Here is a 144,179-nt window from a genome sequence, read left to right on the forward strand (position 1 = left end):
GACTTTTATATTTACTGAGCAAAGTGCAGTCAAAAGAACCGGATATGGGGTCAGGGGTAGGTAAGTGCGCTGTGTTTTCCAAACATAGTAGCCATAGACTTTTTTAGCAAAGCGTATTTGGGGGATTTAGGATCTGCAAACCATGGTCTAGGAGGTGCTGGGCCAGATATGTGCCTGCACCGTCAGCCTCCCTGCCTGTCTCCTCTGAGCCTGTTTTTTTTTAAAGATTTATTTATTTATTTTTTTGAAAGGCAAAGTTATAGAGAGGCAGAGGCAAAGAGAGAAAGAGATCTTCCATCCACTGTTTCACTCCCCAGGTGGCTGCAATGGCCGGAGCTAGGCCGATCTGAAGTCAGGAGCCAGGAGCTTCTTCCAGGTCTTCCACGTGGGTGCAAGGGCCCAAGCACTTGGGCCATCTTCCACTGCTTTCCCAGGCCATAGCAGAGAGCTGGATTGGAAGTGGAGCAGCTGGGACTCGAACCGACGCCCATATGGGATGCCAACACTGCAGGCAGTGGCTTTACCTGCTACGCCCCGGTGCTGGCCCCTGAGCCTATTCTTCCCAATGCCATTGGTGGTGCTCCCTGTTGATGAATAAGGGGACCTCAAGGATAAGCTCTGCCTCTCCCACTGTAGCTCTGACTCGGCAAACTTCCGTGCCTTCACCCACCAGGGCAAGCTCATGCCTCATAAAAATAAATAACCATTCTGTGCTGGCTAATGTCCAATACTCCTGAGGGTTGATGAGCTGCTCTGGTTTGTTCTTCCCAAAGCCCCACGTCACCCTCCATTCTCTAGCTGTGCAGTCTCTCCTGCATAGAGGCAGGCCACCATTTGGACATCCCATTAGGATGGTGTTGGTGGCAAAATTCCCTCATGGCATTAGCTAGGAGCTGAGTGCTCAGTGGTGTGGGGACCAGATGCTTACATGGTCATTATTCACAAGGAATGACTGACGAGTCACCCAGAGCCTGCAGAGGGAGAAAAATCAAAGACGGGGCTCACTTGGCTGTTACGAATGCTAGAATAGCAGCAAGGGATGCGGGCACCAGCACCTGATCCTCGGGCGAGGAACTAATGGCACATTTCAAAGTAAATTTAAAATTGTTTTGAAATTCATCAACTCATGATTGGGTACAAAGTCATTTGACAAAATGAAAAAAAAAAAAGGAGAGAGTGGATCAGCTTTTCAGTCTCAGAAAAGACACAGAGGTAAAACTCCCTGCTGTGTGCCATTTTTTTTTCATATCCTACCTAGAGACATTTAGGTTGGGAAAAGGGACCGCGTATATGATAGGGAAACAACAGACTGTGCCATCCAGTCTGCACACGCAGTAAACAGGGCTTTCCAGGTTCTATGATGTTCTCACGGCAGCCCAATTTCCTAACTCTTTCCTCAGAAGGTGCCCCCATCCTTAAAGCAACCCATGGCTGAGATTCACCTGCTAACTCATTCTTTCAACAGAATATATGGAGGATCAGCTCTGTGTTGAGCACTATGCTAGCCACAAGGAACACATTGATCAGCAAAGCATTGGAATGTTTGCCTTTACAGAGCCTGTAGATGAGTGAGGAAGCAGAGTGTGCCTAACCAGGTAACAAGGCCGGGCAAATGCTAGTGACGAGAAGAAGGCAAGATGGACGGAGCCAGGACAAATGAGTGACCTCGTGAGAGCAACCAGAGAATGCTTCCTTGGGGAAGTGATGTTTGGGCTGAGAAAAACAATGAGTAGAAAGCATCTCATGCGACTCTTAGGCTGTGCGTTATCATATCACACAGCAGAAGGGTTTCAACTGTCATTAGCAGCAAACTCAACTCAAAAGTACTTGAACAAAAAACCTGATCTCAGGGCTGGCCTTGTGGTGTAGCAGGTTAAGCTGCCACCTGCAGCACCAACATCCCATATGTGCACCAGGTTCGAGACCCGGCTGCTCCACTTCCAATCCATCTCCCTGCTAATGCCCCCTGGGAAAGCAATGGAAAATGGCCCAAGTGCTTGGACCCCTGCACCCATATGGGAGACCTGGAAAAAGCTCCTGGCTCTGGCTGCAGCCTGACCCAGCACTGGCCATTGTGGCCATTTGGGGAGTGAAGCAGCAAGTGGAAGATCTGTGTGTGTGTGTATGTGTTAGCGCCTTCCCTCTCTATGTAACTCAGTCTTTCAAATAAATAAAAATTTTTTATAAAGAAAACTGATCTTGCAACAATAAGACTAGAGGAGGCACACTAACAGGGTTAGCAATGTCATCCAGAACTAGGTCTGCCCTTCTTCCTGTGCTGCCCCCCTCCTGCGTGAGGAGGGCCTGTTCTTTGGGCTACACCACGCAGCCTCTTGTGATGGCTACCACGAATCTGGGCATCGCCTGCAGGGACAGCATTCTGGGGCAGGAGCTTGTGTGTTTCCTTCCCTGAGGTGCCTTGGGACTTGGCTCCTCTTGCACCTGGGCGTCAGTGGAGCCAGCGCACTCTCTGGCCCCTTTTCCAGAAGTGGCCACAGGGGGCGACTCTGCCACCTTCCTGCCCTTGACAGACGATGTGCAAACCTTTTCACCCTTTGAGAAAAGCCTATGTTCTTGCAAATGATAGAACAGGCAAAGGGTAGGATGAATGAGAACAGGAACACTGAATATGACTTTTCTAAATTCAGGGATAGTCTTGGGGGAGCCCCTGGGCTCCACTCCAGGATCGTTTTCTTTCCCACCCCTGCCCTGAAATCCTAGGAGTGTGTAGGTCAAAGACAAGAGGCCCCACTTGTCCAAACAGGCTCCCCTCCAAACACTTCCCAATCCAGTGCCTCGGTTCATTCTGCTCTGTCGAGGTGAAATGCCTGCTTACCCCACACTGACATCTCCAGGAAGAGACAACTTTTTTTTTTAATTTGACAGTTAGACAATGAGAGAGAGAGAGAGACAGAGAGAAAGGTCTTCCTTCCGAACAGGCCATCAAGGAGGGAAGTGCCTTTCTCCGAAGGGAGGAAGGAACCTCCACTGTGATATGGCCTTGACTAAACAAGTTCAGAGCTGGTGAACTCAAGGGGCTTCCATAGCCTAGACAGCTCATGGCAAGAGCCTCGGGTGATTGCTGACGCCATAAATAAGAGTGCCAATTGTTAAATCAACAACGGGAGTCACTGGGTACATACTCCCCACGTAGGATCTCTGTCCTTAATGTGGTTTGCTATGAAACTTAAAAACAACACCACTAGTCAAACCATACCCTATACCTCGTGCGGTTGTGTGAGTGCAGCCTGTTGAAATCCTTGCTTAGTGTATACTAAGTTGATCTTCTGTATATGAAGGTAATTGAAAATGAAACTCGATGAAGTGCGGGATGGGAGAGGGAGTGGGAGAGGGGAGGGCTGTGGGAGGGAGGGAGGTTGGGGGGGGAAGCCACAACAATACAAAAGTTGCACTTTGTAAATTCACATTTATTAAATTAAAAAAAAAAAACTCAGCTAAAACAAAACAAAACAAAACAAAAAGAAAGGTCTTCCTTCCGTTGGTTTACTCCCCAAATGGCCGCAATGGCTGGAACTATGCTAATCCGAAGCCAGGAGCCAGGTGCTTCTTCCTGGTCTCCCATGCAGGTGCAGGGCCCAAGCACTTGGGCCATCCTCCACTGCCTTCCCAGGCCACAGCAGAGAGCTAGACTGGAAGAGGAGCAACCAGGACTAGAACAGGCAGGCAAATGGGATGCTGGCACCGCAGGCGGAGGATTAACCAAGTGAGCCATGGCGCTGGCCCCGAAACAAATTCTAAGGCTGCTTGTTCAAGTCCCCTCATTAAGCTAGTGGGCCATTTGCACAACACCCTAGCACTCATGCCACTGTATTTATATTTATCTGCTATTCCATCTGCCTTCCCTCCAGCCCAAGGATTCTTTGAGATAGCAATTATGTCTATTTCAAGTCTGTATTGTCAGTGACTAGTGTAATTGCTGATTAATAGCAATTTCTCAAATCAAGTTATGATTGACATATATATGATTTATGAGCAGAATAATGAATAAAAGAATGAGGGCTAAGTGAATGAGTGAATAGGAGTGAGTGAAGTAATTAGCAAATAGCAAACTAATAAGGGGTTTCTGGTTCCGGTCAAGACAAGATGCACCCTCCACTCTGTCATACTCCTCCTCAAAGAACAAAACACCCTGGAAAGAAGTCACAGGGTGGCTATGTGAGTCTCTGGAAAGCAAATGGCCGCAGGCAAACTTGCCAAGGAATCAACTCTGAGTCACAGCAAAGTGATGGTGAGCTCTTATTGTTCCTCCCATGCATCCCAGCCTAGACTCAGAGGAGGCCTGAAATCAAAGACCAGGCCCTGCGTGAAAGTAGAAGATGCTGTAAGGGAAGTCTCCTAATTCTGGCCCAGGGGGTGGCTTCCCACTTTGGGAGGTGAGTTTGATTCCTCTCTTCCCTAGTGTGAAAGGACTTAATAATTCCCTTATGAGTAACAGAATGGGAAAGAGAATAAAACAGTGACATGACAGTGGAGAAATATGGCAAGCAATACTGTAAGCAAGTGATCAAGGTCAGTGTGGGCTGTGATAAATCAGCATGCTACCTCGTACCTGTGAAGTGATCTGATGAGAAGGACACGCCACCTGTGCAGCCCCAGTCTATCACCGGAAAGCATCACACAGGCCCCAATTGTGGAAGATTTTTACAAAACATCTGACCAGTACGCATCAAAATTATCAAGGTCAGAAAAAACAAGGAAAGCCTGAGAAAGTATCACAAATCAGAGACACGATGACAGATGTGATGTGAAATTGTGAATTGGATCCCAGAATAGGAAGGGAACAAAACATTACTGGAGAATCTGGTGATTCTAAATCAAGTGCATAATTTTGTTAACAGTATTGTGCTGGTGTTCATTTCTTAGTTTCCACAAAGGTACCATCATAATGTAAGATGTTAACATCAGGGGACTCTGGGTGGGAGTATTTGGGAGTCCTCTATCTAAAATTATTCCAAAGTTAAAAGCATATTTTTAAAACATAGTGAATTTTAAAATACCATACAAATACTGATCAGGAGAGAATTAGAGGAGCTAAATTAATATAAAATTAGACATCAGGATAAGAAAAATTACCAGAGATAAAGAAAGAGAAGTAGTTAATGATAAACAAAAGGCAAATTAAGACCAGAATAAAATATTCACAACTCACATGTCCAACAAAAGACTCATATTCAGAACATATAAAGTCGTCTCAAATCTCAATAGTAAGAAACAAGCATCCAATTTAAAGAAATGGGTAAAAGATTTGATTAGACTCTTCACCAAAGTCATTCATGTGGCAAATGTGCACACGAGAAGATGTTCAACATTATCAGCCTTTGGGAAAATGCAAATTGAAACCACAAGGAAAGCATGGGCATTTGGCACAGAGATTAAGGTGTCCCTTGGGACACCCACATCGCATATCAGAGTGCCTGTCAATTTCCACTGTTTCAAATTCTAGCTCCTCTGCTTATTTATTTATTTATTTACAGACCGGGAACAGAGTCCACATATTTCTTTTTTTTTAATTTTTATTTACTAAATATAATTTTCCAAAGTACAGTTTATGGATTACAATGGCTTTTCCCCCCCATAACTTCCCTCCCACCCGCATCCCTCCCATCTCCCTCTCTCTCTCTCATTCCATTCACATCAAGATTCATTTGCAATTATCTTTATATACAGAAGATCAATTTAGTATATATTAAGTAAAGATTTCATCAGTTTGCACCCACACAGAACATGAAGTATAAAATACTGTTTCAGTACTAGTTATAGCATTACTTCATATTGGACAACACATTAAGGACAGAGATCCCACATAAGGAGTAAGTACACACAGTGACTCCTGTTGTTGACTTAACAATTTGACACTCTTGTTTATGGTGTCAGAAATCTCCCTAGGCTCTAGTCATGAGTTTCCAAGGCTATGGAAGCCTCTTGAGTTCGCTGACTTCGATCTTATTTAGATAAGGACATAGTCAAAGTGGAAGTTCTCTCCTCCCTTCAGAGAAAGGTACCTCCTTCTTTGATGGCCCGTTCTTTCTACTGGGATCTCACTCACAGAGATCTTTCATTTAGGTCTTTTTTTTTTTTTTTTTTTTTGTTCAGAGTGTCTTGGCTTTCCATGCCTACAATACTCTCTTGGGCTCTTCAGCCGTATCTGAATGCCTTAAGGGCTGATTCTGAGGCCAGAGTGCTGTTTAGGACATCTGCCATTCTACGAGTCTGCTGTGTATACCACTTCCCATGTTGGATCATTCTCTCCCTTTTTTATTCTATCAGTTAATATTCACAGACACTAGTCTTGTTTGTGTGATCCCTTTGACTCTTAGACCTATCAGTGTGATCAATTGTAAACTGAAATTGATCACTTGAACTAGTGAGATGGCATTGGTACATGCCATCTTGATGGGATTGAATTGGAATCCCCTGGCACATTTCTAACTCCACCATTTGGGTCAAGTCTGATTGAGCATGTCCCAAATTGTACATCTCCTCCCTCTCTTATTCCTACTCTTATATTTAACAGGGTTCACTTTTCAGTTAAATTTCAACACCTAAGAATAAATGTGTGTTAATTACAGAGTTCAACCAATGGTATTAAGTAGAACAAAAAAAAAAAATACTAAAAGGGATAAAGTATTAAATTGTACATCAACAGTCAGGACAAGGGCTGATCAAGTCACTGTTTCTCATAGTGTCCCTTTCACTTCAACAGGTTTCCTTTTTGGTGGTTGGTTAGTTGTCCCTGATCAGGGAGAACATATGATATTTGTCCCTTTGGGACTGGCTTAATTCACTCAGCATGATGTTTTCCAGATTCCTCCATTTTGTTGCAAATGACCGGGTTTCACTGTTTTTGACTGTTGTATAGTATTCCATAGAGTACATGTCCCATAATTTCTTTATCCAGTCTACTGTTGATGGGCATTGGGTTGATTCCAGGCCTTAGCCTTCTCTCTCTGTGTAACTCTGACTTTCAAGTAAATGAATAAATAATTCTTAAAAAAAAGAGAACATAATGATACTTTCCTCCCTCCCACCTCCTCCTTTTTTATTTTTCTTTTAATTTGTGTGATGACATGCTTTCTATTTACTTTATAATCACAGCTTAATCCTCCACTAAATAAAGGATTCAAAAAATAGAAAGTAGAAACACTACTGTTCCTCAGGAGTACAGACAAGGGCTATAAATAATAATCAAATCTCAAGATGTTAATTTCACTCATATACATTATAATTTTTTGTACTCTATTAGTTACCACAAATCACAGAAAATCTATGATATTTGTCTTTTGGGGAACTGACTTAATTCACTAAGCATAATGGTCTCCAATTGCACACATTTTGTTGTGAGGGACAGAATTTCATTCTTTTTATGGCTGAGTAGTCTTCTATCATCTATATGGAATATATGTTTGTATAAGTATATATATATATATATATATATATATATATATATATATATCTCACATTTCCTTTATCCAGTCTTCAGCTGGTGAACATGTAAGTTGATTCCACATCTTAACTATTGTGAGTTGAGCTGCTATAAACATGGGAGTACAGATAACTTCTTCCATGAGCTGATTTCATTTCCTTTGAGTAAATTCCCAGGAGTGGGGTGGCTGGATCATATGGTAAATCAATTTTTGGATTTCTGAAGAATCTCCGTAGTGGCTGTACTAGTTCCCACCGGCAGTGTATAAGGGTACCTTTTTCTCCACATTCTTGCCAGCATTTGCTATTTTTTAATTTTTGGATGAGAGCCATTCTAGCTGGGGTGAGGTGAAAACTCACTGTGGTTTTTATTTGCATTTCCCTGACGGCTAGTGATCCTGCGCATGTTTCATGTGTCTACTGGCTATTTGTATTTCATCCTTCAAAAAATGCTTGCTCATACCTTAGCCCATTTCTTAACTGGATTGCTCATTTTGTTGTTGTTGAGTTTCTTGAACTCCTCTGCTTCTGACTGAGCTTCCTGTTAATGCGCACCTAGGAGGCAGTAGTTTGATCCCTGCCACCCACCCGGGAACCCTGGATTGAGTTGAGCTCCTGGCTTTGGCCTGTCCCAGCCCTTGCTGTTGCAGGGATCTGGGGAGTGAACCAACAGAAGGAAGATCGCTCTCCGCCTGTCTCTCTGTCTCTCTTCCTCTCTCTCTACCTTTCAAATAAAATAAAATTTATTTTAAACTTTGAAAACACAATGAAACACCACTATACCCCCTCATAGAACAGCAAAAAAGAAACACAACGAAAAGGATAGCACCGAGTGTTCACAAGGATATGAAGGAACTAGAACTTGAAGTTATTGTAGCAGAAACGCAAAACCACACCACTAATCTGCAAAACAGTCTGCCAGTTCACTTAAAGTTAAACCTACACTCAGCATACGAGCCAGCAGCCCCGTGTCTAGGTTCTTAATGTGGAGAAATAGAAACTTATTGTCACATAAAAACCAGTACATAAATGGTGTAGCTGCTCTTTTCATAATGACCCAACACTGGCAACACCACGGAGCTCTTAAACAAACTGTGGCATATCCCTACCACGGGATACTGCTCAGCAATGAAGAGCAACCAACAACACAGATGAATCTCAACGGCTTTATGCCGAGTGAAAGACGACAGTGTCAAAAGGCTGCTGACAGTAGGGTTCCATTTATGTGACACTTGGAAAAGGCCGAACTACAGTGAGGGAGAGCAGTCAGTGGTTGCCAGGGGTTAAAGGTAGGCAGAGGCATACAGAGGGCATAGGGAGCTTGGGGGTGAGAGGGCTGCTTTGTGTTCTAATTGTGGTGGTGAGTACATAAGTCCATATGTGCACATGCAGAGAAGGAAAGCACCTGTATGTAAACATATTATAACTGCAATTACTAACAGCAATAATAGCAATAGTGAGTGAACAGCTTCCTGCTTGTGATCTTTGCTCACACCGTCCCACACTGAAAGGATCTCTTCACTCCCTCAGCCCATCTGAATCTACAGCAATCTCGGTAATTATTGGAGTTCCTCCCCCAAGATTCCTCTCCTTTGTGTCTCCCGAGTCTAACCGAGGCTTGCTGCAAAGACTGGTGAAGAGCTGGTGCCGTGTGTCACTCTGCAGTCTGCTCCCCTAACCCACCCTTTTGACTTTCTTTTTTGGGCTGTACACGTACAGACTTACGCACCTCCCCTCCCCCCCCCCCCCATCACCATACAGAACAGTCCACACAGCCCAACGCTTTCTAGCTGCCCTCGGCGTTCTCCCAGTTCTCCCAGGGCTTCTGGGTGGCCATGGGGTAGCTGCCCTGCATTCCGCTTCCATCCAGACTTGATTAAACAGAAGAGAACCCCACTTGAGCTAGCTTACGTACAAGACATTTACTCTAGGGCTGCACAGAGGTCTCACAGAACCTCTGCTAAAAAATTCTGGAGATCCAGTCCCCATGGCAACTGAGAAGCAACCTCTGCCTCCAAGGGCTGCCAGTCCTCTTCTCTCCATGGGGCTGCTCCGTTCGCCGGCTCACCCCCACCTGCGGCCTTCCACTTGCACATCAGCGTGTAGAAAACCCCTGGAGTTCTCAGCTCTTGGTGCACACCACCCTCCTGCTTCAGGGCCAACCACACACTAGCAGCAGCTCTTTAAGTCTCCATTTCCCAGTCTGGGAGAGAGAAATCAGTTGGCCCAGCCTAGTGTTTCATGTGTGCTACACAATCTGGAGCTTGGATTAGGTGTCCTCCTCTGGCCCAATCAGAAATCGGGTGAAGGCCAGGGTCAGACAAGGCCTGTGAGCTGCTTGTTCCAGGGGCAATAGCAGGGCAGGCACTGCAAAGAGAGCCTTCCAAGCTCATTCACAGCTATGTCAGGCTCTCCATACGCAATCCCCTTTGTCACAAAGCCACGTTGACACAGGCAGCTGCAGGGGCAGCAACAGTTTACAGGCAGCCACTAAAGCCTCAGCAGGAAACACATCTCCAACTGGGGGTGGTGGGGGTGGTGGCAGGAGGCCTGCAGGTGCCAGAGGCCTGGAGGAGATGCTGACCCAAGCTCAAGGTTCACCTTCAGCCAGAGGCGGCCACAGCCTCACAGAACAGCTTTGCAGGCAGATGAGGGGGCGGGTTGGGGCGGAGGTGGGTGGCATATTTGAAGGGCACTCCAGGAGCAGAGCAAAGGAAGCTGGCATCCGAGGGCCACACCTCCTTGCTCGCAGAGTGCCAGCCTCTTCCTCCTCCTCCCCACTCCCCATGGACCCTCCCTCCTCAGCCCAATCTGGCTTGAGAGGCTGCCACCACCTCACTGTTCCTGGCTCTTCTGGCACAACAGTTGGTGCTGGCTGCTCCCAGACACAACAATTCTGCAGACCCAGTGTGTTCAGTTGAGCGTCTCTTTCTTCCAAGCCCAGGAGATGCACTGCCACACACCTGTCCTACCTCCAAATGTTTACGTATGCCCCAGCCCTTCTCCTGGCCTGGCCTTGTGCTGCTCAGGCCACATCTCACCAGCGACTGCACTGACTGCATTGGTGTCATTCCCTCCCCAGCTCCCTTGCCACACCACGAGCTCCTTCAACCTCGTGTCTTTTCCACCTGTTTCCCCGCCTACCCGGCACCCTTCTGGGGATGGACTGCATTCAGGTACCTCCGGAGCCACTCTGAAATATGGGTTCAAGGGAAAGTAGTTCAGGGGTGAGGATCAGGAGACAGCTGTAGGGGACAGGAGCACACAGGAGGGAAGCGAAGAGGGGCAGCCAGGAGAGGGTGCATTAGAAAACCAGCTCCCACGGTGGGCAATCAGTGCTCCCTCCTCCTGGAGAAACCCTGGGAGTGCAGGCTACGTGCTGCAGAGGGCCCCACTGGAGGGCTGGGAGCCTCACAGAATTAGATACCAACAGCTCTCAGTCATGGGGCAGGAGCTGCTCCTGGGGGCTATAATGTCCTGAGATGACTGCCCCTCCCCAGACAGGCAAAGAAGGCAGAGCAAGGCCTCAGCAAAGATGTGTAGGCACCAGCTGGAGGAACCTGGAACTGACAGTGAAGTAGAGAGGAGGCCGTGAGAGGGGTGGGGCAGCAGTTTAGCACACACCTACTGAATTATGCTCCACCATCCCAACTTGGGAATCTGCAGGAATCGGCTGTTACCGCTTGTGTCTATAAAGTGATATGCAAAAGATGAAAATAAAATAAAATGGAAGACAGGCCGTGGTCTTTAGTTCTTCCTGAGTTTTCTGGGGGAGCGTGGGCTGGTTTCCTAAGTGTGCTGTTCCCTCCAAAGTGCTCTTCCTTTAGAAAAACAAAAAGCCACAAAAATATCCCCTACTGCACTGTCACCCACTGCACAGTTGATTCAGAAGCTGTCGTGGAGTAAGTGACTGGATGCTTCCTTCTGCCTCCTCTTCAAGTCACCAGCATCACTCCCAAAGCTTTGAGTGTCCCCAGAGAGATGGCCCTCCACACACACAGCGCAGACTGCAGAGTCAGCCCCGAGCCGGCTCTTCCTCCACTCACTGCGGACTGTGGGCACGGTAAGTCAGCTTTCTGTGCTTTGCTTTCATCATCTGTAAAATGGATATGTCCACCTCGCTCAGTTTTGTGCAGATAAAATTACGTAAGGCACAGAAAGCATGCAGCGCTGTGCTCAATACTTCTAATTCCTCCATTGGCTTTCCTTCTCTGAGTGCAGCGACCACTGTGAGAGAGGGGCAAATGGGAGAGAACACACAAAGCCTGGCATCTCCATCACACAAGTGAAAGGACCAAAGCACAGACATGTTGAGAAAATCGTGCAGGCCACACAGCAGGCTCAGCCGGGAACAGAATCCATATTATCTAGGTTCAGAGTCTACGCTCACAATCACGGTGTATGGCTGGCTCCTCTGAGAGGGGGGTGTGGAGTTGAATACTGGAAGCTGGAAGATGAAGGGACAGGTAAGAGTCCAAAGCAGAGCAGGTGTGGGTGAGAGGGGGATGGCAACAAAGGGGTGTGAGGACTGGAGGAGGGTGCCATAAAAATAAAGGGATTTGTATTTTGCAAGCCTGGTGCTGTTTTGTTCAGCATGTGTAAGTTAGGTCCAGAAAGCCAGGTTTAGGGGAAGATGGTGACACAAAGGATCTTAAAATATCCATTGAGCCAGCAAATACTTACAAAGCTCCTGCACGACACACACCCCACTCCCACCCATCAGATCTTCAATATAATTCAGAAGCACCGGGGAAGCTTTTCGTTACAATCCCAATGCTCAGACCGCATTGCAGACACACAAGTTGCTGTCTCTGGGAGTGAGCCATGGGCAGTGGGGTTTGTAGAAATCACTCCAGGCAACTCTAGCATGTATCCAGGGCTGAGGTCTCGGGACTCGTCTCATCTAATCCTCACAGCCTCCCTATGAGGCTCTGCCCTCACTGTCTCAGGCAGGCTGAAGGAGCAGAGTCAGGTTGCAACTAGTTTATGTACCTGCACAGTCCATACTTGCACCCACGATGCATGCTTAGAGCTTAAAGGGGTCTTAACGACAGCCATGGCTGGTCCCCTCTCGCTGTGCAGGGTAGAAATGGAGGCCCTGGGATACACCGTGATTTGTCGTAGTTTACTGCTACCGATAATGTCAGAGTGCAGACTTTAACCTGCATCTTTTGGACCCCAGCCCAGAATTCATTGCTGGTAGCCAGGCTGCATTAGACTAGAATATTGATCCAGAGAGTCAGACGGTGCTCCCTCACTCCAAGGCTACAAAGACAGCACGCTACAGGGTGGTGGTGAGGAAAGGAGCCCAAGCCGCTCACCCTCACCCCACCGCCTCCTCATGTCAGCCCAACAGCCCCGGCTCGGTGACAGCCAGCCCCCTTATTAAGCAGCCTGTGCCATCTCGCCTCCTGCCCTTGCTGAACTTACACAGCTCATGTTGTAGGGATTAGGGGAAAAAATCCCTCCACCCCGAGGCAGAACAATAACAACATGGAAGCCGACAGTGAAGGCAGTTCATCGTGCTGGCTTGAAAAATAACGAAGGTGACATTTCAGGAGCTGCTTTGGCCTTCCTGTCACTGAGCCTCATCATTAATTTAACTGTCTCTGTTACAGACAAACTTTCTAGGCAGTCTTGGAGGAATGAGGGAGGGCCTTCCTGTCCTCTGTGGCCCATTAAAGATGTAGGGGGCTTCTTCCCTCTGTCCCCCAAGTCACCTGAAATCTAGTCTCTGTCCAATTCCTGGAGCTCAGATGACATTTCTGCAGGAGAGTATAATTGGCTCTGCTGAGTTGGTGCAGGGGAGGCCAGAAGGGTCCATGAAGCATCAGTGCTCTGCCTGGCTGATGGATGCCATTTATTGAATGCCCATGATGGGCTACACTCATTCATACATTTATTCGTTCAAAACTTAATTACACGTGTCTCCTTTGCATCTGGCCCTGGGCTAAGTGCTGAGAACACCATGGTGATCCAAACAGGAATGTTCCCTGCCTTTCCAGAGCTTGCAGTCTGGAGTTGCACCTAGCTGGTGACTCCTAGTTCATGTGGCTTCTTGAAATTAAATGCATTTTTAATAGATTTATTTTATTTATTTGAAAGACAGAGTTACAGAGAGAAGTAGAGACAGAGAGAGAGAGGTCTTCCATCCTCTGGTTCACTCCCCAGATGGCTGCAACGGCGCAGCTACGCCCATCCAAAGCCAGGAGCCAGGAGCCTCCTCCGGGTCTCCCACGCGGGTACAGGGGCCCAAGGACCTGGGCCATCTTCCACTGCTTTCCCAGGCCATAGCAGAGCCGGATCAGAAGAGGAGCAGCCAGGACTAGAACCGGCACCAGAAATACTTCCACTCAGAAACGTTTCCAGAATCACATTGTCTTTGTTTCTGACCTGAATGTCTGCCTTGAAGTCCTCTCTACTTTCCTTTACTTGGCATCAGGTTGAATAGTAGATAAGGGGAAGGAAGGAATGAATGGTCACTGAACACTTACAAGGCCATTTTAGTTACATCTCAAAATATACTATCAGGTATCAGAGACAGACCATTACACATGGGTGGTATACTGTCTGTGGTGCTGAATCTCATTGCTATTCTGCTGAACTCCAAATTAAAGTTGACCTACCCAGACAATATGCAATAATTCCTGGGAATTGTGGGAGAAAATGTATTGGACCTTCTGTTAATATACTGAATTTAAATAATATTAAGGTTTATTAAGATGGTGTAATAGTCAGCTTTTCATTGCTACATTGGGATACCTGAGTTTATGAACTTTATTCACGGAAAAGGTTTATTTAGTTCACAGTTTTAGAAATTCAAGCATAAGATTGGGTGGTCCCATTGTTTGGCTTCTGATGAGGGCAAAAGGTAGCAATGGCACAGTGCCTACAAAGGAAAGATCACATGGTAAGCCAGGACACCAGGACACAGAGAGAGAGGCTGGGCCTATCTCAGGTTTTTATGACCAATGCTCTCATAAAGATTACTTTCTTTTTTTTTTTTTAAGGGGATGAATAGTGGCTATTTTTTTAAAGATTTATTTTATTTATTTGAAAGACAGAGTTATAGAGAGAGGTAGAGACACAGAGAGTTCCATCTTCTGGTTCATTCCCCAGATGGCCTCAATGGCCAGAGCTGTGCCAATCTGAAGCCAGGAGCCAGGAGCTTCCTCTGGGTCTCCCACACAGGAGCAGGGGCCCAAGGACTTGGGGCACAGCAGAGAGCTTTGTTGGAAGAGGAGCAGCCAGGACTAGAACCGGCACCCATATGAGATGCTGGTACTTCAGGCCAGGGCTTTAACCCACTGCACCACAGCGCCAGCCAAGATTACTTTCTAAGGGCACACTGCCCAATGACCTAAGGACCTCCCACTAATCCTATTCTCTAAACTTTAGATTACTTTCCACCTCACAGTATCATTAATTCATGATGTCATGATGTTGGGGTCTCAACATCTGCATGAGTGTGGGAGCCACATGCTATTGAAAGCATTGCAGATGTGATACACAGATGGCCATGAATGTCTTTCTCCAGGATTTATCCTCTACTCTGTGAGAGATCTTAGGGAGAATGTAAAGTTCCCCCACACTACTCAAGAGCTGCCCATGGAAACCTCACTAAACTTCTGGCTGTCAATACTTTGTGGTTTCTTGTAATTGGTGTGTGCACATTGAAGTGGAGTTTCAATTGTACTACCTGAAATGCTAGAAGCGAGAAGAGGTGGCGCACATCACCTGCACCAGAGAGAAGTTCACTGGCTGTTCCAGGGCTGGGTGCTTTGAAGAGTCACCCAAAATAGGGATGCAATAGGTAACTGTCTTTCAAACACATAAAGACTCACAATTTCCTGACCCTTTCTGTGATGAAACTAGCTGCTGGCATTTCTGTATAGCTAAGACAATAATTAAACTCAATGTGGCATAAATTGAACTTTGGACTAGACTTGTGAATAATTGTTTCAGAAAGTGTTAATCCAAGGTTTTCAAAAACATAATTTTTGGTATGATCAAGCATTTTTGACTCATTAGTAAATTATTTTTAAATTAAAACTACTGCTCATTTTAATCTCATGGTTTTCAAAATATCCATCTTAAAGTTTTCTATTTGTGAATTTTTAAAAAATGAGTACAAAAGTAACCGTGTGATTTGTTAATAAAGAAATGTGCATACATGGGTATTGCATGGTCACATTTTTCACTGCCTATAGAGGCACAAAATTTAAAAAAAAAAAAAAAGATCAAAACCACTGCTTAGGAGCCCAGTGTTTCCTCAAGCAATGGATGAGTCTTGTGCTCATTCTTTTAAAACAATAACAGTAAGCAGAAGAGAGCAGGGTCTCCCTCAATAGAGGGAAGCTTTGGAGAGCTAAAGCGACTCCAAGATTGCCAAGGAGAAAGCCAGAAAGGTCTCCGTTTGGTAGCTGTTGTCACATAATCACAGCAACCAAGGACAAAACCATAACCAACCTGGCCAAATGACTAAATGGCTTTAAGACAGACAGGTGTACATCAGGAGCTGCGGCAGCAGGAAGTGTCACCATGAACATGGGAGTCCTGCGGGCACTCCCAGAGTGCCACTGGAGGGATTGGACACCCTCTGTGACTGAGTTATTCCAGAAGTCTCCTGGTTTCCCCTGTGTTTTTATTTTCTGTCTCTGTGAAAAATGTGCTGATTTTTACCCTGTCTCAGGACAAATAGAACTTTGACATATAGTTCACAATTTACGTAACTGATTTCATATTCTTCTGCCGGCTGTATCATGCTCCTGACAATTACAGATATTCCTGTGCTCGCTGTGAGGAGCTGTGCAGCATCCACAATCGGGCTGCTCTCTCTAATTCTACAGTTACCGGCGCTACTGCTTTGTCTGAACGCAGGTAAACACCCCGAGGCTGCCGGGGCAATGTTAACTTCCCCACGCACACATCAGGGGCAAACAGCAGAGCCACAGGTGACTTCCTAATTTTCCAGCCTAGATCCCCTCAATCCCCGGTCACCTCAATCAGCAGCAATTGTTTGGATCTTCTGGGTACTCCTAAGTTGTTCTCAAAACTTGAAACCAAGTGTCACTAAAATGGCACAATACAGGTTATTTCTTAATGAATGCACTACGTGTACCCCAAGGATGTAGTCAACGATGTTTGCACATCACATAGGTGGTCATCAGTGGGCAGAAAATGGAGAGCCATTGCTTTAGGTTTACCCACCCTGTAACCTCAAATAGCATAGTTAGCCTGACTTCTCACTAAGTGTGGTACCACCTCAGGTTTAACTTGCCCTCATGGATTTTAGTTTCCTCATCTGTAAGATAAAAATGCAGGCAAATGTACTTCTTGGTGTTATTCTAAGGATTTTGAAAACTGAAACATGCAGGGACTGGTATTGTGGTGCTGCAGATTAAACCACTGCTTGCAACTCCGACATGCTATATCAGAGTGCTGGTTCTGGTCCCAGCTGCCATGCTTCCAACCCGGTCCCATGCTAACGTACCTGAAGACAGCAGATGACGGCTCAAGCACTGGGGCTGTTGCCACTCTTGTGGGAGATCCAGATGGAGCTCCTGGCTTCAGCCTGGCCCAACCCTGGCTGTTGTGGCCATTTGGGGGGAGTAAACCAGCACATGAAAGATTCATCTCTCTCTCTCTCTCTCTCTCTCTCTCTCTCTCTCCCTATTTCAAACAAATAAAGAAAGAAATCATTTTTAAAAATTGAAACATGTAAGTTACTTAAAATAGTGCCTGGTCCATAGTAGGAAGTCAGCAATAGTTGTTCTTGGCCTCAGCTTCCTTACCTGTAAGACAGGGCGAGCCCGTGTACTATCTACACAGGTCTCTGTGAGGAGCACATGAGATGGTACCACAGAGCTTCATATGCTATAACATGTTCTCGGGATGAGAATGTATGCTTAGCTTCACTCTTTTTTTTTTTTTTTTTGACAGGCAGAGTGGACAGTGAGAGAGAGAGACAGAGAGAAAGATCTTTCTTTGCTGTTGGTTCACCCTCCAATGGCCGCTGGCGGCTGGCCCGCTGTGGCCAGCGCACTGCGCTGATCCAATGGCAGGAGCCAGGTGCTTCTCCTGGTCTCCCATGGGGTGCAGGGCCCAAGCACTTGGACCATCCTCCACTGCCCTCCCCCTGGCCACAGCAGAGAGCTGGCCTGGAAGAGGGGCAACCGGGACAGAATCTGGCACCCCGACCGGGACTAGAACCCGGGGTGCCAGCGCCACAAGGCAGAGGATTAGCCTATTGAGCCGCGGTGCCAGCTTAGCTTCAGTCTTATGACTCACATATGAAACAAGTGTGAGAACAGCATATTCCAGCTGAGAAATTAAAAGCTTTGTTCCTTTGGAGTCACAGTGTGTCCCTGTACAGATCAGTGTTGCTAAAGCGAACAGAGAGAGATTTAATTACCTCGAGCCTTAGTGCCTTCTCCCACTGAGAGCAGAGAGTTCCTGGTGAGAGCAGTGGCTGAGTGTGGAGATGCCAGGCCATCACAGGGGCACCTGGGGACTCACAGATCACAAGCTCCAGCCACTTCCTAGGGCCAGACAACTTGACAAAGGAAGAGCTGGCCCCAAGGAAAAGGTGTGAACCTGTGTGTTTGAAAGGCCATGAGCAGCGATGGAATCTGTGCAAGTGTGGCGCCCTGGAGGGAAGGAGGCTACGGCTGCCTTCCTGGCTTCTGCCTGGCTGTGTGTGAGTTGGCATGTCTGGGGCAGATGGTGCTGTGACTATATGCTAACATCTACTTTCTAGAGGGTATGTGTACCTAACATACAAAGTCACACATACATAAGGTCACATACACGTTTGACAGTGTACACGTGTGCACCTGTAGGCTGGGCACATTTTGCACACAAAACATGAACAGGAATGTACATGAAGGCTGTGTCTGCCCCCACAGGCACAGGTGCATGTCATGTCTTGCCCTTGGCCCAGGGCACATGGATCTGCATGGTCAGGAGGACCTGCCTGTGCAAGCCTATGGCTTCTCAGATATGGGGGAAGTCTGTCCATGCACTTGCCCTGTGTTTCAGCCATGCCCAGAGATCTGAAGCAAGGCATGCTTAAGGGCTGCCCACTGGAACCATCTGTGGAGCAGGGTCTCAGAGACAGCGGGTGAATGCCCCAAAGCTAGGAAGGGATAGACAGGCTTGAAAAGGAGAAGCTGAGCTCAGAGCCCCAATCCAGTGAATCCTGCATCCAGCCAGAGAGGTAAAGGGAGTTCAGATGCTATGTGATGGGAAATGCAGAGCCTGGGCTCTGGAGGAAGGAAATTGGAGAGCCCAGAAGAGCCTCTGCAGAAATTAGGTGGCAGAGTCTTCTGGCCAACAAATCCACAATGGCCCTGCAGGCACAGGTGGCCTAGCTTCTTTGGTTTGTTTTGTTTTAGCGTGTCACACCGGCTGCATGGTGTACACGCAGGAAGTACCTTTGTGAGTGCTGTCATGCATACACAGTGGTCTGTCTTGGTACAGGGCTTCCCCAGAGTTTGCAGAGGATGCGCTTGCATCGCAAGGCTGTTGGCTTTTACTCAGACAGCACTTAGACAGCACCTTCGGTGTGCATGAGGTATTTGGGAGGGAATGAAATGACGGGAATCATGGCTCTTGTCCCTGATGTTCTTATATTTTAAGTGGGGACAGAAAACTGGGAAACATGCAATGCAAAGAAACATTATAAGCCACACGAGTAGGTGGGTAGGAACTGTAGTGGCTGGGTTTGTGTTCAAGCCTGGACTCTACCTACCTTTCATTAGGTTTGTGGCCTTGGCAAGTTAGTTCATCTCCCTGAGTTTCTTTTCCCTTGTTTATAAGACAGTAATACCAATATCACTAGGCTGTTGTGAGGAGGAAAGCAAAGCACGTATGTGATGTCACCAAATAAACATGGTAGACGTGGATTTGGTTAGGCAGGCTCTGTGGGGGAAGAAGCAAGAGCCGATCAGGGTGCGGGGTAAAGTTAACTCTCACCCAGGATGGGAGGATCCTGAACTCCACATGGGCAGCCCTTGTCCTCATACCTTAGCAGTGTCTGAACACTCAGCTCCTTCAAATCTTTGGATGTCAGGGCAGGAGAAGCCCTTAGAGACGTGTGAATCCAACTCCTTTATGTTACTAAAACAGAAACTGACTCAGAAGGGCTCGTCTAATGCCTTTCCAGACATCTGTGAAAGCTCTTAGGCTCATCCGAAGCCCACTTACTCACAGAGATGCTGTTAGCCAGCCACAGCACCCTTTCTCAGCTGACAGAAGTACCCTCCTCTGGCCGGGTGCAGCCCACAGAGCCCTGCCTGGCGAGCTGTCAGCAATACTGTGTGGGTGCCAAGTGGAACTCTAGTTGACCCAGCCCCCTGAGCATACAGCTCAGTGTCCAGCCCTGGCAGATGCCCTGAGTATCACTGGTAGAGTGGCCCCGTGACTGAGCTTGGCCAAGGCAAGGGCTGACCATCATGCTGGACCCTGAAGATGCAGCAGTCAACAGGACAGGGGCTCACCTCACAGGAACTCTGGGCTTATTGAGAGGAGTGACAACAACAAAACAGGTACCCAGTCACTGTGAAAAGAGTAAAGTGAAAGCTATAGGATCAGAGGAGGACCCCAGACCAAGCCTTGGGGTCAGGAGAAGCTGCACAAAGAGTTGGGAAAACAATCAGGAATGCTGTGTGGTTGAAGTCAGCTTGGTCCACAGCAGAGCAGGGCTGCAGGGCTTTTGTGTCTTGCTGCAGCCCAGCCAAACTCACGTGCAGAAATGGCCCCTAGATCAAACACTGAGCACTCCCTGTGTGCTCTAATCACTCCTGCAACACCATGTGAGACAGCAAGTGTCAGGACGAGACTGGGGAGTCAGATGAGTTCTCGAAGCACGTGGCTGGTACGTGCTGTGCTTCTCACCATTATCCTACACCCACCTGCTGTGGTCAGGTGCGCTTCTCTAGCCAGATCCGGGAATAGGTGTTGGTGCCAAAGCCCAGATGTTGGGGATGAACAAATCCAGGGGAGTGTAGTGGCTTTGAGGATATTTGGGGAGTGTCACCAACCAACGGCCTCGCTGCTCTCTGAAATCCAGCACCAACTTTGTTCCACGCTTGCCACTGGTCACTCTTAGCCAAGGTGAAAGCTGGGCAAGAGACTTGGAAAGGGCCATTGCTAGGGACGCACAACTCCACTTATGTACAACTTTGGCTCAGGGACACCTAGGCAGCCTTGCCATTTTCATTAAGATAGTCTAGAACATTCCTTCCTCCCGCTCATCTTCACCGGGGGTGGGACCTGTATCTTGGACAAAGGACCTTCCAGCTTCCCGGGCCTCCTCCTCATTTTCTCTTACAGGCATTGACCTTAACTGACTTCTTGCATGTTGAATCTCACGTTGGCTGCCAGTTTCTCAGACAGCATGAATTAATGCAGATGGGGTGGGTGGTTCTGACAGGAAGTCATATGGGTACCAGAAGAAGCCCCCAAAGCTTGGGATTCTGATCCTGAAAGGAGAGCAAAGGGAGTGGTGGCGTCCAGGGGAGATGCACAAGAGGCTGTCACTGGAAGCCCCGTCACTTTATTCTCTCATCTTCAGGCCTTGGAGAGGCCACTCTTTCTTGAAGGGACATCCTCCCTCCCCTGTCACACAGCCTCCTCTCTTTCCTTCACCTGCTCTTACTCAGGTCTCACCTGCAGGTCATTTCTCACACAGGGTGAGGCGCCACATCTTTGTGCTGCCACAGCTCCTGGGCTTTCACCTGTCACAGATCTTGTCAGGCTGCACTGGCAACCCTGCTTCTACAGCTGCACCTCCTGCCAGCTGGGGTGCTCCCTCAGGGTGGATCTCTGCCTGTGCTACTTATCACTATATTCCAGGTCCTGGTGAGGTAATGTGTGGGATGCAGGAGACATGGAAGAAATGAGTGCATGAATAAATGTGGAGCAGCCTCACAACAGACCAGCACTTTCCATGTGTAAAACCAACACAATACCTCGATGCAGTGCCTCCCAGTGCACAGTGAGGAGCAGAGGCTTCAGTGAGCCTGGTGTGTTTATTGGCAACTGTTCTGCCTTGGATAATGGGGTGGATGTCCCCCAAAGGCCTATGTATTAGAGACTTATGCTAATGGTTAATGGATTCATTTTAATGGATTGAGAGTGGATACTTAATCTAATTATGACATCTGGGAAGGGTCCCAATGGGAGGTCTTTAGGTCCCTGGGGCTTGCCCTGGGCAGGTAGTTCTCATGTGAGGGTTGGTTATTTAAGCCCAGCTCAGCCCGGTGTCTCTCTGTCTCCCTCTCTCACTCTCTGCTCTCTGGTTCACCACATACTTGTCCCTCTCCATGCATTCTACCATCTACTACCCTCATCAGATGCCAGACTAGCAGGCTGCCCAGTCTTGGACTGTGAACCTCCAAAAAGCGTAAGCCAAAATAAACGTTCTTCCCCTCAGATCTGTCAGTTATGGTAGTGAAAATCTGACCAACACAGCAGGTGGGTAGTTCTGGCTCATCTCAAGTCTGCTGAGCCTTGGTTGCCTTATCTGTAAGACTGAAAATGTCCAATTTTCCAAGTCATTGCAAAAATACAAAACAGCACAGGCAGCATATAAGAAAATGGCTGGAGGGCTCCGGGTTCTAGTCTTGGTTGCTTCTCTTCCAGTCCAGCTCTCTGCTGTAGCCTGGGAAGGCAGTGGAGGATGGCCCAAATGCTTGGGTCCTGTACCTGCATGGGGGACCAGGAGGAAGCACCTGGCTCCTGGCTTCGGATCGGCACAGCACACTGGCCGTAGCAGCCATTTGTGGGAGTGAACTAACAGAAGGAAGATCTTTCTGTCTCTCTCTCACTATCTAACTCTGCCTATCCCCCCCCCAAAAAAAAAAGAAAGAAAGAAAATGGCTGGCACATTATAGGAGCTCAGGTTTGTCAGATCCTCTGAGGTCACTCACTGCAGATCTTTTGCCACACAGAGCAGCTCAAACAAAGACAGAACTCAAGCCTGTCTGGCTATGCTGAACAAATAGCTACTTATGCCCTGCCATCTGATCTACCAGCCATCTCTCTTCCCACCGCCCTGTTTGCTCATCTTTGGATTATTATAAAACATAATAAACACATATTGGTCCTCTGCTACCATCCTAGTCACTGGGGATTCAGAAATAAGGAGATGAGAATCACTGTGTCTCTCCATTATGTCCTCTAAGAAGCAGACCCCTATATGGGATTAGATGTGCAAGAGATTTACTGGAGAGACTCCCATGAATGATAAAGTAAGGGAGCAGGAATAGGCAGAGTGAGCCTTCAGAGCATGATGGAGGTCTGCCACCTATGAAAGGAGAGTGAGAAGGAAAGAGGGTGCAGTGAGAACATCTGTTAAAAACATATTTTTATTTATTTGTTTGAAAGGCAGAGTTATAGAGAGTGAGGGGGAGACAGAGACAGAGAAATCTATCTACTGGTTCACTCCCCAAATGGCTGCAACAGCCAGGGCTGGGCGAGGCCGATGCCAGGAGCCTGGAACTCCATCTGGGTCTCCCACATGAGTGGCAGTCTGCTTTCCCAGACATATTGGCAGGGAGCTGGTTGGAAGTAGAGCAGCTGGGACTTGAACTGGGAAGACCTGCTGAGTGTAGAACTCTAAGAATGTCGCAGTCAGGCCCACAAAGTCCCCAAGCAAATGTCCCTTAGATGTGTTCCATGTGCAACAGGAACGGCCAGCTCCTTGCCAAATTCAGGTGCTGGGTAGGAGCAGTGCAGGTGGACTGTCACTGTGAGCGGAAGACAGCTGGAACATCTATGAACCACACTCCCCATGTTCTCCTGAAGAGTGATCTGATGGTGTTTCCCCCCACAGCTGCCCACTGCCTGTGGGCACAGAGGAAGCAGAAACTTACTCTGCCTGGGGAATTTCCACCCATGTATGCATCTTCTATCTGATATTTAAAAAAGAGAAAACTGAGATGCTGGGGAAGATGATCCCAGGACAGTGCCCTTCAAGCTGGGTTCTAAAGGACACTCTCAGGCATCACTGCTGGGACCAGCGATCACAGCAAGTCATTTCCATTTTTTTCTTGGTGTCTATGCGTGCTGAGCTCTGCTGCCGGGGATGCACAACCAAAGCTCAAAAGACTCCATTGTAAGGCTCGAAGTCACACTGACCCGCACTTCGTTCTCATCTCAGTCACGTGGCCATTGCATAGCTTGCACAAGTCGTGTCCCTGCTGTAGCACTCTCTTTTCTCATCTGCAAAAGGACAGTAACTAGACCCATCTCTTAAGTTACTCCAGGGATTAAGAGATCATGTAAGCACAGCATTGGACACACACCAAAGGTGCTTGAAAGCACACTAGTTCCTTCCACATCCCAGTATGCCCTTGTTAGGGGTAAAGAAATCTATTCTTGGATGCAGTAATTTTTCTCAAACTGAGAAATGGTTAAAAACATAGTAAGCCTTAGTTCTGCAAACTCCAGCTATCTGTTGCAATCTGGGTAAACCAGCATGATCTCTACCAAACCTTCTTATTCACACTCATCACTCTTTCTAAAGCAGCATTTGTGATTAATCTCACTCTAGGGCTAAATCGGTCCCAAGCGCTTCCAGGGCACTTGATAAAGAAGCTCTCTGATTTATAGCAAACAGCATTATTGAGCGGTGGCAGGGAGAGGCCATTGGGGGATTTGTCTTGCTGGAAACTCAGTCTATTGGAGCCATTTCTTCTATTTTCCTAGATAAGAGCTCAGTTTATTTCAAAATAGATGGATGGGGTCCCTTTATGCTCCCTCAGTGGGGCAGGAGGGAGAGAAGACTTGGGTAATTTTATAAATAAAGGATAAAATGTAATAGTTCAAATTGGTTGTGCCTTTGTCTACTTACACAGACATCGTGACTCAGCAGAAGACTGGGGAGAGAGCAGGTCTTCAACAATTGTGGAAGTAGACGATCATCACATTCAATCTTCACAGTGGCTCTAGGAAGACCACAGGGCCCTTCTTCCCACTTGGCAAAGGTGGTAGCTGAGGTTCATTGATAAGCAATGGAACATTCACAACAGCACAGCCCTCAGGGGTCCAGGACAGAGCCATGGGCCCTACCGCTAAGCACAGGTGCCTGGAACACCATCTTAGCATCAAGCTGGAAGCCTCGTTAGCCAAGGTTGTCACCTATTCTTTGGGCCCCATCAGGCCCACTCCAGAACACATTTATAGACATCTGCCTCTCACTTGCAGTCCATCTTCCTCGCTTCTGCTACTTAGAGCCTGACTCTCCTCTAATGACTCTAGTGGATGGCTGCCCCATCTTTGCTTGCCAGCATTCCCAGCGATGGAGAACCACCACACTCAGCAAAGCCACCCAGGGTCAGAAGCTCTTCTGTGACTGGACCATCCTGCTATCCCTGGAACGTCATTTCCCTGCATCTTGGGCTTGGCCCCAGGAAGAGTAGCAAATATGAGGTTCAGGCAGATCTGGTCTGAAGGCTTCCTGCTCACTAGCCCTGTGACAGAGGGAAAGTGATTTAATTTGCCTAAGCCCTGGTTTCTCATTTATAAAATGATACTGATAATATTTTACCAGTGGAAACACTTTTCAGTGCAAGTGAGAGAATAACCAATTAATAGTGGCATAAATAATACAGACATTCAATATTTCACTTCATAGCAAGTTTCAAGGGAGGCAGTGCCAGGGTTAGCTCAGCAACTCAGAAAAGTTAGGGCTTGAGATTGGCCTCTGCAGGGTTCTCTAGGCTATCACAGCTCGAGACAACACTTGCAAAGCAGGGTTGGAAGACACCAGAAAAACCAATAGGCAGCAACGCCTTTTCCATGGCCCATCCATTATCAGGAAGGGAATCATTCGCCAGGCCTGGAAATAATTTGCCTTTTATTTCTCTTTGGTCAAATCTGGTCTCATGCCAATCCCCAGAGCAGCCACTTGCTTAGGTAAACACCACTGCCATGATTGACTTCGTTTTCGTTTTCGTTTTTTTTTTTTTTTTTTTTTTTATGGTCCGTGTGATTTTCTCTTGGGCAGGGTACTTTGCTATCCATGCAAAATGGAATTTTTCTGGAAAGGCAGAGAAAGGATGGCTGTTGGCTGGTCAATAACAGTATTGTGGTGGATGTGCACCTGGATGACAGGTAAAGCGTTCAGTTGAGTCCCTGTCACACTTTGAGTCACATATGTTAACAATCACTACTGTCTATCATTATAACATAAACACTAATAAAAAGTAAGCCAGGGTCCTCTGGCCATCTCCTTTACCACCTAGAACTTCTGTTCACCCTTAGTGATGTTCTGTCTTCATGACTGTGCTCCTGGACAGAAAAGATAAAGCACCATGGGTAGGGCTCCATGGGGTTTCCTTCACACAACAGTCTGGGTGGATGGTACCCCTGGAAGGTGTCCAGTGTACAACTTGTGTGGCCAGTGGCCTCTGTCCTGAGTAGAAGCAAAACAGTTCTGGCTATGACGTCAATATTATCCCCTCAAACTCAGCAGTTTAGTCCCCAGAGTCTCATGTTGTTGATACTGAGGGTGGAAACTTATTCCAATTATGGTGTTCAGAGGTGATGTCTTTGGGAGTGAATAGATTGGGTTAAGTAACGGGGGTAGGGACCTCTCAGGCTAAATACTCATTTATTATTTGTTAACTGGGGTAAGGAGCACTTACTGAGCAGTGCTTTGCATTGTGGTTAAGAAAGATAATGATGATGATGACAGAGCTCCTGCTCTCCCAGAGTTCCCAGTCAGTAGCCAATGGCAGGCTTTCAGTTCAACATGGTGGGTGTGGGAAGCCAGCTCTCCCCTCTCCACTACATGCTCCACTTCTTGCTCAACCACACAGCAGGTAAGGGAGGCAGGATTTGAACCCAGACTTTCGGATCTTGAATCCAAGGGTGGTTTCTTTAATCTTTTTTTTTTTTTTTTTGACAGGTAGAGTGGACAGTGAGAGAGGCAGGGAGAAAGGTCTTCCTTTACTGTTGGTTCACCCTCCAATGGCCACCGCGGCTGGCGCACTGCACTGATCCGAAGCCAGGAGCCAGGTGCTTCTTCCTGGTCTCCCATGTGGGTGCAGGGCCCAAGCACTTGGGCCATCCTCCACTACCTTTCTGGGCTACAGCAGAGAGCTGGACTGGAAGAGGGGCAACTGGGACAGAATCCGGTGCCCCGACCAGGACTAGAACCCCGTGTGCCAGTGCCGCAGGCAGAGGATTAGCCTAGTGAGCTGCAGCGCCGGCCCCAAGGGTGGTTTCTAAACTAGTTTCCGTGAGAGGATGAATTAGTTCACTGTGCTTAGCTCCAGTTAAAGCTGGTGAGCTGAAGGACCTTGGGTAGCCATTAGGGTCAAATATGTCTCTGATTTCAGAGGGAGATAAGGACTATGAGATAAAACAGAGCCCATAGTAGGGTAGCAAGTGCATGCAGGGTGCAGGACTGGCAGGTTCTTTCTATCCCCTGCCTGGAGACAGGAGAGCTGAGGGGATGGGGAGCCGGTGATGCAGAAATATCCCTGGGTGCAAGGGGGAAGCACGCCCTTCACTGTGTTAGAAAACAAAGTTTGGGTAAAGCCACCACCTGTGACACATGCATCACATGTGGGTGCCACCTTGGGTCCCAGCTGTTCCACTTCCAATCCACCTCCCTGCTAATGCACCTGAGAAAGTAGCAGAAAATGGCCCGACTTCTTGGGCCCCTGCATCCATGTGGGAGACCTGGAAGAAGCTCTTGGCTCCTGGCTTCAGCCTGGCCCAGCCCCAGCTTTTGCAGCCATCTAGGGAGTGAACCAGCAGATGGAAGACCTCTCTCTCTCTCGCTCTCTCTTTCTGTAACTCTGCCTTTCAAATAAATAAAATAAGTTTTTAAAAAAGAAAAATAAAACAAAGTTCATGGTGCCAGCATGGTGGCATAATGGGTAAGGCTGCTGTCTGCAATGCTAGCATCCCATATGGATGCTAGTTCATGTCCCAGCTGCTCTGCTTCCAATTCAGCTCCCCACTAATGGCCTGGAAAAAGCAGTGGAAGATGGCCCAAGTGTTTGGGCCTCTGCTACCCATGTGGAAGACCTGGATGAAGCTCCTGGCTCCTGGCTCCTGGTTCTTGGCTTTGGCCTGGCTCAGCCTTGGCTTTTGGTCATCTGCAGGTGAATCAGCAGATGGAAAATCTCTCTGTGCCTCCATTTCTCTCTGAAACTCTATCAAATAAATAAATCTTAAGAAAATAATGTTCACCCTAAAACTATCTCCAATGTTCATAGAACTCATACTGTAGGCCTGCTGGTGTACACTTAGTCATTCATAATCCATTCATTTATCTGGGATCCTGGCTTTGTCCTTGTGCATACAGCTTTTCCCTTGCTCTGGAGTCCCTGAAACTTTCCTTTATCTCATCCTTCAGCACCAATTCCCTTTGCAATGAAACAATCGGCTAACTAAAAGGTATTTGTGAAAATGGTCAGCAGCTCTTGAAAATGCATACTGGGCTATAGTAAGTGCTCAATGAATTCAAATCAAAATATTGAAAGAATGAATGAATGGTTGCTTTAAGGAAGTCAAACTATCAGATATAAGTGGGCTCTGCAATTGGCAGCATTGTGGACATATTGTCTACGGCCCCTCGAGACTGGCACCTCTCCTGTTGATGACAGCACAGGTGACCAACCCTCTGTGTTGCCCTTAGTGGTCATTAACAGCTCATGCACAGTAGCTACACTCCTGGTTCAAGCCACACACTATGTCTGCAGAGCAGCCTTGCTGTTGTAACCCATTACACGTGATTCATAGGCTCTGGCCCTGGACTGACCCTAATAGCTACCAAGAAGTGGAAGTTTTGACTTGGCAATCATAGTCCAGGCATAAAGTAAAATTTACATGCACATGACAGCTCATCCAGGAGTAGGCGATGTTTATTTAACAGCTGGAACAGATTGCAGAGTAACACTCAATGGCCTCTACCAGAACAGAATCTGTTGGGGGTTGAAATAGAATGGAGGGGCCAGCACTATGGCGTAGCAGGTAAAGCTGCCACCTGCAGTGCCAGCATCCCATACAGGTGCTGGTTCAAGTCCCGGCTGTTCCACTTCTGATCCAGCTCTCTGCCTGTGGCCTGGGAAAGCAGTATAAAATGCCCCAAGTCCTTGGGCCCCTGCACCCACGTGGGAGACCCGGAAGAAGCTTCTGGCTCCTGGCTTCAGATAGGCACAGTTCCAGGCATTACAGCCATTTGGGGAATGAACCAGTGGATGGAAGACCTTTCTCTCTCTTTCTCTCTCTCTCTTTGTCTCTCTCTCTCTCTTTGCCTCTGCTCTCTGTATCTCTGCCTTTCAAACAAACCTTAAAAACAACAACAACAAAAACAACAACAAAAAAACAGAATGGAACAAAGGTTGGGAAGACAAACCTGGGCTGGGGAAGCCTGCACAGTAGCATTCAGAATCCCTCTGCAGATGGGCCCAGGGTCGGATTGTTCTGGACATGAGGTCACTGGGACTCAGCAAGATCAGCTCACTAACCAGAGCAGGAACAGGAGTAATAATGGTGGCCGCCATGCTTTACTGACACCTCTAACAAACCCAGTCCTGAAAGCACCTGGCCTGCAGCTGCTGTAGCTGTTCTCCAAGGTGGATAGGATTGGCTCCATTATTTAAAATTTTTTTAAATGTTTACTTTCAACTGCTTGAAAAAGCAGAGTAATGAAGATGTACAGAGACAGAGAGGGGTCTTCCATCTGCTGGTTCACTCCCCACATGTCTGCAACAACCAGGGTTGATCCAGGCTGAAGCCAGGAACTAGGAACCCCATCTGGTCTTCCCCCTGTGGGTGGCAGGCCCCAAACACTTTGGGCTATCATCGCAGCCTCCCAGGACGTGGTAGCAGGAAGCCAGATCAGAAGAAGGAGAGCAGCCAGGACTTGAGCAGGAACTCTGATATGGGATGTGAGTGTTGCAAGCAGCATCTTAACCTGCCGTGCCGCAACACCTGCCCCTCACTTTGCTCTTGAGTGAGAATGTCAAAGCCCAGAGCGCCTGAGTGAATCGACCCAGATCTCACAGTCAAGACCACCTCAGCCTTCCAAGCTCCTGGGCCCCGGATGTAACGCCATTGAGAGACACTGCCTATGATAGGCCAGCTGTTTGGCTGGCAGTGCACGAAAATAGGGTGTGATGTGGGAAAAGGTCTTTTGCATCAGATAGACCTTAGAAAATGCTTTGCTTCCCCCGGCACTCCCTCCTCTCCTGACAAATGTTGGGTAACACCTATCCCACAGAGCACCTGTGAGAAGGTAGTGGGTTTATGTGTGTAAGTGCCCGGCACGTGGAAAGTGATCCCTACTTGCTGCTCCTCTGCTCCTCTCGCCTTGCAGGTTTATACTTGACCCAACTCCAAAGGTGATTTACAAAGAAGAGTTTGAGGCTGAAGCCTGAGAGCCGTCTCCCTTCTCGCCAGGTCTGAGTTTATTTAAGAGTCTGCTGTAAGGCAGAGAACTTCAAGGATAAACAGAAGTTTTTCAACACAGTCTTTGTTTTCTAGTCAAGATATCACAAGTAATCATCCAATGCTGCCCACGCTGCTTTTTCTGTCCTCTGCCAGTGTGTGCGCGTCTGCGCTATTTCAAACACCCAGGCAGAGCTGGGGCTCCTCACCCCCAGCCACACTGACACAGGGACACACAGATAGCCCAGATGGTGCTCCTGTGGTCAGAGTCAATGGCCACAACTGGCCACTGACTCTTGAAGAGAACAGCCTCTCCTTTTTAACCCAAGATGTTTAAAAGATACAGACTCAGATGAGCTTGTGAGACTCAGCAAAAGTACTAATGACAAAAAAAAACAAAAAACAAAAAACAAAAAAACAAAACCCAAATTCATGTCAGAGCCAAATATTCCAAGGACAAAATGTGACTGGGTCCCTGACAAGATGACAAGATGATGTGGGAAAGCCAGATGGCACAGAGAATTCTATCAGGCAGCTTTTTCTTAGTGTAATGAAATACCTGAATAGGCTACTTTTACAAAGGAGAGAGGCTGGGTCTGGGCTGTGGCTTAGTGGGTAAAGCTACCACCTGCAGCACTGGCATCCCAGATGGGCACAGGTGCAAGTCCATGCTGTCTCACTTCCAATCCAGCTCCCTGCTAATAAACCTAGGAAATCACTGGAAGATGACCCAAGTATTTGGGTCTCTGCACCCATGTAGGAGATGCAGAGAAAGCTCCTGGCTCCTGGCTTTGGATCAGCTCAGCTCTAGCCATTGCAGCCATTTGGGAAATGAACCAGCAGATGGAGTATCTCTCTCTCTCTCTCTCTCTTCTCTCTCTCTGTATCTCCCTCTGTCTCTGTAACTCTGCCTTTCAAATAAAATAAATAAATATTTTTAAAAAATAAATAAAGGGAATGGTTTATTTCGGTTCATGGTTCTGGAGGCACAGGCTCCTGCAAGGGTGCGCCGGTTGCATCACATCATAACAGGAGTGAGTGTGTCTGTGAATATCCCCCCATGTGTCTCTCTCCCTTTCCTTACGAAGTCACCAGGATTCCATCATGCCCTGCCAATTGCTGTCATTTCTGGGTGTGAGAGGAAGCATTTAGAAGACAGTTAAAGTATTTGGGTCTCACAGACCTAGGTGAATTCCTGGACTGTCTGTGTGACCTCAGCCAAGTTACACAGTCCTGGGCTGCCATTGTAGTACCATGGTTAAACCACTGCCAGTGAGGCCAGAATCCCATATGAGCACTGGTTCGAGTCCCAGCTGCTCCGCTTGTTATCCAGCTCCCTACTAATGCACTTGGAAAGTCAGCAGAAAACGGCCTGTGTATTTGTACCCCTGCCACCCACATAGGCAGACCTGGATGTATTTCCAGGCTCCCAGCTTCGGCCTGGCCCATTCTTGCCTGTTGTGGCCATTTAGGGAGTGAACAGTGGACAGAAGATCTCTCTCCTTCTCTCTCTCTGTAACTCTGCCTTCCAAATAAACAAATGAATAGATATTTAATTTTAAAAAGTTAACAATTCTGTGACCTCTCACTTTCCTATCTTTCAATTGGGAGAATAACCACAGCTTGCAGAGCTACTGTGAGGAGTCAAAGGAAAAAGGTTGTGCAATTTTCCCTCAGCAGGGCCTGACATACATAGTTCCCATCCTTCCTGCCCGTCTTCTGGAGAACAGATCAGTGCTTCCAGGAAAAGGCTGGCCATATTTCTCTAGATATAAGCGTCAGAATGTGGAAATGGATGGAAATCAGGAACACTCTCCAGACCACAGCCATAACAGGATTACTGAACAATCAGGCTAATTAAACACCCACACCAGGATGCATGCAGTCATAAACCAGACCAAAACAAAACCTGTTTCAAGTAGAAGTTTCCCTTTTTTCCCACCCTTGAGTGAGGGCAGGTCATCAGCAGATTAGTCAAATGGCTAACCCTACAGAAATGACTTCTCTTAACTCATAATCTTAGAGCCCAGACTAAGGCAATTCTGGAAGAACCAGAATGGGTACAGCATTTCAGATGTTGTACAAAGCACTCACACTTTACTACGTCTAAAATCTGTAATAGTCCTGGAGATAGACAAGGCAAAAATTAGGACCAGTCATGGTGCCCTTGATTCTCTCAAGCCTACAATAATAGCAAAGGGAGATAATTGTGAAAAAAACTCAACTTGTTTGTTTCTGAGCAAAAACAACAACCCTTTTAACAAATAGATCCTTAACTATGGAACAACAGGATCGTGAAGCAGACCAGGCATCAACTCTAACCTCTAAACTACGGTGATTCTTTGACCTATTGGTCAAAATTAATCCATGCTAATTTTACTTATTTTTCCATTCTGAAGGGGAAAGGCAGCACATGTGATGTTAGACCGATGCCACCCAGGATGAGGCCCCAGATCCCTTGTGGAACTGTGAAGATGGCAGTGGGACTCTGCCAGCTATGCTTAATATTTACAAAGCCTAACTAAAAATGTTATATTTCCTCTTACATAACTGGGCCACACAAATGAATTAAAACCACACATTTTCTTTCTTTTGGCTAGAATGTTGGTAAGACCAGAGATCACATGATGAGCAGAGGCCTGGTTGGTTTTCAACAGTATCACAGACATCCTAAGACTGGAAACAGGACCACCCTGTGACTCCTGCACCCAGCCAGCCAGTGCAGGAGTGACCCTGGGCGTGAGAAACCCCAACCCTTCGAGACCCAGAACTTGGTGGTGTGAAACTCCTCACACACAGTCAGGCCGTATAGATGGGGTCCTTGGTGATTCTAAGGATGGGAGCCGCTGGCCTCACTCTTCTGGTAGAAGGCAGGGGGCCCAGAGTGGACAGGTAGAACACTGAGTGGGTTTTCTCCCCAGGGATGAAGTCAGAGATGATTTTCCCCACAGCTGGGAAGATCTCTGTAGGCACTAATAATAATGAGAGGATGAGCTGGAATTTTGTTTTTCACGTCAAAGACTGCTTGCAGTGCGTGTTCGGTGGTCACAGAGGGTTAAAACAGTGCTTTTCAGTAAGGCAGAAAAGGCGTCGGCCCTGCTGCCCACACCTGAGGGGTGAGGGGAACCACGCTTCTGTTACGAAGCAGCAGCAAGTGGATGAAGAGCACAAACTCTGAGGTCAGAGGTGAGAGTCTGAATCTCATTTCTGCCACTAAGAGCTGAGCGGAATTGGACCCAGATGCTTAACATCTCTTTGCTTCAGTCCCTGGATAAAAAATAGAGGTAGCACCCACTCCCCAAAGAATGTGGTATTGCAGAGAGTGCACGGGATTACCCATCAGTGAGTTCTTAGTCCTCACCCCAGTTCAGCCATTTACTTCAAGTGCATACCTGGATAACCTGCCTAATTCCTACAAGCTTCAGTTTCCTCCCCTAGGAATAAACAATACCATTCGTCCTTCCAATCTCATAGGCTGATTTTGAGGCTATAAAATAATACAGGTAAAAAAACCAAAACACAACAAAATGAAAAACTTGGTAAATGGCTAAGCAGATATGCTAATGCAACCTCAATATCATAACACTATAAAACTTAGGTTACATTATTTCGCAGAGATTAAACATTATCTCAGACCAAATATGCAAGAAATCATTTTGGTTTTTTTAAGTTTTTTTTTTTTTTTTTGAAAGACAGAGTTAGAGAGAGAGAGGGAGAGACAGACAGAGAGAGGGATCTTCAGCCACTGACTTACTCCCCAAATGGTCTCAAAGGTTGGAGCTGGGCTGATCCTAAGTCAGGAGCCAGGAGCTTCCTCCGGGTCTCCTACGTGGGTACAGGGGCCCAAGTACTTATGCCATTTTCCACTGCTTTCCCAGGTGCATTAGTGGACAGCTGGATCAGGAGCAGCCAAGATTCGAATTGGCTCCCATATGTGATGGCAGCGCCACAGATGGTGGCTTTACCAGCTACACCACAGAACCGCCCCCCATTTTGCTTCTTTGCCTGCTCAAAGGAAATAAAGGAAATAAATGTAACTGGATTTGATTCTGGTTCAGTCACTTACTTACTAGACCCATGGCTGTACCTATCCACATGCAGTAGCCATTCTGTTTGGGAGGCGCTCACTGTACCTATGCTCCACTCCAATTGCTTCAAGGGTGCAGTTAGCGTTGAAGGCTGTGTTTCAGTAGTTGCAAAATAAGCCATTCTTAGATGTGAATGACACACAGGAGCCGCTTTCAGCCATCTTGGTATCATCATAGAGGAGTGAATTCAGAGCAGAGAAAAATCACAAAGAAACAGAGCCATTCCTCTGATGGCATCATGATCCTCTGGATTCAGCTATACCTGAAGCTACCATACGTCTGGGATTTTCTCTTGGATGAGTCCATAGAGTTTTCTTGATTGAGTCTATGTTGGCTTTTCTGTTCTTGCAATTAAAACAATCTTAAGAAATACAGGGGCCAGTCTTGTGGCACAGCAGGTTAAGCCATGGCCTGCAGTGCCAGTATCCCATATGGGCACCAGTTCAAGTTCCAGCTTCTCTACTTCCCATTCAGCTTCCTGCTAATGTGCCTGGGAAAGCAGGGGGAAATGACCCAAGTCCTTGGGCCCCTGCACCCACATGGGAGACTCAGAATGAGCTCCTGGCTCCTGGCTTCAGCCTGGTCCAGCCCCGGTTGTTGTGGCGATTTTAGGGAGTGAACTAGCAGATGGAAACCTCTCTCTTGTCTCTCCCTCTCTTTTTCTCCGTAACTCTGTCTTCCAAATAAATAAATCTTTAAAAAGAAAGGAAGAAACACAGTAGGTAATCTTGAGCAAATGTCATTACCCCTCTAAACTTGTTTCCTAATCTCCAAAGGGGGACAGCATTAATACCTAGCACACAGATGGTTGCCTGAAAAATGCTTATCACAGAACTTGATACAAAGTAAACATTCAATAAAGAGTGATTTTTTTTTATCACATTTGGAGATTTAGATTTGGTACTAAATGCTCTAAGCACATCATTTCACTGAATCATCATGTCAACAAATGAGGCTTTATTGTCCCTGTTGCATAAATGAAGAAATATGGACTAGAGTCTAAGTGACTCGTCCAAGGTCCCAGGTATAAGGAGATTTCACAAAGGTTATTGTTTCTCCTTTTTTAAAAAATCCTTTGATTAGATGGTTGCTGTTTGTTGTACAATATTGATAAAATGCCAGCTGAATGTCTATAAGGCACCCAGAACTATTCAAGCAGGAAATATATATACTCTTAGTTTTAGAGGATAGTCTCAAAACTATCTTCATTCTAAGATTAGATGGAGTTTGTGCCTTGGATTTATTGGCTTACAAAACTGAACTAACCAACTAACATCTAAATTCTATAGGCATAAGAGAAGCACAAGACGGTAACAAAAAATAGGTTCTTCAACTAAATGCAGAAACATAGAGAAATCATTTCCACAGAAAACTTTATAATAGGCATCTTGCCCTCCAACTACCATTTAATTTCTCCTTAAACTGTGAGCTGAAACATAATCATTCTTTTATATTTGATTCAATGGGTTAAAAAATCTTTTCCATCTGCACTGTAAAGATATTATCTCAATGGCTCTGACATCACGTTAACTTGTCCGCGTTTTCTTGGAAGTCTGAACAACACAATTAGACATGAGAATGGGCTGGGGAAAAGGACAAGGGTCTCTACCACACCATTTTCTTGAGAAATCTGTAGGGAAATCAAATGGTGTGTTTTACTGTTTACCTCCGGGTGACAGAGTCCAAACGTCTTTACATGCTATGGAGCAGCTCTTAACACCACTGCGGTCCCAGGAGAGCAAAGAACAGCTACTACATGGAGAACAGTTAATGGTTCTCTCCCTTGCAAGTGTTCCTTGTGTACAGATCAATACCTCACAAGCAATCTATGTGAGTCCTGAAAAACAGAAATGGTTTCTGCACTTGCCTTCTCAACAAATAGGCAAATACCTTGTCGAAGAAAACTGAATGGCATCTGGACACATCCCAAGTGAGATTCACAGGCTCCCACAGGCACCAGGGGAGGTCCCCCACTCCTACTCTGGCTCCGCTGTGGCTTTTCATGTCATTGTGAGAGAAGGGTGTGAGAGGAGGATCTAGACAATCACACTGCTGACAACATAAGTGGTCTCTGATTTTCTAATTATGTGATTTCTAGCTGTATAGAAGCCCTACATGAAGAAGCTAACGACTGAGAATACTTTGCTCCTTGTATTTTCATAGCTCAGTCTTGGATACTCAAGAATTGTGCAAAATGGACAGATTTGTAGTTAGATCTAGCTTTCCTCTTCACGGGTGAGAGACACTGGGCATGTTATTTAACCTCTCCGTGCCTGTCTCACATGGCTAAACAAGAATAAAATCTACTTCATAGGGTTGTGGGATGAATGAGATAAATACAGTGCTCAGTTCATAGAGGATACTCAGTAAAAAGTAGTTCTCCTCCCCTTCAAGAACAGTGCTGTGCATAGTTAGGAGTGTCAAATGTTAAATCAACAAGAGGAGTCATTGTGCACTTGCTCCCCATGTAGAACCTCTGTCCTTAATGTGTTGTACTATGCGAATTAACGGTAAAACTAGTACTCAGTACTTTATACTTTGTGTGTTTATGTGGGTACAAACTGTTGAAATCTTTACTTAGTATAGAATTGATCTTCTGTATATAAAGATAATTAAAAATGAATCTTAACGAAGAATGGGATGGGAGAGGGAGTAGGAGGTGGGGTGGTTTGCGGGTGGGAGGGGGTATGGGGAAAAGAACCACAATAGTCCAAAAATTATACTTATGAAATTTATATTTATCAAATAAAAGCTTTCTATATAAAAAAAAATAGTGCTGTGGCATAGTAGGCAAAGCTGCTCCTGTGACTCCAGCATCCCATATGGGCACTGGTTCATGTCCTGGCTGTTCCATTTCTGATCCAGCTCCCTGCTAACGGCCTGAGAAAGGCAACAGAAGATACCCGAGTGTTTGAACCCCTGTCACCACATGGGAGACCTGGAAGAAACTCCTGGCTTTGGCCTGCCCCAGCCCTGGCCGTTGCAGCCAACTGGGGAGTGAACCAGCAGATAAAAGATCTCTCTTTTCTTTCTGTAACTCTTTAAATTAAATAAATAAATTTATTTAAAAAAAAGCATTTTTTGTGTGTTTCAAAACTAATGTCTTGGGGCCAGCGCTGTGGTGTAGCAGGTGCGGCCTCCGCCTGCAGTGCTGGCATCCCATATGAGTGCCAGTTTATGTCCTGACTGCTCCACTTTCGATCCAGCTCTCTGCTATGGCCTCAGAAGGCAGTAGAAGATGGCCCAAGTCCTTGGGCACCTGCACTCACATGGGAGACTTGGAAGAAGCTCCTGGCTCCTGGCTTTGGATTGGCTCATCTCCGGTTATTGCAGCCAATTGGGGAGTGAACCAGCGGCTGAAAGACCTCTTTCTCTCTGCCTCTCCTCTCTCTGTGTAACTCTGACTTTCAAATAAATAAATAAATCTTAAGAAAAAAAAAAAGACTAATATCTCTCCTATAAATGGTACCTAGGCATCATTAGCCTTCACTAGCTTTGGAGTAAAAATAATATTATGTAAATAACTCATATTTAAAACACTTATTTCAGTGGCCAGTGTTGTGGCACAGTGGGTTAAGCTGCTGCCTCTGATGCTGACATCCCATATGGATGCTGTTTCAAGTTCCGGCTGTTCCACTTCCAATTCAGCTCCCTGCTAATGAGCCTGGGAAAGCAGTGGATGGCCCAAGTGCTTGGATCCCTGAATCCCATGTGGGAGGCCTGGATGGCCTTCACTCCCTGCTTTGGCCTGGCCCAGCTCTGACTGTTGTGGCCATTTGGGAAATGAACCAGTGGATGGAAGATCCCTCTGTCTCTCTCTCTCTCTCTGTCTTTTCCTATCTCTGTAACTCCATCTTTCAAACAAATAAATATTCTTGTGTTTTTTTAAAAAAACACTTATTTCCATGTTACTGTATTTACATAATACAGTAACTTCCAATTATTCCTGGAGATATGTCTTGGGTTTCTCTTGACTTCTTCCTGTGGTTCCCTTGGTGACTCCTGCTCAGGAAGACCAACTTGGAGGAAGCACCTTGTCCCTGCCTCTCCAGATGGCACCCAAGGAGAACAGAGTGGTGTCTTCTCTGAGAAGCCCAGAGATTCCCAAGTTATAATACCACCAAGGACCCAAAATGACCTGAAGATCAATGCATCAGACACACACAGAATGTCTGCAGGGAAATGACCCAGCCCTGCTGCCGTTTTCTGTTTCGTCATGCACAGTACTTCTTAGGCCTCGGTATGGAGACTTCTGCCTGCAGTCTTTCCCCTCTGCAGCTACCCACAGGTGAGCAGCAGGAGATTCTTGATCCCAAGGATGTCTTTCCACCGGGGCAAGCCATTTCCTGTCACCATGCCATCCAGACTCTGAAATCCACTCTGATTTCTAATTTCTCAGCCACTAGCAGTTTGTCTTCCAAATCAAAAGCAGGACTGAGAGTAAAATGTACAATATAAATTTATTCTGACATTTTCCTCATTGAGGGTATTTTAAAATAGATGAGAATATACAAATATTTCATGAAAAATAAACACCTAGAAGAATTTAGATGATATCTACAATATACATGATGATTTCACCCTGAATATTCATTTGTTTTCCATTTCAAACATCATTTTTAAAAGGTAACATAAAATCGGTAAGGATTGCTGCCTTCTTCATATTTCCCTTGTCTCATAAATTTTAATTCAACTACTAGTTCTCTTCTCAACTATGCAGGTTAATGGTATTTGCTCCTGTTTTTGAATGGGAAGAGGGTCCGTTTTCTGTTTCTTGGCAGTGGTATTTCTGTCTTCTTTCTCTGATTCTTCAAGAAAATGCTTCATGCTGAGTTTGAATAGTAACCGAGGGTCTGGTCCAGAAAGTGGTGGGCAATTACACTTTTCTCTAACTTTGAGAGCCTATAAAGAAAGAATGCAATATAATTCCTAACGTGTTTGATGGAAAACAATCAAATATGAGAACATATTCTGAATATCTGGATAACAAGTATCTTCATTATGACACACAAAAGAGAACCAGATTTAAATTCACGGCAAATAGTTACTTTTGATGATTTGGTCAAATGGCATTTTTAAAACAACAGCAACAATTTTATCTGTAACACCTGTTCAGATGGACAGTCTCAGAGACATTCTGCTATCTCAGTCAAGCAGGCCCTGAGAACGTGCATTCAGATGAAAAAGTACCTGGAGAATCTATGAGAAATTTTTTTTTTTATTTTTTTTTTTTTATTTTTGACAGGCAGAGTGGACAGTGAGAGACAGAGACAGAGAGAAAGGTCTTCCTTTTTGCCGTTGGTTCACCCTCCAATGGCCGCCGCGGTAGCGCGCTGCGGCCGGCGCACCGCGCTGATCCGATGGCAGGAGCCAGGTGTTTATCCTGGTCTCCCATGGGGTGCAGGGCCCAAGGGCTTGGGCCATCCTCCACTGCACTCCGTGGCCACAGCAGAGAGCTGGCCTGGAAGAGGGGCAACCGGGACAGGATCGGTGCCCTGACCGGGACTAGAACCCGGTGTGCCGGCGCCGCTAGGCGGAGGATTAGCCTATTGAGCCGCGGCGCCGGCCAGAAATTTTTTAGAAGAAAAGGAAAACACTGAATTAAAGACAGCCAAACACAAGGGAAAAAGATACCCCTAACTGGGACAGTCAGGACTGTAACTGATGCTAACAATCTAAAAACTTAAATAAAAATCATAACATTTTTCAACTCCAGAGGAAAAGCAAAACAAAACAAAATGCTAAAGAGAAGGAAAAATAAAATCAGCACATTACATGGCTCAGCTGCACTAGTGTTTGCAGTTTAAAATACCAAAGCTTGACATAACCAAAATCTCAGTTTAATCATATTGAGAGGGAGATAGCAGGATATGTATGTGCTTGTACAGGGTGTGCTCTTAAGTAGCACGCTCTATAGTGGAAAGTAAACAAGGGGAGACCTATGAGAAATCTCAAGAGTCATGCCATGGAGTTGGAAATAGTCACCAGCAAAATTTAGGGCAGGGGGGACTGCTGCTTTAAGTAACTAAACTTAGAGAACTATTTAACTATTTAAAGAGGGTACATGGATAACTTATGGATATAAAAACTTTTTTGAAGGAAAAAGAGGTCTCAATATTTAGAGTTTTTAAAAGAGACTTGTAGGGGAAGCTCGTTTAGTTTTGTAGGACATGGATGGATGGTGATGTTTCTCAAGGACAGTAAGGGTTTGCAGGAGTGAGACTGTTTTAGAAAGAGTAGTCAGGCAGGGTGTCGCTGAGAAGGTGAAGACATTGAGGGTTAAAAACAGATACTGGGGCTCAAAAAGACCTGAAGGAAAGAGACCACATGGCAACCTAGGGGAAGGGCACTCGACAAGGGAGCAGCAAGTGCAGCCTGGGGTGCTGTGGATGGTGAGACGCTGGTGCCGCGGAGCACAGGGGAGTAGCAGGGGAAGACTGCGTGGATCCACAGGTCATGGAAAGGATCCCAGGCTTTACTCTGAATGGGCCTGTCCCCACGACTCCTGGGGCCTGTGGCAAGAAGGCCAGTGGAGGTGCCTCTAAACACCTAGAAGCTATAAATCAAGCTACCATAAAAAACACATTCTAGTCTCCTACTTTGAGGAACATACACTGAAAATTGTTAAGCCCATGCACAAAAGTGGAATTCCTGGATTTCAGAACACGTAAAGTTGGGAATAGCCTACTAGCCAGCTCCTGCTCTTCCCACCCCTGGCTAGTCCAGCACTGTGGGGGGCCATGTATGCATGTGTCCACGTGAAGAGGTCCTGGGAATGGGCTCAAACATGCGTGGGCAAGGAGTTCCATTATCGCAGACACCCCGAGTGGCTCTTGGGAACCTTCCTTTTTCTCACAGGAACAGGGCACACAGAGAGAGCTGAGTCAGACAGGATTCAGTCCCATAAGTGGATGGGCCAGGCCTGGGGCAGGAGCTTGGGTCCAGGAACACTTTCTATTTTTTCTTCAAGAATTTCAATTACAAAGTGTTAACAGAAACATGAAATTTGTACATATTTAGGGGCTACTTTGTGAGGTTTCGGCACATGTATACACTGCGTAATGTCCAGTGAGGATAACTGTATTTACTTCTTCAAACATTTCACAATTCTTTATAGTGAGAACATCCAAAATCCTCACCTAGTTTGTCTTTTGCATAGTGAAACAGTCAGTCACCCTACTGTGCAACAGAACTTCCAAAACTTCTTACTCTTTAAAAAATAATTTTTATTTTTAATTTTTTTTAAATTTTTAACAGATTCAACACAGTTCACAGATACAATTCTAAGAATATAATGACTTTCCCTTTCTCGTTCCTTCTCCCTCTCTCCTCTCCCTCCCTCTCCTTTTTTCCTTCCTTCTTCCCTTCCCTTCTTTCCTTTTTTAGTTTTTCATAGAGTCAAGGGCTTAATTCTCCATCAAATAAAGAGTCCAACAGGTAAAAAGCAAGAAGATCCTAGTTTAGTAGGAATACAGGTAAGAACTGTAAACAACAGTGAAGTGGAAAGATGATCATTTCACCCATATAAATTTTAAAGTAATCACAGATCATTAAAACTATAATAATCTAACATATGTAATATTGGTTTGACAAGATATAAAGCAAAGCTTTTATCAATACAGATATACATAGGCATTGTTTGGATTTGTTTTGTGATTTTCCTTTCTTTTATAATTTTAGCTCCCACATATAAAGGAGAACATGTGGTATGTGTCCTTCTGTGTCCAGCTTTTTTTCACCCAACATGATATTCTCCAGTTGAATTCATTTTGATATAAATGGTAGAATTTTATTTTTATAGCTAAATAATATTCCATTGTGTGTATTTTCTTTGTATATTCATCTGTTGTTGGACACCCTCGTTGATTCCACATTCTAGTTATCCTGAACAGTGCTGCTATAAACATGGCGGTACAGGTATCTCTTTGATATAATGTATTATTGGCTTTTGGCATATACCCAGTATTGGGACTGCTAGATCCTATGGCAAGTCTACTTCTAGTTTTTTTTTTTTTTAAAGATTTATTTATTTATTTGAAAATCAGAGTTACACAGAGAGGCAGAGAGAGAAAGAGAGAGGTCTTCCATCCTCTGGTTCACTCCCCAGATGGCCACAAAGGCCAGAGCTGTGCTGATCTGAAGCCAGGAACCAGGAGCTTCCTCTGGGTCTCCCATATGGGTGCAGAGGCCCAAATACTTGGGCCATCTTCTACTGCTTTCCCAGGCCACAGCAGAGAGCTGGATCGGAAGTGGAGGAGCCAGGACTTGAACCGGTGCCCATATGGGATGCCGGCACTGCAGGCGGCGGCTTTACCCGCTATGCCACAGCGCCAGCCTCTAATTTATTATTTTTTTTCCAACAAATGCCCATACTATTTTCCACAGTGGCTGCACTAATTTACATTACAGGGTTTAATTGTTCCCATTTCCAGAAACACTTTTGATTCTGACAAGGCTATTAGTTAACAAACTCAACTAAAGAGAAAAGAGAATTACCTAAGGCGAAGCTCTGTAGAAGCTGGGGACTTGTGTAATTGTTCTTTGTATCTCACGGTACTGTAGATTTCAGATGTTCCTTACCTTTACTGAACATTAAATGCATGTAAACATCAACTGAGTTGAGCTGGCAAGAAGAAGTTTCCCAACAACAGCACTGAAGTACACAGAAAGCCAGACATGCTAGATGGGGCTCTACCGGCCCCACTGGGATGCCGCTGAGTAAAGGAGAGGCCACTGTGATTTACTGAGACAGCAGGCAGAGCCAAGACAGCCTTGGCAACCTGAGACATAGTCACTCTTGCTTTACTCCCTTCCAACCATGTTGATTTCCTTTTCCAAAAGAGATGACTTCTGTTGTGGCTGCTCCATTACATGTCTAAGCCCTCACTGGTATCAGGGAAAGGGGCAAGCATGGAGTCTAACAGGTCACAGCTGCCCTAGCTGGGGTCAGCAATGAGACCAAGAGCAGCAAACCAAGAATGAGATGCCACGCCCTAGCAACTTCATATCCAGGACAAGCTCTTCCCTTCCCCTTCAATTTCCTTTACATGCAACAAATATTTAGAACACCACACTGAGTAGAGTACTAGAGACACATTGGACAGAATGAAGAATCCTGGGCCCTGCCCTCATGTAATTTACTCTGTATTTCTCTTTCACTGGGCATCTGAATTGTCCTCATAGTTCTGTTATTTAGTTTTTATAAATTGCACTGCTATAAACACCCTTTGTTTTAAAAAAAAATTCTTGTAAACCTCCATTTGGGTTTATTTGAACTATAACACCCAAAATAGAATGACAGAATAGAAAAAGTAAGAACATAGTCTAATTTTCGTTATGTAAGATGGCTTTCTACCTGAAAGGTTTTATCAATTCTAAAGGTCATCAGCAATACTGAGCTACTCACGATCAGAATAACATGTGATTTCATGGTTTTTATCTAGGTAACTATATAATTTCATCCTTAGAATCCTTAGGAATCATCAGCTAAGTTTTGTAAGTGAGGAAATTGAGGCCTTCAAGAAATTAAATACTGACAAAGAACAAAAAGCTGTCTTATAACAGCTTTACTGTTAAAACGTGGAAGTAACTAATATGTCCTTTAGCAGGTGAGTGAATAAATATACTAGCAAATCCAGACAATAGAGTATTATTCAGATCTAAAAAGAAATACACTATTAAGTAATGAAAAAACATGGAGAAACCTTAAATGCATATCATTAAGTAAAAAAAAGCCAATCTGAAAAGGCACCAGGATTCCACTATATGGCATCCCAGACAAAGCAAAATCACTGAGACAGGAAAAGGATCAGTGGTTGCCAGGGATTGGAGGAAGGGAGGGATGAGAAGGCACAAAGTATTTTTATTTATTTATTTGAAAGGCATAGAAACAAAGAGAGAGACGGACAGTGAGAGGGCAAGTCAGGTGGAGTGGCGGATGGAGAGGGAGGGAGAAGAGGAGGAGAGGGATTGTCTAACACCATGTGTGATTCCTAAACTATTGGAGAAAAAGAGAGAGGGAAAGGGAGAAGGGAAGGGAGAAGAGGAGGAAGAAAGTCTGTCTGCTTGTTCACCCCTCCCTCTCTCCCCGCCAAAGGCCTGAAATGGCCAGGACTGGCTCATGGTTGGTGCCAAGAGCAAAGACTAAGCAATCCAGGCCTCCCATGTGAATGGCAGGAATCCAGTAACCTGCGCAATCACCACTGCCTCCCTAGGTCTACACTGGTGGGAAGCCAGAGCTGGGAATCAAACCCAGGTACTCTGATGTGGGACATGGTTCTTTATCTTAACTGCTAGACTAAATGCCTTCTCCCAGAATATTGTTTTAGGGCAGTGAAACTAATCTGTATGATACTATAACAGTACATACATGTCACTGTACATTTGTCAAAACTCGTAAACTGTGTAACACCATGAATGAGCCCTAAACTATGGATCTGGAGGATAATGATGGGTCAATGCAAGTTCATCACCTGTAATAAATGTATTACAGTGGCAAACAATATTGATAATGGGGGGCTATGCATGCCGGGAGAGGGGCAGCAGACAGTATATGGGAAATCTCTGCACCTTCCTTTCAATTTTGTTATGAACTTAAAGCTGCTCTAAAAATAGTCTATTATTGGGACCCGTGCTGTGGCACAGTGGGTTAATGCCCTGGTCTGAAGTGCCGGCATCCCATATGGGCACTGGTTCGAGACCTGGCTGCTCCACTTCTGATAGAAGATGGCTCAAGTCCTTGAGCCTCTGCACCTGTGTAGGAGACCCGGAAGAAGCTCCTGGCTTCAGTTTGGTGCAACTCGGTCTGTTGCAGCCAATTGGGAAATGAACCACTGGAGGGAAGACCTCTCTCTCTCTCTCTCTCTCTCTCTCTCTCTCTCTGCCTCTCCTCTCTCTGTGTAACTCTGACATTCAAATAAATAAATAAATCTTAAAAAATAAATAAATAAAAAGTGTTGACCTTAAAAAATAGTCTATTTTTCAGGCCGGCGCCGTGGCTTAACAGGCTAATCCTCTGCCTTGTGGCGCCGGCACACCGGGTTCTAGTCCCAGTTAGGGCACTGGATTCTATCCCGGTTGCCCCTCTTCCAGGCCAGCTCTCTGCTATGGCCCGGGAAGGCAGTGGAGGATGGCCCAGGTCCATGGGCCCTGCACCCGCATGGGAGACCAGGAGAAGCACCTGGCTCCTGGCTTCGGATCGGCGAGATGCGCCAGCTGCAGAGGCCATTGGAGGGTGAACCAACAGCAAAAAGGAAGACCTTTCTCTCCGTCTCTCTCTCTCACTATCCACTCTGCCTGTCAAAAAATAAATAAATAAATAAAAATAAAAAGTGTTGACCTTAAAAAATAGTCTATTTTTTTTTAAAAAAGTTGGTTTAGAAGTAAAAAGCCTGGGATTAGAAACTATTTTGTTTTTAACACTTTTGCCTACATGCTTTTTTTTTTAAAGGCAGAGTTAGACAGTGAGAGAGAGAGACAGAGAGAAAGGTCTTCCTTCTGTTGGTTAACCCCCCAAATGGCCGCTATGGCCGGCGTGCTGCACCGATCCAAAGCCAGGAGCTAGGTGCTTCCTCCTGGTCTCCCATGCAGGTGCAGGGCCCAAGCACTTGGGCCATCCTCCACTGCCTTCCCAGGCCACAGCAGAGAGCTGGACTGGAAGAGGAGCAACCAGGACAGAATCCGGCATCCCAACCAGGACTAGAACCCGGGGTGCCAGCGCCACAGGCGGAGGATTAGCCAAGTGAGCCGCAGCGCCAGTCACCTACATGCTTTTAAACATTATTTATTTTCATTTCATTTGAAAGAGAAACAGAAAGAGAAATAGAGACCTTCCATCTACTTGTTCACTCCCCAAATGCCCACAGCAGTCAGGGCAAAAGTGGGGAGCCTGGGGCTCAATCCAGGTCTTCCTTGTGGGTGGCAAGGATCCTAGTACTTGAGCCATTTCCTGCTGCCTCTCAGAGTACAGGCGGCAGAGGAGCTGGAACATGAACAAGACATTCTGACATGGGTGCAGGCCTCCCAAGCAGATCCTAACCACATGCACCATCCCCCTACATGCTTGTTTGACTACATGTTTCTTGAGTAAAATTTTTTACTGGATTTATGTAACTTGGAAGATATATGAGTTACTTTTCTTTAACTGCTATAAAATATATCTACAAGGGATCTTCAGAAAGTTCATAGAAAACGTGTATAATAAAAAAACTATGTGGATCTCAAAAACTTTTTACATCAAAATAAACTTGTAATTTCATTTTCTATGAACTTTTTGAAGTATCTTTTATTCTTTATAGTAACTTAAGGTTATGATTAGGCAATTCTTTATGTGTAAACTGTTTTTTTCCTTCAACTATCTATCAAACAGAATTATATCATACACATACATATTTCTATCTAATCTGCATTGATCTTGCACAGTAAGATTTTCCCAAACAACCTGGAAAAATATTTCAGGTTTTTTTTGTTTGCTTTTCTTTCCATACGTATTATATTACATTCCAGGGTGCCAACATCTTTTTATTTTTAAAGATTCAAATCTATCATATTATATACACCCTTATCTCTTCAAAAGGAGAACCACTGTCTCAATCAATGTACAGCTAGAATCTGCCTTTCCCTTCATTTTCTGTCTGACTCCACATTCTGCACATAACATGCACTTAATATATGCTGAATTTTAAACAAACTGTTGCAGAACACTAGCTATGAATCAATCATCATGTTAAATGTCATAGGGAAAACTGTTAAGGAGATACAGTCAAATAGCAAAAATGTACGATTCTGAGAATCCTCAGGAAGACGTGAGGCTAAATATGGAAGTAGCCATCCTAAAAAAATCCAAGTAGAAGTAAACCAACTAATACAAACTGTTCACTTTCTATGTGCCTTGCACTGTGTCACCTACTTTACATGTTTTCTACTGCTATCCCAGGCCGTAGCAGAGAGCTGGAGTGGAAGAGGAGCAGCCAGGACTAGAACCAGTGCCCACATGGGATGCTGGCGCTTCAGGCCACGACTTTAACCCTCTGCACTGCAGCACCGGCCATATGTTTTCTAAATTGATGTCATGGTGTTAACCACTTTTGAAGCCTAGGTCTGATGTAGAATACTTAATCATCAAAGCATCTTAGAGAGAGGCAGGGGGAATGAAGGCAGCAGGACCTTGTCCAAACAAATGCACAAATACATATAGCAAACACCTAGGAGATACTGGTGTCTCAATCTTACACACAAAGAAAACTGAACGTGAGATTAGGTGACTTTTGCAAAGTGGCTAGATCAGAAGTAAATGCCAAGAGTCGTAAGACCACTGCTGTTTTTGCAATATCCTATGAGTGTCTTTTTCCCAGTATCACCTATTAATTTCCTACATGCTAATTTTCTTTCTTTCTTTCTTCTCTCTCTCTCTCTCTCTCTCTCTCTCTCTCTCTTTCTTTCTTTCTTTCTTTCTTTCTTTCTTTCTTTTGACAGGCAGAGTGGACAGTGAGAGAGAGACAGAGAGAAAGGCCTTCCTTTTGCCGTTGGATCACCCTCCACTGGCCGCCGCGGTAGGCGCGCTGTGGCCGGCGCACCGCGCTGATCCAATGGCAGGAACCAGGTACTTATCCTGGTCTCCCATGGGGTGCAGGACCCAAGGACTTGGGCCATCCTCCACTGCACTCCCTGGCCACAGCAGAGAGCTGGCCTGGAAGAGGGGCAACCGGGACAGGATCGGTGCCCCGACCGGGACTAGAACCCGGGGTGCCGGCGCCGCAAGGCGGAGGATTAGCCTAGTGAGCCGCGGCGCCAGCTCTACATGCTAATTTTCTATAAGGGAGTAGAAGTGCTATTCAATTTTATTGCCCTTTTTTTCTATTTTTAATCCACTATTACTTATCTTTCCGAACATTACACATCATGCAATCATTTAACAAATATTCACCGTGTATCTCAGAGACTATTACAGGCACTAGGGATATGGCCTTAACATTCCAGGGTGTAAGAAACTGAATAGTGAACTATGTTAGAGAATGACTGCTTGGAAGACAGGCTATTTAAAAACTGGGGAGAAAATGTATGAAGATCAGCCAGTAGAGTTGTAAGACGTCAAATGGCTGGAGCCCAGGACTTCCTGAGGACAGAGGTGATAAAGTAGAGAGGTAGGTATTGGCCAAATTATGTGATTTCAAAGCTAAGAAATCTAGATTTTTACTCTAAATCAGATGAGAAGTTATTGGATGATTTTAAGCAAGGAAATTATATTAAAAGGATTATTCATATTGTAAATAGGTTCTTAAGGATTTAAGTGAAAAACAGAAAAGGGAGATTAAAATAGGAGATAACTGCAGTTATGAGGGGAGAGAAAATGGCCACCTCTGCTAGGGCAGAAGCGGTGAGGAAGACAAGAGCAAGAGCAGATTCGTAACGCACCAGGGAGCAAGTGCACAAGACTTGCTCATGGACAGGATGAGGGGTGCCGTTTGTATCACGTTGTCAAAACAAAATCAGTTAACCTCATCAAACGGAATCAGACACCTAATAACTTCCTTTTCTATATTTTGAAGCTAGAATTAGTTGTTGGATAATTGTTCTTTGAACTTCTGAAGAACTTCTCCAAAGTAAATCTCTAACAGGGTGATGCTCTTTTACTTGCTAATTTGTTACAATTCGGTGGGTTTCTTTTTGGCTTTAAAATTTATTTATATTTTAACTCTTTCCAAAATTAATTTGAATATGTTCATTCTACTTCTAATTTCTCCTTCTAGCTGAACGCACCTGGCGATTCACACATGTGCATGTATGTATTCTTGTATGTATGCAGGCTCACATACAGTTTAATTATCTGATTTTGACCTGAATTATTACCATCATCTAAAAACATTCTCCACAATAGTTTTATTTTCTTGTATCTTACTTTACCTCTATTCCTGATTCTATTAGCCCTTTATCCTTTGTCTAACTGATAAGTGATTATCACATCAACTAAATTTCCTAAAGAATCAATTATTGCATATTTCTGATTAATTTTATTAACTTTATTTTTCTTGTTTGAGATATTCATTCTATTTCTGTATTTCCTTTCTCTGTTCTTCCTACCAGACATATTTAAATTGATAAAATTTTCTTTAAATAAACATTTGTCAGCAACCCATGAAAATATAACTACATCATTATAAAATGTACTGATTTTAAGACATTCTCTTATTCTTTATGGATCTCTCTTGCCTTACATGCATAGCATTTTAATTTTTATGTGGCCATCCATCTTTTAATTTTATTATATTAATTTGATGGTACTATGTTCTGACTATTTGAAGCATAACATTTTTATATTACATGCACATGTTTCTGTTCATATGACCAACATTTTAATGAAAGATACATGATGTGCATTTAAAAAGAAAGTACACTCTGTTTTCTTAGCATTTAGTTGATGTCAATTAAATCTTATATTTTGTACTATTCAACTGAATTCTTTATTTCTAATGTGATACAGCTTTCTAAGAATGGTGCTGTAGGCTGCATTACAAACAAGTATAAACAAGCTAACTACATATTTCATCCACTTCCAGATAGTCAGTAGGTTCTAGAAAGAGCACTGCTACTACTGAGTTCACTGATCTATTGTTCCATGTGTTTCATTTTCTATCTTAAAAGAAGAGTTGCTTTTGTGAGATCCTATAACAGTGTGTTATTTCTACTATTTTCTATTTTGCTTCTTTCTCTCTAAACTCTTAACTGCTTCAAAGTTTGAAAGCAAGGTCCATAATCATTCTTGAGTTTGTGTGCCTTTAAATTTTCTCTTTTTTTTCTTTAATCTAGGCAACTTATAAAAGTCAATCTTTGTGATGAAGATTAAACTATTTATAAATGTAAATATCTAAGCATGGCCTTTCAGGCCTTCCAGTAATCTTCCGACTCCAATATTCTTCTAAATACCCATCTTGAGAAATGTTATCTATGCCAAGAAAAAAAAAAAAAAGGTGACATAGAAAAACCAGTCAAAGACGAAGGCCACCAGTGAACAGATGAAGGTACTGGTTTTCCCTTGATGATCGCAGCTTGATTTCTCATCATCGTGTCAGCAATCTTTCATTTTTAGATGCTTTCTGGCTCTGGGTGTTCTATTCGGTGCTATGCTCCCCACCTTCCGCATCAGCGAGTCTTTCCTCTGGGGCATCATTTCTGCTCTTCACAGCCTCCACCGAAAGTGTCGCAGCTTCTCTGCTGCATTCACAAGTTCAGATATTCTCTGATATGGATGCATCTTACATATGGGAGGTCATTCTTCTTCTGTCACTTGCAATGCAGTTCCATCAGGCTTACCCTGCCAGCTTCAGCTGGCACTACTTCTGCAAGATTTGCTGCCATTCTCTCTGGCTCTTCTCTCTCTCTCTCTCTCTCTCTCTCTCTCTCTCTCTAACTCTGCCTTTTAAATAAATAAAATAAAATAAATCTTAAAAAAAATGTTCCTGCCACCTAGACTGTCCTTTTCAATGGAATGAAATTTTTAAATTAAACCTGAAAGTTGATATTTGGGTTTTTTTGTTTTTTGTTTTTTTTTTACTCTTTAAAGCTTATATTGCCAGGAAACCAACAGCACTCCAGAGGCTTTTTGTTGCTGTTATTATTAGTGGATTTAGTTTAATGAGGATACTTGTGGTGTTATTAGTTAAGAACACTCAATTATTCAATAAACCTTTTTAATAAAGTTACCTTCATTTTTCCTTCCTTTTCAACTTTTTCCAACTTTTTTACACTTATCACCACTCTGATTTTTTTAAAAGTTTCTCTTACCTACCCTTAACCTACCCTTGAATAGAAGATAAAGGTGGCTGGGGCTGGTGCTGTGGTGTAGCAGGTAAAGACAACTGCCTGCAGTGCAGACATCCCATATGGGCACCAGTTCTAGTCCGGCTGCTCCACTTCTGATCCAGCTCTTCTGTTATGGCCTGGGAAAGCAGTAGAGGATGGCCCAAGTCCTTGGGCCCTTGCACCCCCATGGGAGACCAGGAAGAAGCTCCTGGTTCCTGGCTTCAAATCGGCACAGCTCTGGCTGTTGCGGCCAACTGGAGAGTGAACCAATGGATGGAAGACCTCTCTCTCTGCCTCTCCTTCTCTCTCTGTGTAACTCTGACTTTCAAATAAGTAAATAAATCTTTAAAAAAAGAAGAAGGATAAAAAGTTGGCTGTAACCTCTTTAATTCCATTGGGGTTGATGTGGTTGTTCTGAGTCCCTTCTTGGTTGCTCTATGCAGTATCCTCCTGAAGACACACTCTTGGGTTAGCCTTCCAAAACACAGGAGGAAGGCAGTTCCTCAATCCAAAAAAAAATTTCTTTGGTTGTGTGAGCACTTGATATTTGCAGGATGCTAAGTTATCACCCCACAATCACTTGTTGGTCATAAGGAAGTGAGTCCTCTTTATAAAAGAGGAATAAGCTGTCACCAACCAAACCCACTAATGGACTTCGGCATCACCAAATGTAGGGCAGCCAGATATTAAGAGATTCCTGATGTGAAGCAACATGGAGGCAGGCCATGGAGTAGCAGTGGAGTAGCAGGCAAAGCCAGTGCTTGTGATGCTGGCATCCAATATGGGCACCAGTTTGTGTCCCTGTTGCTCCCTGCCAATGGCCTAGGAAAAGTAGTGGAAGACGGCCCAAATGTTTGGGCCCTAGTCACCCATGTGGGAGATCCAGATGAAGCTCCTGGCTTTCGCCTGGTCTGCACTGGCCGTTGTGGATAAATGGGAAGTCCTTCTGCAGATGGAAGATTTCTCTCTGTCTCTCTCTCTCTCTCTCTCTCTCTCGCCCTCCCTCCCTCCCTCCCTCTGTCTGTAACCCTTACAAGATAAATAAATAAATCTTAGAAAAAAAAAGGCAATATGGAGTCAAGCTACATAACCTATAAGATGTTCTTGCCAAAACTTGACTTCTATTTACAGGTATACAGAGAAATAGGTTAAGACAATATCATGAAGCAGCAAGAGGATAAATCTAGAGTCTAAAACCTGAGACTAGATTTACTCAACAAGTCAATAACATGTTTAGAAACAAAAGGGAAGGGACACTGTTCTAAAGTCAGGGAGGCTTAAAGGACATAAGGATCAAATGCCATGTGTGGACTACAGTAGATCTTAATTTGAACAAACTAACTGTAAAACTATATTTTGAGGCAGAGAAATGTAAATATAGGCAGGATATTTAATTTTAAGGAATCATGAAGAATTCCCTCAGGCATGACAATGGTTTGATTATTGAAGAAAATGATACCACATTCTGAAATGCATATGGAAGTTAATACTGAAGGAGTTCAGGAAGTCCTGTTCCAAAATATGACACTGTGTTATGTTGATGACTTGGAAGTGGGGACACCAGGAGAATAACTGATAGAGGCAGAGGCTTTCTGTGAGTGCCTCTTATCTACCTGTAGACCAAATTATTCTCTATTTTTACATGTTACTTTTAAAATTTTATAATAAGAAAACTAAATTAAAAAAAAATATATGCCTGGGCCCAGTGCTATGGCACAGCAGGTAGAGTCACCACCTGCAGTGCCGGCATCCCATATGGGTGCCAATTTGAGACCCAGCTGTTCCACTTCTGATCCAGTTCTCTGCTATGGCCTGGGAAAGCAGTAGAAGATAGCCCAAGTCCTTGAGTCCCTGCACCCACGTGGGAGACCTGGAAGAAGCTCCTGGCTCCTGGTGTCGGATTGGTGCAGCTCCAGCCATTGTGGCCATCTGGGGAGTGAACCAGCCAATGGAAGACTTCTCTCTCTCTCTCTGACTCTGCATATCTGTAACTGCCTTTCAAATAATAAATAAATATATTTTTTTAAAAATGCCTTTTCCTTCTCTGTCCTTGCTGCTTTTCTGTCACTTTTGCCCTTCTGCAACTTCATCCTTGATTTTACATCTGTGTTTTAGTTGTAACTGGCTTATGAGAGATTTAATTGTCCTCCTAGAAAATGAAACCAGTCTGTTTACCACCACCTCTATTTCCAACTCTGACCCTAAATTTCTTATCTTTTTTTTTTTTAATTTATTTGACAGATAGAGTTAGACAGTGAGAGAGAGAGACAGAGAGAAAGCTCTTCCTTCCGTTGGTTCACCCTCCAAATGACCGCTATGGCCGAAGCTACACTGATCTGAAGCCAGGAGCCAGGTGTTTCCTCCTGGTCTCCCATGAGGGTGCTGGGGCCCAAGCACTTGGGCCACCCTCCACTGCTTTCCTGGGCCACAGCAGAGAGCTGGACTGGAAGAGGAGCAACCAGGACTAGAATCTGATGCCCATATGGGATGCCGGCACCACAGGCAGAGGATTAACCAAGTGAGCCAGGGCGCCGGCTCCGACCCTAAATTTCTGAAAAAACACATGCTTCTCAAAAAGTCTAAGGAATTTAGCACTAATCACTTCAATACAAAGATTCAGCCATAGATTTAACAGAAATGAATGAGAATAATGTATTCATACTCTAAGAGAAAGATGCAGGGGCCGCATACCTACTTAATGACAACAAGAATTTCTGTTTATATACTGTAGGGCTAAGGGACCCCTAGGTAGGGATATATAGGGGGACCCAGTGGCGAACTTCCCCTTTTTTCTTCCTCATTTTAGGGACATAGCCTTTTCACGTGTCAATTAGATTCTCTTCCAAGTTCCTGGACATGGACACCTGAGCTTCTCTAACCCCAAGCCCCTTCACTTCTTGTGCTCCTGTGCAGTCCCTTAGACCAGTCCTCGCAAGCTCATACCCCAGGCTCATACTACCACCCCAAAATGAAGGACCAAAAGGGAAAGTTAAAACCCCATTTAAGATCAGGGGGCCTTCTTCCTCAAATGGACACCCAGCTCTGGGCCCCTACTGGTGTCTAGTGAGTCAGAGAGCTTTTGCCCAACCAAGTACTTAGGCTTTGCAATTCAGACTCTATTTCTATGCTCCAAGAAGTCAAGAACTAGGTAATGCTCTTAGGATACAATATTTAACACAACAATATCAGTCTGATAGGATGCATTCATTGGTTATCTTTTGCTTAAGAGGCAAACAGATGACAATAGAAAATAAAAACAGAGCTGTGAAAACTGAAATAGGCACAAAAGATCATTAGGTGACCTACCTTTCTCAGGGTCTTCACGCTATTTTATCATTCTGTATACTGTAGAAAATTAGTAATACCGAAACTTATGGCTGTCTATGGAAATGGAAATAAACTAGGTCTGATTACTGACCTGTGAATGCAGGGGTTTTACATTAATTTGTGGTCTTATTTGCCTACATTTATCTATTTTTCAATTCACCTTTGAGTCAGTGGCAACAGATTATGTTTCCCTCACTCATTAATGAGTTAAATAAAATCTCAGATCTGTTCATTTTATATTTATATGAGTCACGATTTCAACTTTTCAAAAATTTATCATCTAACTCATTTCATTTCCTTTCACAAACCGCAACAGAAATTGGAGTCTGGATAGTTTTTGAAGTAGTCTAAAATTAACATGCATAGATACCTGAAAATTTAAAGTAAAGAAATATTTAAAAATTCAAAATTAAGCTCACCTTGCCATAGATCAGTTGTCTTCTGAAAGGATAAGAAGGCTTTCAAACAAAAACATTGTATGATTAACCACTTCTAACATATGAGAATAATGAACTTCTGTCATGGGCAACAATATGGATGAATCTAAAGAACATTATGCCAGATGAAATAAGCCAGGCACGGAAAGGAAAACTGTATGACTTTGCTTGCATGTGGAATCTAAAGAAGTTCAACTCACAGAATTTGAGAATTGTGGAACGGCGGTTATCAGGGGCTGCAGGGGGCAGTGGTGATGGGGAGACACTGGTCAGGGGACACAAAGGTTCAGTTAGCAGGAATAAGTTCTGGAGGTCTACTTATGGTATGGTGACTAGTGCTAAAAATATTGCACTACTTGACAAATGTTAACTGAAGACTATAAATGTTCTCACAACAAAAAAATGTGTGTGAGGTGATGCCTATGTTAGTTTGATTTGACAATTCTACAGTGTATTCAAGTATCAAAACACCAGTTCCATCTTATAAATAGAAACAATGACAAGTTAAAATAAATATATTTAAGAATAAATACATGGAACCAGCATAGTGACATAACGGATTAAACCATCACCTGCATGCCAACAACCCAGTATCAAAGCTGGTTCAAATCCTGGCAGCTCCATTTCTGATCTAGCTTCCTGCTAATGCACTTGGGAAAGTAATGGAAGATGGTCTAAGTACTTGGACCCCTGCCACCAACATGGGAGATCCAGACGAAGCTCCTGTCCCTAGCTTCAACCTGGCCTAGTCTTGGCCTTTGCGGCCATTTGAGGAGTGAACCAGTGGGACCGCTTTCTTAGTCTCTCTGTAACTCTGACTTTCAAATAAATAAATCTTTAAAGAAACAAAAAAAGAGCATACATGTATTTAAGAAAAGACGACGACGACGAACTGGCTGCATTTATTTCCAGCAGTGACTCAAATGTTTATGAAACAACTGCTGGTACACGTCAGGTTTTTCTAGATATTACACATTAAGTAAAACAGCAATTATTTATTCATTAAAATAAATGGTAATAATTAAGTTTTTTAAAAAAGTAATACCAGAGAGGCTTCATGATTGGACTAAAAGCTTCTTTAGAAAACAGAAAGCAAGAAATTTTCAGGGGGAAAAAAATCATCTCTTTTTTCTAAACGTGTTTTTCTAAAAATATCATTACTCTTCTCCCCTTTTCCCCAGAAGTAATTTTTTCTAATAGCCCATTCATTTTAGCTTCAAGTAGATACACATCACATGCACCATAATGTTTTTCTTAAGGTTTTAGACAATGTTGCTGTCAGGCTGCCTGGCTTTATATGATTCAGAGGCCAATTCAATTACAGCAGCTGCTATGATATTTGCCTTTTCCTCAACACTCTCCATGTCAGACAAAATGAAATTCTGTAAGGTGAACAGTGTGTGTCTATGTACACTGGCCAACACAACATTTCACTTCAGTGGTAAACACTCCCAGATTTCTACTCAAGAGATGTGTAACACTAATGATTTATTCATTTACTTCATCCCAATTATAAACGCATAAGAACAATTTACATCTAAGTTCAAACCCCAAGCTTCTTGAAAGTTTAAAGGATTCAAAATAAAATGAGATTAAAATGAATGCATTTACAGCCTGTCTGCCACTGAGTGAGTCTAATACCTAGATATTGAATGTAGTAAATCTGAACACCACGATTGAAAATGGCTTACAAATAAAACTGGCATTGAAAGCTCTAAAAACATTAAGAAATAAATCCTATTCAAATTAGGAGTATAAAAACAAAATCCTAAACAACTAATACTCCAAATGTCTTTCCTGTTTGTTCTATCATTCTCCATCCCCTTTACCTCCCAAAAAGGGGATGGCAGAGAGGAAGAAGGGGGAGGGGGAGGGGATGGGGAAAGAGGAGGGCTAGATGGGAGATGGGGACAGGAAGATAAGGGGAGAGGGGGAGAGGTGTTGAGGGAAGAGAATAAAAACTTCTGTTTAAATGCTTTTGGTTTAAAAAATAAATCTTTCAGGCTAATCTCCCTTACTCACATCTATTCATACCTTATAAAAATCCTTACAGAAAAAAAAGTTTTAACAACTATCTCTTTCAAGGACAAATTATGGTACGCATAAACTTAAAGCCTGAACAGTGTAACTATAATTTTAAAACTGTCACAGTATTATACATCAACAGTTGATACAACATCTGCTCTTCAATTTTTCACCCAAGTTGTTATGGAAACCAAAATACGTGGGATCTGTTTCCTAAATTTAACTGATTATTTCAAGTAAATAAAATTATAACACATCAGCTTATTAACTATAAATAATATAATTACTACAAACCTATATTTATCCTTTTTAAATGCTAGTGGATCACAGGATTATATTTCATGAGGCATCTACAGACATTTTATCTCAGAATTCACATTAAAATAAAAGAGCAAAGGTATTCTTATTTCTAGTTTGGGTGCATTATCTTGATTTAGAAACAAAACAAGAAGGGAACTAGTGCTGAAATATTCCAAAATTATACCACTGTCCTCCTCTGGAGAGCTGTGGAGCTCATCAGACCCCGTCACCTCTCCAGTCCTCAAAGCCCTCCAGCAACGCCCTATCTCTAAGCCAAAGCCAAAGTCCTTAAGGGGCCACAAAGACAGGGCGCCCCCTCCCCTTGCTTGCCCCACCCCAGGCTGTCTGGTCTCCTTGCCATTCCTCCTATCTCAGGGCCTTGCCCCCCTCTTCCATCCACAGGGAAGGCTCCCACCCACAGGCTAACTCCTTCATTTACTTTAAGTCTGTGTTCAATTACCAGCTTTTCAGGGAAAGCATCTCTCACCAATCCTATTTTAAATCACTATATCAGCGACTCTCCCATCTCTGCTCACACATCACTCATCTGCTAAGGACCGAACTTTTTCCCCCTAAAATTCATGTCTGGAAAACCAACTCCCAATGTGTATTTGGAGGGTGGGCCTATATGGAGATGATAATTAAGGTTAAATGAGGTCACAGAGTAGGACCCTGAATTCTGAATGGGATTTGTATCTTTATAAAATAAAGACACCAGAGAGCCCACCTCCCCCAGTCCCAACTTATTGTCTGTCTCCCCTTATCGCCGTGTGCTTCATGAAGGAGGAGATTTTGTTTAGTTCATATCACTTACAAATGTGAATAGTAAACACTTGTTGAATGCATAAATTTAAAACATCTTAGATGCTAATATACTATGATAAGAAATCATATATTTTTGTAATGATCCTCCATGAATACAATAAATTTTAAAAATCAAAATTATAAAAATTTGCATTGTCATCATACAGCCACAGAATCTTGCTTTCTTGGTTCTCTTCCTGTGAATCTGGTCTACAATAGGCTCTGTCTTCCTCCCACCAATTAAATATGGGAAATACCTAATATTGTAAATCTGCGCTGGATCTTCTCTACTCACTTTGCAGGTGAATGCTTCCACTTTTATTGGTTCAATTACCAGCCCTTTGGGGGTGACTCTGAAATCATCACCTTTTGTCCAGGCCTGTCTGTGCTGTACTCCCAACCACCGTTGAGATGCATATCACTTAAACCACATGGTATGAAAAATCAAAGGACAGGAGCCTCAGGTAGAATATAATAACACACTTGTGCAGAAAAGAATCCTAAATAAAACATATAATTTTAAAATGTAATCTATGTAGTATACAGACTCACATAACTCTACACACTGCCTGAGGATTTGCTTTCTTTCATTATAGAAATTAGACCTATGAAAGTACGGAATTCCAATCTCTGAATTATGACTGTGTATTCTAATTAACAATATACCCTTGCACTATCAGTTTCACTTCAACCACTGAATTAGTCCCAATATTGTAGTAGAGTTTTATTACTTTCAAATTGAATTTAATCACTTGGGGTGGGAAATATAAGAAATTTATATGAGGCTTTTAAATTAAGTTTCTGAAATAGGATAGTTTATTTTTGGAAGAAAAACATTTCTCATCTTTTTCTTCATCATTGGTTCCCAAATAACATTTGTTTCTCCAGCCATTTTTCATATTCACCAATCAATTCATTATCATTACTGACTTCTCCAAAGCATATTTTTGATTCTCTGAAGATCCTTAGTGATTTGAAAAAAATGACAACTCAGAATTTAGGAAAGGCTTCAGATGAAAGTTGGACGGAATTCATTCAGTTTAAATAAACATTATTTTTAGAATTGTACTGGGCTAAAAGAAAAAGAGCAAAAATTCCGAGAGAGAGTCATAAAGTTATGATGGCTGCAGAGACAGGTGAAGGCCTAGTTAAGTATGCTATGAGGTCTCTGGGCCTGCGGCAACATGCAGGAGGCTCTCAGAGTCAGAGGACCTTAGCAGAAACCAGTTACTGATGAACCACATTTGTCCCAGGCTCATATTGCTCCATCAAGGGGAATGATTAGTATATATTATATTACGTAAAGTTCACTGCTGTTCCTTTATATTGTTTCTTCAAGTTAAAAGTATAAATGAAATCTAGCTAGGATAGGTACTGCCTTAAACTTTACATCTGTATCTTCCTCAAAATTCATATGCTGAAATCCTAACCCTCAGGGTGATGGAGCTAGAGGGCAGGGCCTTCGGAAGTGATTAGATCATCAGAGTAGAGCCTCATTACTGGACCTGGTGCCCTTATAAAAGAGGCTCCAGAGAACCGCCCTGCTCCTTCCACTATGTGAGGTTACAAGAAGAGAGCTGCCTACGCACTGGGAAGATCCAATCTTCCAGCACTTTGATCTAAGACTTCCCAGCCTGCAGAACTGTTAGAAATAAAGCTCTGTTGAGTCTAGGCCACCCGGACTACATGGTATTCTACTGCAGGAGCCCAAAGATATGTGTTAGGAAGCCTTGCCTGGCTATCCCCAGTGCTCATAAACGGCAAACACAGTATGCCTAGATTATCAAATCTTGTCATCACTCTTTTCAAACATATCCAGAATCTCATCTTTTTCTCCCCTTTCTTCTGCTACCAGATATCTTGGTATAAGCCACCAACATCTCTTACCAAGATTACCATAAGAGCTTCCTAAAGCAGTAACTTATTCCATCCTTGCCCCACTATAGTCTACTCCACAAAGCAACCCAGTGATCACTACAAGACATGAATCAGACCAACATACCCATGCTCAAAATCCTCCATTGGCAACTCATGTCACTTGAAGTAAAGTCCTTACAACGGCTTAGAAGATCTTTCATGGTCTTCGACCTATATCCTTCTCTGCCCTCTATCTACTCCATTCCTGGTGTCTTCTTTGCTATTCCTTGAACACACCAAACATACTTTTTCTTCTGGTCCTCTGCATCACTACTTTCTTAGCTGGAAAAGTTCTGCTCAGTAGCCACAGGACGTGCTCCCTGCATCCCCTGGATTCTGTTCAAGGAAGCCTTCCTTGACTTGATTTTTCCCCAATATGCTTCTCAGTGATCAGCATACTATATGTTTTTTGGTTTGTTATTTGTATTACCTAACTAGAATGGTAGGTCTAGCAAAACAGAGAGTGTTTTGTTGTTGTTGTTGTTGTTGTTGTTGTTCACTTCCCAGCAACAGAACACAGAATTGTAGATTATCAATAAATACTGATCAAATGAATGAATGAATCTTGTATTTGTTTATTACTCCAAATTAGATGTGGATTCTTTTTCCTTTATATATTTCTACTTTTTCATGATAAATCATATTCTCTGTACTCATCATCATGAAAATCATGCAAATACCAACAACCATGGCTTATTCCCTACATCTAGCATTTCATTCTTTCAATACTCATAGATAAGCAATATTTGCTGAGCTGCATTTGATATCATACAGAAAGATGCTTCCATTCTAGCACTGGATCTATTGTGTTTTTTAGCAAACAGTACAATACCAGATATTAAATTCCTAAAGAGTGTGCTGCTTTCGAAAACAACCAGCAAATATAATGCAAGTAAGACAGAAGTGAGCCTATAACCTGGCTTAGAGATCCTTGACATCTACTTTGTGCCGGCATGAAAGCCACAGAAACATTATGAGTGATATTAACAAATCAAGATTTTCAGAGGATAGTAAAAGCTACCTAAGAGAAAGCTGCCTCTTTTATTAAAAAACAAAAACAAAAACAGAACCCAGACTATATATGCCTCACTCTATGAAGAAATAACTAGGAAGCAAACTAACGTGAACAGATCTTTTTCTAAGAAAACAACTGGAATTAATATCTAGTTAACCCAGAAGTTTTGCACAATTCATTACCTGGTAGTTTTTACAAAATGTTTCAATCACCAAGGAAAGATTAAATTATGGTCAATATGTTGAAAAGGAAAATCATATGCTTTATGTTTTAAACTTCCATCAAGTCAGTTAAAATTAATACCAAAGATATTATATCTTCACCATTGAGATAAGTCAACTGTACATAGTAATTTACTTCTCAAGACTTGTGGAAAAACAGGATTTTACTTTTTAATCAAATCCTTTGAGAACTGATAATGCATAATTATAGTAAGCAAAACAGTTCACAGGCTAAAACTCTAAGCAAAAGAAGAAATAGCATTACAAATAAATAATATAGCTTAAGGAAAAGAAGTAATAGCATTAAAAAGAAACTATATAGCTTTTTTAAATGTCCTTCCTTACACATTGCCAGCTCACCTGAGGGATAAGCCTATCCAGATGCTCAGCTCTGTTTCCATGGGACGGGTGTGTAGATAACCATTCTGGCAACTTGGGATGGCCATGGAGGCTATCTGCAAATTCCATCTGCTGCCAAAATACCGAACTGGCTCTGACGTCCACACAAGCCTAAAACCAACATTAGTAACAGCACACTTAGTTAATGAGAACATTTTCTAAAATTTACCTGTATGTTACTGCATGTTTTAAAACACTGTTTCTATCAATATTTTGAAGAACTATTTTGCAAAAAGTAAAAATACACTCATTGCTTAAAAAAAACTCAAATGATGTGGTATTATAGAAATAAAATAACTTGGGGCTGGTGCTGTGGCATAGCAGGCATAGCATGTCACTGCCTGCAGTGCCAGCATCCCATTTGGGTGCTAGTTTGTGTCCCGGCTGCTCCACTTCTGATCCAGCTCTCTGCTGTGGCCTGGGAAAGCAGAAGATGGTCCACGTCCTTGGACCCCTGCACCCACGTGGGAGACCTGGAAGAGGCTCCTGGTTTCAGATCTGCCCAGCTCCAGTCATTGCAGCCATTTGGGGAATGAACCAGCAGATGGAAGACCCTCTCTCTCTGCCTCTACCTCTATAATTCTGCCTTTCAAATAAATAAATAAATCTTTAAAAAAATCAGGAAAGAAAGAAAAATTCCATCCCCCCCAAACATGCGCAATAATCCCATTCTCACAAAATAACTCGCTATTTTCAGTATGATGAATATTAAGAACGTGTCAAGAGTAAAATCTTCCTCACAAATTAAAAATTTCTGTTCTCATAAAAATAAGGTTGTAAAATACAATGATATTAAATTGTACCAAAGAAATTTTACTTCTAATCTCTATCACTAGAATAATTAGAGACAGCACATAAGCATACAGAAAAGAAAGACAGCTGCATTTTTAATATATAAATATATTTTTCCTCAATGTCACAGAATATATTTAATCCCTTTAAAGTATCTTATGAAAATATTACGTTTTTTTAAAAAAAAAAAACACCAAAACAGGGTATGTATGTATATAGTGTATCTGTGTGCACCATTCCATACACAGCCATATACATATACTTTCACATGCACAGAACGTTCCTAAAAGGCTATTTAGGAAACTGAACAGTAGCTTTCCTGAGAGCACAACTTTAGTAGTTGATGGTAAAGAGGGAGCAGGACTTTTACTTTTGAAGTTTAATACAGTAACACTTTAAACTGTCAATGAGGTGACTTAATGAATAGTTTTATAAGTCTATTCTACTCATTCATTCTTCTTGCCTTACGCTTTCTATAAGAAGTAACTGGAAAACAAGTGATTATATTTCTTAAAAGATTTTATTTGTGATTAAAGCCAAAAATTACATTGTATTTTGTGCTATCAAAAAGCCTTAAAATAGCAACTGTGATACCTAAAAACACAAATATAGAATGTCATAGGGTGATGTAGCTAGTCAACATCCATGCCAAATAATTTCTTTTTTTTTTTTCTTGTAAAGATTTATTTATTAGTTTGAAAGTTAGTTACAGACAGAGAGGGACAGACTGACAGAGATCTTTCACCCACTGGTTGATTCCCCAGATGGCCATACTGACTGAGGCCAGGCCAGGCCTAAGCCAGGAGTTTCTTCCAGGTCTCCCACATAGGTGCAGGGGCCCAAACACTTGGGCCATCCTCCACTGCTTTCCCAGGCCATCAGCAGGGAGCTGGACAGGAAGTAGAGCAGCCGGGACTTGAATGGGATGCTAGCATTGCAGGCAGCAGCTTTACCCACTACACCACAATGCTAGCATTGCTAAATCATTTCTTAACAAACAACATTAAAACATTTCTTTAATGTGGGAAAAATGCAGAGAAAAATAATTTGAAATTCAAGTAAATTTTATTTAATATTTCAAGCAATGTAATTCTTTAAGACCTTTGAGTACTCCAAGTTGAAAAGAACCAAATGGGGAGACGGTATTGTAGTGCAGTGGGTAAAGTCGTCACCTGCAATGCCAACATCCCATATGGACAACGGTTCGAGTCCTAGCTGCTCCACTTCTGATCCAGCTCCCTGCTAACGGCCTGGGAAAAGCGGCAGAAAATGGCCCAAGTGTTTGGGTCCCCACCACCCATTTGGGAAACCTACAGGAGGTTCCTGTTTTCTGGCTTTGGTCCAGCCCAGTCTCAGCCATTGTGGCCACTGGGTAGTGAACCAGTAGATGGAAGATCTCTCTCTCTCTATCTCTACCTCTCTCTCTGTGACTTTGACTTTCAAATAAACAAATAAATATTTAAAGAAAAGAAAACAACTAAGAACCCAAGGCACTTTACTTTAATACACAAAGATATATATATATATATATACACACACACACATACACACAAATGCTTATAAACAGGAATACATAACATAAATATATACAACATACATATAAATATGATCTATATTTATATTTATATATACACATTTATATACTATAAGATACATTTGTGCTTATGTGTAAAATATGTGTAACATCTATATCCATGCAGAAATTGTGAATAAATTCTAAACACCCACAGGAATGTGTTCCCCAATGAAAAGTTCATAGCCGATGTACTCGACAGGGAAAAATTCAAAGCCACTCCTCTAATATCTGAAACAAGGTAAGGATGTCCAATCTCAACTTCTATTCTGCGTAGTTTTGGAAATCCATGCCAGAGCAATCAGGCAGGAAAAATAAATAAAAGGCATTCCAATAGGAAAGGGAGAAATGAAATTATCACTACTTGCTGATGATGTAAAAACCCTGTAGACTCTAACAAAAAAAAGTTTTAGAACAAATGAATTTAATAAAGTAGCAGTATAAAAAATCAATACCTAAGAATCAGTAGTGTTTCTGCACATTATCAGTCAACTATCCAAAAAAAAAAAAAAAAAAGGCGGGGGGGGACAATCTCATTTACAAGAGCTAAAAAAAAACACACACACACAAAATGCTTAGAAGTAAATTTAACCAAGGTAATAAAAGACCTAGACACTGAAAACTATAACAGATAGATGAAGACAAAAATAAGTGGAAAGATATTCCAGGTTTTAAAATGTCCACATTAACTGTTACGATTTAAATATGCTTTATCCCTCTGAACTTAGACAGGAGTTTAATCCTCATGAAAGGATAGTCTCTTCAACAAATGATGCTGGGAAATCTGGACATGCAAATACAAAAGAAACTGGATCTTTACTTACACCATATGCAAAAATCAACTCAAAATGGCTTAAAGACTTAAAGATAAAAATCTAAAACCATGAAATTCCTAGAAGAAAATAAGGAAAAATTTCATGACATTGGTTTTGGCATTTCTTTCTTAGATATGATACCACAAACACAGGCAGCAAAGCAACAGAGGGACCATGGCAAGCTACAAAGTTTCTATACAGCAAAGGAAATAACAGTATTAAAATGCAACCTATGAAATAGAAGAAAATGTCTGCATACACTAGACCTGATAAGAGGTCAATACCCAAAACATACAAAGAACATCTACAACTCAATAGCAAAAAATTAATAATAGCATAAATTAAAATGGCCAAAGGACTTGAACAGACATTTCTCAAAAAGAGGCATATAAATGGACAAAAGGTATAGGAAAAAAAATATTCGGCATCACAAATCATCAGGGAAATAAAAGCGAATGCAATCAAAAACCACAGTGAGAGCTCACTCCCACCTGTTAGGATGGCTATTATTAACAAAATAAAAAGTGTCAGAAGGATAAAAAGAAGCTGGAGCCCTGGGACACTGTCTGTAGGAATATAAAATGGTACAGTCACTACAGGAAACAGTGTGGAGGTCATTCAACAAATTAAAAATGGAATTCCCATATGATTCGGCAATCCCACTCTGGATATTTACCCAAAAGAGAGTCGAAATCAGGAACTCAAAGAGACATATGCACTCCCTCTCTCACTGTAGCATTATTCACAATATCCAAGAGGCAGAAACAACCTAAATGCTTACAGACAGATGAATGGATTGAGAAAATATGGTACAAAGTGAATATAAAACAAAAATTTTTGAAAGACTTATTTATTTATATGAAAGTCAAAGTTACAGAGAGGGACAGAGATAGAGAGAGAGAGAGAAATCTACTACCTGCTGATTCACTCCCCAAGTGGCCCGAATGCCCAGGGCTAAAACAGGATGAAGCCAGGAGCTTCATACAGGTCTCCTACATGGGTGACAAGGGCCCAAGTACTTTGGCCATCTTCCACTGCTTTCCCAGGCCATTAGTAGAAAGCTGGATATGAAGTAGAGCAGCTGAGACATGAACCAGTGCCCGTATGGGATGCTGGCTGTGGTTTTACCAGCTTTACCACAACACTTACCTAAAACAAAATATTTTTAAGACCTTGAAAGTAAGGAAACCCTGCCATTAATGACAACATGAACTTACCTTGAGGACATTAAGCTAAGTGAAATAAACTAGCCATATAAAGACAAATACCGTATGATTTCACTTACATGAGGTGTCTAAAAAAGTTAAACTCATAGATCCGGACATAGAATAATGGTTGCTAGGGGCTGGAGTAGGAAGAAATGGGAGCTCCTACTGAACAGATACAAAGACTCAGTCACACAAAATGAATAAGTTTCAGAGGTCTGCTACACAGCATTGTGTGGTTTTTAACAATACCATACTGAACACTTAAAATTTCACAGGGTAGATCTCATGATAAATGTTCTTTTTTTATTTATTTTTATTTATTTGACAGGTAGAGTTATAGACAGTGAGAGAGAGAGAGAGACAGAGAGAAAGCTCTTCCTTCCATTGGTTCACCCCCCAAATGGCCGCTGCGGCCAGCGCTGCGCTGATCCGAAGCCAGGAGCCAGGTGCTTCCTCCTGGTCTCCCATGCGGGTACAGGAGCCCAAGCACTTGGGCCATCCTCCACTGCCTTCCTGGGCCACAGCAGAGAGCTGGACTGGAAGAGGAGTAACCAGGACTAGAACTGGCACCTATATGGAATGCTGGCACCATAGGCAGAGGATTAGCCAAGTGAGCCAGGGCGCTGGCCCCTCATGCTAAATGTTCTTACCATAAAAAGAAAGAAAAAAAAAAAAAAACTGACAGAGACCAAGAGGAAATATTTGTAAAATAAATACTCAGCTCATCAAAAGCCTAACTCATTTACCTCAATAAAAATGGCAAAGTAAGGAAGTTGTGTGTTCAAGCCTCTGAAAGCGCATAAAGAACTAGTCTCTTTCAAAGCAACCTTCCCTTCTTAAAACAGAACTAATAATGGCAACAGCTGGCCAGAAAAACCTAAGAAAATGTGTGTCAGTAAAGTGCACAGGTCCTGGAACACTTTTTAAGGCAGTAAACCGGGATGACAGACTGTAGGTGGTAGAACCAGAAATATCTAGGTTCAAAATACCAGTTATTTGTTACACTTACTGAACAATCACATATATGCCAGGTACTCTTCTAGGTGTATTACAAACAGCAACTAACTAAATTAACTCACTTGATTCTCATAACAATTTCATGAGGTTACATTTTATTACCCTCATTTTGCAGATCACATGAGGAACCAAAGCCCACAGTGGTTATGTAATTTGCCAAAGGTCACAAGGCTAGTGGGAATGATAGAGCCAAGATAATTTGGACCCAAGTAGTCTGATGCCAGAGTTCACACCCGTGGGCCAATAATTCAATCTTCATGAATCTCAGATTCACTTGTAAAAGTGAAATTATAGCAGTGGATCATCAGGATATCATGTGATAACTCTTGCAAAGTAGGCTGTCCAGAACTCAGAACACAACAGACACTATTCCTTCCCCCCCTGGTCTGCAAGTGGTTGCCTGGGGTCATTGCAAGGGGCTATGTTGGGTCATAAGTGACAAAGCCATGAATTTGCAAGTAAAGAAGCCAGCTTAATCCAGACCACAATACCAATATTATTATCATGCATGAAAGGACATATTAATTGACAAAGAATTTGCTACTACTTAATTAGAAACTCAGTGGGATATGATATTCATGAAAAGGATGGTAGTTTAAGAACTATTGATATAATTTAGGCATTTCTCAATGTCAAAGTAATACCAGAGAAAAATATATGAATAGAACTAGACCATGTTGAAAGCTATGGTAGCCAAAAATTTTCATTAGAAATACAAAGACATGGGCCTGGTGCTATGGCTCAGCAGGTTAACGCCCTGGCCTCCCAAATGGGCACCGGTTCCAGACCTGGCTGCTCCACTTTCGATCCAGCTCTCTGCTGATGGCCTGGGAAAGCAGTAAGAAGATGGCCCAAGTCCTTGGGCCCCAGCACCCATGTGGGAGACCCAGAGGAAGCTCCTGGCTCCTGGCTTGGGATTGGCGCAGCTCTGGCCATTGTGGCCAGTTGGGGAGGGAATCAGCAGATGGAAGACCTCCCCACACCCGTGCCTCTCCTCTCTCTGCCTCTCCTCTCTCTGTGTAACTCTGACTTTAAAATAAATAAATAAATCTTTAAAAAAAAAAAAGAAATACAAAGACAAAAAGTATCTTTATATTTTGCTATTTCTATTCAGTACATAGACTCCAAACAAAATTGCTGCCAGTCATCTACCACATCCAGGAGGTACATCCTGACATTAGCAGGTCTGGATCTTTTTAGAATGCCAGTAACACCCTATACTTGCCCCAAGTGGTGGGTAAAATGATCACCTGAAATACTACAAGGGTGTGGGAGAAGGGCAGTAGGACTCCTACAGCTAGAAAAACATGCTGAGGCTCTTACAAGATGAGGGTTAGAGAAGCCAAAATAGATATCAAAATGGGCATTATTTTAGGGGCAACACTGCAGAAAACAAAATTGTTTCTAATGGGTTAAAACCAGATAGAAGGTTTCATTTCCAATATGAATATAGCTCTATCTTGTAGAAGAAAAACCTTACTATCTGTGAGATCTTTGACAAGTTACTTAACCTCTCTAACCCTTGGCTTTATCTGTAAGATGAGGATAAGCACCTATATCTCAGGGGGTTGTTAGGAAGATTTAACAATTATAAGAATTAACACTAGAGGCTGGCACTGTGGTATAACAGGTAAAGCTGCCTGCAGTGCCAGCATCACATATGGGCATGGGTTTGAGTCCCGGCTGCTCTACTTCTGATCCAGCTCTCTGTTATGGCCTTAGAAAGCAGTAGAAGATGGCCCAAGTTCTTGGGTTCCTGCATCCATGTGGGAGACCCAGAAGAAGCTCCTGGCTCCTGGCTTTAGATTGGCCTAGCTCTGGCCACTGCAGCCACTGGGGAGTGAAGTAGTGGACAGAATACTTCTCTCTCTCTCCCTCTCTGTAACTCTGTCTTTCAAATGAATCAATAAATCTTAAAGGGGCTGGCGCTGTGCCTGAAGTGCCAGCATCCCATATGGGTGCTGGTTCCATATCCAGCTGCTCCACTTCCCATTCAGCTCTCTGCTATGGCCTGGGATAGCAGTGGAAGATGGTCCAAGTCCTTGGGCCCCTGCACCCATGTGGGAGACCTAGAAGAAGCTCCTAGCTCCTGGCTTCGGATCGGCGCAGTTCCAGACGTTGTGGCCAATTGGGGTGTGAACCATTGGATGGAAGACCTCTCTCTCTCTCTCTCTGCCTTTCCTCTGCTTGTGTAACTCTGACTTTCAAGTAAAATAAATAAATCTTTATTGGATGGAAGACCTTTCTCCCTCTCTCCCTCTCTCCGCCTCTCCTCTCTTTGTGTAACTCTGACTTTCAAGTAAAATAAATAAATCTTTATTGGATGGAAGACCTCTCTCCCTCTCTCCCTCTCTCCGCCTCTCCTCTCTTTGTGTAATTCTGACTTTCAAGTAAAATAAATAAATCTTTAAAAAAAAATCTTAAAAAAAAATTAACACTGACACCCAGAACAGTGTCCTCACATATGAAAAAACATTATTGTTATGACCATTGTCAATGTCACCATCAGTGTTATCAGCACCAACATCATTATCAGCCCCTACTAGGACACTAGTTGATTTCAGTCTCAATCACATTCACAGGTTCATAACCTTCTAGTACTGCTGACAGGATCACTTGTTAAAGCTCACTTTACTTTGCAACCCACTTCTCTAAACAACATTTTCCAGTCAATAATTTAAAACTGCTTTTTTCCAACTGAATGTGACAGTCTTAAGATAGCTTCAGCTAAACCACTCAGTGGTTTGCCAATCCCTCTCACTAAAAAGGAAAACAATTTACCAAAAATACGTTATGTACTCCAAAAGAGAAGAAAAATGAGACTCATATTATTACATGGTTCATGTAAAATCTTTTGCATCTTTTGATTGTCAGCATGTCAGTTAATCAATATAATACATTCTGTTTCAAATAAGCCTTCTTGTGTGTGTGTGTGTGTGTGTGTTTATCTTAGGTAAAGTTTTATCATTAGATTCAACACTCAGAACGTAAATTACAGTAACTAAAATTTAAATGTATATACAAAATCCCATCTCATTCCTCTGGGTAAAAAAAATAAGATGCTCATCATATTGTACACATTATGAAAGTTACTTTACCACACACCCATTAAATGAGATGCCCCCCAGATTTACTGTTTTTTCCTTCTTAAATAAGTTACAAAGCAAAGAACCTAAAACAGTAACCCAAATAAAACCTGAAGATAGTCAATTTGCTATGTACACTCAAACTACTAACCTGGAAAATAAGAGCCAGGGATCCTGCTACTATAACTAGATATATGTTATTAAAGAAAGCACTTCACCTCTCTGGCCTCTGGTTTTCTTATCTGTGAAAGGAGAAGGTGGATTAAATTAGCTCCAATTTTCCATCCTGCTCTAAAAGTCTATGATAATACAATATACTACTTTATATTAAGTTTAGAATTTTAAATTTTCTTTTATTTCTTCAAGGAAAGGAGATACATTACCTAATTCCCTCACTAGATGGAGCTATTGACATAGTTATTTCAGGTTACTTGGAGAACCCAGCAGGTAGTTTCCCAAAAGGGACACTTACAGCATTTAGAACAAATTCTTCCCTGCAAGGGCTTTCCAAAACAGTATAGGATATTTATCACCCTTGACCCTTACCCATCGAGCACCAGTAGTCTCCCTACACCTTACCAATCACTGTGACAATCAAAAACCATATTGGGAGCAGGCATGTAGCTTAGCAGCTTAGGAGTTAGACACCTGCATTGCACATGGGAGGATTCAATTCCGGATTCCAGCTCAGGAATCCTGCTTCCTGCTAATGCAGACCCTGGAAGGTGGGTGGCAGCTCAGGTAGCTGGGTTCCTGTCACCCATGTAGGAGACCTGGATTGTGTTCCCAGCTACCACCTTCAGCTCCAGACCAGTTCCAGTCATTACAGCCATTTAGGGAATGAACCAGCAGATGAAAGTACATTCTGTCTCAAATAAATTAAAAGAAACTTTACAAAAAAAAAAAAAAACCCAACAACAACAACAACAAACAAAACTTTTAAAAAAATCATATGCCAGTGCCCTAGGAGGATCCATTAGATTGCCTTTTTTTTTTTTTTTTTTTTTTAGAGGCAGACAGTCAGATCCCATCTGCTGGCTTACTCCCCAAATTTTCAGGAGCCAGGAACTCAATCCAGGTCTCCCTTGTAGGAGGCAGGAACGAAACTACTTGAGCTGTCATCTGCTGTCTCCTAGGGTGCTGATTAACAGGAAACTAGAGTCAGAAGTGGCGCTGATACTGAAACCCAGGCACTCCAGTATGGGATGCAGGTGTCCCAGCCAGAGTCTTTTTTTTTTTTTTTTTAAACAGGTAGAGTTAGACAGTGAGAGAGAGAGACAGAGAGAAAGGTCTTCCTTCCATTGGTTCACCCCCTTCTCCCCCCAACGGCCACTATGGCCAGCGCTGCACTGATCCAAAGCCAGGAACCAAGTGCTTCCTCCTGGTCTCCCATGCGGGTGCAGGGGCCCAATCACTTGGGCCACCCTCCACTGCCCTCCCTGACCACAGCAGAGAGCTGGACTGGAAGAGGAGCAACTGGGACTAGAACCCGATGCTCATATGGGATGCTGGCACCACAGGCGGAGGATTAACCAAGTGAGACATAGCGCCAGCCCCCAACCACAATCTTAACTGCTACCCCAAACAGCAACCCCTAACTCTCTTCCTTTTTATTTTTTAAAATACACTTGAAAGGCAGAGAGAGAATATTCTATCTCCCATCTGCTGGTCTATTCCCCAGTGCCTACAATGGTTGGGACTGGGCCAGCCAAAGCTAGGAACTCAGTCCAAGTCTCCCACATGAGTGGCAGGAACCATTATCTGCTCTCTCCCAGCATTCACATTAGCAGGAAGCTGGAATCAGGAGTGGAGCTGGGACTCAAACCAAGGCACTCTGATATGAAATGCAGGTGTTCCAAGTAGCATCTTAACTACCACGCCAAAAACCTACTCCTGCTCCCAGTTTAGAACCACTAAAAGAAATGAGTTTTCTTTTCTAAACTTGAAAAGCAGACTCAAAAATAAAAATGGATGATTTAGTTGTAAATGACTGTAAAGTGTCAAAATATCTACAGTGACAAATGAACACACATACCCAACAAAATCAAATACTTAACATCTTCTTGCCAGCTGATAACTGAACAGCTAGTTATTCCATGTTTAACTCACACCTTTGTCCTACTAATTGTTATTAACTATATTAATCATTCAGATGATTTATATAACTTCAAATGACAAATTAGAACAATTCCAAAATAAATTCCAAATTTATTTTGTAAATATACAAAATAAACTCACAATCAATAAGCAGAGCAGAAATGGAGACAAGCTTTGGCAAGGTGAGCTGCTTACTCTGAAAGGAGCTCACGGGTAACTTGCTTTTGGTGAATTTTTCTATAACCTGTTGGGTCCTTGGCCTTGAAAGCTCATAAATCCAGTGGGAAAGTACATAACAAATAGATCTGTCTCTCTGGAACAGGTCCCATTACCCAAGCTCACAAGACTGACATAAAATCAGCACGCCAGCTTGCTAATTTCCAGAGCTATCCATAGCTGCAAAAACTGCAAAAACAGGCACAGGGCTTTTGTGTCTCAGGCCAGCACGTTCTCTCCCTTTTAGGCTAGCTACACAGGAAGCCAGACTATCATCAGAAGGTTGCCTATGAAGGAGAGAATTCAGGGAAGGAGAATTGCTTTATGTCACATGAATACTAAGTGGCAAGAAGCTAAGGGAGTGTGATGTATCAATGGCTCCCAAAAGAACATAAGCAACAGGAAAGAAATCAGTTCCAGGACAACCAAAAATAAGTCTTTGAGGTATCATTATGCTATTTTTCGGACTAGAAAATAGACTTGAGGTTACGTGATTTGCCTGAGGTCCTGTGGAGGACACAAAAGTTCAAACAGAACATGAAGCCCACACTAACCCCTCTACTAAAGTGTGAAGTCCTTAATACCGCCCACAAAGAAGCCGCTGCCTACCTTTCAGGTGTATCTTGGCATTGGTGCTCTGGAACTCTGTCCACACTTTAGTCATGGTAAATTCTTAATTCTTGGATGATGCTACTGCTTCTCTTGCTTTTGAGCACGCTGAACTCCCCCACTAACATCTTCACCAGGATAATTACTGTTTATCTTTCCAATCTCCACTTTAAATAGTCCTTTTGCATTCTAATCCCATTAGACAAAGTTAATCTCTGATATAATTTTCCATGAGATGAGTGTCTACTGTATGTCTCTAACATAATCAAACTTTCTTAAAACAATTTATTAAATGTCTCTGTATCTTCAATTTCTGACACCCATGAAGATATTAGGTATCCCTACAACCTGGCACATAGTAGGCTAGCAGTAAATATATGATGTTCACTTGGTAAGTGAAATCAACAGAACAGATCAGAGAAGAGCCAGGATCCAAGTCTGTAGGATCTGACATCTGGTTCTATTAACACAGAAACCGAAAGTCTGGAGGCCACTGCTGGCCAATGTCTGCTTAATCTTATCTTGAGAAAGTGACTCTCGCAGGCTATCAGAACTGCTTCTTATTTGTGGCAGGTTGGAAAATGGAAAGGAGGAGCATTTGACTAGAATCAACAAAAGCCATAATGAGGCTGGCACAGTTCAAAGATGATAGTGGAGCAGAAGGAAACATACTGAGATATATTTTAGGGACAGAACTGCCAGGACTTGGTGTAAAGGATAAAGAAGAGAGAATAACTAAGGAAGACTCTAGATTTTTTCCAAAAGTAACAAAAATAAGGTGGTAGATTTATTGAGAAAAGAAGAGCTAAGGGCCAACATTATGGCACACTTGGTTAACTACCGCCTGAAATGCCAGCATCCCACATCAGCACTAGTTCAAACCCCAGTGGCTCCACTCCTGATCCAGCTCCCCACTAATGCTCCTGGGAAGGCATCAGAGGATGGCCCAAATGCTTGGGCCCCTGCCACCCACATGGGAGAACTGGATGGAGTTCTGGCCTCCTGGCATTGGCCTGGCCAATTTGGGAAATGAACCAGCAGTTGAAATATTGATCTCTTTTTCCCCTCACTATAACTTTGCCTTTCAAAAAAAAGAAAAGAAAGAGGGCTAGCACTGTGGCATAATGGGTAAAGCCACCATCTGTAGTGCTGGCATTCCATATGGGTGCCAGTTCAAAACCTAGCTGCTCCACTTCTGATCCAGCTCCTTGCCTATGTGCCTCAGAAAAGCAGTGGAAGATGGCCCAAGTGCTTGGGCCCCTGCACCCATGTGGGAGAGTCAGATGAAGTTCTTGGCTCTAGCCTGGCCCAGTCCTGACTATTGCGGCCATTTGGGGAATGAACTGGCATATGGAAGATCTCTCTCTCTCTCTGCTTCTCCCTTCAGATAAATAAATAAATCTTTAAAAAAAAAAAAAAAAGGCCTGGGGGAAATAAAAGATTTAATATTGAATACATTAAGTTTGAGATATTTGTAAACTAAGGAAGAGGAAATAACAGGCAGATATTTGAATATAGAAAATTAAAAGACTAGAGCTGTAAGGACTTTAATTACATTGACTTCAGGAGATAAGTGCAATTACTGTCCCTATCCTACAGATGAGAAAAGTTGGGGCAGAAAAAGGATAAATAGTTTGCTCAAGTTCACAACTAATAGTCTCTGGCACTGCAGAGTCTCAAATTTGCAGCTTACACATTATCACTACACTTTATTGCTTCTTTGGCAATTGGTTGGCATTTCCATACCTCAGAAAGGTTAAATATTTGTTACACAGGAAAGAAGGGTTGAGGAATGAGGTTTATAATGGAGATTTAATAATAAAAGTTCCTTCCCAAGCCCCAAATAATGACAACCAGTTTTAAAGGATCTACCTGCATAGACACTTGAATGGCCACAGAGAAAAGGAATATATATTCCATGTGAAGGTTCCCCAAGGAGCAAACCAGCTCAATACCCTATAATCTTATAGCTAAACTCCCAACCTATGCAGAGAGCGCTCCTGATAAATTTGTTAGTTTCTGCTTATAAAATATGAATAGACAAAATCGTGAGTCACAAATTTGAGAACTTAACCTCTAGCCATAAAAGAGTAATGGGTAGCAAACTTGTCCTCCCACCATAAATAACCACATATAAAGTTGGACAAAATACACAAAGCAAATGTTTTCAGGTAATGGACGACAGGCAGGACAAGTCTGTGATCCTCAGAAAAGAGAAACACTGAAGATGATCCTGAGATTTGCCCCTGCTCTTTGCTTGGGCAGTTTCCTAACCATACCACAGGGTAACAGAACCCAAACACAGCATGGCAAGTGTCACCAAAGTTAGAGCTGGAAGGCAGGGTTCAAGGCTGAAAATTTGCAAAAGAGACAGAAATTTGTAGAGTAAGGTCCCAGAAAGAAGCAGGGCCTTAGAAATTGGTATGGAGGCTCCTTGAAATGGACTTTATTGAAACAAAAAGTGCTTTAGCTAGCAAAAAAAAAAAAAAAAAAACCCACAACAACACAAAACAACAAGCTGTTAAGAGGACACAGATGGAGAAAGCTATGCAAATGACATATTCAACATATGACTGTATCCACAGTATGTAAAGAACACTCTAAAGTCAGAAGGAAGAAAACAACAATCCAGTGATAATATGACCAAAGACTTGGACACGCAGTTAACCAAGGAAGAACACAGGTGACAAATAAGCACACAAAAATCATTTATAAGATTATAAAAGACTAACTCTTCCACAATGAAAAATCGATAACAACTAAGCCTAATGTATCAATAAATTATAAAATAAACATATTACTTAGAAATATAGAGGTAATAGCTACAAGAATTTAAGGTGATTGCCTCCAGAGTGTAAGGCAGGGCACTGTCTTCTTCAACTACAAGCTAATAATGCTATATGACTTTCTATTCTATAACAAAATGCTCAGCTACATACACACAATATAAATATTCCTTATAGGACGTATAGCTAATAGTCTCAAATGCTTCTAAGATATAGAACAAGGTAAAGATAGGAAAGTAAGCCTGGATATGACAGCATGGAGGCAGACAAGTTGATCCAGAAAAATGTAACTGTACTAGAGGGATGGCCAGAAACCAAACTGCAGCATGGCCTTTGAAATCATACACATTCAGGTTTGAATCCCAACTTTACCATCTGTACCTGCGAACAAGAAAGTAACTCAACTTATCTGGGCTTCACTCCTTACGTGTAAAATCGAGATAATCATCATCATAACTACTTCATGGAATTACTATAAGACAGATTAGGCAATGTGTGTGTGTGTATATATATATATATCATATGTATATGATATATATATATATGATAAGCACAATACAGGCTTATCATAAGTATTAAATGATAGATAATGGTGTTAATTATCCAAAAAGGTGGTTTCACAGAATAAATGGCTGTATAAATATAGTATTTGAGGCTTTTACATTGTTTTTTTTCTAGACACACAAAAATTCTTGTGTTTCATAGATGACATTTCTCTATCCTAAGTGTCTCCTATAACACAGATACTACCTGTATCACTATTTACCTATGACTTAAAATCTATTGCAATATCTCTTTCTTTTTTGAACTAAATAAACCATATTACCACAATCAGCAAAACATCACCTGATACACAACACAGCAATATAATATGCTTTAAAAAATGGAACCTTAGTTTTATCTATCCAGATATACACTTATTTTTTAAAAAAACTTCTATGTTATAAGTATCAAAGGAATACAAATATATTTATATTGTAATTTTATTCTACTTTTTTAAATACAAAAAACTGAACTTACCAAGTCACTCAAAAACACAAAATAAGAATTTGATTATTTAAATCTGCCTGGATATCAGAGTCAATCGGAAGCTCCTAAACACTTTCAGATTAGAGCTTCATCATTTATCCAACAATTCAGAATTTCCACACATGGAACCCAGATATGTATTTTTAAAAAATCTACGCAGTTGGGGCTGCCACTGTGGCACAGCAAGTTACACTGCTGCCTGTAAAGCCGGCATCCCAAGTAGGCTCTGGTTCAAGTCCAAGTTGTTCCACTTCCCACCCAGTTCCTTTTAAATGTGACCTGGGAAGGCAACAGAAGATGGCCCAGTTGCTTGGGTCTCTGCTACTCTCATGAGGGACCCAGATGAAGGTCCTGGATTTGGCCTGGTCTAGCCCCGACTGTTGCAGACATTTGGGGACTGAACTAGGGGATGGGAGATCTCTCTCTCGGTCTCTCCTTACCTAACTCTGCTTTCAAATAAGTAAACCTTAAAAAAAAAAAAATCTACCCAGCAAAACATAATAAAAGGCTATCTGCAAAAGAGAAAATAAAACAGCTAATAACAATGAGACAATATGTTCAACTCATTTTGAGGTAAAAATGCAAATTTCAGAAACCAAGGAGATAGTATTTTTTGTTCAAATTGACAAAAAAGATTGAAATGCTGATATGGACATAAAAAAATGACCATTCTTAAAAAAAAAAAAAGCAAAAACATTTATGGGGCAGCATTTTAGCGTAGCAGGTTAAAGCCACACAGCATGTAGTGCGTGCATCCCACATGGGCACCAGTTTGAGTACCGGCTGCTCCACCTCCCATCCAGTTCCTGGCTAATGCGCCTGGGAAAGTGGCTGAGGATAGCCAAGTCCTTGGGTCCCTGAACCCACAGGGGAGACCCAGAAGAAGCTCCTGACTCCTGGCTTCAGCCTGGCCCAGCCCCAGACACTGCAGTCATTTGGGGAGTAAACCAGTGGATGGAAGATCTCTGTCTCTCCTTCTCTCTCTGTAATTAAAAAACATTATATATATATATATATATATATATATATATATATATACACACACACACATACACACACATACCCACATATATATACACACACACACACACACATACACATACATTTATTTATTTGATAGGCAAAGTGACAAAGAGAGAAAGACACAATGAGAGAGAAATCTCCTATCTGTTGGTTCACTCCCCAGATCAGTCCACAATATCCAGGGCTGGGTGAGGCTGAAGCCGGGAGCCAGGAACTCCATATGGTTCTCTCACACGGGTGGCAAGACCCCAAGTACTTGGGCCATCATGTCGTGCCTCCCAGGCTCCTTAGCAGGAGCTGGACTAGTAACAGAGGACCCAGTTCTCCCATATGGGATGCAGGCATCTCAGGCAGCAACCAAACCCGCTGGACCACAATGCCTACCTTTTGTATGTCTTCTTTTGAGAAATCTGTATTCAAAGCTTTTGTTTAATTTTAAATCTGTTTGGCTTGTTTTCTTGCTATTGAGTTGTTTGAGCTCCTTGTATAATTTCAATAGTAATCTTTTATTGGAAGTATGGCCTAACTGGCTGTGCCACAACACCAGCCCACCCAAAGAGGGCATTCTTATATGGTGTTGGTAAGACCTGCTATTAACATTTTGAAATACTTTTAAAAATAAAAATGAAAATCCCAGCAATCCTATTTATTATCTATCCTATAATTATAAAATCTCGAGGATCATAGGGATATAAGTAAAGAGATGCCATTTTCACAATTATTTATAATACCAAAAAAATGCAGAAATAATCCAAATGTTCTTTAATAGGTAAATAATTAAATGAATTATTCCTATTATAGGATGTTAGATAGCTATTAATAAGACTAAGCTAGGGACTACTTTTTCTAACAGCAACAGAATGCTTTGTAACAAAGCAAAGTTTTGGCTAAAGGGAAATTAGAAAAGGTGGATATAATAAAGACTATGAAAAGGTTCTGTGAGTTACTAAGTCAGCGGCTACTGGACAAGCCAAAAGTCCCAGCAAAAAAAGAAAAATTCAGGTGAAGCTGACCTGTGTGTTGCTCTTCCCATCAAGTAATTTTCTGAACTTTAAGCAATGAGGAGCAAGAGACTGAAAATACATAATAGTTGGGGCCAGCATTGTTGTGTAGCAAGTGAAGCCACCACTTGCGATGCTGGCATCCCATGTGGGAGTGCTAATTCAAGTCTCAGCTGCTGTATTTTTTTTTTTTAAAGATGTATGTATTTATTTGAAAGGCAGAGTTACAGAGAGGCAGAGACAGAAAGAGAGAGAGGTCTTCCATCGGCTGGTTCACTCGCCAAGTAGCTGCAACAGCTGGAGCTGCGCCGATCTGAAGCCAGGAGTCAGGAGCTTCTTCAGGTCTCCCATGGAGTGCAGGGGCCCAAGGACTTGGGCCATCTTCTACTGCTTTCCCAGGCCACAGCAGAGAGCTGGATCAGAAGCGGAGCAGCCACTGGCACTGTAGGCGGCAGCTTTACCCACTAACACCACAGCCCTGGCCCCTCAGCCACACCATTTCTGACGTAGCTTCCTGCTAATACATCTGAGAGGGAAATGGATCAAAAAGCAAGAACCTGGTATATACTGTCTACAAGATGTGTAAACACAAATTTCAAATAGCTTGAAAAAAAATGGGAAGAAAAAGATGTACCAAGTCAACAGCAAGAAAGCTGGAGTGGCTATCTTAATGCAACACCAAACAAAAAAGACATCGAGACACAAAAGTACTACTAGAGACAAAGAGGACTACTTCCCTCAATTTACCTACCGTGATAAATGAATTCAGTAAGAGGATAAAAGAAATCCCAAATTTGTATGCAACTAACACAAAGCTTTAAAATATATGAAGCAAAAACTAACAGAACTGACAGGAAAATCACACAAATTGACAATTAAAGTTAGAGATTTCAAAACTCCTGTCTCACTAACAGACAAGTAGAAAAAGATTTGAAGGCTGCAGATCGGTATAACACTATAACCAGCTGAACCTAATCAGTACCTAAGGATACACTTAACAACTATGGAATACCTGTTTTTCTCAAGCGATGGGACATTCACCAAGACAGAATAAATGCTATTCTTGCAATCCAGCTCTGGGCTTATGCACTTTGGAAAGCAGTGGAAGATGACTCAAGTACTTGGGCCCCTGCCACTCATGTGGGAGACCTAATTAGAGTTCCAGGCTCCTGGCTCTGGCCAAGCCCAGCCCCAGCTGTTTCAGCCACTTGGCGAGTAAACCAGCAGATAGAAGATCTCTTTCTCTCTGTCTGTCTCTGTCTCTCTCTCCCTGTCATTGTCTTTCAAATAAGTAAAACAAATCTTAAAAAAAAAAAAAAAAGGCAAACAATTCAATTTAAAAATGTGCATGTATCTTTTAAACAATTCACAACAGGAAGATAGATGATTGGGCAAACTCACATATAAAAATATGCTCCACATAATTATTCAACAAAAAATGTAAATTAGACCCATGATTGGACTAAATATTCTTTGCCAAAAGGCAAAGAATAAAAAAAGAACCTACTATGTTGTGTTTAAAAGAGATATACCAATGAAGACTCAAAGTTGGAAAATAAGAAGTTGGATCTGAACCATGAAAACAGCAACCAAAAGAAAGCTGGGATAATAATACTGATTAAGGGGAAAGTGGACATTAGGCAAGAAGCATTACTACACACAAAGAAGGATTTTATATTGATAACAAAATCCATCTACCAGGAAGATCTCACAGTCCTGGATATATAGCTAAAAAGTTTTAAGATACACAAAGCAAAAATTGATAAAACTAAAAGGAGAAACTCAGAAATTCACAATCATAATGAAAGAGTGACACACTTCTCTCAATAACTAGAAAAAGGTGGGAAAATTCAACAAGGATAACAGAAGACCTGAAACAATAAAATTAACGAACTTGACAAAACTGACGTAAGTAGAACACTGCACTTACAATGACAGAATCCCCTTTCAAGGGCATACCATTTTAACAAATGACCACAAGCTCAGTCATAAAGCAAGGTCTAACGATTTTCAAATAATTTTAACCACTCTGTATATTTTCCAATCAGACTATCCTCAAATATTCAAAAAATTCAAGCAATACACTTCTAAATAACATGAGTCAGAGAAAAAACAGTGTAAACAAGAATATAAACCAAAGGAAAAAAAATAACATTAACACTTGTGACATGACAAGGATGTTCTCAGAGGAAGTACATAGCCTTACATGAAAACTTACATTAGAAACAAGGCTTAAAATCAGAGCTATAAGTACCCATCTTAAGACCTTAAGAAAAAGAGGTACGTATGAAAGCCAAAGGAAGCACGCAGAACAAATCAGTAAAGATAAGCACAGCAACTGACAAAATAGGAAATATGAGAGAACATAAGCAAAGCCCACAAGATAAATATCATCAATATTAGTAACAAAGAGAACATTTAAAAGAAATCTATAAAATGCATAGATATCCTTCAGCTATTAAAAATAAGTGTATAAAAACAACTTTAGGTTAATAATCTTGAAAATTTAAACAAAATAAATTCCTAGAAAAACAAAACTATTTATACTGACACAAGAAACAGAAAAATCTGGCCGGCGCCGTGGCTTAACAGGCTAATCCTCCGCCTTGCGGCGCCAGCACCCCAGGTTCTAGTCCTGGTTGGGGCGCTGGATTCTATCCCGGTTGCCCCTCTTCCAGGCCAGCTCTCTGCTATGGCCAGGGAAGGCAGTGGAGGATGGCCCAAGTCCTTGGGCCCTGCACTCCATGGGAGACCAGGAGAAGCACCTGGCTCCTGGCTTCGGATCAGCGGGATGTGCCGGCCGCAGCAGCCATTGAAGGGTGAACCAATGGAAAAGGAAGACCTTTCTCTCTGTCTCTCTCTCTCACTGTCCACTCTGCCTGTCAAAAAAAAAAAAATCTAAATAGTTCTATATATATATATATATATATATATTAAAGGGACTGAACCTACAATTAAAGATAAGCCTACAAAGAAATTGTTGGCTTTACCCATGAATTCTCCAAACATTTAAAAAATAAGTATCACTAATTTTACCTAAACTCTTCTAGAGAAGATAAAGATGAAGAATATTTGTCTACTCATTTTATGAGGCTAGCATAACCCTGATACAAAACCTGACAAGACATTGTAAGAAACTTCCAGACCCCAATCTCCTAAGAATATAGATATAAACATTCTGAATTAAACATTAGCAAACCAAATCTAGCAATACATTAAATGATAATATAATTGACAATACTGGATTATTTCCAAAAGTAAATATTTGACTTATTTAAAAAAATCAATTTGCCATATCAACAGATGAAAGGGAAAAATCATAAAATAATCTTATGTATAATTTAAAAAAATCCTTTAGGATGTTAGAAATATATGGAAAATTCATCTACCTAAAAAAAATCTCACAGCAAACAACAAAATTGATTGTGAAATACTGAATGCTTTCTTTCTCCTAAGATCAGGAAGAAACAACTTAGCTCAATACCAATTTTTGTACTGAAGTTCCTGGCTATTGAAATATGGGGGGGGGGGGGGAAGTACTGTGTACAGACTGGAAAGGAAGAAACAAAGGTTCTGGATATAAAGTCAGTCATAAAAATCCTACTGCCATATATATAAGCAACTAATTTTTAAAATGACACCATATCACAAAAAAACAAAAATATCACTCAACAATAAATTCAACAAAAGGTATGTAAGTGCTATATACAAAAAAAAAACTTCAAGGCCGGCACCGCGGCTCACTAGACTAATCTTCCACCTGCGGTGCCGGCACCCTGGTTTCTAGTCCCGGTTGGGGTGCCGGTTCTGTCCTGGTTGCTCCTCTTCCAGTCCAGCTCTCTGCTGTGGCCTGGGAAGGCAGTGGAGGATGGCCCAAGTGCTTGGGCCCTGCACCCTCATGGGAGACCAGGAGGAAGCACCTGGCTCCTGGCTTCGGATCGGCATTGCCATAGCAGCCATTTGGGGGGTGAACCAACGGAAGGAAGACCTTTCTCTCTGTCTCTCTCAATGTCTAACTCTGCCTGTCAGGAAAAAAAAAAAAAACTTCAAAAATATTGAGAAAAATTAAAGGATCATTAAATAGACAAACACATCACATTCGTAGATGGAAAGACAGTAAACTGTCCCTAAATCGATGTATAAATGCAATGTAGTCCACTCAAAACCCCAGGCATATTTTTGAATAGGTGTGTAATTTAATAAGCTGATTTTAAAATTCATATGGAAATGTAAAGATTCAGAAACAGCCAAATCAGTCTTTCAGAACAGCAACACAGGAGGATAGACGCTATCAGACATCAACACTTACTACAGAGCTACAGAGACATGCAGTATTGGCTAAGGTAACACTGGAACGAAACAGTGAATACAGAAATGGACTATGCTATACACTCTGGCCTTCATGGCAAAGAGACACTGAGGGGTGGTACAGAAAAGACCATTCTTTTCAATACATGATACTGTACTTATTCACGATCTATCCACATGCAAAAAACATTATCTGGACTGCTACTGCATACTCTATATAAAAAAGTAAAACACTACAGCTTCTTGGAAATACAGCAGGAAAATTTCACCAAAACACAGAAAATCTGACAGACTGTAATACATTACAATTGGGAAATTCTTCATACAGCTCAGCTATGGTCTCTCATCTGAGAACCTTTTAATGTATGCAGTCTGATAATTCACTTAATTCTACTTATTTAACATGCAAGGAATCACTTTTGCTTTTGTGGCTGAGTAATGTCTTGATTTATGAAATTAAATCCATAAAATTTACAATGAGAAATTCAAATAATACTGATTTTTAATAATTAATAACTGCTAGAAACTCAACAAAGAACCAAATAAAATTTGGATTTAATAGTGAAGTGGCACTGTTTATATTCATTTTTTAAAAATGTAGTTTCACTTCCAATGTTAAACACTGCTAATAATACTCAGTTATCACACAAGATTAGAAACAGCAGCCAGGTGTGAAGTGCCTAGCTAAACAGATAAGAACAAAGCCAATTTAAATAAAGTCCTAGGGTTTCTCTCTTTGGCTAGCAAAAAAAAAAAAAAAAAAAGCCATCTGCTGTAACAAACCAACCTGAATGACTATGCTTCTATCATTTCTTTAAACTCAGTTGTTGTCTTTGCCACAATAGACTCAACCTCTCTCCAGGGGGAGGGAACAGCTACACATCATCTTACTTAATCAGACACACAAGGGAGAGGAACAAAATAAAAACAGCATAGCCTTTCCTGAGGACAAAAGTGGATGGGGAAGCCATCACATATTCATACATTTTTAAATTTCAATTTGTTATTTCATGATTATAATATATATATAGTATATATTATAATCATGAAATATTATATGCATAAAATTATTTCCAATGAAAGATTAAGACTTTTTTTAATATAACCTGATAATTACAGTCCTGTAATCTTATGTATTCCAAGGCATAACACAGCCTCATATATAAAAAGAAGCTGAATGAGTATCTTTAATTATGCATTGTCAATGTCCAGAATTTTCAAATTTCTATAGATTAATGAAAACTGTCTAAAAGGTTCATACAGTCCAACTCTCATTCTCTGCCCATGCCAAACATCAGTAGGACAACATATATTGACCTGCACCTTGTCAAGGCTGCTGTGTATTCTCAACTACTGAACACTTTACCTTTGCGGCAAGTTGTAGTCCGATTTTGTCAGCTTCAGCCTCTAGTGTTCTACTGTACGGTCTATCAAATATATACTAAAAAGAAACAAGATAGAAAAACTACATTAATGCATTTATTTTATGATAAAAAGGAGTTCAAAAAACTTAATTTTTAAAAATTAATTTCATGAACTATGTAGGATACGATTTTTATACTGTTGATGACTAACATTTAAAGAACAATGAAGAAACACATCTTTCATTTCCTTCACTGGAGATTAATATTTTAAAAACAAGGAAAGAATCAAAAAAGTCATGTCTAAAAACTTCTGGACAGTCTGTAGTATCATAAGTAGTTCACTTTTTATATATATATATTGATTTAGTTACTTAAAAGTCAGAGTTAGAGAGAGGAAGAGACAGAGAGATCTTCCATCTACTGGTTCACTCCCCAGAGGCCTATAACAGCTAGAGCTGGGCCAGGCCAAAGCCAGGAACCAGGAGCTTCATCCAGGTCTCCCAAGTGGGTGGCAGGGGCCCAAAGACTTGGGCCATCTCTTCTGCTGCTTTTTCTGGGCCATCAGAAGGGAGCTGGATTCGAAGTGGAGCAGCTGGGACAGGAACTGGCACACTTATAGAATGCTGGTGTTACCACTGGTGGCTTTACCTACCATGCCACAACCCTGGCCCCCGTTCACTTCTATTTTTCCAATTTAATCTCCAACTACTGAGTAGAGGAATCTGTAAGAATGCTTACTGATGCAGGCTCTTAATCTGGCTGAGGAACACTTTGATCTTGCAGGTATTTAAAAAAAAGCATTTATTTTATTTATTTGAAAGACAGAGTTACAGAGCAGGGCAGAGACAGAGAGAGGTCCTCCATCCGCCGGTTCACTCCCCAGATGGCCCCAAAAGCTGGAACTGAGCCAATCCGAAGTCAAGAGGAGCCTCTTCCAGGTCTCCCATGCGGGTACAGTGGCCCAAGGACTTGGGCCATCCTCCACTGCTTTCTGAGGCCACAACAGAGAGCTGGATCAGAAGTGGAGCAGCCGGGACTAGAACCAGTGCCCACATGAGATGCCAGTGCTTCAGGCCAGGGCTTTAACTCACTGTGCCACAGAGCCAGCCCTGATTTTGCAGTTTTAAAACAAAATTGAAAAAACACAGATATATAATAGCCAGTGACACTACTAAATGATCTATTTCAGTAAATTAACCATATAGCACAATGTTTTTTCTTTGAAAAATTATCATAATTTCCCTTTCCTTTTCTAAGTATTGATTAGCTAGGAAAATGAAATTTTCTTCTGACTTCAATACAAAGTAATACAAATAGATATCATAACTCCAACTTTCCCAGTTATTTATATTTATGTGAATGCTTTCCAGTTAAAAGATGGATCAATAGGTGGGATGTTTGAGAAAAGGGCTACTAATTAAGGATCGAATTTTTCAAAGGTAGCTAAGGTCTATGATGATTGGCTCACACTCTGATTCACAATATGTGACCATGAGATATGATGACTTTCTTCCTTCTCAATCATGCTTGCTCTAGGTTGATGAACTCCATCACACAGTGTCTTCATTTATCAAGAGCAGTCTGCCTATGCCCCATCAATTCTACTGATAGTACACGGATTGACAACACTGACTTTTAAACTTGAGTTCAAGTCCAAATGCTGGCACTTATTAACTGTTAACTCTGGAGTATTTAACCCCTCTAAAATGGAGTTAGTGATAGTGTCATCTTCCTAGAGTTGCAAAGAGGATTAAGTGGGGAAACGAAAAAAAAGAAGAAGAAGAAGAAGAAAAAGAAAAACAGTGGCCAGTCTTGTGGTATGGCAGGTTAAGCCGCTGCTTTTCACACCAGCATCCAATACTGAGTGTCAGTTCAAGTCTTGGCTACTCTGCTTCCAATTCAGCTCCTTGCTGATGTACCAGGGAAGGAAGGGAAAGATAGTGCAAGCACCTGTGCTCTTGCCACTTGTGAGGGAAACCAGGAGTTTCTGGCTCTTGGTTTCAGCCTGGTCCAGATCTGCATTTTGAGGCCATTTGAGGGAGTGAACCAGTGGGTGGAAGATCTCTCTCCTTCAAATACATAAATAAAAGAATGAAAGAAAGAAGAGGGAGGGGGGGGCAGGAAGGAAGAAGGAGAGGGGAAAGGGGAGGGAGAGAGGAAGAATGAGAAGAGGAGGAGGAGGAGCTCATATTTACTGAGTTCTTACTTTGTACCAGGTACTGTGCTCAATGCTTTAAATCAGTGGTTCTCAACCCAATGTGATGGTGTCTCCCAGGAATATTTGTAAATATCTGGAGGTTTTTTTTTTTTTTTAAAGATTTATTTATGTATGTATGCATGTATTTGAAAGGCAGAGCACAGGGAGGAATGGGGCAGAGGAGGGGTCTTCCACCTGATGGTTCACTTTCCAATTAGCCACAACAGCCAGAGTTGGGCCAGGCCAAAACCAGGAGCCCCAAACTCCATCTGGGGTTGGAAATACTTTGGATTGTGGCAACTCTGATGGAAGAAGGTGGGAGGAGCCACTGGCATCCCAGAGTAAAGACAACATATTCCGCTGAACATCCTTCAGTGCACAAGACCCTCCACAGCAAAGAAATATCCAGTCCTAAACATCAAGAGTGCTGAGATTGGGCCGGCACTGTGGCATAGTGGGTAAAGCCACCACCTGCAGTGCCGGCATCCCATATGGGCACCAGTTTGAGTCTTGGCTGCTCCACTTTTGATACAGCTTTTTGCTATAGCTTGAGAAAGCAGTAGAAGATATCCTTGAGCCTCAGCACCCATGTGCAAGATCTGGAAGAAGCTCCAGCAGTTGCAGTCATTTGGGGTGTGAATCAGCAGATGGAAGAAGTCTCTCAGTCTTTCTCTCTGCCTCTCTGTAACTCTGTCTTTCAAATAAATAAATAAATCTAAAAAAAAAAAAAAAAAGAGAATGCTGAGATTAAGAAACTCTGCCTTAAATTTGTCATTTGGCCCTTAAATAAGTGAATGAATGATGACTGAATGTCAGCAATTCTCACTCCCCAGTGACTTCCCTATCAACACAATCACAGTAACCAGGCTTTCCAGAGAGAAAAGCATCTCCTTGTCACCAAAATTATTCAGGGGCCTTGAGTAAGAGGAAAAGAATTCAAACAGAAGTCATCCCAATTTGATTTTCAATTAGTTAAATTGAAGAATTAACACTGAAGTGGCAGGATTCATCGAGTATTTCAAAGGAGAAACAGCTGAAAGTTATCTTTCTTACGTCCAAATCTTCCGATTTCTTTACAGATAGAAGAGGAAAAATGGCATTACCTCCTCCTCTGCCTTTCCAGCAAGTCGGTGACAGAAACAAAATTCAAAATAGGAAGCCCTACATAACCACCTTCTTTTCCTCTTTAAGAATCTTTACTTCAATTCAAATGAAGTCAAATGATATGGTAACACTGAATAAAAGACTCAATTACCCAACTTCAAGAGCAATTTGTTTCAAAGAATTTTACACATTAGATTTAAACAGCACCCAGATGGCACTCTGATGGGTGTTCCACAAATCATTAAATAAACAAATAACAGATTGTTCCTAAATAACCAAACCTCCCAGGACAAAAGGAAGTATTTGAAAAACAATGTAAAATAATTATTCCTGGTTAACAAAACAGTTATGTATAATCCAAGACTACTTACAGTAGTATAGCATTTTGAACAAAATGAAGGACTTAGCACATTTTTTAGATGATTATCATTATACATAAACACTAAAACCACTGACTAGGACTGTCCTTTCAATATTTTACAAGCAAGGTTAGTTTAACTGAGTGAGGAGGAGGAGGAGATGATGAAGTGGCAGGTTGATGATGATGTTGGCAGGTTGTAAGAGTTCCCCATCAAAATGCAAATACTCAGGAGAGGAAGAGTCATTCAGTTAGTAGAGCACAGTCACAAAGCGGGTTAAGGGAGATCGATAACTGGGTTTTCTCTACATATGGCCAGTAACTATGGGGGGAAAATATTAGCCAAAAGTTGCCAAGTACTTCTAACCCATACAAATTCATTTTTAGGAAGACACAGTATTCCTTACTTAAGTGCTCATATATAAGAATATCCTCTAAAAATGGAAAACAAAGATACTAAAACTTAGTATCATATTTCATGATAAAATGTACAAACATCTCTGTTATTTGTTGCTTTACAGTAATATTTCAAATATCCTCATCAAAGACAATTATGAATTCAAGATATTGTCTCAGACTTACCTCCTGCAATTTAGACTGGATCCACTGGCCCAAAAGTGCCAGACTATCTCGAGGACAAATGGCCCAAATCATTGTGAGAAAAATCATACCTAGGAAATCCAATAAATGAACCAAGCTAGCCTTTTCTGCCTGAGAATAATCAAAATAATGAAAGTTGCATTTAATAACTCATAGTACTCATACATGCTTACATTTTCTAATTCACCATGTATAATCACATTAATTACACCTATTTAACTATCTTCCCCAGCTAAGACCCAATGTTTTTATCCTTTCCCACTTGGACCTTTCCGTTACCTACTTACACATCATTCATGTATCCAATTGACATTTACTGAGTCACTTACTTACTATTAGATACAATCACAGGCTCACTAACATATTTCTTATACCAACAAGCACAACAATTTTGTAAAATAGATAAAATTATCACCATTTTATAGAGAATGAAACTGAGATAGAGAGAGGTTAAAAGGGTTGCCCAAGTTCACACAGCTGTTAGTAAAAGGACCAGGAATCAAATTCATGCAGTTTTAGTTCCTAAGAGTCACTGTATCTTTAACAACCAAATAGAGATGTTTACTATACTTATATTTTTGGATAAAGACTCAGCACTCCCTAATATATTAAGCAGTTAAAACAAGGAGCAATTCAGAAAAAGATTAGAAATTTAAGTAAAACATTTTGATCCTTTTGACCTAATATGTGAAGTATGACTCATTTGCATAAATCTATAATTTTATAAGTCTGGTACCTGTCACCAAGGAATCTTTGGATTTGTTTATACTCAAAATCAAAAAAGGTTAAACATGAAATTGCTGTTTTGAGTAGTAATATCTAAATATAAGTTTAGCATGCTATATTGTTCACTGTTTGCCATTAAAGCTGATTAGTTAATGTTGATGTAATGTTGGTTACAGTACATCCCTCAACAATAACCTCAACCCTATGGAACACATTGTATTCCACATTTTAAGAACTGTGTGTTTATAGAATTAAAATTGAAGAGTGCCATTCAAATTAATAAAGTCACCCTAAAAAAGAAAGCCCTTGTTAGTGATTATTAAATAATACAATCACCGTATAAAGTCCTAGAAAGCTAAAAACAAACAAAACTGTGCAGTTGTGAAATAAAATAACACAAAAGGCTAAATTAAATCAAAATTGAGACTCCCAAAAGAAAAAATATTGTATTGATAATAAAGACCTCTGCCAAAGAAATATAAAAGTCTATTTTCTATTAAGGGTGCTATTTATTTTCTATGTCTCATCTAATTATTGTTCTTGTACTGATAGAGATGACAATGAATATGATACAATGAATATGAGGCACTGAACTAGATGCCTGAAACAAATGTATTGAATATTAACATCCTCCAAATGCCCTATCATTCTAGACATTTCCAAAGATGCTCCAAGCAAGCCTGTAAGAATGACTGAAAAGAGGAAAACTGATTTACCCACTTAAATAGTAATATCACTTTCCTACAATTAATTTTCTGACTAGATTACAAGTATGTTAATAATTATAGAAAGTTAACTTAATTTGAAATAATAATTAGAGGTTGAAAATACTTACTTTTTAGAAAAGAGGCAGGTAATAAAAATAGTATTTTTGAGAAATACTAATTGTTCAGTTTCTTTTTTTTAACTTTTAGTTAATGAATATAAATTTCTGAAGTACATAATTGTTCAGTTTCAAATACTACAGACCATAAAAATTCTCAAAACTAGCCAATCACGTTTTTTTCAAGTTACAGAATAAGGCAATTATTAAAAACTAAAATTCTATCATTAAAAAAAAAGATTCAGTTCTTTGAAAGATTATCTTGCTAACTTCAAAGCAAATTTCAGCAATGGAACAAGAATTCAGTTCAGGTACTTACAGCATGCCCGAGGACTGCATGTGCTATTTCATGGCCCAGAAGGAAGGAGAGCTGATGAATATCGGTTACACTATTTAAAAGCCCAGTGAATATAAACACTTGTCCATTCTGCACCATAAAGAAGATAATGTAAGCAATTAGAACAGCATTAAAAAAAATAGGGTCATTAAATTTAACAATAAAAATGTTTTTGAGAACATTCACTTACTGGAAGCACAAAGGCATTTATATCTGGGGAATCAACCACATGAATAATCCAATTGATCTCAGAGATCCCTGGGATGTCCTTATTGCATTCAATTAGATGACAAACCACTTCTTTAACAGTCAGGTACCGGGCATCCTTCTCAGGCAGCATATCATTTTTAAACTCTTCCATCCACTGAAAGATTAGAAAGTATTCATTATCTTAAATGAGTTTTACCCTGAGAAAATGTTTATACTGCTTCATGGAGAGTTATATGGCTACTTAGTGCTGAATATTTTAATTTTTAATTATGTAAAAATCTGCATATATTAAACACTCAAATTTCTCAAATTTGAATTATTCATGCATAGTCATGTGGTTTCTCACACAGGAATAAATTCTAACACTAAGATTTTTCATAAAAATGTGTTGAAATAAAAATTTCATTACTCTGTTCTATTAACCAAGAAATGAGTAAAATACTTAAAGATTATTTCTATTGCCCTTAGTATTTTAAAAAATAAAACACTACCTAGAGAACAAAAATTTCACATAAGAAAGTAAAATACAAAAGACAATTACTTTCATAACTCACCAAATAGAAAACCACTCTATATTTAATAAGGAAGTTAAATTTCTACTCAAAAAAGACAGTATCTCATTAATTTAATGTGTTTTATTCACTCAGATTGAAAGGAAATTACTGAAATATTGGAACTAACGGGCATATCATCTTCTCTATGTGATGCTGATTAAAACTAGCCACCATTTGAAGACACTTTTTCTAAAGCTATATTTAGGGGAGTTCCTTTCAAGTGTACTGAGAAAAGTAAAGGTGTTCTGAAAACATCAATTTCCATAAAATGCATAACTTCTCTCACACGTGAATCAACAAGTTGGTAACCTTCTTCCTTGAAAGCATTAAATACATGACCTTATAAAATACAAATTAAATTTCTACCAATTCAGATTTTTTAAAGCATATCTCACCAATGAAAATGCCTGAAACCAACAAAAATCCTTCTGAAGTAGATAAAACAAAAAATATATACAATAATAGAACTTCATAATATCTTGATGTGTTTGAATTTTTCTATCAAGCAGGTATTACATATTAGCTCAATAAGAAAAAACTGTACCTATGTGAATATTTACATGTATTTGCATACATATGTACACATATTTTAGAAATTTTTTTAGCAATATGAATGGTAGAAAATGCACTAATTTAATACTAGGCCTGCCTCAATCATTCTGCAACATTTTCCACAAACTTGTCTTTGGCCAGACAACATTCTCAGATAAAACTCTCTGCATATACTGTAATGTAAGAGATTGGTCTTACCTTGATTAAGAAAAAATTTTATACTGAAAAATCATTATTATTTTTTATTAAAGGTAACTTTCCATTGGTAAACTCAGAAGTTCATTTAGAATAAAAAGAAAGATTTAATCACGCCAAAACTGTCAAGTAAGGCTGAGAGGCATCAATGCAAAACTACAGTGTGTACTGTGCACTGGAGACAAAGGATGAGCTTGGGCCTCGAGGAACTCACAACGATATAAAATATTTAACTACTTGAATTACCATACTTTCCAAGGAATTAAGACTTCTGAATTCCAACTTTATTTTGCATTCAAAAAATATAATAGGGGCAGGCTATTTAACCTTGTGGTTAAGAGGCCCACATAGCACATCAGAGTAGCTAGGTTTTATCCACAGCTTCAGTTCCTGACTCGTTTCCTGTAATGCAGATCCTGACAATGATGGCTCAGGTAATTGGGTTCCTGCCACTCATGTGGGAGACCTGGATTATGTTCCTGGCTCTTGCCTTTGGACCCAGCCCATCCCCAGCCATTTTAGGGCCCATAGATGAGCTAGCTAGCTCACTCACTTGCTCCCTCGCTGTTTTTTCTGCATCTGAAATAAATAAGAAATTTAAAACAAAAGACAGATAATAAATTGCCAAAATTGATGTTTGGAAAAAGGCTGTCTTATTCTGACTTTCCTGATATAAAATTGGCTACAGATTTATCTATTCAATAAACATACACTAAGCACTACTTTGCACATTTCACTAGTACTTAAGAAGAAAAAAAAAAAAAAAAACAAGATCCCTGGCCCATGGAACTTGGTCTAAGAAAGACCAGCAAATAGAGAATATAAAAATAATTATTGTGTACCTTCATGTAAGCATCTTGAAGGAAAAGTACAGTATATGGAAATAAAAAAGTAGGAGACCTAAGCCTAATACTGTCAAGCAGTAGGCACAAATACAAATGAGTCTGAATGAAGACTACTCCCAGCACATAATCTAGTCACCCCATCTAACCCATTCTGGAGAATCATAAAGGCTTCCCTGAGAAAGTGACATTTAAAATGACATGTGCTATGGAGCCGGCGCTGTGGCACAGCGGGTTAAAGCCCTGGCCTGAAGCACCGGCATCCCATATGGGCGCTGGTTCTAGTCCTGGTTGCTCCTCTTCCGATCCAGCTCTCTGCTATGGCCTGGGAAGGCAGCAGAAGATGGCCCAAATGCTTGGGCCCCTGCACCCACGTGGGAGACCTGGAGGAAACTCCTGGCTTCGGATCGGTGCAGCTCTGGCCATTGCGGCTATCTGGGGAATGAACCAGTGGATGGAAGACCTCTCTCTCTGTCTCTACCTCTCTCTGTAACTCTGTCTTTCAAATAAATAAAATAAATCTTAAAAAAAAAAAAGAGAGAGAGATGACACGTGCTGAGCAGGAGTTAGCTGCATGAATGAGAAGAAAAGCAATGTAGGCAGTGGGAATACCAGGTGTAAAAGCTTTGAGATCTTCTGGGGAAAAAACGCTAATTTCTAAAACTGAAAAGCAGTGCATCTTTCATATTTAAGAAACTCTGCTATTTTGAGTGTTACATTAAGCAATCTGATTTAAAACAATTCTTTTAACTTACTGCTTCATATTCCAGTTCTGACAAAAGTCTGAAATGCTCTTTCCCCAGTAACAGTAGCTTGCTCCTTCCTGTGACTGGACTCACTTCCAGGTGAGTAAAATAAAACACTATGAATAACAATCCAAAACCACTCAAACCAAGGAATAAATTCCATTTATTCTTCCTTACACTTTCTTTAAATACTTCCTTCTTGTTAGGAGGAAGTGCCTGCCACCATTTCCTTATGCCCCTAGAGCAAAAAGAAAAAAAAAAAAGAAACTCTGATAAGCATGTCCACAAGCATTAAACTTAAACGCATATGCTAGAATTTCATGTTATCAAACACTTGAATTTTTATGATGCTTACAAAATCAGCTAAATTATGAAAGAGTAATCAATTATACTACTATAATCAAAAATTCTAATGTTCATTTGGATTTTCTTCTTTAGCTATTTTAAGGATAAATGCTAAATAACAAATTATTTTACTACAACCACCACTAATTAACATTTATTGAAAATAAAACATTTATTGACTATTTGCCACATGCAAAGTACTTTTTTAACTATAACACTTTTATTTCTTAAAGACCCTCTAGCACATGACTAAGGAAAAGGCAGTAAGATCTTAAGCACTGAAAATCAGCAAACAAAAGATTTTATAGCTAACATCTGAGGAGGTCCAATTTCACCATGTAACAACATTCTACTGCTTAGCAGCCTTCAAAAACATTTTAACAAGCAATGTTTTCAATACTGGGGCAAAATTTTTCCATGTGAGTTCATCTATAAATCCACAACAACAAAAAAAAAATAGCATACATACATCATTCTCCTGACAAAAGCGCTTTTACAAAATAACATCCTGGGGTGGACATTTTGCGCAGCAGGTAAGTTGCCACCTGGGATGCCTGCATCCTGTATTTGAGTTCCAGTTCTTCTGCTTCTGGTCCAGATTCCTGATAGTGTGCACCCTGGGAGGCAGCAGATGATGGCTCAAGGACTTGGGTCCCTGCCACCCACATCGGACACCCAGACTGAGTTTCAGCCTCCGGGCTGCAGCCTGACCCAGCCATGAGTGTTGCAGGCATTTGGGGAATGAACCAGCAGATGGAAGATCTCTCGCAATCTCTCTCTTTCTCTGTGTGTGTATGTGTGTTTGTGTCCCCCGCCCATGCCTTCCAAATAAAAACAATTAAATAAAAATTCAAAAATAAAAACTCCCTAAAGTTATTGTAATTTTGTTAAATAATTTTGTTAGGTAACATACCTGAAATGCTTTTGACAGTGTTTGAACCAGAAGGAAAATAAGCCAAAGTATGAAGTACAGTTCTTCCCTATTCAAAATTTATTTGTTTAAAATATAGGCAAAACACACACTAAAAGGAAACTTTAGGTGGCTGAAAGAGTAACCAGAGAGTTAAAAATAATTTGGAGCCAGTGCTGTGGTGTAGTAAGTTAAGCATCCACCTGCAGAGTTGGCATCCCATATGGGCACCAGGTTGAGTCCCGGCTGTTCTATTTCTGTTCCTGCTCCCTGCTAATGCACCCAGGAAAGCAGCAGAAGATAGCCCAAGTGCATGGGCCCCTGAATCCATGTAGGAGACCAGGAATAAGCTCCTGGCTCCTGGCTTTGGATCAGCCCAGTTCCGGCCACTGCGGCCATTTGGAGTTAACCAGTGAATGGAGGCCCTCTCTCTCTCTGCCTCTCCCTCTGTCTGTAACTCTGCCTCTCAAATAAATAAATCTTGGCCGGCGCCGTGGCTCATTAGGCTAATCCTCTGCCTGTGGCACTGGTACTCCAGGTCTAGTCCCGGTTGCTCCTCTTCCAGTCCAGCTCTCTGCTGTGGCCTGGGAGTGCAGTGGAGGATGGCTCAAGTGCTTGGGCCCTGCACCTGCATGGGAGACCAGGAGGAAGCACCTGGCTCCTGGCTTCAGATTGGTGCAGCACGCCAGCTGTGGAGGCCATTTAGGGGGTGAACCAACGGAAGGAAGACCTTTCTCTCTGTCTCTCTCTCTCTCACTGTCTAACTCTGTCAATAAATAAATAAATCTTTAAAAAAAAGAACTTTAAAAAATAATTTGAAAGGATGAGAACACTTTAGAAACAGAAAGAGCTAGTAGCCCAAGAACCTAGGATCAGTTTGTACTTAATATGACAGCCATAGTAGCTGTATGCTTTCTCAGTGCCAACACCAGATAATAAAGAACACAGTAAATTACAGAATAGAAGTTCTCGGGCCGGCGCCATGGCTCACTTGGCTAATCCTCCGCCTGCGACGCCGGCATCCCATATAGGCGCCAGGTTCTAGTCCCAGTTGCTCCTCTTCCAGTCCAGCTCTCTGCTATGGCCCAGGAAGGCAGTGGAGGATTGCCCAAGTGCTTGGGCCCCTGCACCCGCATGGGAGACCAGGAAGAAGCACCTGGTTCCTGGCTTCGGATCGGTGCAGCACCGGCCATAGCAGCCATTTGGGGAGTGAACCAATGGAAGGAAGACCTTTCTCTCTGTCTCTCTCTCTCACTGTCTAGAACTCTACTTGTCAAATAATTAAAGAAAGAAAAAAAAGAAGTTCTCAATTTTTTGATACAATACAAATTGGACTGGTTGGCATAGAAGTAAGACGACTGGGAGGAATTCCATAGTACCCAAACTTTAAGCTACATTAAAGGAACACCTTGACAGTAGGGACTTCATTTTAAAGCACCTGAGACTCCGCCTTGAGAAAGCACTCCCCACTGTGAGATTACGATCTGAAACTAACTATGGTCTAAAACTCAGACAATAACAGTACGCTGCATCCTACTTGGCAGAGCACAGAAACTCTCTAGCATGATCACGTAAGCTTAAAACAGATAGGCTGCACCTGGACTAATGTTAAGATTGTAATCTGTCTATGTCCCACATGATTTAGGTCAATACCTAATGTCAAGATTGTAATTGGTACTGTCAAGATTGTAAGTAATATTCGTTTCACATAGGCCTTAGCTCAGCTTCACCCTACTACCATATATTCTTCCTCGTCTCCTTGTGGTTTTTTGCCCTTATGAACCCTGTTGCTTTGAGCTTCAGGGTCGAGAATTCTTTAGGGCATGAGCCCACTCTCCACCACCGGAAACAATGGACAGTCCAATTTTATCAATGTGTGGTGCTCCTATGTTGTGCTCAGGCACATCATGAAGTCAAAATGATTAGCTTTCTGCAATCTTCATGAAACAAGTCACGGGGAAAATGAAAACACTATTTAGTTGTAAAAATGTGAATTATTATAAAGAAATACTAAGAGAAAAATAACAAGATGTTAGAAATTGAACAAAAATTGATAAATATTAATGGTTTAAGAGTTCACTTGACTAAGAGCAAACCCAGTCTTATAAAAACAAAGTTTCTCGGTTTCTCGGTTAATGATTTGCCACCTCAGATTCCACAAATTAAAAAGGAGTGCATACTCCTACATGAGTTTTATCAACAGGCAACACCTGATTTTCCTTGTGATCATAAATATCTTTTAAAAAATATTCATATAATATGTAAGAGAAACTTTTAAAAGATCACATTTTTAAATCATAAATTAATACACAGCAAATTGTTTCAAGATTATAAATCATACACAATAAAATTAGGCAAGGTCCACCATTTAGAAACTTAATTAAGTGAACTAAATATGGCAGAGGTGGGCCTAGTAAAGTTTCTTCAAAACTGCAGTTTTGGGGCCAGCACTGTGGCACAGCGGGTTAAAGCCCTGGCCTGAAGCGCCGGCATCCCATATGGGTGCCGGTTCTAGCCCCAACTGCTCCTCTTCCGATCCAGCTCTCTGCTGTGGCCTGGGAAAGCAGTAGAAAATGGCCCAAGTCCTTGGGCCCCTGCACGCACATGGGAGACCCAGAAGAAGCTCCTGGCTTCTGGCTCAGGACTGGCGCAGCTCCGGCTGTTGCTGCCATCTGAGGAATGAACCAGCGGATGGAAGACCTCTCTCTCTGTCTCTACCTCTCTCTGTAACTCTGTCTTTCAAACAAATAAAAAAAAGTCTTAAAATAAACCCTGCAGTTTTACAAATAGAAAAGTTTAATTTTTTAAAGTCAATACAATTTAATACAAATGTTAATATAAAAACTAATAAAAGTTAATTGCTTTTTAGTTTTTTTTTTTTTTTTAAGTATTTTACCTGCCTACAATGATTGCGAGGAGCTTCTGCACTGGCTTAAGAATGACCAACAAGAAGGGAACCGGAGCAGCCTGAAGCTGTGCGGAAGTGTGGAAAGTCCTGACAGCTCTTAGTGGGAAACAGCTGAGAGCATGCAATTCCGAAAGGGCAGGAACTGCTGTAACTTCTTTCATCAGTACCCGTCTTGAAAGGGACTCATTCCATGCAGTACATTTGTGGGCAGCCATCCAAATTTCCTTATTTTTGGTACTAGAGAGGCATCTTGTTCTTGTGTTATTTAAAGTCCTAAGAAAAGATAAGTTTCCAGGCACAAAAGTCAACTTATCACATTGATTTACTGATGCAAGTCTCTGATATTTATTTACTATGTGGTGAAACTGAACTTGATGACAGCCTGGTAAGGTTACTGCTAGTGAGTTACATTTTCTCCAGTTGGCCAGTGAATTAAATCGAAAGAAAACACAATTTCTAGTAGCAGACTGCAGTCCATGGAAGAAGCTCATCTTTGTTTTGCTTGATTATCTGCAACACAAAAATAAAATGTGAATATCTATGGAAAGTATTTACTTACCAAACTGAAAATGTAGTATTTAAGTAAAGGTGTTGGCTATTCTTTCTTTAACACATCTCAGAGTAAATTATCTTAGGTTTCTACCCATGGCTATATCAATGCCTTTCGGCAATGCAACTCAGATGAGTATATTTAACATTACATTTACTGTACAGTGTATACTTTAGAAACTTAATTTTTTTCCTTTTTTCTTTTTAGTTGGGCAGGAGTCTATTTTTTTACTTTAACAGCAAATTATTTGGGGGATAATAAATGGATCATATCAAAAATAACAGTAAAATTTATTACTGTTGGCAGGAGTAGAGGGGAAGAAGGCTGTAATAAAATCTTAAAATCTAGCTTATAAAATACATTTTACTGCAAATTTATTTCTCTCAAATATAAGCCTGTGACTTTTGATTGGAGTCAAGATGGAGTTAGAGGAACCAGATTTACTTTCCCACCTAAAACAACTTAAAGTATATATATATATATATATGTATATATACATATATATATATACAAAACAATGGTTTCAATACACTGGACAAGGCAATGCAAAGACTAACTAGGTGATGGGAACTGTCCCTGGTTATAATCTGGAGTGCCCAGGTCACAATACAGACAAGGAAATCTAGGCAGAGCTCACTGGTCCCTGGAATTGAAAAGATGATGCTGGGAGTGCCAGCAGACCAAGAGAGCTAGAGCTCACAAAACAGAGACAAGAAAAATCAGAGAGGGCCAGCGCTGTAGACAGTAGGCTAAGCTTCCACCTGCGGTGCTGGCCAGCATCCCATATGGGCGCTGGTTCATGTCCCAGCTGTTCCTCTTCTGAGCCTGCTCTCTGCTGTGGCCTGGGAAAGCAATGGAAGATGGTTCAAATGCTTGGGCCCCTGCACCCACGTGGGAGACCGGAGGAAGCTCTTGGCTGTTGGTTTTGGATCAGCCCAGCTCGGACCATTGCGGCCATTTGGGGAGTGGAGCAGCAAATGTAGGACCTTTCTCTCTGTTTCTTCCCCTCTCTGACTGTAGATCTACCTATCAAATAAATAAATAAAAAGAGAAATCAGAGCTGTGGAGAGAGCCCCAGAGCTATACAGAGAAGCCCCCTCTTCGAGTTCAGCTGAGTTCCATCAGGGCCTATGTGTAAGAAAACCCCCAGATCTGGGAAAGAACGATCTGTAAAGATTGTGGGGCTCAAGAAGGGCAAGATGTAGTGCCTGTTCCCATTCATCAAGATGGAAAAACTTTTAATTTATGGCACTGGGTGGGGGACTCAGGAGAGTTTACCCTTATTGTTGAGAAAACTGAATGCTGCTCTGGCCACAAACCATAAAGATTAAAAGCAACTCATAAAAAGATCAAACTATTTCTAAGTCACAACCTCATCCCAGAAAAAAAAGTTCAAGACCTTTCTTTTCCAAGAGGGGTTATAAGAACACAAAAATACCCAGCAGCTAACAAGGTACAATTTACAATTTAAAATCACCAAGCATGCCAAAAGTAGGATGTATGATCTGTAATTGGGAGAGATACCAATCTATGTAAACTAATGCCTAAATAACACAAATGACAGCATTAACAGACAAAGATGTAAAGTAGTTGTTATAACTATATTCTAAAGGAAAATGTGATCGTGTTATGTAAAGACATGAAATACATTTCCTTAAAAGGACCTACATTTAACTTTCTAAACAAGAAAATTATGTCTGAGACTTAAAAATGCATTGGATGAAACAAATACAAGATCAGATATTGTGGAAATATATACTTCAGAACTTTAAGACTTATCAATAGAACAATCTAAAATGAAATACTGAAAGGAAACAGACTGGAAAAATGCACAGAGTATTATTAAGTGCAGAACTTCAAGTAGCTTTAATGTCCTTATAACTAAAGTTCCCTAAAAGGGGGAGAAGTGGTAGCAGAAAAAAGTATTTGAAGAAAGAATGGCTCAAATGTTTCCAAACCTGATAAAAGTCATAAAACCTGGGGCCAGCGCCGTGGCTCACTTGGTTAATCCTCTGCCTATGGTGCCGGCATCCCATATGGGTGCTGGGTTCTAGTCCCAGCTGCTCCTCCTCCAGTCCAGCTCTCTGCTGTGGCCGGGGAGGGCAGTGGAGGATGGCCCAAGTGTTTGGGCCCCTGCACCCGCATGGGAGACCAGGAAGAAGTACCTGGCTCCTGGTTTCAGATCGGCACAGCGCCGGTCATAGTGGCCATTTGGGGAGTGAATCAATGGAAGGAAGACCTTTCTCTCTGTCTCCCTCACTATAACTCTACCTGTCAAATAAAATAAATAAATAAATAAATAAACCCACAAATCCAAAAAGTTTAATGAAGCCCATATACAAGAAATACAAAGGAAACAGGTCCTAGGCACATCACAATTTCTTAAAACCAGCAAGAGAAAAATCTCAGACTTGACATATTTTTTTAAGCTTCAAGTATGTATGTATGTATGTATGTATTTGAGAGGGAGAGAGAGAGAGACATTCCATTTGCTGGTTCATTCTGCAAATGGCCACAATAGCCAGGTCACGGTCAAACCGAAGCCAGGAACCAGGGACTTCATCCTGGTCTCCCATGAGGGTGACAGGGTCCCAAATACTTGGGCTATCTTCCACTGCCTTCCCAGGTGCATGAACAGGAAGATGGATCAGACGAATAGCCAGGACGTGAACCAGCACCCCGATATGCGATGCCAGAGGAGACCCAAGTGATAGCTTAACCCAGTGAACCACAGATTCAACTTCTTAGATGAAACATAACTTCCTTGAAACACAAACTACTATAGCTAACTCAAGAAATAATCTGAAGAGTCCTATAACAACTTTCATTTATTTTTTATTTTTGACAGGCAGAGTGGACAGTGAGAGAGAGAGACAGAGAGAAAGGTCTTCCATTTGCCATTGGTTCACCCTCCAATGGCCGCCACGGCCAGCGTGATGCGGCCAGCGCACCGCGCTGATCTGAAGGCAGGAGGCAGGTGCTTCTCCTGGTCTCCCATGGGGTGCAGATCCCAAGCACTTAGGCCATCCTCCACTGCACTCCCGGGCCACAGCTGAGAGCTGGCCTGGAAGAGGGGCAACCGGGACAGAATCCGGCTCCCCGTATAACAACTTTTAATTGAAGTTGTAGCTTAAAAAAAAAAAAAAAAAAAAAACCCTCTCACAAAGAAAGATTTAGGCCCAAATAGATTCCCTGGCGAATTCCACTAAGCATTTAAAGAGGGAATAATAATTCTATGTTTAAGAAACTCTTTCAGGAAATTAAACAGGACAGAATAGTTTGCAGCTCATTCAGTAAGACCAGCATTGCCCTACTACTGAACAGAAAATTATATTACAAGAAAACTATAATGTAATATCCTTCATGAACCTATCTACAAAAATTCTTTTTTTTTTTTTTAATTTATTTTGACAGAGTTAGACAGTGAGAGAGAGAGACAGAGAGAAAGGTCTTCCTTCCATTGGTTCACCCCCCAAATGGCCGCTACAGCCAGCGCTGCACTGATCCGAAGCCAAGAGCCAGGTGGAAGATTAGCCAAGTGAGCCATGGCGCCGGCCCCTACAAAAATTCTTAACAAATTCTTAGAAAATCTAGCTCAAAATATAAAATGGATAATACCTCATCACCAAGTGAGGCTCATCCCAGGAATGCAAGATTTTTTCAACACTTGTAAGTCAACAGAATTCACCTTATTAACAAACTGTAAAAGAAACACTACATGATCATCCCAATAGACACAAAAAACATACTTGATAAAACCAAATCTTCACCACTGATTAAAAAACAAAACAGGGGGCCGTGCTGTAGCGTAGCAAGTAAAGCCGCCGCCTGCAGTGCTAGCATCCCATCCCATATGGGCGCCAGTTCGAGTCCCGGCTGCTCCACTTCTGATCCAGCTCTCTACTATGGCCTGGGAAAGCAGTAGAAGATGGCTCAAGTCCTTGGGCCCCTGCACCCTTGTGGGAGACCCAGAAGAAGCTCTTAGCTGCTGGCTTCAGATCAGCACAGCTCTGGCCATTGCAGCCAACTGGGAAGCGAACCAGCAGATGGAAGACCCCTCTCTGTCTCTCTCTGCCTCTGCTTCTCTGTAACTCTGCCTGTCAAATACACAAATAAATATTAAAAAAAAAAAAAAACCTCCTAGTAAACTAGGAATAGAAGAAAACTTCCTCATAAAAAGAAAAGTATAGCCAACAGCTGTATTTACTGGTGAAAGACTGTAGCTCCCTTCTCAAGTCAGGAATAAGCTATAACTGCTCTAACCACCACTGCTCTATCAACATGCACTGGAATTTCCAGACAGAAGAAAGGGGCAAGGGAAGAGAAGAGGAAAAAATGGCATCCAGACTAGAAATAAACTAGTAAAATGATCTTTACTCCTGGAGCCAGTGTTATGCAGTGGGTTAAGCCATCTGCAATGCCAGCATCCCCTATGAGCATCAGTTTCTACTGCTCCACTTCCAGTCAGGTTTCCTACAAATGCATGTGAGAAAGCAGTGGAGAATGGCCCATGTAACTAGGCCTCTGCACCCACAAGGGAGACCAGATTGAGTTTCAGGCTCCTGTCTTCTGCCTGGCTCAGTCCTTGCTGTTGTGGCCATTTTGGGAGTATGAAATAGTGGATGGAAGATATCTCTCTCTGGGGCTGGTGCTGTGGTGTAGCAGGTGAGAGGCAGCATCCCATATGGGCACCAGTTCAAATCACAGCTTCTCCACTTGCCATCCAGCTCCTTGCTAATGCACCTGGGGAAGCAGCAGATGGCCCTGGGTCCCTGCACCCACGTGGGAGACCCAGAAGAAGCCAGACCTGGCTTTGGCCTGGCCCAGCCCTGATCATTGGGCCATTTGAGGAGTGAATCAGCAGATGAAAAATCTCTCTCTGTGTCTCCCTCTCTGAAACTCTGCCTTTCAAATAAATAAACATATAACTTTTTAAACAGTCCTTATTTCTAGATAACATGGTCATTTATCTACATAGAAAATCCAAAGATGGCTAATTTCAGTGGCTCTGGAAATGAAAAGAACAAAGAGAGAACTAAGTTTCCAGGGGCCTGACTGGAGGAAATTTCCAGCAAAGAACTGAAAAACCCAAGAAGACTCCGTGGGATAAGAGGAGAGAAGACAGAGACACCGCTGCAGCCGCCATCACACCACAAGGTAGGAAGAAATCACCATGTGCCCTACCACTGGCAGTTTGGCTGAGAGGAAATCCCAGTCACCCACGTTTACTTCAGCCTGGGGAGCTGGCTGGGGTCTGAGCAACTGCCGACCTGCTTCTTCCCTCCTCCACTCCTGCAGCGTGCCATGCTTGGTAGCAAAAAGAGGGCTGTGCTCCTGTGTTCCACTCCTACCTGATTCAGAATCAGCATCAGGAGCAGATGCCATCTTCTTAAAGAGATGAGAGGAGACTGCAGCAGCCAGCGTTGCTGGTGATATTGCCCGAGGGAGAACCTTGGGGCCACACAGACTTTGACTCCAGCCTGCAGCACTAGCAGGGGGCAGGGTACCCACCTAAACCCAGGAAGCAAGGGCACATTGCCTGCTTCCCACCTCCCAACTAGGGCTCCTGGAGAACAGCAGAGAAGCCAGCATCTTAAAAGGCAGGTATACTTTGGGCCCTGCACCCGCATGGGAGACCAGGAGAAGCACCTGGCTCCTGGCTTCGGATCAGCGCGAGGCGCCGGCCGCAGCGGCCATTGGAGGGTGAACCAACAGCAAAAAGGAAGACCTTTCTCTCTGTCTCTCACTCTCACCATCCACTCTGCCTGTCAAAAAAAAAAAAAAAAAAAAAAAAGGCAGGTATAGCCTGCCATGGCTCATGTGCATGCGACTAGGGGGTTTCATCTAAGGGATAAATCCATGGTTCCCACTTTGAGTCTCGCTGGGAGGGTTGGCAAGGGGCAGGGCACCTACTTATGCCTGTGAGGCTCTCTCTTCTCTCTCTTCCCCTCTATATCACTGGTGCCTGTACTCAAACTGCCAAGGCAGAACACCGACACCTGGCTCAGGGAATACCTCAGCTCTCGCTGTGGACAGAGCAGCCTTGCAGGTCTGAGAATGGATCCCCTGCTCCCTGACTGTGAAAGCCCTGTGTGCTATGACTACAGGAATTCTGTGACTACACGACAGGGTGTGGGATATAGCTGGGTATCTGGGCAATCATTATGTTTGGTTTCAGAGGCTCAGAGTTCCCTAAGTGCCTGGGATGGGCCTCTGCAGTGGGTTCTGTGCTCCCACTGAGGATCACACAGATCCTATGTCTTATGTGTGCTTCTTGCAAATGTGGGGGCGGGGTGTGTAGACACTGGGCTCAGCCTGGGCACTGATCACCTTGGCAGAGAGAAGGTGAGGCAGCAGTCACACCAGCTGACGTGATCATACCCTCCCCCTGCTGACAATACTGGAGATCTACCACACCCAACGTGGATGACAACCTGGACTCTTGTACCATACCCAAGCACTGACCAGAGCTCCCCGGCCCCACCCAGCACACACCTCTGAATATTCACTGAAGGAACAGACGCTAGCTAAACTAAGCCACAGAGGCATATTTCAAAGATAAAAGCCATCAGAGGAGAAACCAACAAGTGATTCCACAAATGTCTAAAAATAAACAGAAACAAGAGAAACATGAACAAGGAAGACTATATGACTCCCCCAAAGGAACACAACACTTCAATTTTGAATGTAAAAACAAAGAGATTGATGTAATGCCTAAAAAAGAACTGAAAACAATGACCATAAGATTAACTCAAAAGCAATTATGAAGCAAATTCATGAGTTAAAGAAATCCACACATGACATGGATGAAAAATTTTCTCATGAGATAGAAATTCTAAAAAGAAATCAAGCTGAAATACTAGAAATGAAGAATTCAATATATCAAACAAAAAAATGCAGTGGAAAGCCTCTACAACAAACTCGGTGAGGCAGAAGAAAGAATATCTGAGCTAGAAGACAAATCTTTGGAAATTTTTCAGTCAGACCAAAAAAAAAAAAAAAGAAGAAGAAGAAGAAAAAGAAGAAATTAGAAAAATTAAAAACAGTGTTGCAGATATATGGGATACTATCAAGAGACCCAACATATGTGTGTTAGGAATTCCTGAAGGTGTGGAGAGAGAATGGATTAGAAGGCCTATTCAGTGAAATAACAGAAAACTTCTCTAATTTAGAGAAAGAAACAGATATCCATGTACAGGAAGCAAATAAAACTCTTAATAGACATGACAAGAAAACATTTTCACCACAACACATTTAGTCAAGCTTTCAACAGTAAATCATACAGGAAAGAGTCTAAAATGTACACAAGTGAAATGCCAGATTACCTTCAGAGACTCTCTAATTAGACTGACAGGTGATTTCTCATCCGAAACCCTATAGGCTAGGAAAAATGGAGAGGTATAGTCTAAGTCATAAATGGAAAAAAAAAAGTCAGCCCAGAATACTGTATTCTGCAAAGCTCTCATCTATGAATGAAGGTGAAATAAAGACCTTCCAGAGCAAATAGAAATTGAAAAAAGTTGTCACCATTCATCCACCCTTACAAAAGATGCTTAAGGATGTGCTACACACAGAAACACAGAAAGATAGTCATTTTTATGAAAGAATGTGAAGGCAGGAAATCTCCTAGTAAAAGTACAAAAGAAATCCAAATCAATCAATAGGAATATCTGTGGGAAAATGGCAGGGCCAAGTCATGACTTATCAATAATAACCTTGAATGTAAATGGCCCAACTCTCCAATTAAAAGATACAGACTATCTGAAATGGACTGAAAAATGAGACACATCTATTTGCTGCCTGCAAGAAATACACCTCACCAACAAACATACACACAGACTGAAAGTTAAGTGATAGAAAAAGACATTCATGCTTATGGAAAGCAAAAAGAACAGGAACAGCCATCCTGATATCAGACGAAATAGACTTTAACACAAAAACTGTTAAAAGAGACAAAAGGAGGGGGGCATTATGTAATGATTTAAGGGATCAATTCATCAAGAAGATGTGACTATAATAAATGCAAATGCCCAATGCCAGGGCACCTGGCTATTTAAAACAAATGTTAATGGATCTAAAGGGAGACACAGACTCCAATAAAACAGAATGGGAGGACTTGAACACTCCACATACATCAATGGACAGATTAATTAGACAAAAAAATCCATAAAGAAACAACAAAAGTAATCTATACTATGGACATGTTGATATCTATAGAACATTTCATCCCACACATTATTATCAGCAGTGCTTGAAACTCTCTCTAGGACAGACCATATGCTAGGCCATAAACCAAGTCTCAACAAATTTAAAACAACTGAAATCATACCATGTATATCTTCTGAACCACAACAGAATGAAGCTAGAAATTAACAACTTAAGAATCACTAGAAAATATGCAAACACATGGATACTGAACAACAGGCTCCTGAATGAGCAGTGGGCTATAGAAGAAATCAAAAGGGAAATTAAAAAACTCCTAGAAATCAGTGAAGATGACAACACAACATATCAAAACCTATGGGATACAGCAAAAGCAGTGTTAAAAGGAAGTTTATAGCATTAGTGCCTACATCAAGAAATTGGAAAGGCACCTCAAGGACCTAGAAAACAACAAACAAAACCCAAAATTAATAGAAAGAAAGAAAAGAACTAAAATTAGAAAAGAAATAAAACTGAGATTAAAAAAAGATACAAAAGATTAGTGAAATGAAGAGCTGGTTTTTTGAAAAAATAAACAAAACTGATAGCCATTCCCTCAACTAACCAAAATGGGGGAGTGTGGGGGAGTGAAAGACCCAAATTAATAAAATCAAGAGATGAAAAGGGAGATGTAACAACAGAATCCACAGAAATAAAAAGAATCATCAAGAATTACTACAAACAGCTATATGCCAACAAGTTGCAAAGTCAAGAAGAAATGGGGGGCCAGCGCTATGGCACAGCTGGTAAGGCTGTTGCCTGCAGTGCCAGCATCCCATATGGGTGCCGGTTTGAGTCCCAGCTGTTCTACTTCTGATCCAGCTCTTTGCTATGTCCTGGGAAAGCAGTAGAAGATGGCCTAACTCTTTGGGCCCTTGCACCTGTTTGGGAAACCCAAAAGAAGCTCCTGGCTCCTGGCTTTGGATCTGCCTGGCTCCAGCTGTGGCAGCCGTTTGGGAAGTGAACCTGTGCATGGAAGACTTCTCTCCTTCCCTCTGCCTCTCTGTAATTCTGCCTTTCAAATAAATAAATAAATAAAGGAGGAGGAGGAGGAGAAACAGATTTCTGGACAAATATAACCTACCAAAATTGAGTTGTGAAGACATGGAAAACCTAAATAGAACAATAACTAAGACAGATTGAATCAGTAATAAAGACTCTCCCAACAAAGAAAAGCCCAGGACCAGTTGGCTTCACTATTGAACTCTACCAAATGTTTAAAGAACTAATTCCAATTCCTCTCATACTACTCAAAGCAATTGAAAGGCTGGGAATCCTCCTAAGCTCCTTCTATGAGGCCAGCATCACCTTAATTCCAAAACCAGAAAAAGATAACGACGAAAGAAAATGACAGACCAATATCACTGATGAACATAGATGCAAAAATCCTCAACAAAATGCTAGCTAATCAAGTCCAATAACACAGCAGAAATATTATTCACCTGGAACAAGTGAGATTTATCCCAGGCATGCAGGGATGGTTCAACATTCACAAATCAATCAGTGTGATACATCACATTAACAAACTGAAGAAAACCATATGATCATCTCAAAAGATGCAGTGAAAGCATTTGATAAAATACAACATCTTTCATGATAAAAACCTTAAGCAAATTGGGTATAGAAGGAACATTCCTTACCACAACCAAGTTAACATGACAAACCCACAGTAAGCATCATATGAAATGGGAGAAAGCTGGAACCATTTCCACTAAGATTCAGAATCAGACAAAGATGTCCACTATCACCACTGCTATTCAACATAGTCCTGGAAGTTTTAGCCAGAGACATCAGGCAAGAAACAAAAATCAAAGGGATACAAACTGTAAAGGAGGAAGTCAAATTATTCCTGTTTGCAGATAACAAGATCCTATAAAGACTCCACTAACAGACTATTGGAACTCATAAGAGAGTTTTGATGTATACACAGACAATGCCATGGCTGAGAAAGAACTTGTAAGATAAGTACCATTCACAATAGCTACAAAAAAAATTAAAATACCTTGGAATAAATTTAGATCGCTATAAATAAAATAAGATCTCTACAATTAACATTACAAAACATTAAAGGAAGAAATAGAAAAAGCTAGAAAAAAAATGGAAGAATCCTCCCTGTCATGGATTGGAAGAATTAACATCATCAAAAGGTAAATAGCCATTTACAGATTCAATGCATTCCCAATCAAAATAGCAATGACATTCTCAGATCCAGAAAAAACAATGCTAAAATTCATATGAGAATACAAGAAACTCCAAATAGCTAAAGCAATCTTACACAACCAAAACAAAGCCAGAGGTATCACAATATCAGATTTCAAGACATACTATAGGGCAGTTATAATCAAAACAGCCTGCTACTGGCACAAAAATAAACATGTAGACCAATGGAACAGAACAGAAACCCAAGAAACCAATCCACACACCTACAACCAACTAAAATCAATCCCTGGAGAAAGGACAGTCTATTCAACAAATGATGCTGGGAAAACTGGATCTCTGCATGCATTAAGTATGAAAAAAGACCCCTATCTTTCACAAAAATCAACTCAAAATGGACCAAGGACCTACATCTATAACCTGATACCAACAAATTACTGGAGGAGAACAATGGAGAAACCCTGTAAGACATTGGCATAGGCAAAGAGTTCTTGGAAAAGACCCCAGAAGCACAGGCAATAAAAACAAAAACAGACAGGTGGGATTACATCAAGCTAGGAAGTTTCTGCACCAAAAGAAACGCTCGACAAAGTAAAGAGGCAACTGACAGAATAGGAGAAAATATCTGCAAACTATGCAACTGATAAAGGGTTAACATCCAGAATCTATAAAGAGCTCAAGAAACTCAACAAGAACAAAACAAACAATCCAGCTAAGAAATGGGCAAACAACTTGAACAGATATTTTTCAAAGGATGAAATTCAAATGGCCAACAGACACATTAAAAAAATGTTCAAGATCACTAGCCATCAAGGAAATGCAAATAATAACCACAATAGTTTCACCTCACTCCAGCTAGAATGGCTATCATACAGAAATCAAAAAATAATAAATGCTGGAGAGGGTGTAAGGAAAAACATACCCTAATACACTGTTGTTGGGAATGTAAACTAGTACAGCCATTGTGGAAGACAGTATGGAGATTCCTCAGAAAGCGGAAAATACATCTACCATATGACCCAGCCATCCCACTCCTGGGAATTTACACAAACAAAATGAAATCAGCATATGAAAGAGCTATCTATACCCCCCATGTTTACTGCAGCTCAATTCACTAGAGCTAAGATACGGAATCAACCCAGATGTCCAATAACTGATGGCTGGAAAAGAAAATGTATTATATATATACTATGGAATATTACTCAGCCATAAAAAAAGATTAAAATCTTGTCTTTTGCAACAAAATAGATAAAACTGGAAACCATTATACTTAGTGAAATAAGCCAGTCCCAAAAAGACAAATTCCATATGTTTTCCCTGATCTGTGGTAACTAATAAAATACAAAAAAGTGTAACGTATATGAGCAAAACTAACATTTTGAGATTTTTGTTTACCGCTCTTGTCTATTCTATTGAAGTACAGTGCTGTTTTCTTCTTACTATTTGCTGAATTCTTTACTTAGTGGAGGGTTATTATAAAATAAACTGAAAGTACACCATTGTTAAAAAGAAAAAAACAAGAAAGGAAGGAAGACAGAGGCGGGTAATGTGGGTGGGAGGGTAGGGGATACGAAGTATCATCATGCTCCTAAATCTTTATATATGAAATTTGTTCTCCTTATATAAACAAAAAATTTAAAAAAGAAAACCCAAGGGAATATACCCAAGAAAGCTAATAAAATAACTGAGTTTGGTAAGATAGCAGGATATAAGATCAACATACTAAAACAATTGTATTTCTATATGCTAGCAAACGATAGAAGCCAGAGTTCACTCCCAAAGCCAGTATGCACAGTATTTCGACTCTAGCTCTATGAAATGAATGCTGAAAATCTCAACTAATCTACAGTGAAAGGTCAGTGATTACCTGTTAATGGGTAAGTAAAAAGGGGCAGAGGGAGGCATCACCATGTTGGAAGTAATAAATATTTCACCATTTTGATTGTGGTGTTGCTTTCACAGATGTATAGACATTTCAAAACTCACATTCTAAAGTTCAAATATGTACTATTTGTTGCATGCCAAGTAGACATCAAACTATTTTTTAAAGGATAATTTAAAAAAAACACCCAAATTCAATATACAAATGAACTTTGGATCCTAATTTGGAAGTAAAAAAACAGCTTTAGAAGACAAATGATACTACCAGTGGAGACTGAAGTTATCTGAATCTGAATGTAGATTTGCTTTTAAGTTATTTTACGTAATTATTAATTTTCTCAGGTGACAAATGATAACATGGTTATACAGGCAACTGTCCATTCCTGAGATACTTGCTCCAGTACCTATGACAAATGAAACAGTTTCAAATTGTAACACACATGTACACACAGATACAAAGGACAAAAAGCCAATACTATAAAATATTAACAACTGTTGTAGCTAAGTGATGGTTATACAAGGACAATTCAAAAAATTCATGGAGGCCAGCGCCCCGGCTTACTAGGCTATTATCCTCCACCTGCGGCGCCGGCACTCGGGTTCTAGTCCCGGCTGGGGTGCTGGATTCTGTCCGGTTGCTCCTCTTCCAGTCCAGCTCTCCACTGTGGCTCTGGAAGGCAGTGGAGGATGGCCCAAGTGCTTGGGCCCTGCACCCGCACGGGAGACCAGGAGGAAGCACCTGGCTCCTGGCTTCGGATCAGTGCAGCGCGCCAGCCGTAGTGGCCATTTGGGGAGTGAACCAATGGAAGGAAGACCTTTCTCTCTGTCTTTCTCTCTCACTAACTCTGCCTGTTAAAAAAAAATCATGGAAAAAATTGGAATTAAGAGTTATATTTTGGTGCAAAAAATCTTGAAATACATGTACAGTTTTCATAGTAGGCATTTTTGTGAACTTTTCTGGTTTTAAAAAATTTTTTTGTATACAAAGAGAATTGAAAATGAATCTTTACATGAATGGAAGGGGAAAGGGAGCGGGAAAGGGGAGGGTTGCGGGCGGGAGGGAAGTTATGGGAGGGGGGAAGCCATTGTAACCCATAAGCTATACTTTGGAAATTTATATTCATTAAATAAAAGTTTAATAAAAAAAATTATTTGAAAGGCAGAAAAATCTCCGATCTGCTGGTTCACTCTCCAAATGCCTCTAACACCAGAGTTAGACAAGGAAAGGGGCCAGGAGCCTGGTACTCCCTCTGGGTCTCCCACATGGATGGTGGGGACCTAATATTTGAGCCATCACCTGTTACCTTTCAGGATGTGCATCAACAAGAAGCTGGAATCAGAAGCAGAGCCAGGACTTGAACCTATGTACCCCAACATGGGATGTAGGTGTGCCAAGTGGCATCTTAACTGCTGCACCAAACACCCACCTCATTTTTCATGGGTTTTGATGACTCTTTGTATGCATGGATTTCAAAATAATTTTTTGCAACAGAATAAACTTACCTTTAATTCCTGGAAGTACCCTCCTATATGTTCCTTACATTTCTTTTTTTCAACCTTTCTGAATGTTTCAGAACTTCATCATGAAAGTTCAGGGAAAAATATGTAAAACTAACTCAATCTAGGATAATCCAGTATTATCTACAGAGATGCTTCTGAAATACCAGTTTCAGTGAGCAATAGATCTAACATCAAATTATTTGAAAATCATTCAAAATGTTTTATGTATACATTTTGGCCTTGCACTATTAATATATAACATGAATAAACATTATTCTAAGTAAACATCAACTCCAAGTTAGCTCTTTCTGAATTACTACCCATTTTAAATCAGTCAGCCCAAGCTGATATATAATACTTGGACACTGAAACAAGACACTTCCTAGTTTTTTTCTTTTCTAAGCAAGCTGAAAAGTGATAAAACAATTTAAGCCTAGCAATACTTTCAAAATTGGTGCCTAAGTGGCTAGTAAGTTTCTTCATTGGTTAAGTGACATGGAGTTACACATGCAACATAAAACAAAGTCCTGGGACCAGGCTGTGGTGTTCTCCTGCATGCCCTAGTGGAGTGCCTGGATTCAACATCCAGCTCTGCTTCCACTTCCAGTCCCCTGGTAACGAGCACCCCGGGAAGTCTCAGGTAATAGCTCAAGTACTTGGTCCCTGCCACCCACATGGGAGACCCAAGATGAGTTTCAGCCTCCTGCCTTCCCTCTGGCCCAGCCCCAGCTATTGCAGACATTTGGGAAATAAATCAGTGGATGGAAGATATCTCCCCTCCCAACCCTTGGTGTATCTCTGTCTCTCCTCCCTCTCTTCCTGTCTACCTCTCCTCCCCCAAAATTCTAGTAAGATTAAGATGAATAAAGAAAAATTTAATAATAAATAAATAAAGTCCTAACCCTTATGGAGGCCACAATTGAGCTGAGGAAACAAAAATGAACCCCAGAAAGAAATACAAGAATTGTTTCTTGTTAAATGTGATGTACCCAGGCCGGTGCTGTGGCGTAGCAGGTAAAGCCTCATCCTGCAGTGCCAGCAACCCATACGGGTGCCGGATTGGGTCCCAGCTGCTCCATTTCCAATACAGCTCTCTGCTATGGCCTGGGAAAGCAGTAGCAGATGGCCCAAGTCCTTGGGCCCCTGCACCCACGTGGGAGACCCGGAAGAAGCTCCTGGCTTCGGATTGGCGTAGCTCCAGCTAATGTGGCCAATTGGGGAGTGAATCGTGAACAAGCGGATAGAAGCCCTCTCTCTCTCTCTCTCTCTCTCTCTCTTTCTCTCTAACTCTGACTTTCAAATAAATAAATATTTTTTAAAAACAATGTGATGTAACATATAAACTTTAAGGACAGTCATGAGTAGAGGAATGGCTCAAAAAGGCAACAAAAGCTGACATTTGGGCAGACGCGGAAAGACAAAAAAAAAAAAAGTATTGTTTCAAACAGGAATATGTACTTAGGCTTAAATGGACAGTCTTCCAGTAGAAATCAAACTTCAAACATAATACAACCTTTCTTTTTTCAAATCAAATGACTAATAATAGTAGTAAATCTTAGACTTGCCCAATCATGTCTTTTTTTTTTTTGAGAGGCAGAGTTAGTGAGACAGAGAGAAAGGTCTTTCTTCCATTGGTTCACCCCCCAAATGGCCTCCACAGCTGGCACGCTGCGCCGATCCAAAGCCAGGAGCCAGGAGCTTCCTCCTGGTCTCCCATGTGGGTACAGGGCCCAAGCTCTTGGGCCATCCTCCACTGCCTTCCCGGGCCTCAGCAGAGAGCTGGACTGAAGAGGAGCAACCGGGACAGAATCCGGCGCCCCAACTGGGACTAGAACCAGGGGTGCCAGCGCCACAGGCAGAGGACTAGCCTAGTGAGCTGGGGCGCCAGCCAATCATGTCTTTTTTAAGTGCATCCTTATAGCCTCAACGTAGTGGATGGGGCTACGGAGTCATGTTTGTCCCTAATGGTCTCTGTCATAGTCCCAGAGCTAGCAGTAGACACAAGACACTGAAAAAGCTTTAGGTGAAACACCTCCAACACAGAAAAGTACAACCATGTATTTAGTTGGTGCTATGGCAAAACAAACTGAAGACAGAAAGTTTTGCAAAAGAAATGGACTTAAAGAAATGACACTGGAACGGATGTGAGGGAAGAAGATAAGTAACAGACCATGAAGTCAGGGAAAGGGACAAGAGAGAGAGTATGGATGAGACCTTCCTGGCGCCCAAGAGAATACTGTATTGATTGCATTTAAATGAGTTTCAGAGCTTTTTACTTTACCCCTAAAGCAATTCCCTCTCTTCATTGCACCTCTATATCTAGAAAATAAATATTCTGTAAGGTGTTTACATGGTATAAAGGCTACACATGTGTTCCTTCTGTACTTTTCAAACTTCCCAATTTTTTTTTTTTTTAAGATTTACTTATTTATTTGAAAGTCAGAGTTACAGAGAGGCAGAGGCAGGCAGAGTGAGAGGTTTTCCATCCTCTTGATTCATTCTCCAGATGGCCACAATGGCCAGAGCTGCACTAATCCCAAGCCAGGAGCCAGAAGCTTCCTCTGGGTCTCCCACGTGGGTGCAGGGCCCCAAGGACTTGAGCCATCTTCTACTGCTTTCCCAGGCCATAGCAGAGAGCTGGATCAGATGTGGAACAGCTGGGATTTGAACTGGCACCCATATGGGATGCCAGCACTGCAGGCAGCGGCTTTAACTACTACACCACAGCACTGGCCCCTCCCAATTTTCAAGACTGAATCAGTTCCAGAAAATACGGAATTATCTCTACAGTGACTATTTTTTTAAAAAAGATTTTTATTTATTTTATTTAAAAGGCAGAGTTAGAGAGAGAGAAAGGGAGAGACAAAGAGAGATCTTCCATCTGCTGGTTCACATCCCAAATGGCTGCACCAGCCAGGACTGTGCCAGGCCAAAGCCAGGAGCCAGGAGCTTCTGCTGGGTCTCACATGTGGGTACCTGAGTCCAGGGCCATCTTTGGCTGCGTTTCCAGGTGCATTGGCAAGGAGCTGGACTGAAAGTGGAGCAGCCAGGAACTGAACCAGCGCTCATGTGGGATGGCCGCATTACAGGTGGTGGCTTAACCTGCTACACCACAACACTGGCCTTTGCAGTGACTTTAATATCCAAAAAAATCTCAGCCCACATTAAACAGTCCTGTCAGTTCTACCTCCTTAATATCTCAACACATCCCTTCCTGGGTCTGTGGTCTAGGGTGTTGACTATCATATACCCTCTAATCTCTGTCTTATTTCATCACCAGCCCCTAACCCTCCACTTATCCCTGAAACTAGAGGTAAAGAAATCTCTCAAAATGGAAATCAGACAACCAAATCTACCCCCACAATTCACACAAAGTCCTACACTGCAAGATGTTACACATCTTCTAAAAACGGAGACCTATGTCATGGCAAAGAGACACGAAAAATTTTAAAATAGTAACAATAAATGCTACAGAGCAGGGGAGGCAAACCCAACTGTGGAAAGCGGCCATGTGTAACAGAACTTTTTGCAAAATGGAATGTTCTCTATCTGGGCTGTCCAACACAGTTGCCCCTACACATGTGGGTGGCTACTGAGCACTGGAAATGTGGCTGGTGCCTCTGAAGAATAGATTTCTAAATGAAGTTAAATGGCCACACTGCATGTGACTAGTGGCACCCATATTATACGGCAGACTTAAGGTGCAGGCAGCTGGATCCGCAAAGCCACACTAGTGTGAGTGCAGATTCATGCCTATCTAAAGGGGGGTACAAGCTAATGGAATTCGAGCTTAATGTTGCCAACGTTTCAAAACTTTGAAGGAAAGACAAAAATTCAGACTTTACATGAAATATTTTAAAATGTTGGCAACCAACTTAAATTATCTTTAGCTGCTCTGACCAAACTTCACAGACCTTATTCAGTTTCTTACCTGGAAATTCTGTTATGCATTCAGTGCACATTTAAAAAGTGCTTGCTGGGGCCAGAGCTGTGGCACAGCCGGTAAAGCCTCTGCCTGCAGTGCTGGTATCCCATGTCGGCACCGGTTCAAAGCCTGGCTGCTCCACTTCCGATCTAGCTCTCTGCTGTGGCCTGGGAAAACAGTAGAAGATGGCCCAAGTTTTTGGGCCCCTGCACCCGCATGGGAGACCTGGAAGAAGCTCCTGGCTCCTGGCTTCAGATTGACTCATCTCTGGCCGTTGCGGCCATCCTGGGAGTAAACTAGCAGATGGAAGACCTTTCTGTCTCTCTCTGCCTTTCAAATAAATAAATAAATCTTTAAGGAAAACCTTTCTCTCTGTCTCTCTCTCTCTCACTGTCTAACTCTGCCTGTCAAAAAAAGTAGAATTAAATAAAAAATTAAAAAATAAAAAAATCTTTAAAAAAAATAATAATAAAGTGCCTGCTACACACCAGACACCATTTTGAGTGCTAGAGATAGTGCCAAGAACAAAACAGAAACCTCTGCCCAACTAACTTGTAAAATAATAATACCACATGCTAGAATACACAAAAGTAAATAAATCTTAACAGAGAGGCATCCACTATTCACAATGATGATTGTGGGTAGCAAGGTGGCGATTATGCAGGATTCAGTATTTCCATCTAACGGAAGCCCAAAACCAGGTAACTGCTTTTGTAATTTCCACTGGTTTTCCATGAAAGTGCTAGACCAGGCCCTTCAAAATGCAGCCCTCCCCCCACACACACACCTTCCCCAACCCTCCTTCTTCAGCTCCTGAATTCCAGACCTCCTTACTTTCACCCTTCAGGAAATGTTCACATCTGAGCCCTTGCACATCTGTTCACTGTGCTTAGTTCTGCTCATAGAACAAGCAAACTCCCGCTCACCTCTCATGACATGTGTGACTTTAAGTATTTTACTGACATGAAGGTAGAAGCAAAAGTCCCCAACACCATACATAAATAATTCAAAGTGTTATCACCTACATCATTGACAATCAAGCGTCATTTAGAATGGAAATATGCTCTATGCCTGGTACTTTGTAGTCCTTGGTTTTCCCATAAGGAAGTGTAAAGAATGGAGAAAGATGAGGCTGCTGCTGTGGAGCAGTAGGTTAAAGTCCCAGCCTGCAGCGCCAGCATCCCACATGGGTGCCAGCTCAAAAAAGTGCTCCTTTTTAATCCAACTCTCTGCTATGGCCTGGGAAAGCAGTAGAAGGTGGCTCAAGTCCTTGGGCCCCTGCACCCGCATGGGAGACTGGGAAGAAGTTAATGGCTCCTGATTTTGGATCAGCTCAGCTATGGCCATTGTGGTCATTCAGGGAGTGAACCAATGGAAAGGAAGACCTCTCTCTGTCTCTGTCTCTAACTCTCTCTGTAACTCTTTCAAATAAATAAAATAAATCTTTTTAAAAAAAAAAATAATGGAGAAAGAAATCCATGTATTCATTTTCAAATTGCTAGAGTACAGAGAGCAGAAGAGTAAGGGCTGACACATCCTCTTTAAGAACTGTGGCAGGTCAACCAACATAGCTGGCACTCTCCCAGCATTACAAACGAACGGTGTGGGAGAATTAAACAATCTGGACTGTTAGCCTCTGAGAACATTTCAGAGCCTCCATTCCTTAAGTACCATCTCAGAATGAGCGAGGACAGCGCTCACTGGCACTCCCAGCTGAAGCCCGGACGACAGTGCTAATAACTCTTGCTGAAAATGACTAGTTCTTCTCCGGTTTCTATGGAAACAGCTGTCAGATTGGCAAAAATAGTACGCGTACTTTAAACCAATCATTCAAGCAGAGTACACACATGTCGGGAGGCTTTTTAAAGACTCGGAAGGCCCCAGCAACACACGGAGCCCCTTCGCCCGGCGAAGGACACACAGCAACCTACGCCTCGCTCCCAGTCCCTGGGGTGGGTCAGCCCCTGAATTCCACAGGAGGTTCTTCTCGGCAAAATGCACTTTAAAAACCCGTGCTGGGGACCGCACGCCGGGTGACGTGGCAACAGCACAAACAGCGATTCTGTAGGCAAGTCTGCGAATCTTCTCCTGGCTGAGGGGCGGCAGGAGGACTTTTTCTTTTCTCTCCGAGAGGGAGGAGACTGACTCAGACGCCCGAGGCGGGGGGGCGGCAGCTGGGTGCTGGACTCGGTCCTCCGAGAGGAGGCGAACCCGGGCTTCCGGCAGCCCCCGCCGCGCACTCCCGGTCTGCGCCCCGGCCCGGCCCCACACGCCCGCCGGGGGCCGCTTCATCCCTCCTCCCCCCCACCCCCGGCTCCGCTCCCCCAGCTCCCCGCTCCGGCCCTCACACTCCGCCCCTCCCCGCTACCCGGCAGAACTCGGAGAAGCAGGGCGATGGCGTCACCACGAGCACGTACTCTAGCAGAGCCGAGAGCGACGACTCCTCCGACCCGACACGTGCGCACGCGCACACTCCCTCCCAGAAGCCCCGCCCCCGCACTTCCTGCCCCCTGCTCGGGCCTGGGCGCCTTTTTGCTCCGCCCACACCGGGCAGTTCTCTACGTGGGTCCAGGGCCTTGGCGCGCGCGGTGGCGCCCTGGCGCCCCCGTGCGGCCGGAGGAGGGCCATCGCCCTGGGCTGACTGGCCTGGGAACAACTCTACCTAGTCATGGTCTTGGTATTTGGCTTAGTTGAATTGGATCCTTGGAAGAATGAGCGAGGGAAGGGTGTGCCCGCTGTACAGTCTAAGGCAGTACTGGACGAAGGGACTCGAGGTCTTGGCTCTGGGGCTGCGCTGAAGGCAGTAGTCTTAGGAATATGGGTAGGTTCTACTTTCACCTGACTCCTGGCATGACTACGTTGAGAGGAAATGTGACCTGAAGTGACTGGAAGTTACCTGAAAATTACCGGCTACAAAACAGTGTGCATAGTATACTTCCATCGTTCCAGCAAAAAGGAGTATTTCTTGAGCATCAGCAGCTACGTTCTTGGTGCCAACAGTACAGCAATGGACAAGGCCAAGACCTGACTTTCATGGACTTTGTCTCAAAAGTAAGTAAGCAAGATATCCCATAGTGATGAGTAGTATGTCCCATAATAGTTTATTATATTTATACTCTCTGCACAACAAGAAATATCTCAAAGGACGTGAACACAATGAATAATTGTAGGTATTTCTCTTACAATTTTTAAAATCTTGCTTATGTGTATTTTATAATTTGCCTTTGACTCCCTGGCCAACGGACTTCTTAAAAGTAGCAGGTCCCTCAGTTTTCTTAGGGTTGTTTTCCCAGCCTCTAGTGTGCGTGTGTCTTACCAAGGTTTCCAACACGTTAGCCACTGCAGGCTCGCCCTGTCTGGTTAACAGGATGTTGTCGGAGTAATAGGTGGGTGTGATGTCACATGGTCTAGGTGCTTTTTGACTGCATAATGCCAGCACAATGTCTGTGACTGGGACTACTGTTTAGTTAAGTCTGTAGTAATCTGCCATCACTCTCACAGATCCACCTCATTTCTGAAGGGGTCATACTGACGAGTTAATTGGAGAAATAACAGGGATGGCTACCTCTGTACTTCTTAAGTCTTTAATGATGGCCTTCATCTCCACCATGACCCACCCTCATCGGCTCAAATGACATCCTAGCTTTGGCTATGATTTGATTGGCCTGGGGAGAGGAGCAGCTTCAGAGACTTCCACTTACCCTTCTCCATCACAACTCAAGGCCAAGGATCTAATATGGAGATTGATCCAGATGCCAAATATAAACTCCCAATTACGCACTCAAGGACTGGGGAAACATCCACTGGATGTGTCCATGGAGCCGTGGGCCCACTGTAAGCTTGAAGTTATCCAGGACACTGCTTTCTATCTGACCTCTACCAGTCCTCACACTTACAGAGGGAGACTATTTTGGATTTTCAGGTAATAAGATCCTTTCAGACTCTGTGAACTGTCTGGATATTCCTCTTTTTTTAACATATGGTCAGCCAAGAAGATGGCCATGTGCCATAGGCCAAAAGATAGTCATTACAGTAAGCACCTGTTGCAATGTTGGAAGGTTCTTCTCTAGAGATCCTGCAACTTCTTCAGTGAGTGAGTTCTATGGTCTGAGAATGAAGATTGTCTTAGGTCTGAGAACCCAGTGTGGAGCCTAACGTTTTATTATTGATTGACTTCCTGCTCTTCCATTCTTGCCTTCTTCTGCATGTGACTATTAAACAACACCCTTGTTGGCTGCCCATCTATTTTCCTCTAGAGACACGATGTGCAATTAAATGTCTCCACAACTCCTTGTGAATCAAATTTCCTTGAGTGCTCCTCTGTCCCTACATCTGTTAGCACTACAAGCCTGTCTAGCAGTTAAAGCTACCACCTGGCTTCTATTACTTTGGGATCCCCAAGAATAATATCAAGCCCAGCCTTCTAATCACCTCTCTTACCATCATCCCCAGCCTACAGAGGACAGCCCCTCAGAACTTCGTAGTGATGCTGGTACAACTCCCACCTGTGTATTCCCATCACTTCTGTATTTGGTGTTGTCCCTTGGGCTTTCAGTAGAACATAATCCTCTGGCTGGTCTTCTGGGCCCAAATAATTAATTCATGTCGGCAAGCCCCCTTCTACCATCTCCTTCTTTCCTTTCCCTAAGTTTCTTCCAGGGCAGTTCAACCATTGCCACTTCACTGTGCATGGGCTATGCATGGGCTATGGCTTTTTCCTGGCTTCTGAGAGTCACCTAGCTGTGAATTTATCCCATCTCCTAGGATCTTGTCAAGGTCCCACCTCCCAAGAAAGTTTCCCCAAATCAATGAATTTTTATTTAGCCAGGCTTATATTCTAGCCCAGCTTGATCAAACACCCTTAGGTCCTGCTAACTGTTCTTGCAGCTCCTTCATTATGCAATCTCTTTCCTCCCTTGACTGGTGCAATATTTTTCCATACTTTGTCCTGGAAGATAACCATAAAGAGAGGGGGACAGCTCCTACAAGGAGCACCTGTTGCCTTGTGTTAGAGTTCTCAGCACTGCCTTCCCACATGGGGGTAGTACTACTCTGTCTAGGGAGGGATCAGCTGCTTCTGCAGGCTCTGAGAGTCTGCAGAACCAACACTCTCAGGAGTTCCATGTTTCCAATCCCAAGTTTTCCCTACGAGATCCAAGATCTGCTGTTAAGAGTTTAAATCTCTCCAGGGTCAGGCAGAAATTGGAGGTCTACCTGCTTATCCCAGTGTCAGCATTACTCTTGGGATGCTGGAGTTGGGCAGTAGCCAGGGGCGCATGACTCTGGTCTGCTCCTGGTACCAGCCCAGCCTTCCCCCAGTGCCACTGCTGCTCTCAAAGTCCAGCTCCCGAATTAGGAAGTGATTGTCAGTTTGTCTTCCCAGGCCACTGGCAGCACCACCAGGGTTGCTCCTAACACTGACATAGCTCCAGCAACCCTGGTCCTTCCATCAAGACATGGCTGGGGGACTGCGAGACAGGGATCTAAACAACCTCAATGGGCCTCAGAGCACTCCAGGTCCTCACCACTACTGCCATTGTCTGTTGCAAAAAGGTTTAGAGGGATTACACTTTGGTGTCCAACTGGAACTACAAAGTCAAAATAGCCTATAAAACTGACACCCAAAGATACATCTTCAAGAAAAATCCACCCATTAAGAGTGACAGAAACTAAACCACCAGATGCACAAATATTAGCATAGAGACAAAAGAAGTGTGCAAAAGCAAGGCAACACTGTGCCCCAAAAGGTAAAACAATAGTTCTTTAGTATCAGACTCCTAAGAAAGGGAGGTCAACAAAATGTCTGATAAAGAATATAAAATAATGATTCTAAGTTTACTCAAAGGAATAAAAGAATAATGATAGTAAAATGAGATTAGCAATCAATGCATGATATGAATGAGAAATTCAACGAAGATTGAGATCTTGAAAAAGAACCAAACAGAACACAGAAACAAAGAACTCAATAAGTCAAACATAAAATATATTAAAGCTTCAGTAACGGAGTAGATCAAACAGAATAAAGAATATCTGAACTTGAAGACAGGTCTTGAAATACTTCAATTAGGAGTAGGCACTGTGGCACAGCAGGTTAAGCCACCTCTTGGGATATCCATATCCCATATTGGAGTGCCTAAGTTAGAGTTCTACCTCCACTTCCAATCTGGCTTCCTGATAATACAGTTAGGAAGCAGCAGATGATGGCCCAAGTACTTAGGTTTCTGGCATTCATGTGGGAGATCCCAGACAGAATTCTAGGCTCCCACCGTCAGCCTGGACCAGCCCAGGCCCTTGCGGCCATTTGGTGAGTGAATCAGTAGATGGAAGATTGATCTCTTTCGGTTTTCCCTCTCTCTGTCACTCTTTCAAATAAATGAAAAAAAAATATTAAAAAAACTATTTCGGAGTCTATTTTCATCTTTATTTATTTATTTGTTTGTTTTTTACAGGTAGAGTTAGACAGTGAGAGAGAGAGACAGAGAGAAAGGTCTTCCTTCTGTTGGTTCACCCCCCAAATGGCCACTAAGGCTGGCGCTGCGCTGATCCGAAGCCAGGAGCCAGGTGCTTCTCCTGGTCTCCCAAGTACTTGGGCCATCCTCCACTGCCTTCCTGGGCCACAGCAGAGAGCTAGACTGGAAGAGGAGCAACCGGGACAGAACCGGCGCTCCAACCGGGACTAGAACCCAGAGTGCTGGTGCCACAGGCGGAGGATTAGCCTAGTGAGCCATGGTGCCGGCCCCAGAGTCTATTTTCAGAGAACTCAATTCAAGACAACTTAATAGAAATCCATTTTGGAGGCCAGCATTGTGGTGTAACTGGTAGAGCCACCACCTGCAGTGCCAGTATCTCATATGGGCGCCTGTTCCTGTCATGTCTACTCCACTTCTGAGCCAGCTACCTGTTAGTGACCTGGGAAAAGCAGTGAAAGATGGCCCAAGTCCTTCAGCGTCTGCCACCCACATGGGAGACCCAGATCAAGCTCCTGGTTTCTGGCTTTCACCTTTCTTCATGCTGGCCATCACAGCTACTTGGAGAGGGAAACAGCAGGTGGAATATCTATCTTTCCCTCTCACTGTAACTGACTTTCAAATAAATAAATATTTAATTTTTTTAAAGATTTATTTATTTACTTGAAAGACAGAGTTGTGGAGAGAGGGGTGGGGAGAGACAGAAGATCTTCTATCTGCTGATTCACTCCCCAAATGGTTGCTGTGGCCAGAGTTGGGCCGATCTGAAGCCAGAAACCAGGAGGTTATGGGTCTCCCAAATGGGTGCAGAGACCCAAACACTTGAGCCATCTTTTACTGCTTTCCCAGGCACATTAGCAGAGAGCTGGATCTTAAGAGGAGTAGCCAGAGCTCAAACTGTTGTATATATGGAATGCCAGGGCTACAGGTGGTGGCTTTACCTGCTACACCACAGAGCTGGCCCCTAAATAAATCTTTAAAAAGAAAGGGAGAGAGGGAGGGAGGGAGGGAAGGAGAGAGGAAGGAAGGAAGGAAGGAAGGAAGGGAGGGAGGGAGGGAGGGAGGGAGGGAGGGAGGGAGGGAGGGAGGAAGGGAGACAGGCCTTTGATACAGACTGTCATTCATACTTCCTACAGAAAATGCTAGAAGCAGAATACTGAATTAAAGGTGATAGAAACTGAATTATGAGGTATGACTTGTTTTATAACTGGTTTAGGCAGAAATTCAACAGATAGTAATCAAATCTCTGCTAGAGTCAGATTGAGAATCAGGTGAAATGGCCGTAAGACTTAAGGAGGGTCACATATTTGGTAGGCAGTGATGTGTGAGCAGCCCCATGACTCAGATGGCCTTTTATTTTGAATACATGCCAGGCATGACTGTCCAAAAATAGCTGAAATGACTTGTGAATTTGAAATCAATCCAACACAGAAGGTTAAGCTGCCGTATGCGACACTGACATTCCATATGGACGCTAATTCAAGCCCTGGCGGCTCCACTTCTATCCAGCTCCCTGCTAATGTGCCTTGGAAACCTGCAGAAGATGGCCCAAGTGTTTGGGTCCCTGTACCCACATGGGAGAACCAGATGAAGCTCCTAGCTCCTTGCTTTGACCTGGCCCAGCCCTGGCCATTGTGGCCATTTGGGGAGTAACTAGTGAATGGGAGATCTTTCTCTCTCTCCTTCTCTCTCTATGGCTCTGCCTTTAAAATAAATAAATCAATCTGTTTTAAAACTCAAACATAGAGAATTTCAGAATTTATCTTCACTTACATTTTCTACACCAACAAAAGTTAGTTCAGTATTTTTCTTTCATCCACATGTTTGATTTCCTTTACTTCCCTCTCATCCCAGCCCTCATTCCCACTTTAAATCTTCCACTTTAAAGGGTTTTTGCTTGAAGAGAATGGTTACAGCGAGCTCCAGTGTGTTATATTCATGAATTTCCACTTGCTTTATTACTGCACCGGCTTCCTGGCTGGCCTCCCTGGCTGCAGCCTGGTTCTTCTTGTCTAAGCAGTCAGGTGCTTAGCTGGGTGCTAGGGTGAAACAAGATGGCTCAGCAAGCAACGGGTGGAGCCAAAGAAAAGCCACAGTGTGGGCACGACCCTGTGCTCTCCCCAGAAATTCCTCGGAGATTCCAGCTGAGCACTTTCCTAAGCATCAGTGCAAATTATTATTTTTTTTAATTTTTATTATTATTATTATTATTTATTTTTTGACAGGCAGAGTGGACAGTGAGAGAGAGAGAGAGACAGAGAGAAAGGTCTTCCTTTTGTCGTTGGTTCACCCTCCAATGGCCGCCGTGGTAGGCGCGCTGCGGCCGGTGCACCGCGCTGATCCGATGGCAGGAGCCAGGTGCTTCTCCTGGTCTCCCATGGGGTGCAGGGCCCAAGTACTTGGGCCATCCTTCACTGCACTCCCTGGCCACAGCAGAGAGCTGGCCTGGAAGAGGGGCAACCGGGATAGGATCAATGCCCCGACCGGGACTAGAACCTGGTGTGCTGGCGCCGCAAGGTGGAGGATTAGCCTATTGAGCCGCGGCACCGGCCACAAACTATTATTTTTTATTCCACAAGTGAAATATTAATACCACAGAAAAGCAAAATGAGAAAGAGAAAACCACCCTTAACTCCACTACCAAAAATTAAAACTGCTAACATTTTGATAAGCCTCTTGAAATGCAAGATTCAAATTACTTTAAATATTTAAAATGCTGATAGGGTGGAATGTCCCTCACTGTCATTTTAACGTACATTCTTTGATTCCTAATGAGATGAATATTTTCTCATGCTTATATGCTATCTGGATTTTGGTTTAACAAATTTGCTTATTCATGCCCTTAACTCATTTTTCTATGAAAGATTGATTTTGATTTTATTGACTTGTAATTTTTTCATATACATAAGAATTTTCTGTTGTTTATATAGCATTTCTTTGCTTGATGTTTCTCTTTCAACCTTGTTAATTCATGTATGTGTATACAAATATATCTACTTTTTCAGTCTTTTATGTAGGCAAATTATCCATTTTTTCAATGTGGTTTCTGCCTTTGAGATTATGCTTAAGGCTGTCTTAATCCCATATACTTACCAGTACTTTCTTCTAGTACTTTAGTATCTTTGTTCTCGTGTAAATCTTTTAAAATCTTTAATTGACCAGAAATTTGTTTGGGCATAAGATGAAGAGAACATCTAAAATATTTTTAAACACCTAAAATATTTTTACAAATAAGAGAAACATGCGAATGCCTTCCCTATGGAGAGAGTCACCAAGGCAAGTGCCATCCTAATAATCAATGAAGTCATTGATTCCATCATCCCATGACTGACTTGTGTCCTTTCTATTACATGCTAAATTCTCATAAATACTTACCTATGTTTCTTGACTTTCTCTTTTGTACATTGGTCTTTTCTGGCATTAGTGCATGAATCTCTCTCACTCTTTTTTTACAGATCTATTTATTTATTTTGAAAGAGTTACACAGAGAGAGGAAGAGACAAAGAGAGAAAAATAGATCGTCCATCTACTGGTTCACTCCCTAGATGGCCACAATGGCCAGCACTAGATGGGGCTGAAGACAGGAGCCAGGACCTTCATCTGGGTCTCCCATGTGGGTGTCAGAGACCCAAGCACTGGGGCCATCTTCCTCTGCTTTTGCCAGTTCATTAGCAGGAAGCTGGATTGGAAGTGGAGCAGCTGGAACACAAAACCAGCGCGCATATGGGATGCTGGCTTCTCAGGCGGCTGCTTAATCTGCTATGCCACAGCATTGGTCCCATGATTCTAATTATTCTAACTTTGTAATATCAACTTTATTTTCAAGTTTTGTCCAGTTCTTCTTACGCATTTGACCATTAAGGTGATCTTTATGGGGTATTGTGGTGCGGCAGGTTGAGTGGCAGTTTGTGACACCGGCACCCTGTATCGAGTGCTGGTTTGAATTGGGGCTACTCCATTTCTGATCCAGCTTCCTGCTAATGCGTGTATGAAGGCAGCTGAGGACATCCTGGCAACATAGGTCCCTGCCACCCATTTAGGAGATCTGGATGGAGTTCCAGTTCCTAGTTTTGAAACCCATTTGAGGAGTAAACCAGCAGGTAGAACATTCCTTCTCTCCCCACCCCCAATCAAATAAAGAAATATTTTTAAAAAAGATTTTAAAAGGCAAACTTTAGAATTATTTTTCCCCATATCCCCTCTCCACCCATAATTTGCTGTTATTTTTAATCTTTGATGAATTTGGGGGAAATTTGTATCTTTGCAATGCTGATTGACTCTATCAAGCCAGGAAACTGACATGCCTTTCTATTTATCCAAGTCTCCATAAAGGTTTTGCAGTTTTATTATATGAGTAAAAGCAGTCTATTTTTATAAACTTTTACTTCTTAGGAGTACAGAAGCTGGAAGGGACTTAAAATTCCCCTTATCATCCAACCCCATCTGTTGCTGAATATCCCTTCTAGACAACCGAAAATATGGAATGTGTCTTAGTGAGTTTTTTTAACCATGATGACATCATACTATTTACTGACTTCCAGTTTATCTCTCCAACATCATGCCTTGGAGAGATTTCTCATAGATCATCTTCATCCATTGTAACCACTGCATGTGTTCTATGGATAGGACAGTGCATTATTTACTTGATTATTCCCCTGTCGATGGGCATATAGGCCATTTCTGTTGCTTTGCTTTTGCAAACAGCTCACAACCTTGAATCCTAACTAAAGTCGAAGTCACCCAAAATCTGGAGTTTATAACTGCTACCTCACAGGGTGCTCCTCCTCAAATCCACCACTAGGTGGCACAGTGCCTTTCCAAAGAATATCATTTATTGGGCTCCCCGATTCCTCAGGTCCGTTCAATATACATTTTTTAAAATTAATTTATTTATTTGAAAGTCAGAGATACACACAGAGAGAAGGAGAGGCAGAGAGAGAGAGAGAGAGAGAGAAAAGTCTTCCATCTTTCCAATTGGCCGCAGTGGCCGGAACTGCACCGATCTGAAGCCAGGAGCCAGGACTTCTTCCAGGTCTCCCACATGGGTGCAGGGGCACAAGGAATTGGGCCATAGCAGAAAACTGCATCAGAAGTGGAGCAGCTGGGACTCAAACCAATGCCAATATGGGATGCCTGCAATGCAGGTGGCAGCTTTACCCACTATGCAATAGTGCCGACTCCTCAATACATACTTTTTGAGCATGCATTATATTGTAAGTACTAGAATTCTTTAAAAAATTAACAGGGAACAGTGCTGTGGCGCAGTGGGTTAACGCCCTGGCCTGAAGTGCCAGCATCCCAAATGGGTGCCGGTTCGAGAACTGGCTGCTCCACTTCCGATCCAGCTCTCTGCTATGGCTTGGGATAGCGGTAGAAGATGGCCCAAGTCTTTGGGCCCCTGCACCCACATGGGAGACCAAGAAGCTTCTGGCTCCTGGCTTCGGATTAGCGCAGCTCCAGCTGTAGCAGCCAATTGGGGAGTGAACCAGTGGATAGAAGATCTCTCTCTCTTTCTGCCTCTCCTCTCTCTGTGTAACTCTGACTTTCAAATAAATAAATAAATCTTTTAAAAAATTAACAAGTTTTATTTCTTAGAGAAGTTTTAGTTCCACAGCAAAATTGAATGGAAAGTATGGAAGGTCCCCATACACTTCCCCCAGTCCTACAGTTGTACTGCTTCCCTTAAAATTGACATATCACTATCACCCAGTCCATAATCTATAGTAGGAATCTTTTAAATAACTAATTTAAATACAATAAATAAATAATTTATTTTAAATAACTAATTTTATTTTATTTTAAATAATATCCTAAATAACTAATTTAAATAGACATATAAATATATTAATTTAATTATAATTATGTTAAATATAAATATTTTAAATTACTAGTTTAAATACAATAAACAAATCCATTAATTCAATAATACTTAAAGAATGCCCACTATGTTCCAGGCACTGTGTGGAATGGGGCTCCAGAGAAGATTAGCAATTCCCAACTGCTCTTCTTAACCCCTAGAATTTCCAAAGCAAAATATAGGTCATGAGAGAATGCCAAGAAGGTGGAATAGGGAGATAGCTTACTGCTCTAGTCTAGGGGAAGATAGTTTAACAAAAATGGAGAGAGTGAGATTTCAAAGAAGAGTTAGGGCGAAAATTGCAGAGGAAACTCCACGCAAATTAGAGGGACACTGTAGACATGCACAACTCTGGACCCCAGCAGCCGAGAGCCTCAGCACCAGCTTTGAAGAGTGAGGTGAGACCAGATTGCAGCAGCCACTGGCAATGAAGCTGTAGGAAGAGCCTGGCATGAATCTGGCTTAGAGCCCTGTGGGGGATAGAGTACCTGTCAACCTAGAAGGAAAAAAAAGGGAGCATGTATCTCTCTCTCTGACCACCCTGCACTGGTGTCCTGTAACTAGCCCGAGGGGAGCAAGTGCCATTTTGAACATACATAACAGCTGCACCAGCTTGTGTCTGCTCACCCAGAAACCAGCTGGGAGGAGACGCCTGGGTCTGGCTGGGAGAATTGACGGGGCTGGGTGCTCATGACTGTTGGTGCCTTGTATGCTGGGACTGTGAAAACACTGTGGCTGTGTAGAAGGGTACAGGGTGTGGTTAGGTCTTTGGGCAGTCACTGTGGGCAGCTCCACACTCTTGGAGCTCCCTGATTCCCTAGTGAATGTCATTGCTGTGGGATCCATGCTCACACTGAGGACTGCATGGATCCTTTGTGAGGTTCTTCAGGCAGCATGGATGAATATCGTACCCACTGAGGCTAGTGTCCAGGCATTGGTCTCCTTAGAGGAGAGGAGGTGAGCATGAGACTATGCCAGCAGAGCTGATCAAACCTCCCTTCTGGTGAAAAAAAGAGATCTACGATGTCCAATTTTGGTGTCACCTGGACACACCCAGCACATGCCTCTGGGTATTCACTGAAAGAGTAGACACTCTACTAAGCCACAGAGGCAAGTCCAAAGATAAATGTCATCGAAGCAAGGGTGGGTGGGGACCCAACAAGTCTCTGTACAAATGCCTAACAATAAATGCAGTAATTCAAGAAACAAGAATAAGGAAGACAACATGATACCCCCAAAGGAACGCAACAACACTTCAATACTAGATTGTGATGATGAAGATGTTGAAGAAATCGTGGAAATACATTAAAAAAATTGATCATAGGATTACTTAGAAGTAATCAGAAGCAAATCCATGAATTAAAGAAATCCATACATGATATGAATGAGAAATTTTCACATGAAAATGAGATTTTAAAGAGAAATCAAAACAAAATATTTGAAATGAAGAATTCAATAGAGCAAATAAAAAATGCTATGGAAAGCCTTAACAACAGACTCAGGGAGGCAGAAGAAAGGATATGTGAGTTAGAAGACAAATCTTTGGAAATTTTACAGTCAGACAAAAGAGGAAGAAGGAGAAGGAGGAGGAGGAGAAGAAGAAAGAATTAGAAAACTAAAAACAGTGTTGGATATTTATGAGATACTATCAAATGATCCAAAATACAGGTTGTAGGAGTTCCTGAAGGTGTGTAAAAATAATGGATTAAGAGGTCTTTTTGGTGAAATAATTACAGAAACTTCCCTAATATGGAAAAAGAAAGGGACATTCAAGTACAGGAAGCACATAGAATTCCTAATAGACATGAGTAGAAAAGATCTTCACCATGACACGTTGTAGTCAAACTCTACACAGTAAAACATAAAGAAAAGATTCTATAATATGCATAAGAGAAACACCAGATTACTTTTAAAGATCTCCAATTAGACTCACAGTTGACTTCTTATCAGAAACCCTGCAGGCTAGGAGAGAATGGCAAGATATAGTCCAAATCTTAAGAGAAAAAAACTGTTAACTCAGAATACTGTACCCTAAAAAAGCTTTCACTTAGGAATGAAGGAAAATAAAGACCTTCCATAACTAACAGAAATTGAAAGAATTTGTCACCTTTTGTCCAGCCTGACAAAAGATACTTAAGGATTTCTACACACAGAAACATGGTCATCACTATGAAAGAAGGTGAAGGCAAAAATTCTCCCAGTAAAAGTACAAAGGAAATCCAAAGTAAACAATCAGAATATTTATGGGAAAATGGCAGGGCAAAGTCATTACTTTTCAATAGTCACCTTGAATGTAAATGGCCTCAACCCTTCAGTTAAAAGATACAGAGTGGCTGAATGGATTAAAAAACAAACCCCATCTATATGCTGCCTACAAGAAACACATCTCACCAACAAAGATGCACAAAGACTGAAAGTGAAAGGATGAAAAAGATCTGATGCCAACAGAAACAAAAAAAGAGCTGGTAATAATCTAATAATCCTAATAACAGACAAAATAGACTTTATCATAAAAACTGTTAAAAGAGACAAAGAAAGGCAATATTTAATGATTAAAGGATCAATTCAACAGGAAGATGTGACTAGAATAAACATACATGCACCTAAATACAGGGCACCTGGTATTTAAAAGAAATGTTAGTGAATCTAAAGGGAGACATAGACTTCCACACAATAGTAATGGGGGACTTCAGTACTCCACTTTCAGCAATGGACAGATCAACCAGACAGAAAATCAGCAAGGAAACAACAGAGTTAATCGACTCTATAGACCAAATGGACCTAGCAGGTATCTACAGAACTTTTAATCCTACAGTTGCAGAATGCACATTCTTCTCACCAGTGCATGGAACTTTCTCTAGGGTAGACCATACGCTAGGCCATAAAGCAACTCTTAGCAAATTAAAACAAACAAAAAAATCAAAATCATACTATGCATCTTCTCTGACCACAGTGAAATGAAGTTGGAAATCAACAGGAATCTCTGGAACATATGCAAACACTTGGAGACTGAACAACACACTCCTGAATGAACAGTGGGACATAGAAGAAATCAAAAAAGAAATTTAAAAATTTCTTGAAATGAATGAACACGACAATACAACATATCAAAACTTTTGGGAAACAGCAAAAGCAGTCTTAAGATCTTAGAAACAAAAATGGGAATTGGAGAGGGAGGAGGAAGATGGGTGGGAGTGCAGGTGGGAGGGTGGGTATGATGGGAAGAATCACTATGTTCGTAAAGTTGTAATTATGAAATTCATAAGGTTTTTATACCTTAAATAAAAGGTTTCTGGGGAAAAATATATAAGTCATTATATCATGGTGCCCATTTATTTACAGGTCCAGGTGATTCTTCATCTATTAGTCCTCTAGACCAAGTAACAGATTCTCCAATAATCTGGACAACTTCTTAAGTTTCTTTTGAGACTTCCATGCTTGTGGGTTTTTTTTTTAAAGACTTATTTTATTTATTTGAAAGGAAGAGTTACAGAAAGAGGTAGACACAGGGAGCGAGAGACACAGAGAGATCTTCTATCCACTGGTTCACTCCACAAATGGCTGTGACAAGTGGGGCTGGGCCAGGCAGAAGCCAAGAGCCAGGAGCTTTTTCCAGGGCAATGGCCCAAGCACTTGGGCCATCCTCTGCTGCTTTTTCCAGGCACATTAGCAGGGAGCTGGATTGAAAGTGGAGCATCTGGGACTTAAACTGGCACACATATGGGATGCCAGTGCTGCAGGTCAGGGCTTTAACTCCCTGCAACACAGTGTCAGCCCTCCATGCTTGTGTTTTTATGCTCCTCTTTGGAATTATGTCCAATAGGAGGTTCTCCCTGAAGACAGGGATTCAAATGCAAGTAATTTGGGAGGGCGAGGATCATGGGACATGCCAGCTGGGGAGTAGAGAGGTGAGACAGGGGAGGAAAGGAAGCCAGTGAAGGATGCACTGATAAGCTAGTTACAAATGGCGATGAATGAGGATGGCTGGGACATGGTGTAAACCGGCCTCAGAGTTTCCCAACTGAGGGATGAAAAGGTTGGGCTATTTATTCACCAACTCTTGCCAGTCATTGGTTGAGGGGTGTCCTGGGAGTGATTAATCCTCTGGCATTCCAGCCTCCTGCATATGCAGGGAAAGTGGGCTCTGACTGGTGAGGGGAAGCCTCAGACAAAGAACTTCAGGTGCTGGCAGGTGTGAGTTAGACCATCATGTGCAGAAATATGGGCCAGGTACCAATATGGCGAGAAATGTGAGTGCATGCCAATGGCATCTGCTACGAATGCCTTTCCTACCATCAGCTGGTTACTTCACTCCCCAAAGAAGCAGGCAGAAATCACCCACTCTGGAAAATCGTGCATGTGTCTACCAGACCTGGTGAGGTGCCCCACTTATTTGCAGATGGGGCATTTTATGTTTATGTCACTCCTACTAAGAGATGGTTAGTGGTGGTGATGAGACCCATGTTGAACTGACTCCAAATCCCAGGACAACACTGTTAAGCCAATATAAATGAACCCCATGATGTGTACATATTGCACTCCAGTCTCTGCATCCTATTGCATTGCCCTATTCTCGACCTTTCTATGTGTCTTCCTCTCTTCTTCTAAGGATGCTAGTCATTGGATCTAGCACCCACCCTAATTTCAGGATGATCTCTCCTCAAGATCCTTAGTTTAACATCTGCAAAGATTCTTTTTCCAAATAAAGTTATCATTCTGAGGTTCCAGGTGGACATGAATTTCAGGAGGAAAGCACTATTCAGCTCACTACGTAAACCTTCACAAACTGACCAGTTAGACCAATGTCACATTCAGTCATTGAAGGAGATAAAATTCTTCTGTGTGTCTCTTAAATTAGGAGAATGTGAGACAGAGGTTACTGGTAGGCACCTGGCTTGTGTTAGAGAGAAAGCTGACCTAGAAAATAAAGCCATGCCAAGAGTAGAATAAAGATATTAAGACACAGACATTCTGAATAGGTCTGTATCTTCAAAGAAAGTGAATCAATAATTACTAACCTTCTGTAATAGAAAGCACCATGCCAAGATGTATTCACTGGTGAATTCTGCCAAGCATCTAAGGAAAAACTTATATCAATTCTCTACAATCTCATGCAGAAGACGGAAGCAAAGGGAATACTTTTTAACTTGTTTTGTGAAGCCTTAATCACTCCATTACCAAAACCATCCTGAGATATTACAATAAGGGAAAACTATAGACCAAAATCTCTCGTGAACACAGAGGCAAAAATCCTCAATAAAATATCAGCAAGTTGAATCCAATAATATAGAAAAAGATTCCAGGTATACGTGCTTCAACATTTGAAAATCAATTAATGTAATATATCATATCAACGGACCAAAGGAGAAAAGTTACATGACTATATCATAGATGCAGAAGAAGTATTTGACAAACTCCTTTGCAAATTCTCATTAAACTAGGAATAAAGGGGGATTTCCTCAACTTGATATAGACTATCTACAAAAATTAAAAATTAAAAAACTATAGAATTGACTATTTAGTGGTTAAAAGCTGTGGTTTTCCGTAAGATCAAGGACAAAGCAAGTAAGTCTGCTCTCACCTCTGCTTTTCAAATCATACCAGAAAGCTTAACTAATACAACAAGAAAAAAAAAGAAAATCAAAGATATACAGATTTGAGAAGAAGAAATAAAGCTATATTTTCAGATGATATGATCATCTATGTAGAAAATCCAGGGCCAGCGCCGTGGCTCACTAGGCTAACCCTCCACCTGTGGCACCAGCACACCGGGTTCTAGTCTCGGTTGGGGCACCGGATTCTGTCCTGGTTGCTCCTCTTCCAGTCCAGCTCTCTGCTGTGACCCGGGAGTGCAGTGGAGAATGGCCCAGGTCCTTGGGTCCTGCACCTGCATGGGAGACCAGGAGGAAGTACCTGGCTCCTGGCTTAAGATCGGCGCAACGCGCCAGCCGTAGCGGCCACTTGCGGGGTGAACCAAAGGAAAAAGGAAGACCTTTCTCTCTGTCTCTATCTCTCTCACTGTCTAAATTCTGCCTGTCAAAAAAAGAAAAAAGAAAGAAAGAAAATCCAAAAGAACTGACCAAAAAAAAAAATAAAAAAATAAAAAAAAAGCCCTCCTCTAACCAATTAGTGTGAGGTTGCAGGATATAATATTATTATATTAATATCTAAAAATCAACTACTTTACTATATGCCACCAAAAAGTAGCACAGTGCCATTTACTTTAGCAACCCCACCAAAATAAAGTACTTGAGTGTGAATCTTTTTTTAAAAAAAACTTTTTTTTAAAATTTATTTATTTGAAAGGCAGAGTTACAAAGAGGCAGAGGCAGAGAGAAAGAGATGTCTTCTATCCGCTGGTTCACTCCCCAGAAGGCCTCAATGGCCAGAGCTGCACCCATCTGAAGCTAGAGAGCCAGAAGCCTCCTCCCGGTCTCCCATGAGGGCTTAGGGGCCAAAAAACTTGGGCCATCTTCTACTGCTTTCCCAGGCCATAGCAGACAGCGGGATTGGAAGTGGAGCAACCAGGACTTGAACCGGCACCCATATGGGATGCTGGCACTGCAGGGAGTGGCTTTACCCACTACACCACTGGGCTGGCCCCCCAAATCTTTTTTTTTTAAGTGTATAAGACTTGTATGAAGAAAAATAAAAAAATATTCCAAAGAAGGATATCAAAAAGTAACTAAAGAAAGAGATATTTCATATTCATTGTTACAAAGACCCAATGCTCTCAAGATGTCGGTTCTTCACAACTTGATCTATATATTAAAAACAATTTCAGTCAAAATTCCAGCAAGTTATTTTGTGGATATTGACACACTAATTTTAAAGTTTATATGGAAAGCCAAAAGTCCCAGAGTCACCCAAACAATACTAAAGGAGAAAAAAGTTAGAAGACTGACACTATCTGATTTTGATACTTTTTTTTAAAAACTACAGTAATCAAAACAGTAGGACACTGACAAAAGAATAGGCAAATGGAACAGAGTAGTGAGGCCACAAGTATGTAGACCTGCAAAAATATAGTCAACTGGACCAGCATTGTGGCGGGGTGGGTAAAGCTGCCACCTGCAGCACCAGCATCCCATCTAGGTGCTGGTTTATGTTCCAGCTGCTCCACTTCCCATCCAGTTCCCTGCTAATGCATCTGGGAAAGCAGCGGGAAAATGGCCCAAGTGTTTGGGGCCTTGCACCCACATGGAAGCTCTGGAACAAGCTCCTGGCTCCTGGCTTTGGCCTGTCCCAGCCCTGGCTGTTGTGGCCATCTGGGGAGTGAACTCGGAGGATGGAAGATCTCTATCTCCTTCTCTCTCTGTAACTCTTTCAAATAAATAAATAAATAAATCTTTTTAAAAAATGATATTGGAACTGGACATCCACATGCTAAAAAGATGGATTTAGACAGGCTTGACAGCCATCACAAAAATTAACTCAAGATGGATCACAGATGTAAATATAAAATCTAAAACTATAAACATAGGCAATAACACAGGAGAAAAGCTATATCATTTTGGGTTTGGCACTGACTTATTAAATGAACACCAAATACACAATCCAGGCAAGAAAGAATTGATGGAGGCCAGCGCCGCAGCTCACTTGGCTAATCTGCCTGCGGCGCCAGTACTCTGGGTTCTAGTCCCAGTTGGGGCGCCGGTTCTGTCCCGGTTGCTCCTCTTCCAATCCAGCTCTCTGCTGTGGCCTGGGAAGGCAGCAGAGGATGGCCCAAGTACTTGAGCCCTGCACCCGCATGGGAGACCAGGAGTAAGCACCTGGCTCCTGGCTTCAGATTGGTGCAGTGTGCCAGCTGTAGCGGCCATTTGGTGGGTGAACCAACGGAAGGAAGACCTTTCTCTCTGTCTCTCTCTCTCACTCTCTAACTCTGCCTGTCAAAAAAAAAAAAAAAAAAGAAAGAAAGAAGGAATTGATGGAATTAATTTTATTAAAATTAAAAACCTATGTATGCTCTGCAAGACACAGTCAAGAGAGTGAAAAGACAAGTCACAGACCAGGAGAAAATATTTACAAAAGAAATATCAATAAAGATATATTATTCATGATAGACAAAGAACTTTTAAAATTCATCAATAAGAAAATAGATATCCAGATAAGAAAATGGGTTGGAGACTTTGACACCTCATTAAAGCAGAAATATGGATGACATAACAGGATGCTGCTCATCCTGTCACCAGGGAGGTGCAAATCACAACAGTAATGAGATACCACCATCCACCTAGGAGGACAGCCAAAATCCAGAATTCTGACAGCACCAAGTGGTGGCAAGGATGGGGAGCAGCAGGAATACTTTATCCCTGCTGATGGGAATGTAAAATGGTACGACCACTTTGAAAGATAGTTTGGCAAGTTCCTACAAAATTAAACATGCTTTTATTATATGATCCAGCAATCATACATCTTGGTATTTATCTGAAGGAGTTGAAAACTTGTATCCACTTGCACATGGATGTATATAGCAGCTTTCTTCATAATTACCAAAACTGGACATAAATAAAGGTGTCCTTTGATGGATAAATGGATAAATAGACTGATACATCAGGACAATGGAATATTACTCAGTAGTAAAAAGAAAGGAGCTGTTAAGCCCTGAAAAGACATGACAAAAACTTAAAAATGCTTATTACTAAGTTGAATTCACGTTGAAAGTCTATATACTCTGTTATCCCAACTATATGATACTGTGGGAAAGACAAAACTATGGAGAGAGTAAAAAGACCAGTGGTTTCCAGAGGTTAAGGGAGGGGTGAATGAATAAATAGGTGGAGCACAAAGGTTTGTAGTCAGTGAGACCACTCTGCATGATACTACAATGATTGGTACATGTCATCACATATTTGTCCAAACCCATAAAATATACCAAGAGCAAGCCTTGATGTAAGCTATGGACTCTGAGTGATAACACTGTAATGTGATTTTATCACCTGGAAGAACTCTGCCATTCTGGTGGAGGTTGTTAACAGCTAAGGAGGCTGTGCACCTGTCAGGGGCATGGGGTATATGGAAAATCTCTATACTTCTGCTCAATTTTGCTGTGAACTTAAAAACTACTCTTAAAAAGCAAAATCTATTGTGACGGATAATTTTATGCATCAACTTGAGGGACTATTTCTGGGTGTGTGAATGAGGATGTTTCTAGAGTAGAAACTAGCATTTGAATTGGTAGACTGAGGTGCAATTCAGTCTGCTGAGGTTCCCCATAGAACACCAAGGGGTAGGAAGAGTGAATTCTCTCTGCTTGAGCTGGTACATCCAGCCCTCAGTTATTGGTGTTCCTGGACCTTGGGCCTTTGGATTGGACTGGCCATATTCATCAGTCATTTGTTCAGTAGATATAACCTTCCAGATAAATGGAACATTAAGATTTCATTTTCTTACTCAAGGCACACACTAGGAGTCTGGATAGTATCCCTTGAAAATTCATGTCTACTTGGAACCTGTAAAAGTGGCCTTTGGAAATAGCATCTTTCCAAATGGAATCAAGTTAAGATGACATCTGCTATCCTTTAAGATAATGGACATTTGGACACACACACACACACACACACAGGGACGCAATGATTGGAGGTACACTGCCACAGGCCAAGCAATGCCAAGGACTGCTGACAACCCCCAGAGGCCAAAAAATGCAAGGAAGGACTTTTCCTTGGAGCCTACAGAGAAAACACAGCTCTGACACCTTGATTTTGGGCTTCTAGGCTCCAGAACTATAAGAAATTAATTTCTGTTATTTTAGGTCTCTAAGTTTTTGATATTTCATTACAGTAGCCCCAGGACACTAACTCAGGGTCCAGTCTCCAGCCAAAGGATCCTTTCTCTCCTCACCATCCAGCCTCTATGCATTCCTAATTATTTTCTTTCACTTATTTTTTTATTTTTTTTACAGGCAGAGTGGACAGTGAGAGAGAGACAGAGAGAAAGGTCTTCCTTTTGCCGTTGGTTCACCCTCCAATGGCCGCCGCGGTAGGCGCGCTGCGGCCAGCGCACCGCGCTGATCCGATGGCAGGAGCCAGGTGCTTCTCCTGGTCTCCCATGGGGTACAGGGCCAAAGGACTTGGGCCATCCTCCACTGCACTCCCTGGCCACAGCAGAGAGCTGGCCTGGAAGAGGGGCAACCGGGACAGGATTGGTGCCCCAACCGGGACTAGAACCCGGTGTGTTGGCGCCGCAAGGCGGAGGATTAGCCTAGTGAGCCGCAGCGCTGGCCCTTCTTTCACTTTTATGCCAACCAATGCAGGTTATCTCCTTACCCAAACCAAGAGCCTCCTTTTGCACATCCTAAGGCTCACACTCTGTTCACCAAGCAAGTGGTGGCCACCACGGGCTTCCCTTCCTTCTGCCTTATCACACTCTTCAAAGGGTGAAGAGTGAAGAATGAAGTAAAACAACTGACTTCACCACTGGTGAAAAGTTAGGCATTCGGCTGGCGCCGCAGCTCACTAGGCTAATCCTCCGCCTTGCAGCGCCAGCACACCGGCTTCTAGTCCCAGTCGGGGCACTGGATTTTGTCCCAGTTGCCCCCTTTCCAGGCCAGCTCTCTGCTGTGGCCAGGGAGTGCAGTGGAGGATGGCCCAAGTGCTTGGGCCCTGCACCCCATGGGAGACCAGGAGAAGCACCTGGCTCCTGCCATCGGATCAGCACGGTGCGCCGGCCGCAGCGCGCCAGCCGCGGAGGCCATTTGGGGGGTGAACCAACGGAAAAGGAAGACCTTTCTCTCTGTCTCTCTCTCTCTCACTGTCCACTCTGCCTGTCAAAAAAAAAAAGTTAGGCATTCCACTCAAAGACTTGAAAGGAGAGAGAGGGAAAGGGAAACATAATGGAAGTTAGGATCAATTCTGGAGGGAGCACATTCATTCATTCTATTACAATAACTAAATAAAAATATGTATAAGTATAAAATACAAAAAATAAAAATGATTAACTACAAAATACAAAAAAGCACCCTGTTGAAATGCAAATGCAAATGAAAACCACAATGAGGTTTCACCTCACTCCAGTTAGAATGGCTCTCAATCAGAAATCAACAAACAACACATGCTGTTGAAGATGTGGGGGCAAAGGTACCCTAATCCACTGTTGGTGGGTATGTACTGATACAGCCACCATGGAAGACAACATGGAGATACCTCAGAAATCTGAATATAGACCTACCATGTGACCCAGACATCCCACTCTTGAGAATTTACCCAAACCAAAAGAAATCAGTATGTGAAAGAGTTGTATGTACCCCCATGTTCATTGCAGCACAATTTGCAATAGCTATGATAGGGAATCAACCCAGATGTCCATCAACTGTTGACTGGATAGAGAAATTATGGTAAATATAAACTATGGAGTACCATTCAGCTGTAAAAAAATGAAATTCCTTATTTTTGCAACAAAATGGATGCAACTGGAAACCATTATACTTAGTGAAATCAGCTAGCTCCAAAAAGACAAATACCACATGTCCTCCCTGATCTGAGGTAACTAATAGAGTACCTGGAATGTAATGTATTGGAGAGAAATGGACTTTTTGCGATTTGATGATTGTTTACATTCCTTGTGTCTTCTGTAGAGGAACAGTGGGTTTTTTTCTTCATACTATTTGTTGAACTCTTTTATTTAGTGTAGGGTTAACTTTACGATCATTAAGTAAACTGAAAATAAATCTTTGTAAAAATTAAGAGTGGGAATGGGAGAGGGAAGAGGAAGAAGGGTTGGAGTGTGGGCAGGAGGGAGGGGAAGGGGAGGAAGTATCACTATGTTCCTAAATCTGTATATATGAAATATTTGAAACTTGCATAACTTAAGTGAAATTTTTAAAAAGCACCCTATCTTGCAGTTTTACAGTCTAACATCCGGGTTAGCAATATGGATTCGGGGGTCTTTCTGTATGCAGTACATAGAATCATGCCTTCCCTCACCAAAATTGCCCATGTTCTGGTCCCCAGAAATTGAATTTATTTACCAACACAGCAAAAGAGATTTTGCAGATGTGATTAGGGCTGGAGAACTTGAAGAAAGATCATCTTGGCCTGGATTATCCAGGTGGATCTCATGCAATCACATGGGTCCTTACAAGCAGGGCAGCTTTCCCAGCTGTGGTCAAGAAGAGATGGAAGAAGGGTCAGAGGGATGTGACAGTGTGAGAAGGGACTCCACCTGCCACAGCTGAAGTGGAAGGACGAAGACAGGAGTGAAGGAATGTGGGCCACCTGTGCAAGCTGGGAAAGGCCGGTACCAGTAAGAAAGTAGAGACCTTGGTCTCACAACTGAAATGAACTAAAATCTGCCAACAGCCTGCATGAGCAGGAAAAAAATGTGCCCTAGCACTTCCAGAAGGGGATGCAGCCCTCCAGCATCTTACTTTTAGCCCAATGAGACCTGTGTTGGACATCTGGCCTGCAGAATTGGGAGATAATAAATGTGTTAGAGCAGCAACAGAAAATGAATACCCTGTGGCTTGAGATACCTTGAGAAACCTTCTACTGGAATTCCCCTCAACAGCCCAAACTCAGAAACCTTTTTGTTATATTTCCCCATTCTTTCACTGCAAGTTCCTCCGTGTATACTTTAGCAGTGGGTCTAGGCACATGCCCACCAACCTGCCCACTTGCCCCGGGCCCCGCCACCTCCTCCTCCTCTTCTCGCCATTGCAGGTGGACTCAGCAGCCCGGTGCATACCGCGTGGCTTTTGGGGGAAGACCCCAGTGGGCTGTGGCAGGAGGGTGGCGGCATTGGCTACAGTAGGGGAAGGGGATGCCAATAAGGGCAGAGCTCTAGCGTGCGCTGTAACTGGCACCGCCAGAACCCCAACTTGGGGACTTCAAGCACATCTTTGCCTTTATTTCTTCAGGAAGTAGAATGAGGGAGAGTCTTGAGATTACTCAGAAGATAGCTGAAGTATTGGCAACACCAGGGGCATCTGTTATAATCTGAAAAACAGAAGCTTGATTTCCAAACACTATAGAAAAAGAAGTAAAAATGCGTCCAATGTGAATTTTTGTGAATGATGATCTCCATGTGGTGGCAAAGCATTCTTCAGTTTAGCCAACACAAGAGGAGCTGGAGGCCGTGCCAAACATGGTGCTCCACACCAAGCAGGCCCTCAAAGCTGTGTCCGATTGGGTCGAACAGCAGGAGAAAGGCAGCAGGGCCCAGGCCGAGGCCGACAACGTGGACATGTTCGCTGGGGACGAGAGCCAAGAAGGGGCGGGGGAGAAGATGAAGCACATAACCAGAACCCTGCGGGGCATCATGTGGGTCGGCCTTGTGGCCAAGGGGGACCTGGATCTGGAGCTGGTGCTGCTCTGTAAGGAGAAGCCCAAACCACCCTCCTGGACAAGGTGGCTGACAACCTGGCAATCCAGCTCGCTGCCCTAACAGGAGTATGAGAAACTGCGGTCTGTGGACGATGCTGCAATTGTGATAAAAAACACAAAAAAAGCCTCCGTTGTCCGTGACCATCCACCTGACCTCCCCCATTGTCAGAGAAGAGATGGAGAAATGATCAGCTGGAGTAATGCTATCAGTCAACAACCCCTGGACGTTCTGGACAGGAGATGCCTTGCTGTCTTGTGTCCCTCCACCAGGCCAAGTGGTTTCAGGCCAGAGCCAACAGGCTGAAGTCCTGTGTCACTGTCATCTGTGTGCCCACCTGGGATCCTCTCAGAGAATGGCCACTGGAGCTTTTGTGCCAGAAGGGCCCTGCGGAGGGTGCTGAAGTGTCTGGCGTCAGGCATCGTGATGCCAAATGGTTCTGGCATTTATGACCCTTGTGAAAAAGAAGCCACTGATGCTATTGGGCATCTAGACAGGCAGCAATGGGAAGATATCACACAGAGTATGTAGCATGCCCTGTGGCTTGCAGCATTTAGCCAGTTCCATAAAGTCCTGGGTATGGACCCCCTGCCTTCCAAGATGCCCAAGAAACGAAAGAATGAAAAACCCGTGGACTACATCATTCAAAGACCTCCCAGCACCACCTACGCCATTACACCCATGAAACGCCCAATGGAAAAGGATGGGGAGAAGTCGACCAGCAAAAAGAAGATTCAGAAGAAAGAGGAGAAGGCTGAGCCTCCCCAGGCCATGAACGCGCTGATGAGGTTGAACCAGCTGAAGCCAGGGCTGCAGTACAAGCTGGTTTCATAGACAGGCCCCGTGCCCGCGTCCATCTTCACCATATCGGTGGAGGTGGATGGCAATTCGTTCCAGGCCTCGGGGCCGTCCAGGAAGAACCAAGCTGCACGTGGCCGTGCAGGACATGGGCTTGCCCACGGGCGCCAAAGGCAGGGACTCCAGTTAATGGGAGGACTGAGGAGGAGACAAGCTGCGGTGGGGCCCCCGCCCCCGTGGTGGAAGCCATCTCCACCCCCAGCGCGGCCTTCCCCACAGGTGCCATGGCTGAGCAGGGGCGGATCCTGACTAAGCACCGCCAGAACCCAGCTATGGAGCTGAACAAAAAGAGGCGTGGCCTCAAGGACGCGCTCAGCTCCGAGGCGGAGGGGGACCGACGGACGTTTCAAGGGGCTGGCTAGAACAAAAAAGTGGCAAAGGTCTACGCAGACCTTGCTGCGCTAGAGGAGCTTTTTCCTGATGCCTCGCTCTCGCCCAGGAAGCCAACAAAAAGAAGAGAGCCCCCGTCCGTGTCGGAGGCAGGCTGAAATTTGCTGCCAAGCCCCATAGCCCCAGCTTCAGCGTGTGAGGCCCCATGCACAACGAAGTGCCCCGCCCCCCAACCTTGGAGGCCGAGGCTGAGGAGGGAATATCCGCGGGCCAGGGCGAGGCAGCGGATTTGGTGGAGCCAAAGACAGAGGCTACAAGATTGCCGGTGCTAGGTATGGAAGCTACGGGTACCGACTGGGTACCGAGGCAACTCGGCGACAGCAGGCTACACTGACCTTTTCACAGACTGGTACGGCTATCATGATTTCGGGTCTTCCTAGAGCGTCTAAAAGTAGTGCACACAACATCAACTTTTTACTCCAATTTCCTCCAACTCCAGAACCTACAGTGTCCGCGCCTTTGCTTCCACTGGGTTTCTCCACCGTGGCTTTCCACCGCAGCTTGTCTGAGACTCTTAGCCTACAGAATTTAAGACAATGGCAGTTTGTTGTTGTTGTTGTTGTTGTGATTTGCCTTTGAACTTGGTCATATTGTAGTTCACAATAAGTGGAAAACAGTTTGTGCAGAATTGCACAGAATTCTAGAGCCGGCGCTGTTCAGCATCAAGGCAATAGCCACCCGTGCTTTTTATGGAAACCATTACTTTATTTCAAGAGCCAGACAATGACACATTTCAGTCTACCTTTGTCTTAATGTACAGCAGGTTTTGTATGAATTTTTAGCCTTTCTAACACATCTTGAGACGTGGTTGATGCCTTTGACAGTGATGCAAGAGATTCACCGCACCTGAGCCCACAGTGGCTGGCGGTTTCTTTTCTGTTTTGATGAGCATGTACCATGTTGGGAACACGCGGGGAACTCGACTTTGCGCTGACTACTCACTCCCACCTTTTGTAAACGCTCTGGTGGGTTCTTGTTTGGGGATAGGATGCTCGTGGCTGCTCTGTGCTTTCATCACTAGTGCAAGAAACAGGCTCCAAAGGGTCGATAACAGCAGATTTTGCAAGTCCTACTCACAGCTGCAAATGCATGGAATTGTAGATGTCTCTCTCTCTCTTCTTCTTCTTCTGTGTGTGTTTTTTGTTTTTTTGTTTTGTTTTGTTTTGTTTTAATGAGGCTTTAAAATGCTCAAGCACAGAGCCTGCTGAGTTCCTCAAGGGAGCCAGCTTTGGCAGGGCCTTGTGCTGGGGGCACGGCTGCCACCTACTCCAGGGGCCAGGAAGCATCTGATAGCAGAGGCACGCAGCGATTCTGGCTCTGAGTGGAGCCCCACGTTTTCTGGAGGGAACCCTCCTTGGAAATGACGGCTTTGATCAGCAGATCTCTGTGCAATGAATCCTGCCTCTGTGTTGGACTTGCAAGATTTAGGGTTTGCTCAGGCAAAAACCAGGCAACGTGGTTTTTGTTCCCAGAAGTTAGAAACATTCAGTGAAAGTTTTTAAAACTTTCATTGCATGATGTAGTTGTTTTTGTTTTTGTTTTTGTTTTTTGTTTTTTG

At 42.5% G+C, this 144,179-nt stretch overlaps 1 protein-coding gene and 1 pseudogene across 12 annotated transcripts; one reads left to right on the forward strand and one right to left on the reverse strand.

Annotated features, from left to right (window-relative positions):
- Positions 1-38,387: 38,387 nt before the first annotated feature.
- Positions 38,388-118,205, reverse strand: OMA1 (OMA1 zinc metallopeptidase). Of its 12 annotated transcripts, none has more exons than XM_062191412.1 (12): positions 118,150-118,192; positions 115,739-115,899; positions 110,870-111,156; positions 110,573-110,711; positions 97,506-98,027; positions 93,364-93,592; positions 90,446-90,619; positions 90,238-90,345; positions 88,352-88,480; positions 84,113-84,187; positions 61,148-61,297; positions 38,388-38,846 (listed from the first exon to the last, which is right to left on the reverse strand). In XM_062191412.1, the coding sequence occupies exons 5-12, from the start codon at positions 98,006-98,008 to the stop codon at positions 38,634-38,636; spliced, it is 1,581 nt and encodes a 526-aa protein (XP_062047396.1). In that variant the 5' UTR covers positions 98,009-98,027; positions 110,573-110,711; positions 110,870-111,156; positions 115,739-115,899; positions 118,150-118,192; the 3' UTR covers positions 38,388-38,633. The 12 variants fall into 12 exon arrangements, with proteins under 12 accessions (XP_062047396.1, XP_062047400.1, XP_062047401.1 ...); XM_062191416.1 differs by having other exon boundaries at positions 118,101-118,166; XM_062191417.1 differs by lacking the exon at positions 110,870-111,156.
- Positions 118,206-141,037: 22,832 nt separating this feature from the next.
- LOC133760767 (interleukin enhancer-binding factor 3-like) lies at positions 141,038-143,001 on the forward strand (annotated as a pseudogene).
- The last annotated feature ends 1,178 nt before the right edge of the window (positions 143,002-144,179 follow it).

The sequence above is a fragment of the Lepus europaeus genome, chromosome 5 (genome assembly GCF_033115175.1).
Source record: "Lepus europaeus isolate LE1 chromosome 5, mLepTim1.pri, whole genome shotgun sequence".
NCBI lineage: Eukaryota > Metazoa > Chordata > Mammalia > Lagomorpha > Leporidae > Lepus > Lepus europaeus.

Coding starts and splice junctions, on each gene's coding strand:
- OMA1 (XM_062191413.1), bottom strand. CDS start 98,008: ATGAGCTTCTTCCATGGACTGCAGTCTGCTACTAGAAATTGTGTTTTC. Junction 93,593..97,505: donor CTCGCAATCATTGTAGGCAG/GTAAAATACTTA, acceptor TTTTTGCTCTAG/GGGCATAAGGAAATGGTGGC. Junction 90,620..93,363: donor CAGAACTGGAATATGAAGCA/GTAAGTTAAAAG, acceptor CTAATCTTTCAG/TGGATGGAAGAGTTTAAAAA.